General features: G+C 37.8%; 4 protein-coding genes across 8 annotated transcripts; 1 reads left to right on the top strand and 3 right to left on the bottom strand.

Moving 5' to 3' along the window:
- Window positions 1-35,906: 35,906 nt before the first annotated feature.
- On the bottom strand, window positions 35,907-39,417 carry LOC104610479 (putative disease resistance protein RGA4). Its single transcript, XM_019199942.2, has one exon. The coding sequence runs from the start codon at window positions 39,084-39,086 to the stop codon at window positions 35,955-35,957; it is 3,132 nt and encodes a 1,043-aa protein (XP_019055487.1). The 5' UTR covers window positions 39,087-39,417; the 3' UTR covers window positions 35,907-35,954.
- A 20,303-nt stretch (window positions 39,418-59,720) lies between these two features.
- On the top strand, window positions 59,721-84,294 carry LOC104610478 (alpha/beta-Hydrolases superfamily protein). Of its 2 annotated transcripts, XM_010277107.3 has the most exons (12): window positions 59,724-59,963; window positions 62,216-62,300; window positions 69,123-69,174; window positions 69,267-69,287; window positions 69,382-69,435; window positions 70,017-70,067; window positions 71,002-71,064; window positions 82,308-82,373; window positions 82,529-82,567; window positions 83,079-83,201; window positions 83,330-83,422; window positions 83,827-84,294. In XM_010277107.3, the coding sequence occupies exons 1-12, from the start codon at window positions 59,882-59,884 to the stop codon at window positions 84,085-84,087; spliced, it is 990 nt and encodes a 329-aa protein (XP_010275409.1). In that variant the 5' UTR covers window positions 59,724-59,881; the 3' UTR covers window positions 84,088-84,294. The 2 variants fall into 2 exon arrangements, with proteins under 2 accessions (XP_010275410.1, XP_010275409.1); XM_010277108.3 differs by lacking the exon at window positions 83,330-83,422 and having other exon boundaries at window positions 59,721-59,963.
- Window positions 84,295-85,468: 1,174 nt separating this feature from the next.
- Window positions 85,469-105,038, bottom strand: LOC104610477 (lipid droplet phospholipase 1-like). Of its 3 annotated transcripts, XM_088895855.1 has the most exons (11): window positions 103,858-104,687; window positions 103,401-103,468; window positions 92,854-92,924; window positions 92,491-92,724; window positions 90,253-90,416; window positions 90,080-90,135; window positions 89,925-89,977; window positions 89,730-89,841; window positions 88,173-88,270; window positions 85,844-85,961; window positions 85,552-85,747 (listed from the first exon to the last, which is right to left on the bottom strand). In XM_088895855.1, exons 1-10 carry the CDS (start codon window positions 103,998-104,000, stop codon window positions 85,890-85,892), a joined length of 1,071 nt encoding a protein of 356 aa, XP_088751981.1. In that variant the 5' UTR covers window positions 104,001-104,687; the 3' UTR covers window positions 85,552-85,747; window positions 85,844-85,889. The 3 variants fall into 3 exon arrangements, with proteins under 3 accessions (XP_019055493.1, XP_010275408.1, XP_088751981.1); XM_019199948.2 differs by lacking the exon at window positions 103,858-104,687 and adding an exon at window positions 104,970-105,038 and having other exon boundaries at window positions 85,469-85,961; XM_010277106.3 differs by having other exon boundaries at window positions 85,469-85,961.
- Window positions 105,039-106,092: 1,054 nt separating this feature from the next.
- On the bottom strand, window positions 106,093-127,696 carry LOC104610476 (protein ARABIDILLO 1-like). 2 transcript variants are annotated; one of them, XM_010277104.3, is made up of 12 exons: window positions 125,656-127,696; window positions 125,400-125,558; window positions 125,241-125,321; window positions 124,997-125,128; window positions 122,898-123,025; window positions 122,112-122,199; window positions 120,185-120,279; window positions 110,187-110,250; window positions 108,254-108,429; window positions 107,423-107,644; window positions 106,882-106,966; window positions 106,093-106,733 (listed from the first exon to the last, which is right to left on the bottom strand). In XM_010277104.3, exons 1-12 carry the CDS (start codon window positions 127,003-127,005, stop codon window positions 106,557-106,559), a joined length of 2,757 nt encoding a protein of 918 aa, XP_010275406.1. In that variant the 5' UTR covers window positions 127,006-127,696; the 3' UTR covers window positions 106,093-106,556. The 2 variants fall into 2 exon arrangements, 1 of the variants encoding a protein (XP_010275406.1); XR_016080922.1 differs by lacking the exon at window positions 106,093-106,733 and adding an exon at window positions 107,060-107,123 and having other exon boundaries at window positions 106,916-106,966.
- Window positions 127,697-144,179: the final 16,483 nt, after the last annotated feature.

The raw sequence follows: 144,179 nt of genomic DNA, 5'->3' as shown, positions 1-144,179 counted from the left end.
CCTCCAATACATTAGTATTGACATTGGTATTGAATGAAATACCTTGGTTATTTATGGTAATGAACGAAGACAACTAGCATGACTATAAATCTTTTATTTTAAACTTCTTTTCAATCTTTAAAAACTAACTTCAACTAAGCCAATAACTTACTTATATGTCTTGTTAATTAGTATATGTTTTTTTGATCATGTGAGTATGAAATTCTTATCCTCCCATTGCAAGTAGTGCTACTGCAAGCAACCCTAACGGTTACTACAAGCAACCCATTGTAAATAGTATCAACAAACCATTTTCTCTAATTTTAGTTCACTTACCCTGAAAGATTTTAATTTTTAGTTCATTTGGTATATATGTTAATGTTCAACTTATTTTTCATCCCATAGTTTTTATCATAATAATACCCTTTATGTTGTCCTTCCATGCTAATTGAACTGAATTTGTAGAACTAAGTTCTGTAGGCACAAGCAGTGTTTTGAAAAGTATTTGAGGCTTATGTCAAGGTGAATCTCAAGGAAAATGCATTGTGGCAATACCTAATAGTATAAAGAACATTCCTCACAACTTGAGATGCCTTTCAGGTGTTTATACTTTGTATATGCACACCACTACCTATTATGCTTGTACATTTCTAATGTCATTTTAAACCATTATTAAACATTTAAATCTCTTTAATAGTTATTAAACGATTTTCAAGATTGTTACAACTTTCCTTGTAGCTTTTAATATTTATAACTCCTATGATGATATCCTTAAAGGGTGCTGATTTTCATTTGGCGCTAAACATATAATGCATAACAAACAATGTAGCATCTCTAGTAATGAATGAATAGTGTTTGGTGGTGTGACAACCATTCACAATGTTATGGTTTAGTCATTTCTTTTGTGTTTTTAATTTTTTGTATATTATTTTTCCAAGAAGGAGCACAAGTTATGTGCCGCTAATTTTAGGTTGATTAATGTTCATGAAGTTAACTGAACTTGTTTGAAGTTTTCTTATTTAATGTTTTCTCATTAATGTTAATCTTCATGAAGTTTTCTCATTTAATCTTTAATGAAGATTAATACTAAGGAAATTCATTGTTCAGTAATTGTAGATTAGTTCTCATTAAGTAAAATGAAATATAATATTAATGAAAGAAATTATTTATTGTAGAAATGAGTGAACACTCAACTTTCACATTACAATCACCAAGTAATTTGATGTTTGAGACAAAGTTTTGTAATTGTCGAAAAAAGTGTCATTAGGGTTTTTGAGACGGATTCAAACCCACAGAAGCTGTTTTATACATGCTCTCACAAAGTTGTAAGTGACATGATGGTCACTTTCTTCGCAACATGGCCATTGTTCCTAATTGTCTTAAAAAAAGGTATTTCATGCCATTTTGGGAAAACAACCAAATGTCAAGCCTTGTAGTTTTTTTGAATGAGTCGTTTCCATCAATCACTTAGAAGAGGTGAGTTCACATATGTGCAATGATGATGCCCAAGCATGCCGTGTGAGGGAGCTAGAAAAGTTTCTAGGTGAGTTGAATGACTGGGTGAAAACTTTAGAGAGCAAGTCTGATAAGATGTTAATTGGGATCATGCACTTCTTAAAAGTTATTGTTTAGCAAGTCTAACCCAACAATTGCTTCAACATTGTCAACAGGATCACCAGGGTTCCTGGTGACATCACTATCCTCAGCCTCATCCTCAAAACAATCATCAACATCATACTCAGCTATCAATTCTTCTTTCACCTCACATTCCAATTCAAAATCATGATCACTCTATCAAACCCATATTCAAACCAAAAGACAACATCAGCATCAAGATCAACTTCATTCACATTATCAGCTAAACTGGATGGTAATGGTGGTGGAGGTGGTGGTTCAGCACTAGATGAATCAACCCTTGAAAAACATCTATGACATTACTGCTTGTGACAACCCTACATCAACTCTCTTACACCTTGTCACATATATATGAATGTGTCTACAATCCTCATGAACCTTACACATCTTTAATATATCCCCATCACATTTCAACCTTACCAACCCATCATCTATACTTGCATTCGTCCTCCTGTAATATACCTCATCAATCGAATTGTAACCAAGGTTTTTCACCAATAACTGTATTTCAATGAATGATAATATGTCAACATCAACATTATGTTTAATAAAGACATCACAACAAGTGTATATCATTAGTGGTAGGTTCAGAAAGTAACCACCATGGTGTATGTTCATACTGTATATATTACTTGACGTCTGTGCAAAAAACATGTACACAAGCATTAGTGGTAAAATCATAAACAATATAATGTTGATTTACACTCCAAGGAGATAAGAAATAATTTGGCAAATATAAGTAAATTTCTCCATCATTCATCAAACAATTTAAGTTTGGACTTTGTAACACATCAAGGGCTGAAACACATCCCCCCTTCCCCCTCTATGTTTTAGTTCCCCCCTTCTTTAGTTTAGCTCAAGAAGGACTGAAACACATCAAGGGCTGAAACATACAAATTATATATAATTTGTCCAAACTTGTCATAAGAAGCAAAAATCAGTATAATAACCATCACAATTGTAAGAATGAGCCAAAATTCATTATAACTGCGACAAAGATTTAAAATAATTATTAATGATGATAACTTCTCCCCTCAACAAGTCCTCATTTTCTGTTTTTTTTTTTTTTTGCAATTAGTTCTTTTAATTATTTTATGTAATTTACCAAGTTTTTCTAAGGCAAGAGGCCAGCCAATAAGAATAAGTAGGGCTTGGAGTGCTCCATTTTCCCCCACAAAGAACTTCATATGCAGCAACATTTTGAATTTTTTATTCCATAAATTTTGAATATTGACATTTGAACTTCAAAAGTTTTAACTGCTTAGAAAGCATGAACAAAGTTTGTAATGCTCCACTCTTGAATCTGTGGAACTTTGTTATTTAGACATTAAATGCCTTAGTCCTGAAGTTTTTTTGTCATCAACTATTACGAATTTTTACATTCGGTAAGCATTTGCAATAGCATTTAGATTACTGTCTTTGTGTCTGTCAAATACAAAAGAAAATAAATATTGTCATTACGTTTTCACAATGATGCTTTAATTTCAATAAATTCAATCTCAGTTCTGCTGTACAATTTAGCCAATTTGGTAGCTGACATAACTATGTACTTGAGTTGCTAAGGACAGAAGGTTGTCACATTGCTGTTAAATTCATAGTAAGGATTTGGATGGTCACCTAGATGAGATTCGTTAATACAATCTGTAATAGAGGAACACTTGACATTTATTGGGCCAAGATAATTGTATTATTCCCCTTCATGTAACTGAAATAGTTCATAATAGAAGCAATAAAAAGAATGTTTAACAAAGATAACATTAAAATAAACACGTAGGTTCTCCTGGCATTAATGCCTAGATGTTTCATTAGGAATTAACACCTTCATAGTGCTTTTGTTTTAACTACTTAGAAAGCTTGAGTAAAGTTTGTAATGCTCCACTCCTGGCCTCATTTCCCCCCACAAAGAACTTTATTATATACAACAAAGTTTTTAATTTTTTCCATAAATTTTGAATCTTGATGTTTAAATTACTTCTTTGAGAAATTTTAATTGCTAAAAAAGTATGAACAAAGTTTGTAATGCTCCACTCTTACCTCCATTTTCCCCCACTTAAACTTGCAGGGGGTCCACAAGCTATTTTTCTAAACCCCACCAAGAAGATTTTGTGTAGGTCACTACAAGAAAACAAGTATATAGCTACTGTAATCTTGCTACGGACATAAAAATCCGTGGCTAAAACATGATATATAGCTACGGACTTTTGAAGTTTGTGGCTACACTTTATTTCAGTAAGTAATCTTTAGCTATGAGCACTTGATCCGTGGTTACAAACTGTTTGCAGCCACGGATTTTAGTTGTGAGTAACCATTAATCAGCTCATATGCATCGCTAATGATATTGCCAAGGTCAAGTTTTACTTAACCGTAGAATAGCCCCTACGAATTCATATATTTAAAAGTCTTCCTCTTTTTCTCTCTCCTGCTAAACTCTATTTTCAATTCTCGTTTCCTTTTTTATCTCCCACACCAAACCCTCTTCTTCTCCTTTTAGAAGCTCCACTAGCACCATTTATGTCATGCTTCAAGCAATATCTGAAAGCAGATCATCTATATTGTGCTTCAAGCCAACTCTGCATTCAATCGGAGCTTACGTCTCAACTTAAAACCGATTGGTAGCAATCTCAGGTAAGAATCCCTGTCTCTATTTCTTTCTTTCTCTTTCTGAACTACTATAACTTATTTTCTCTCTAGCGTTGTTGGTTAACTCAATGAAGTTCTGAGAACACTTTCCTCCCCTTGTTCTATTGCTCTATGTCGGTCCCTTAGTCTCCTCTTGACCAACATCCATATGCTTCACTACCATTTCCAAGCATAAATACGAACTTATGAAAGCCCTTGATGTCTCTGCTTCCAATGATGTCTTGCAGCTGTTATTGAGAATCTCTCTTTTCTAGCTTTTCAATTTCCACTATAATCTATATTAACCAACCTCTTTTTAGGAAAAAATTAACCTAACTCAATAGATTTTGATGGAGGATGATTTGACCCGACCTATTGAGACGATGACACGTGGATCCGACTCAACACGAGCAATCGCTCAGCACCACAGCCTGATTGCAACTAAGTAATGAAGACCAGCTCGCTACGTCATAGCTCACTGTAGGGGGAAAGCGAGCTCCAGGTCCCCCGAGCTACTGAGAAGGGAATACTCCAAGACTATTTCAGCTCATGAGCTAGGGTAACCAGCTCGCTTCAACACTTAGGTAGAAGAACTGCCCTAAAGACAATCTCGATGAGGGCCACCTCGAAGTATCCCTAGGAGCTCGCTACAAAGTAGCTCGCGGCGAAGATAGCTCGCTATGCGACAGGGTAGCTCGCAACTAGGCAACGCGACGCTCTCAGGAAACTTCTATCTGACAAGGCCGTACCCGTCAGACTGCACCACGTCTCCCGACTGACGGTGCAGTCCCTGCCCATTTGACAGTCTGCACCCACGTCTCTCGATGGATGGTGGCGTGCCTGTCCCTTCGGGACGTGCCAGTCATCCAAGTGGGTAGTACGTTGTAACGATCACCTGCGCAGCCCTGGCAGGTAATGACTGCGATAAGAGCCCAGTGGCAGTTACGCCCAATTTGACAAGAATGCCCCTATAAAAGCCCTTTAATCGAAGGGGAGAGAACACTCTCGGATTTTCATCTGAACTTGAATTATCTTACTTGCTCACGAGCTAGTCTTGAGACATAGTGATCCAGCGCGACCTACACTCTTAGCCTTTTGCACTCTTTTCTTCCTCCCCAACGTTCTAACTTAAGCTCCGGAGTATTACCGCCGGGCAAATCCCCCGGGAATCCTTCACCTTCGTCTTCTCAGGTGCCGTCCGTTGCCAACAAGGAGCCAGTCAACAACTAGCTAGGAGTGCCCGGATCGTGCCACATCATTTGGCGTCGTCTGCGGGAAACGCTTCTAAAAGCCTTCCTCTAAGCTTTTACAGTTTCTTTTTCCAAAAACTCAGCATTCATGGCTTCTTCCAGTAACGCCAGACGTGGTACCAGCCAAAACGCTTATGGGGAGCAGCCCCAGCTTCCTACTGTCTGTATTGGGCAGTTCACCAACCCCTCTCCATGGACGGAGTCCCTAGTTTGAACGTGCCTCTTACGGTGGCACTCGCGGTCGCTCCACTCCCTTCCAGAGTTGAAGCAACCTTTGTTGAACCCTTGGTTGTGCCCCTAATGGCCAACCCAAACCAGTTGGAGGACTTAATGCAATGCATGTGAGCCATGCAGGCTCAAATGCAACAATTTCAACAATTCCAACTCTACCAACAAGTGTTGCACCAGGTTTCCCAATACCAGTACCAACAGCAGTTCCCCTCTTTGCCTCAGGCCCAGCCGTCGCTTCCCCCTCGGCATCCAACCACAAAGCAGACCAAGCCCTCCCGCCGGAGTGAGAGATCTCGCCGAGGAGAGGCCTCCCAGGCCCAGGATCCTGCCAAGAGCCAAGCCTCCTCCCATAGCAAGAAGGAGAGGCCAACTACCCCCACCTCGCAGTTTGAGCTCCCGCTCACGATCCTGCCAAGAAGGAGAGGCCCAGGATCCTGCCAAGAGCCAAGCCTCCTCCCAGGCAACCAAGCCCGTATCGCCCCGACCTTCGCAGTTTGAGCTCCCGCTCACGGAGAATCCGTTCGAGGTCCTGGCCGCAGACTATAGGCAGGGCCCTTTGGTCCAGAGTCGCCACCAGCAGTCTGAGCCCGTCGAGCTCAGCGACACTGAAGCATCAAGCACCAATGCCGAGCCAGCGAAGCAACAATGAAGACGCCGACGAGCTCGCCGAACTGCTACCCAAGTCTCTCCCAAGCTCAAAGGAAAAGAGGAGGTACGCTTAGGTGAAGTGAAAGCTACCCCTCTCCTCTCAGTTTCTTCCCCATTCTCTCTAGAATTCCTTGTTGTCCCCATGCCAAGGGACTTCAAGCTCCCTCCACTGGACAAGTATGACGGATTCTTTGATCCAAATGACCACGTGGACGCCTTCTAGTCCCAGATGCAGCTGGCAAGAGCCAGTGAATCCTGCATGTGCGTGGCCTTTTCCCTCACCTTTAAAGGGGTAGCCCGCACATGGTACCGTAACCTCGTGCCTGGTTCGATAAGAAGTTGGGCGCAGTTCGTGCAAGTTTTCACCTCCCACTTCGTCACCAGCAAAAGGTGCCTGAGAACTCAGGAAAGCCTCTTCGGCATAGTTCAAAAGGAAGGAGAGTCCATTCGGAGTTATATCAAGCGGTTCAACGACGCTTGTTTATAGATACCTGACCGGATCCCGTAGTTCGCCTCACCGCAGCCAAGCGAGGCATCACCCACAGAGTTCAAGTGGCACATAGTTGTTAATCAACCCAAAACCGTGACCGAGTTCCTTAAGTTCGCGGATCGGTTCATAGGAACAGAGGAGGAAATCAACCAAAAGGGCGAGCAGGCCCCAGAAAAAAGAAAGAGGGAGCCAGAGCCCCCGTCTCAAGGCGACAGCAGGAAGAAGAAGGACACAGCTCGGGGGACAAGGCCAGTCCAGCCATTCCGAGCTCTAGCAGTAGAAAGGGACTACACGCTCCTCAACACAAAGCGGGTTAAGATCCTCATGGCGATCAAGGACGCTCCGTACGTGAAGTGGCCACCTCGGCTGAAGGCCGACCCTAACGCCAGGAATAAAAATATGTACTGTAGCTTTCATAAAGATCACGGTCATAGCACCGAAAGTTGTAAAAATCTCCGCGATGAGATAGAAGAACTCATCCATCGCAGATATTTGAGAAAATTTGTACAAAGTAATAATAATAATAAAGCAGGTTGACAAGGGGAGAAGAGTAGAGACGCTCCCGAGTCCAGCATGCAAGCGGAACAGCCGCAAAAGCAGCCCCCTGAAGAGAGACTAGTTCGGAGGACCATCCATGTCATAGTCGGAGGTTCGATTGTGGCAGGCTGCACCTCAACAGCAGCTCACGCATCAGCTCGTGAGGCCGATAGGGAAGAACGGAACCCACCGAAGTGACCAAGGACAGAAGACCCCATCTTCTTCACAGGGGACGACGCGCACGGGGCCCACTAACCCCATGACGACACGCTCGTCATAAAGATGAAGATCAACGACTTCGAAGTTAGGCGCATCCTTGTCAATTCGGGCAGCTCAACAGACATCCTCTTCAAAGCGGCCTTCGACCAACTCCAACTTCAAGAGTGCGACCTAAAGCTCGCGAACACTCCCCTGGTAGTCTTCAGCGAAGAGGGAGTTCAGCCCCTGGGAAGGGTAATAGTACCTGTGGAAGTCGGCACCTGGCCTAGCGTAGTGAGGCTCAACCACGATTTCCTAGTGGTCGCAACCCCCTCCCCATATAATGCCATAGTAGGTCGGCCGATTACCCATGCCTTATGGGCTGTGGTGTCCACCTACTACTTGGCGATGAAGTTCCCCACGGACTTCGGCAACAGGGTAGCGCGAGGTGACCAACTTGAGTTTCGCAAATGCTACGTCGCCGCCCTCAAGGGAAAAACCAAGGGGGCCGATGACCTCGAGTTGGAGCGACCTACGGAGCAAAGCGAGGAGCGAGCTGCGCCCACAGAAGAGACCATCTCCATCCCAGCCTCGGTGGCAGACCCCACCTGAACTCTTTAGATCGGTGCTTCCATTAAGGAGCCTCTGCGATCTAAACTAGTACGCTTTTTACTTGAAATTTTAGATGTTTTTGCATGGTTTACGGCAGAAATGCCCGGCATAGACCCTAGCATCATAACTCATAAACTTAATACTGATCCTGTAGTTAGGCCCGTTAGACAGAAGAAATGCAACCTAGCCCTAGAACGATGGAGGGCAGTTGATGAGGAGGTCGGGAAGCCCCTTGCCGCCGATTTTATCAAGGAAGTCCATTACTCGAGCTGAGTGGCCAACCCCGTTATGGTGAAAAAGGCTAACGGTTAATGGCGCATGTGCGTTGACTAGTGGACGCGACCTTGGGGCATGAGTTGTTGAGCTTTCTAGACGCCTACTCGGGCTACAATCAGATCAGGACGGACCCTGCTGATGAAGAGAAAATTGTGTTCATAACCGAGCTTAGCTTGTACTACTACAAGGTCATGCTCTTTGGGCTAAAAAATGACAGGGCGACCTTTCAAAGACTTGTAAACAAACTGTTTGAACCATTGATTGGCCAAAAAGTTGAATGTTATGTAGACGACATGGTCGTCAAAACTCAGTTCTCACGTGATTAGTACAAGACTTGAATTTAGTTTTTGAAATCCTGCGTAGATTCAATATGAAGCTAAACCCGAATAAGTGTGTCTTTGGTGTCACATCGGGTAAGTTTCTGAGATACATTGTAAACCGGCGTGGCACTGAAGCCAACCCGGACAAAATAAAGGCCATCTTAGATATGAGACCACCCCGAAAATTGAATGAGGTTCAGAGGCTGAATGGCCGAATAGCCGTCCTGAGCCGCTTCATGTCCAAGTCGGCAGATTGCTGCCTACCTTTCTTTAAAGCAATTAAAAGCAAAGGGTTTGAATGGACCCAAGATTGTTAGCTCGTGTTCGACGAGCTCAAAATGTACCTCGTTGGCATACCGGTTTTAACCCGGCATGAAGATGGCGATGTTTTAGAGCTGTACCTCTCAGCATGTGACGAAGTGGTCAGCTCGGTACTAATAAAAGAAGTAGATCGGGTCCAACGACCTATCTACTATGTTAGTAAAGTGTTGTAGGGAGCAGAAACGAGATATCTAGGGATAGAAAAATTGGCGTATGCACTGGTCATTGCAGCCCGAAAACTCCGCCCGTACTTTCAAGCTCATACTGTTATTGTCCTCACAAACAAACCTCTGAAGCAAGTCTTACTCAAGCCTGAGGTCTCTGGTTGACTGACGAAGTGGGTCGTTGACCTCAGCGAGTTCAACCTCCAATATAAGCCGCGAACTGCTATTAAGGCCCAAGCCTTAGCAGATTTCGTTACGGACTGCACTTTCAGCTCCGAAGTCCCCAGGCCGGTTAAGCACGAGGCCCCCCAGCTCGGGCGAGCCCGGAGCTCCAAGGCCGGTTGAGTCCAAGCACCGTGAGGTAGCAGCCAGTGTGGCATCTCTCCTTGTTAGGCCAAGCGCAAACTGGGATGAGGAGCCCTGAATCCTTCACGTAGATGGCTCCTTGAACCAGCAGGGCAGCGGAGCCGGAATAGTTCTGCACAACCTAAGTGGCACGAAACTGGAGTTACCACTACGCTTCGAGTTCGTGACATCCAACAATGAAGCAAAGTATGAAGCATTGATAGCCGAGCTAGCTCTAGCCAAAGAAATGATATCCAAGCACATTATCATCTGTAGCGATTCCCAGCTCGTGGTTAATCAGGTCACAGAAGAATATGAAGCTCGCGAATTGACTATGATTGCCTACTTAGCCAAAGTAAGAGAGGCTCTGCCCAACTTCCAGTCACACTTCATCAGGCAAGTCCTGAGGTTTGAGAACGTTGAGGCCGACTCCCTATCCCGGTTAGCCAACACTAGTGATAACACCATGAGAACCGTGTACCTAGAGAGCCTGCCTCGGCCTAGCATTCTCGGGGGGGTAGAGGAGGTCGCTCCTGTCGTTCAAGCAGAGCCGAGCTAGATTGACCTGCTCGCGAGCTTCCTGCTATATGGGACCCTCCCTGCAGATCGCAATGCTGCCAGAAGGGTAGAGCATCAGGCGGCCAAATACATCATGATAGACGAACGGTTGTACCGAAGATCCTACACACTATCCCCTACTTGCGCTACTTGCGACCCTTCGAAGCCCAACTCGTACTTCGCGACACTCATGAGGGCCTGTGTGGCAGACACTTGGGGGGCAGGGCCCTCGCCCAAAAAGTGCTACAACAGGGATACTACTGCCCAACAATGAAAGCAGACGCTATTGAGCTTGTTAGAAAGTGTAACAAGTGCCAGAAATATGCCAACATCCACCACCAACAGGCCAGAGGAAGTTTCTAGTGGTAGCAATGGATTATTCCACCAAGTGGGTAGAAGCTGAAACTCTTGTAACGATCACAGCCCGAAACGTTCAGAACTTCTTTTGGAAGAACATAGTGTGCCGCTTTGGATTACCTCGGGTATTGATTTTTGATAAGGGTAAGCAGTTCGAGGACATCAAATTCCAGAACTGGTGCCAGGACATGGGGATCCGACAGAACTTCACTTCGGTTGCACACCCTCAAGCAAACGGTCAAGTAGAAGTCATGAACAGAGCTTTACTCCGCGGATTGAAGGCATGGTTAGACCGAGCTAAAGGACTACGGGCGGACGAGCTACCCAGTGTTCTACGGGCTTACCGAACCACAAAGAAGACCGCCATAGGAGAACTCCCTTCAACCTCACCTATGACACTAAGGCAGTCATCCCAGCTGAAATCGAGGTTCCCTCGCTAAGGCTGGAAGCATATGACGACAAGGCAAATGAAGACGAGCTACATACCAACATCGACCTACTCAACGAGGTAAGGGACCTCGCATATATCAGGACCGCAGCTTACCAGCAAAGAGTAGCTCGATACTATAATGCCAGGGTCAAGAAGCGGAACCTCCGCGTCGGCGACCTGGTCATTCGAAAAGTTATGGTACCTGATCCCGGCGTTGGCAATCTCAGACCAAATTGGGAAGGACCCTACAGAGTGAAACGAGTTCTCGGGGAAGGAACATACAAGCTCGAAACCCTTGAAGGGAAAGAAGTACCTCGGGCATGGAATATTGTCAACTTAAGGCAATATTACCTGTAACTATTGAGTAGACCACGAGTCACTCCCAGAGCCTAAGGGCCAAAATTCCGAGCTAACACAACCTCGGTGCAACAAGACCCAGTCGCCTCTACGACATGGGCAAGCTACTGAGTAGACCATGAGTCACTCCCAGAGCCTAAGGGTCAAAATGCCGAGCTAACACGACCTCGGTGCGATAAGACCTAGTCGCTTCCATGACATGGGCAAACTTCAAGGGCAGGCTATAAGTCACCCCCTCAACCTAAGGGCTAAAATACCGAGCTAACTAAGACCTCGACATCAAGAAAGACTAAACCACTTCAGTGGTGAAGGCAAAGTATGAAATATCAGAGGCGTAAGCAGCTCGGGTCTGAATTTTGAAACAAATGCAAAAATCAATCTAAATTTTGAAAAAGAACCTAAAGGAAATGAGACAAAAATCAATCTAAACTTCCGCCCTGATCTGCATTAGTTTTAATAGTTAAAAGTAGACCCTTAAAATAGGGATTTTATTCAAGATTGAACATTAGGGATGCAACTAAGCTACCTAATGGTGGAGTATTTCAGACCTCAGGCAGGATGTATAGTTGACCTTGCACCCAGTCATGATAATATTAGGCTTAGAAATTTGAAAGGTGGAGGAGCCAAACTCCAATCCTCCCCATGCTCACCATCCAGCATATTTCATGCTTAACATAATTTAGTATGATAAGCCAATAAAATTTAACTCAATCAATTTCCAAGATTTGACCTCGAAAAGAATATAAATCCAAACTTCACAACACAAAATGCATGTGACAGCATGTCAAAGATATCTTTCCTATTAAATGTATTTTTAGTTTAGACATGTCAGGATATTTCCTAACTATTTATCTGAATTGTATCAATTGGCACTTAATTTTCTTGGTTCTGATTGGGTGGCCTGAGGCTCAGATCTCTGTTGCTGGACGCTGATGTGATGGATCGAGGTCCTAATATTTTGCCCTACCCTAAATTTGTTTCTCTGTACATTCATACTTTTGTTTCCCAAATTCTACTGCGCAAGTTGTAATTTGTGCCATATGAAACGTAGATTAATGAAATTAATGTGTAAAATCCTCCAATCCATGGTTTTGTTTCTATAAGCTATAATGAAAGAGTCAGTTTCATTTTATGATTTTCTCTTTCAGTCCATGTTCAAACTTTCTAAGTTCAAATATTTGTCAAAACAAAGGAGTGGTACATGGCAATGACCTGTTTTACCTTCCTATTGTTTTTATATTTTTACCAGCCTACTATATCTACCATAGTTTATAATATAAAAAACCGACTTTTTGCTAGTTTCCTAGTTTTATATACCATTCAACATATATGCTAATTGAAAAAATAGCAGTTCTCTTTATTACGAACATTAAATTTCCTCTAAAAATGTGGAAAATCATTACATCTAAAAACTATAAATCTTTTGGAGAAGTACAAATACACCCAATGTAGATTTCTGATTCCCACTGCACAGCTATATATAAACATTCGAAACGTCAAAAAAACACACCCTATGCACCCATACCCGCCTGTGAATTGGCATCAATTCCGAGCTGACACCTACCCCAAATGTATTTTGAACCTACAAATTCTGACACTAGGGTTACTAGTCATTCTCCCTAAATCTTTTACATATATTAATTTCATTATTTTAAAAAAAATATTACTATAATAAGTATTTAATAGAGCAAATTCATACTAATTAGTAGCTAAAGAAGGTTATTAACTTTATATGATAAATATTCAAGATGGAAAGTAAAATAGAAAAAAAACAAGGATGGAGTTTTTGTTTTATTTAATTAGAGAGAGAATAGAAAAAAGAACTTTATTATTCTATTCTTTCTTTTCTTTCTTTCTTTTTCTCTTCTCAAAACCCTTTGATCTTTTAAATTTCAATAGTAAAATACTAAAACAAAGTATAATTGATATATATAGCATGTGATAAAATGTATTAACACATACATTAATAAGATACAACAATATAAATGATATTATAAAAGGCATCCACCTTGTCATTTTTGTCGCCTAGGCAGGTGCTTAGTCACCTAAAAGGGCACTTAGTTGCTAAAAGTCAAAGCGTTTAGGCGGGCGCCCAGCCAAGGGCGCCTAGGCAACACCTTGACAACTATGATATCTACATCTTAGTTTGCCTTGTGCAGTCACCTATGAAGAGACTTTTTTTTTCAAATTAAATATATATATATATATATAAGGTAAATTACAAAGACCCTCCGTACTATGGGGTTTGTGACAAAGACCTCCTATACTATGACCGTGAGACAAAGACCCCTTCTGTTAGCCTTCCGTCCAAAAATATGAGAAGTCCGTCATGGCAATATTTTTTAATCCCCATATTGCCCTTGTAAAAACTATTCAGACAATTTTAACCCTCTTTCCATGTTTTATACGTTTTCTGATGGAAGCCCATCTCATCATATGGGCGACAACTCATGGGAAGAATTCAAGATAAGCCAAAGAACTCAAAGAATCCAAGATAATTCAGGAATTCAAGATACATCAAGAATTCAAGAACCCAAGATTATCAAGACTCTTCCAAGATTAGCAAGATAAGGCAAGACTTTTCCAAGACTCTTCCAAGATTATTAAGAAAGACTCCAAGAAGCATCAAGATTAGCAAGATAATCCAAGATTCATGCATCTAGGGAGATCGGACGGTGGAGATCAGGCAAAGAGGAATTTGATCCTATCTAGATTAGATGTTTTGATCTATCCTAGTTGTTCTTTCCCAGTTCTTTTATAATTTCCAGTTCTTTTACAATTTCAATTTCCAGATGTATTATAAATACTGCTATTTTCCAGTTAATGAACATAATTCATACTTCAGATTTTCAGATTTTCTTGAGTTCTCTTCTTTGACTTTTCGCCACCTTTTCTCTCTCCTAGAGAAATCGGTGTTATTCGCTAGGTGCTAGCGAATGCCCGATGCTTGCATAGCCAGCTCTGGTTTCCATTGCTTCCATGCTACGTCAGGTGGTATCAGAGCAGGGAATTCGCCCAGTCATGTCCAACCTAGACGGTAGCAGTCGCAACCCACTCCATGACGGAGATCAGGGGTTTCCAGCTACTTGGAGAGCAATCGAAGAACATCGTACAGCCACACGTAACATCGAGTAGTAGTTGGCAGAGATGGCTGAACAACTGCGAACCTTGTTACGGGAGGTTGTCCCACGGAACCGGGAAAATCCACAACAGATCGAAGGAAACAACCACGACAGACCATCCGTCGCTACTGCGTCCCAACGTCCAGTTCTTGACGACGACAGTGATGATGATTTTGAATTTGGTGGTGCTCCAGTTCTTCCCGACAACGACAGAAACGGTAGAAATTGGCACAATGAAGGTAATTTCAATCCCCGTAGGAATAATGATGAATTTAAACTCAAGGTAGACATTCCTACTTTTAGTAAAGATCTTGGTATAGAGGGACTTTTAGATTGGTTCACAGAAGTCGATAGGTTCTTTGATTACATGGAGATACCAGAGGAACGAAGGGTAAAACTGGTAGCTTTCCAATTAAAGGGAGGCACATCTGTTTGGTGGGAACGGATGAGAGAGACCCGGATGAGAGAAGGAAGGGGTCTTGTTCGAACCTGAAGGCGCATGAAACAATTAATCAGATGTAGATTTTTACCTCCTGACTATGAACAATATATGTTTGAATCTTATCAGAGGTGTGCGCAGGGTTCTCGTAGTGTTAATGAATATACATCTGAATTTTTGAGATTAGCTGAAAGAAACCAATTATCTGAAAGTGATAACCAGCAGACAACCCGTTATCTAAGCGGTTTGAGACCGTCCATCAAAGACAAAATTGGTGTACAAATGGTTCTTAGTGTGCAGGAAGCAAGGAACCTAGCCTTGAAAGCAGAATTAATGTTCCAGGACATGGCACGCAGTGATAATTATCACCGGTACAGCGGGAGCGACAACAGACCGGCAATTGTCGACAGGAACAAATCAGTCCCGGCAGTACAACCTTCTCACCCGGCAAGTACAAGTAACGCCGATAAGGCTACTACAGGAGGACATACTCAAGGTAATCCTTCCAATCCTCCTAAACCCAGTAATCCTTATGCAAGGCCTGCTCCTATTAAATGTTTTAAATGTAATGAGGTTGGACATAGATCTAGTGACTGTCACAGGAGGAAGGCCGTTAATATGGTAGAAAGGGAGGAGGAAGAAGATATTGAGGAAGAAGTATATTGTGGACCTGATGGGGAGGATGAAGAGGGTCCATATGAACATGAGGAGTATACTTGTGTGGTAAGAAAATTAATGTTGTCCCAGAAAAATAAGGATACTTCTCAAAGGCATAGATTATTTCGTACCAGATGTACTGTCAAGGGAAAGTTATTTGATTTAATTATTGACAATGGTAGTCAGGAAAATATTATTTGCAGGGATGTCATCCAACAATTACAGCTAATTCCTGAAAAACATCCCAACCCATACACAATTGGGTGGATCAAGGAAGGGGGCGGCATACGGGTGGAGGAATACTGCAAGGTACCCTTTTTTATTGGTAAGTACAATGATGAAGTCTATTGTGATATTGTAGACATGGATGCTTGCCATATTTTGTTAGGTAGGCCTTGGCAATTTGATACAGATGCAAGACACATGGGTAGGAAGAATACCTACCAACTTGAAAAGGAGGGTATACGTTACACTTTGTTACCCATGGTTGAAAAGAATGTTCCAAAGGCCCCAAAAACAAATGAGGAAAATTTCCTTACTATTACAAATCATCATGCTGAATTTATAAAAGAATGTAAGGATACCCGCGATGTACATTTGTGGAAGGGAGAAAATATGAATGAAACACTAGAGGAGAATAAAATTCCAGTGGAAGTGCAGGGACTAGTTGATGAGTTCCATGACTTAGTTCCAGATGAGTTACCAAATGAACTCCCATCTATGCGAGATATACAACATCACATTGATTTTGTTCCGGGTGTTAGAATCGTAATTTTGTATGCTGCGACAAGGAGGCTGCCAACGGATTGGGCTAGAATCACAATTCCCCTTGTAAATTCTTCAAAGGATAAGGTTTGTGGTCGATGTGTAGCTATGCCAGAAAACCTTAGTTTAATGCAAGAAATCGTATTGTATGTAAGCTTTTACATTCACAATTCTATTTTTACTGAGGGTAATAAGTCTTCATGGAAGTTAGAAGTTCCTTCATACTTCGATCATCTTCCTACTCTTTTCAAACTGCTGAAAATTAAGCCATATCAGAAGGCAGAATTTACTCCGTAGGATCTTGACAAGCGAAAACATTCCTTAAACCTAGAGGGTGATTCAGATGAAACTGCAACACTTTTGCCTCTTTTGAAACGAAGAAAGGAGGGCCAACATCCTGAGCAAAGTAACGATGAACAAGTTATCTCAAAGTCAGCTCTAAATAAACTTGTTGGTACTGCGGATACATACAATTTGGAGGAAATGGATCCCCCAAACACACTCACGTGTGATCTAAGGCCATATCAGAAACAAGCCCTTTATTGGATGACAGAATCGGGGAAGGGAATTGATGTTGAGCAAGCGGCCAAAACACTTCATCCATGTTGGTCAGCCTACCGTATATGTGATAAGAGAGCATCTACAATCTATGTTAACGATTTCTTAGGGGAAGCTACTACACAATTTCCCAGTGCTTTAATACTTGCTGACCTTCATCGCTACCTACCAGAGACGACCCTCACATATCCTAGCCACGACTCGGGGTCGAGTCTTTTCCAAGTGGGGGAGAATGATGGAGGCCCATCTCATCATATGGGCGACAACTCATGGGAAGAATTCAAGATAAGCCAAAGAACTCAAAGAATCCAAGATAATTCAGGAATTCAAGATACATCAAGAATTCAAGAACCCAAGATTATCAAGACTCTTCCAAGATTAGCAAGATAAGGCAAGACTCTTCCAAGATTAGCAAGATAAGGCAAGACTCTTCCACGACTCTTCCAAGATTATCAAGAAAGACTCCAAGAAGCATCAAGATTAGCAAGATAATCCAAGATTCATGCATCTAGGGAGATCAGGCAAAGAGGAATTCGATCCTATCTAGATTAGATGTTTTGATCTATCCTAGTTGTTCTTTCCTAGTTCTTTTATAATTTCTAGTTCTTTTACAATTTCAATTTCCAGATGTATTATAAATACTGCTATTTTCCAGTTAATGAACACAATTCATACTTCAGATTTTCATATTTTCTTGAGTTTTCGCCACCTTTTCTCTCTCCTAGAGAAATCGGTGTTATTCGCTAGGTGCTAGCGAACGCCCGGTGCTTGCATAACCAGCTCCGGTTTCCATTGCTTCCACGCTGCGTCATTTTCTCACCTTATTTCTCCCTTACTATCAATTTCTTTCTTGCAATCAAGGGATTTCTCCTTTGTGACCAAACTCCGAGTTATAGTAGCAAGGGACATCTCCCTCACGAGTTTTAGCCGCATGGGATTTCTCCCTTACGAGTTTCAGTCGCAAGGGCGAAATACCTTGGTTATTTATGATGTCCTACTTCGATGAGTGATCACTGTTAGTATCAGTTTTCACTTCTATAGTTCTATTAGGGTTGGAGTGACCTCCAATACATTAGTACTGACATTGGTATTGAATGAAATACCTTGGTTATTTATGGTAATGAACGAAGACAATTAGCATGACTACAAATCTTTTGTTTTAAACTTCTTTTCAATCTTTAAAAACTTAATTTCAACTAAGCCAATAACTTACATATAAGTCTTGTTTTCTGAAATTCTTATCCTCCCATTGCAAGTAGTGCTACTAAAAGAAACCCTTTTTTTATTGGAAATGGTTACTGCAAGCAACCCATTGTAAACAATACCAACAAACCATTTTCTCTAATTTTAGTTCAATTACCCTGAAAGATTTTTTTTAGTTCATTTGATATATATATATATATATATATAGCATGGAAGGACAACAAAAAGGGTATATATATGTTAATGTTCAACTTATTTTTCACCTCATAGTTTATCCTAATAATACCCTTTTTGTTGTCCTTCCATGCTAACTAAACTGAACTTGTAGAAATAAATTCTACAGTCACATGCAGTGTTTTAAAAAGTATTTGAGGCTTATGTCAAGGTGAATCCTCAAGGAAAATGCATTGTGGCAATACCTAATAGTATAAAGAACATTCCTCACAACTTGAGATGCCTTTCATGTGTTTATACTTTGTATATGTACACCACTACCTATTATGCTTGTACATTTCTATTGTCATTTTAAACCATTATTAAACATTTAAGTCTCTTTAATAGTTATTAAATGATTTGCAAGATTGTTACAACTTTCCTTATAGCTTGTAATATTCATAACTCCAATGACGATATCCTTAGAGGGTGCTGATTTTCATTTGGCTAAACATATAATGCAGAACAAACAATGTAGCATCTCTAGTAATGAATGAATAGTGTTTGGTGGTGCGGCAACCATTTACAGTGTTATGGTTTGGTCATTTTTTTGTGTTTTCAATTTTTTTGTATATTATTCTTCCTAGAAGGAGTACAAGTTATGTACAACTAATTTTAGGCTGATTAATGTTCATGAAGTCAACTGAACTTGTTTGAAGTTTTTTCATTAATGTTAATCTTCATGAAGTTTTCTCATTTAATGTTTAATGAAGATCAATACTAAGGAAGTTCATTGTTCAGCAATTGTAGATTAATTCTTATTAAGTAAAATGAAGTATAATGTTAATGAAAGAAATTATTTATTGTAGAAATGAGTGAACACTCAACTTTCACTTTGAAATCACCAAGTAATTTGATGTTTGAGACAAAATTTTGTGATTGTCGAAAAAAGTGTGTCATTAGGGTTTCTAAGACGGATTCAAACCCATAAAATCTATTTCATACATCCTCTCACAAAGTTGCAAGTGATATGATAAAGTCAATTTCTTTGCAACATGGCCATTGTTCCTAGTTGTCTTAAAAAGAAGGTATTTCATGCCATTTAGGGAAAACAACCAAATCCCAAGCCTTGCGGTTTTTTCTAATGGGTCATTCCCATCAACCACTCAGAAGAGGTGACTTCGCATATGTGCAATGATGATGTCCAAGCATGCTGTCCAAGCATGCCGTGTTAGAGAGCAAGTCTGATCAGATGTTAATTGGGATCATGCACCTCTTGAGTTATTGTTTAGCAAGTCTAACCCAACAACTGCTTCAACATTGTCAACAAGATCACCAGGGTTCCTGGTGATATCACCATCCTCAGCCTCATCCTCAAAACAATCATTAGCATCATACTCAACTACCAAATCTTCTTCCGCTTCACATTCCAATTCAAAATCAGGATCACCCTCTCTATCAGACTCATATTCAACCCTAAAGACAACATCAGTATCAAGATCAACTTCATTCACATTATCAACTAAACTGGATGGTGGTGGTGGTGGCTCAGCACTAGGTGAACCAACCCTTGAAAGACATATCTGTAGCATTACTGCCTATGACAACCCTACATTAGCTCTCTTACACCTTGTCACATATATATGAATGTGTCTACAATCCTCATGGACCCTACACATCTCTAGTATATTCCCATCACATTTTAGCCTTACCAACCCATTATCTATATCTGCATTCGTCCTCCTGTAATATATCTCACCAATTGAATGTAACCAAGGTCTTTTACCAATAACTGTATCTCAATGAATGATAACAGGTTAACATCAACATTATGTTTAAAAAAGTTATCGCAAGTGTATATCATTGGTGGTAGGTTCAAAAAGTAACCACCATGGTGTATGTTCATACTGTATATATTACTTGACATTTGTGCAAAAAATATATTACTCAACAAATTAGCAAAATAATCCAAGATGAAAAATGGGGTGTAGACCCTTCCCCTAGATTCTTGTTCTAAAAGAGAACGTAAAAGGGACAAAACATCCCTTCTTTTTCTTATTTGAAAAAGGGATAGAACATCTAGCTCTCATGCTGACACGGATGAGGAGACAATGATGGTAATAAAGTGGATATTTGAAGACCTTTAATAGACCATTGACTCCCAAGTTTCAACAACAAAGACCTATTAAATACCCAAAGGTAACAATAAATGAGTGGTATACCCAAAAGTAACCATTAAAAAATGGTGAACCTAAACATTATTTTGTTGGGATCAAACATAGTAATACAAGGTCAAACACATAACAGTTCATTATTATACTCACATAAAAGAATGTTAATGGCAACCAAATATAGACACATTAATTGTTAAAACACATTAAACACATTAAATCAAAGACAATAAACAACTGTTACAAAGGGACCTAAACATAAACCTCAAGAAGAGTACTCCAACATGAAACACCCACTTCAGACAAAATTGAAGAGTCCAAGCAAATAATAGGCACAAACAACTATAGCAGAGGAAAATCGAAGAATCCTATGTTCAGTTCAAAATGAAACCCTATATTACAAAACAATATTTTGATCTTTTGTTTTGTACTATTATGCAATAGGTTACCCTCACTTGACTAGAGATGGTGAAAAACAAAAAGATTTTCCCCCTGCGATGGCGAAAATAGATCTTCTTCTCTGGCAATGACGAAAAAATATCTTCTTCTTCGACGTCGCCGGCAAGATCTTCTTCTCTAGCGATGATGACACTCTTTTTCTTCTACGTTCAGTGTGGTATTGGTGTGCTCTCCGAGGAGAACAAAAACAGATGATCTGGGATGGATTACACGAGGGTTTTCAACTAGGTTTTAGGTAGTGTTTAGATCAAATATGAAATGTATTCGAAAATAGTGAATAATGGGTGAGTGTCTATTTTCGTCATTTTGAAAACATTATCTTGACTTGTGGAGGGTATTTTCATCAAATGACACCTTCTGTTAGCCAAGTTAACGGGGAAGAGGGTCTTTGTCGCATAGCAAAGTACATGGGGGGGGGGGGGGGGGTCTTTGTCACAGACCCCATAGTACAGGGCTTATATTGCAATAAACTTATATATCAAATAACTATTGTCTAATTCTTTTGTCTTTTTTTGAAATATTAATTATCACTACATTCCTTTGCTAATTAAATTCTTAACCTCAAATTTCAAAACAAAATCATGTTAAATAAATATCATTGTTTGATGATACCTATTTTGCTCCCAAATTTTCTATTTTATTATTGGATATAATAAAAAGCCAGACCACTAGCACATCTTTTCTCATATACTTTCTTGTGTCCCTCCCCAAACTAAACATGGATATACCAACCTTATGCAAAAACTCAAAGTATCATGTCATGGTTTTTCTTATTAGTTTCAAATTCAATATAATATCCTATGGTTATGTATAATATAACTTTGAATTTGGTTCATTTATTTATCTAAAAATCTGATTTGATCAAAACATCAATAAATTATATAAAATAACAACAAATTTATAGAATTAAATATAGAACAACAATATATGCCATAAATGTGAAAAATAAGTTCATCTCATCATTGGATCCTAGCACAATCAACAAGAACCAATTTAACTCAATTATGAAGATACCAAACCTGACTTAGAAAAATTCACTAAGCACAATGATCTTTGTTATTTAGATAGAAAAGGAATTTCTGTGTTGTAGGGATTCTTATAAAATGTGGATGATCCTTCTTCAATAGGTATTTTTATGGACAAGTCCTTATTTAAACCATTAGTTTCCACTTACCAAGTTTATTTTAAATTCATATATTCGGTGATGAATCAAGATTCACTTCACATTGAATTACTAGTTAAAACAAATATAATGTTGCGGACCTGTGGTTCACTAGATTCACCTTAGTTGGTCAATTGTTTGCGATGAACCGAATTAATCTGCAGTTCGTAATTAGGTTTGGAGAATCAAATCATAATGATATAGATTTCTAACAAATTTTGTTGTACAATAGCCAATAGGTTACTGAAATAATACTGAAACAGAAATTCCATAATTTCTTTCGTAAACTAGTAATAACGCATGACAACACACATTGCTAGCTTGGGAGTTTTAATTAATGACTATGAATTGACTTTTGAATTGTTATGGTTTCTTTTGATTCCCATAGTAGTGTACAGGGAACTGTTATTTTCTTGTTGCGTTGACAACATCAATATAATTGAATTCTGCCCTCTATACAATATAATTGAATTCTACCACATCATTTCCATCTTATTTTAATCAGAAAGAACAAATCACATCCACACAACAAATTTAGCCTGAGGAATGCATTGTTAATGCTTATCAAAAATAGAAAGAAACATCCAATGACTCTTAGACATTCTTTGTTGAAATGCATCCTTCAATTCCAATCACCATATCAATCTACTCACTTTTCATTCCCATCATCAAGGCATAAAAATAAGAGAAATAGAATTAAGTAATAAGCATGGTGCTTATGCAATTTGCTTTTGCTTTTGCTTTGGAGACATACAAAAAGCAAAAGAAAGTTGTAAAAAGATTTAGCTAATTTAAAATTTTGAAGCAAAACAAAAGATGAGGAAGATGTCGACAAAGGTTTTAAATTTCTGGAGTTGGGCTGATATCATGCACTTGTTTCATATAATAATAAAAATGCATATGATGTCAAAAGCAAAAAGCAAAGAAAAGAAAACAATATACAATGATGCACAAACCTCACAGTATTGCCATCCCAAACTTCATCCGTCCAAAAACAATATAAGACTTTTGGGATGTATGCAATCTTTGACTTATCATTTCCTTTATATGTCAAGAATCTTTTCAAGAATTTGAGAGGCATATCATAAAAATAAAGTTGTTTGAGGTTGGTAAGATACTTGATGTTAATGGTGACTTCTCTAACTCTCCACAACAAAAATTTTTAGGCATTGGATATGCAACATTGCTCCACCATTCTTGCCCATATCGACCCTTCCAATTTGTCAAGTGCTAAAAACTCAAGACTTTGAAACAATAGGGTCATCTCTCAATTATTGGGGCCAAAGAAAGGGAGCTTGTCATAATAAAAATGGGGGCAACTCCATATGCGTTTAGAAAGAATCATGCACCCCCTCCAAAAATGCAAGAATGGGGTAATGGAGCAAGAAAAGACCATCTGACGTGGCATGAATTACTTTAGTATATATATAAATATAAAGATTAGAAGATGACATAGTCATTGACACTAAAGGACCACCTTGGATAGCTCAGTTACATAGGTATGTTTGAGCTTGACAACAAGTCAAGCTTCATAAAAAAATAAAAAATTTTACACGTAAAAGATTTTACATATAAAAGTTTTATATTTAATTATACATATAAAATCATTTATTATTGTACATGTACAAATTAAAATTAAAAATATTATATATAATATAAGCTTGATTAAGCTTGCAATCTTCATCGGCCTAGCTTCATTGAACTCAAGCTTGACTTGAAGTTTAGTTTAAATTGAGCTGAATTATGTTTTTCACAAATTGAGCTTGAATAGCTTTTGAAAAGCATTGTTCATTTCAATCCCTAATTGTAACTCAACAAAAGTATTTTTTTCAAGCTCTTTAGTTCTTCACATGTTCTAATTCTAAACTCAGACTACGATGTGCCATTTGCAGCTCCTCTCTCTCTCTCTTTCTCTCTTTGTTTTTGACAACATGTCACCTATGGATACAATTGTGAATGACAACACTTTACATCTTTCCAAGATGTTTCATGAAGTCAAATTCTAAATGTGAAGAACATCTATTATCACCATTATGTTGAAATGTTTTTCTTATAGACAAGAGCCTAAGACCTCTTTGACGTGCAGAGGATTAAGTTCATGGATATGACCATAAGATTGTATGCACAAAGAGACTACCCATAGAAAACCATAACACGACTATCCAAGTTGTTATTGTTAGGCAAAACACATTTTAGATCCTCCATGCATGTGTGGTCTAAATATCATCAAAACAATAAAATACCTTTTTTGCACCAACAATTCTTTGAGCTTAGTCTTGAGATCAGTACTATCTTTCATGGTTTTGACATTTTGATGAATCAGTTGCATCTGACTTGTGGAGTAGCTTTATCATATCTTTGAGGAGATCTTCAAGTTTGTATGATTGCAAGACATTAATCTAAATTCTGTATTTGAAGCACCCTTTCATCCTTTCATCATCTTAGGCTTCTTTGCGAGGGTGGTATTACCTAAATCACCCATGCCGATTGCAAAAACTAGTCAAACTTTAGATTCTTCCTCCAATAACTATTCGATTATTTTTTTTTCTAGATTTATTGTTGCCAAGAACATTAGCCTCTTTGAGGAGAAGATCATCCCCACGAGGATCATGTCATGCGTTATTTGTAATGCGTAGGGAACTCTACCCAAATTGATCTTGGGTATGTTATAATACATTTAGCTACATTCCCAAATCTTATGGAACCTTTTTTTTCTAATTTTTGGATGCCAATTTAATGGCACACTCTCAAGTTCTTCAGTGACCAGTTTTGCATAAAAGACCACATAATCCATGCCTATGGTGTTGTCATATATGGGAATGAAGAACTCATTGATAATACCTTCCCTATCATAATCCACGTCTCTCATTTGATTCACCAAGACTTTTAACCTCATCATTTCTCTCATCCATTTCATTTGCAACTTTTAAGAAGACCTTCAACGCCATTCTGGGCCGACTGTTCTTACTAAGCAATAATGTTGACTTATTACTTGTCGATGAAGTTTTCGATAAGTTATGGAGTAGGAATGGTATGAGGCAATCAGCTCGAGTCTCGTAAGTGTTACGTGGCTGCATTGAAGGGCAAAGGAAAGCAAGCCATCAACATCGACCTGGAGCCGCCACCAAAGAACGGTGACGAGAGATCGTCCAATGGAAGACATTGTCCTAGTGCCAGTCTCAGATGCCGACCCCGGGAAGACAGTGTAGATTGGAGCTCACCTCGTGGAACCATTGCGCTCTGACTTAGTGAGTTTTTTAATTAAAAGTATAGATGATTTTGCTTGGATGGCAACAGAAATGCTCGGCATAGACCCCTCTTTCATAACTCATAAGGTAAATGTTGACCATTTAGTCAAACCAGTCTGATAGAGGAAAATGAACCTCACCCAAGAGCGGGGAAGGATAGTAGATGAGAAGGTCGGGAAGCTCCTCATAGCAGACTTCGTTAGAGAGGTCCAATACCAGAACTGGATTGCCAACCCATTGCTCATGAAGAAAGCCAATGGCAAGTGGCACATGTGCGTCAACTACACCGACCTCAACAGAGCCTGCCCAAAGGACAATTTTCCACTCCCTAGAATTGACCGCCTGGTAGACGTGACATCGGGATTCGAGCTATTGATTTTCATGGATGCATACTCCAACTATAACCAAATCCAGATGGACCCGACCAATGAAGAAAAAACTGCTTTTGTAATCGAGATGGGCTTGTATTGCTATAAAGTTATGCCCTTTGGTTTAAAAAAACGCTTGAGCGACCTACTAGTGCCTTATAAATAAAGTTTTTTAGATTTAATTGGAAATAAAATTAAAGCTTATGTTGATGATATGGTAATAAAAACTCAGTTTTCAAGTTCATTGAATTTCAACCTTAATTATGGTTTTGACATTTTAAGAAAATATAACAAGAAACTCAACCTAAACAAGTGTGTCTTCAGAGTCACATCGAGCAAGATCCTTGGGTACATAGTAAACCAACGTGGCATTGAAACCAACCTAAACAAAATCTAGGCTGTCCTAGATATGCGACCTCCTAGAACAATAAAAGAGGTATAAAGGCTAATAGGTCAGATAGCCTCCCTGAACCGGTTTATGTCTAAATCAGTTAGGGGGTGCCTTCCATTTTTCAAGGCCATAAAAAAGAACCAAGACTTCGAGTAGACTGAAGAGTACTAGCTCGCATTTGTTGAGCTCAAGATATACCCTGGTTAGCCACCCTTGTTAACTAGGCCAAAACCCAGGGACGAGCTCAAACTTTACCTCTCTGAGAGGTAGACAGGGTGCAGTGACCTGTCTACTACGTAAATAAAGTCTTGTATGCTGCAGAGACCAGGTATCCAAACATCGAGAAGCTAGCCTTTTCGTTGATGCTAGCAGCCCATAAGTTGTGTCCTTACTTTCAGGCCCACACCGTCATAGTCTTAAATAATCAACCCCATAGGAAAGTGAGTACGATATTTGGTTCGAGCCGCACCCAGCGATCGAGGCGTAGGTCCTGGCTGACTTCGTCGTCAAATGTACATTCAGCACGCTGACCCCTAAAACTACCGAGCTCGTGACCACCTTGGAGGCATCAACCAAGGTGGCACCCATCCCAACTTGGGATGAAGAGCCCAAATCCTCCTGGATTCAACCTAAGTTACTAATTTTAGACAATAGGAAGTAGTTTGAAGACATTAAGTTCCAAAATTGGTGTATCGAGATGGGAATCCAATAGAACTTCACCTCAGTGGCCCATCCCCAAGTGAACAATCAGGCCAAACTGACAAATAGGGTGATACTCCGGAGACTCAAAGATCGACTCTCCTGAGCTAAGGGTTTGTGGGTGGATGAGTTGCCTAGTGTCCTATGGGCCTATCGAACCACTATCAGGACGGCGACCGAGGAGACTCCTTTCAACTTAACATATAGGATGGATGCTATCATTCCAACTGAGATTGAGGTGCCGACCTTGCGGTCTAAGAAATGCGATGAGGAGGCTAACGAAGACGAGCTGCGGACTAACCTTGACCAGGTAGAAGAAGTCCGTGACTTGGTCTATATTCGAACTGCAACATACCAGCAACAAGTAGCTCGGTATTATAATGCTTGAGTTAAGTGTGAAAATGAGACCACCTGCCTTAGAAACCTAGTCTAGCCAATCTACGCTATGAGCACTTTGGCTAATTTGTACATAAGGGAAAGCCAAACCGCTCTTAGCTTTAAGGCCCCCTACGCCAACCTCGAGACACATTGGCAGCTCGACAACTCGGCATCATTTTGACTTAGCCGAAATTATGAGTCTAGTCACTTTGGCACCTTGGCAACTTGCTTTCTTCACCACCTCAGCAACACCGGATGTTGTTTCGACACTTGGCCTATTTTCTAGTAATTGAAAACACAAGGCAAGAAGGAGCGGCACAGTATATGCAAAAAGTCAATTCCATTACAAGTTAAGAGTACATCTCAAAAAAATTTAGAAAGCTGATCTCAGAGGCTAGGCATATAGTATATATACATCAGGGGTCCAAGAAAAGAGGCAAAGAAGTTAGACATTCTAGGGCTCGTCCGCCCCCACATCTTCTACACCGGCATCAGCTCCACCGTCCGTACCGTCTCCAACCACATCAACATTGTCCTCCTCCTCCTCAAAGTCAAACTCTTGATTGACCCAACTCATCATCACGTTGGTGCATGCCGAGGAGTTTAACTTATTGAGGTCAAACTTTGGGCACACCGAGGTTACCATCATCTGACACAACTTAAATCCTTGACGAAAGGTGTCGGATCCGAACTCCTTCCTCTCCTTCAAGAAGTTAGGCAAAATATTGAACTCTTCAACTGCACGAACCCCGATAGCGTGGATGTCATTGAAAAACTTGGACTATTGCTCAGTGAGCTCGGCCTCCACCTGTAACTATTGGTTCTTGTGCCCGAGATCCTCGGTTAGCTTCTCGACCTCCCTTGCTAGGTATGCCTTATGGCCCTACTCCACCACAAGCTCATCCTTCAAGTCGTCGATGAAACAGACAGCCCGCTCAATTCAGGACCTATACTCCGCCACTTCCTCCTCGACAGCCTAGGCCCTAGCCAAACTACCCTTAGCCTACCCTAGCAAAGAGTGCACCAAAGTGTTCACCTACAAAAGAGATAAAGAGAAATGAGTCTAGAATGAAGGTCAAAATGAATACAATGGGAAGGTCGGGAACATACCACCATGAGGCAATGCATAAACTTTCCCCTAGGTTCACCGGGACGTGACTCATGAAGCCTCGTGACCTCTTCAGAAAAGACACCTCCTTGCTCCTCACTAGGGCGGTCCGAAAGTCCATGATGATGCACCTCTCCTCTGGATTGGTTTCGGTGTTCAAGCCTTCGGATGCCCCATCCTCAGGTGGTAGAAGGGGGTTCCTATGATAGACAGGCAACCTCGGGCTCTAGCGAGGTCCTTTCTAGTTGGTCTCCCTCGATTAGGTCAATAATTAGTACAGTCTCAACAATTCGCATGGTGGTCTTTGGAGTAGCGTCCTGAGGTGCCTCTTGGTGAGACACCTTCCTCTTCTTCCTCTTCTTCCTCTTCATGTCTTGAAATAACCTGGAAGTTGCATGCCCGACATGTCTCCTGTGCAAGAAATTCAAGGGCGAGCTGAACTCTAAAAAGAAAAGAAAGTAAAGAAAAAGAAAATGCCTAAGCCTGAGGTGGCGACCAACCAAAAGATCTTATCCCGGCCTGGATTAGCTTCTCCTCTTCGCTAAGTACTCACTCAGCATGGATTTCCGATCCATTAGGACCTGCACTCTTTCCTGTAGTTTCTCACTCAGAGTTTCCTCCTCGGAGTCCCTCACTCTCTCTCTCCAGGTCATCTGGAACGGCCATCCACCACTTAGGTCAAGGAAGAAATACTTCATCTTCTAGGTCGGTACCTTGGGTGGAAAGTCGTTCAGCAGCTTACAAGTTACACCCAAGTTGGTAGGACAGATAATAGCTATACATCCCGAGGGTGTTGGAAGGGTTCTTCTTTGTATGGCACAAGCAGTGAAGGTCTTAACATCCAGGGGAAGCTAACGTAGTGACAGAACGTGATGTTGTCGACCAGAGTCCTAATGGAGTTGGGATGAAACTAATCTAAACTAATGTTGTAATAGTTCAGCACCTTAGTGATCAACAGATGAAGGGGGAACCAAATTCCTGCTTTCAGGGTCTCCTCAAAGATAGCATCATGTCATCTCTATGCTTCCACGGGTACCCCTCAAGAGGAAGAGAGTATCCGAACTCATTCAGAATCCTATACTGAGCTGTGAGCTTGTAGACGTTATTGAAGGGATGGGAGATCCATCATATGGATGGCCGAACCCTACAGGAAGGTTGGGCGAAATTTCAAAAGTTTCCTTACTCCCATTCGGGAATCGTATTCCCAATTTAGAAAACTGCATTTTCAAGGTTTGTACTTGTAACCAAACCGGATCAAATCTGAAGCCAAGATTAGGGAGGGATATATTTGATACGGAATCCACGCAAAAAGCTCTTCCCTCCACTGAAGATGACACAGCTTAGGATGAGGTAGGATCAGCAAGTAGTTCTTCACCAAGAACCTTTGATTCTTCAGCAAGAATCGAATGGGGTAGTGAGCACAACTTCATAATTGTTTCTTCTAGCGAAAAACAATATCAAGATCAAATCTTGATCAGTTCCAAGAATTGGAGATCGAACAGGGTAGGGTGGCAAGAGCAGGGAGAAAAAGAACTGAAGGCAAAAATAGTCAAACTGAGTTGTCTTCTATGTTGTGTGTCTTTTTCAGGTCCGCCCTGCTCTCTATTTATAGCCTTAAAGAGACAACCTCCTAATCTGATTAGGAGTCTCTAGATCCAAATCTTTATTTGGATCTGGACTCTTTAAATGATAAGGATAATCCCTTATCTTATCTACAGATTAAGATAAGCCATTCCTAATCAAATTAGGAGGTCCCTGATCCAAATCTTTATTCGGATCTGGACTCTTCAAGTTGATAAGAGTTATCCTCTTATCCTTATCTATTGATCCAAACCCAGATTTTCCCCTTTTTAATTAATCCAATTAACCTAGTTCGAAATGGGCTTTAGGCCCATTAAGCTTTCAGGCTTACTTCCTTTTAATGTTGGCTAGCTTGGCTCTCTTTGTATGGCGTGGGACGCTATCATTGATCTACACATCATCCATGTGGGTTCAGCCTAGCCTCTGTTACAAGGCCTGGCTGAATTCACTGCTGAATACGGGGGTCTAGCCATCTTATGAAGGCCCAAGGATTGTGGGCAGATGTAAGATTAGCCCATCAGGTATAACCCTAAATGGTCTTACACTTAACCTCTCAGCCCTTAATGATCAAACACTACCCGACAAGAGAGGAGCTCTCCCTCGGATGCAAGGTACAGTGCTACACTCTCTACTCAAATGGATCCGGGAATTAAAACCTTTTGCAAACAATTTGAAACCATAATATATATAAGTATATCTCTATATAAATATATTTTGCAAAACCAAATTTCAAACACATTTGAAATCCACTGCCGGCAGTTTAGGTTTCCATCAGAGAGAGTGCATTTCCCCGATCATTCATTTTGTCCGACAAAGGGGTTGATCCTGCCACTATGATCACCCACTCAGGTGAATTCTCGGACTGTCCCAACATACCCAGGTTTTGACCCTCTCTAAGGATATCACTGATTGACACATCAAAGATAGCTAAATCTGACACCTAGTGCAATATCATAATCGAGTCTAGGGGTCAGGTGTAACATTCCAGTTTTGCCCATCTGTCTCCAAGGTCCAGGGAAATACTAGAATTTGGTCTGGTTTAGGTTTTCAAGAAAACCTGCATGTACCTCAGGTCTCAACCTGGAAGCTGAGACAAGCCACCCCAACCAACTTGGCGGTACATCAATGTCAACCTTGGTAGGATAAATCTCCCCAAATCTATCCAACGGCTGTGAAGGTTCTAAACTAACACGAGTCTCATATGTGTCTACTTTAAGGGTATTACATAGAAACACACCACAATAACATGAATCAAATATGTACTTTATTCATTTACAATAAATGTCATAATGTACATCATGCTGATTGGAGCTAAGGGCATGCATTATCTAATAGTTATGAGCAGAGAACTCGGAGGGACAAAACTAGTCCGATGCTTTAACCCTACATGAAGATGAGGTCCTCTTATGAGAACCACGCTAGTCTTGAGCCAAGGTCCCTTCCTTCGCCTAGCAGGACAGACCCCTCTCTTCCCCGGACTCACTACTAGACAATGTGAATGAAATGGAGCTAAGGAAAATGACTCACCTAAGATGAACAAACCGAACTCGTCGACAACATCGATCACAACAATAATGTCAAGCTCCGCGATCTAACTAAGAACTCCAAAGAGGGCCCCTGAGGGTTCTATTTATAGACGGATGATCGAACTATGGATGGTTGAGATCGGTTGGATCCAATGGTTCACAAGGGCGTGTTATTCATATTCCGAGATGAAATTAGTTCAATGCATTTTTTACGTCTGCGTGACCTAATAGTTGGATGGCGTTCGCACGTAACCGATACACTACCTTGCGCCTAGGCTGGACCGACTAAACTAACTCGATCCAGAACCACTGATCGGACCATAAACGAGGATGGAGAATGGACTAAATCACCTCAAGTTATAACTACTCCCTCGCCAAACTAACCACCCCAGACTTGGGAGTGGGGGGCAATTGATGAGGGGTAATTTGGTCCTCTTATGACATCATGACATGTGGCATCGCAGAATAGCTGGGTGACACCTCGGCACCACATAAATAGACCACTTCGGACACTTCACAACTGCATCAGTGACCTCGATACCTCCCCAGTAGATCGAACTACGAACAACTAGGCGAGACCTATGGTCAGTGTAAGTGTCGACCTACTTCGACTGAACTACCCTGGCCCTGGCACGATATCACACATCAGGTCAGCATGAGAGGCGACCCGCTTCTGCCGACTTGACTTGAGTTCAGCTAGCAACCTGCTAGGTGACCTCCTTAAGCAGGTTATCGTCTTCGACTTCCCCGAGATCACGTCACCACATCAGAAGAACCGGTTACCACCCCGCCTATTTCGGGCACAACTGGATAAGCACTACCCTCTTACGCACATTCCACCTCCAAGAATGAAACCACCTCCAAACTAGACGGGTTGGAAATCCCAGACGTGTTTCGTAAGGCTCACGGCAACCTGCCTATATAAGGGCCTCACCTCCAACCTTAGAAGGTACGCGCGATTTAGCTTCCAAGCACTCTAGCTCTCTTGCATTCTTGCAATCACATCTCCAGTTTGCTAACTTAAGCATCGGAATGCCCACCCCAAGTAAAGCAACCCAGACACTCTGGTCTCTCTCTCTCTTGCAGCTCGACCAAGTGACCTACTCAATCCGACATCTGAATTGCCTGCCAACAGGGAGCATCAGATCACACATCATTAGGCTCCTATTACGGAAGGTAAAGATGAAGGGGGCATAGGCTTTAGAGACATCCTGCATTCAAATATTGCACATATTGTGAAGTTCATTTGGAGATTCTTATCTTCACCAAACATCTTTGGGCCTTAGTCCTCAAGTCTAAATATATGAGACATGACTCTTCGTTTTGGAAGTTAAAAAAGAGAAGTGGGTGCTTAGCAATTTGGTGTCGGGAGCATGTCAAGTTCACCTGTTTCTATGGAGATCCATCAACAATAGCCCCGTGAAACTGTATTGGCAAAAAGGATCAGCAATATCGACCATTCTTGTAGCATTTGCTCTAATCATGAAGAGACCATTGGACATGAGCAATTTCAACGTGAAGCTCCAAGACGGGTCTAACTGGGTTCACCATTGGGTCTTCACACAGATTTTCACCAAGGTTGGAAGGTTACGGGATGGATTTCTCAATGGAATGAAATTGACAACCCACAGGATTCTGGATAATTATCAACTCTTGCCCAATGTGCTATTGTAATGTGGCATATCTGGAAAGCTAGATGCAATCTAGCCTCACTAACACTGTGTATGCAATTACTTTAATGGTCACTCAAAAAACAATGAACTTAGAACAGAGTCCCGCTGCACTTCTCTCGTGCACTTCCATTCTATCACCGTAGTCTCCTTATATCCGTCGGTCATTCAAAAGTATAAATTAAATTTGAATTCGTTTAAAATATCGAATATTCGAATTTATTTGAATTCGGCTATTTTAGAAATATTGAAAATTATAAATCAAAAAATCATTACACAAGAAAAAAACCCTAACTTAGAAACAAACTCAAAAGACCAAGAATAAGAATAAAAGAAAAACAAAAAAAAAAACCTGAAAATTCTAAAAAAAATAACAGAGAAAGCAGGAGATGAAGAGCTTGGATGGCTACAGCAGGTAGAAGCTAAGACTCGAATGGTAGAAGTTGGAATGCCACAAAACCTGGTGCTATCTCCTTTTTTTCCTCTCCATGCTACTTCTGATTGCAAATTAAAAAGCAGCGAAAAAGGAGGAAGATAAAATGAGGAAGGGAGAGGGAAATGAAGCGGAGGTGAAGAGAGGAAACAGCTAAGAGTTGATCATTTGGCCACATCTGGTCTTGTTTGCCAGCCCCAACGGGCCACACCTGAGACTTCTCAAACAATCCATGGTGTTAATGGTCTTCTCACTTTGCTCTATTGATCTTAAGGGGTTGCAGGTAAGAGATGGGGAGAAGAAACTGTCTCTTCAAACTATCAAAGTGAAGTGGGGAAAGGGAGGGGTTAATGGGTGATTGTCTCGTTCAAGAAGAATAATATAACAATCATTGAACTATTGTATCATTAATGTGTTTTGTCCTTTTTTTTCTAAAAATGACCCTTGTATCTTTTAGTCTCGATAACACTTAATACTTTTTGTGAACGGGGAACCGTTCTAAGCACCATTTTCTGGTTTGGCGGTTCAACCATCTGAGTCAAACGGTTTAATCCGTAACATTATAAATAAATTAAAAAACAAAAAATATTTATATAATAAAAATATCATAAAAAATTAAATAAAATACAAAAATACAGAAAAAAAGAACAACATATGAAAAAATAAAAATATCTAAATATAAAAATAATAAAATAATAAAATACAAAAATACAGAAAATTTCCAAAAAAAATATACAAAAAAATAAAAAAATACAGAAAATTACAAAGTATTAGATAAAATTTACCAGCTGAACATACCTTCCACCAAGCATCCAAGGCTTTTTTTATTTCATTAAAAATATTAAAAAGGTACAAAGCCCTGTACAAGGATAACCAAATCTGAACCTATAGGTCCTATACTCATTCTAAGATATAACTTTTTGTAGTTTTACAAAAGGAAATTTTCAATCAAAAAAGTATGAGCTGCTTCTTTTTTCACTTTTTGTTTAGTACAATGAAGAGAAGAGGTAAAACCAAATGAGAAACAAAACGCTTAAACAAGTTAATGGTTCAGAACTGAACAGTGGTAACCAGCTCACTTTTTGTTTAGTACAATGAAGCGAAGAGGTAAAACCAAATGAGAAACAAAACGTTTAAACAAGTTAATGGTTCAGAACTGAACAGTGGTAACCAGCTCACTTAGTTACCTGAAAAATCACAGTGTTCACCGCAGCTGCAGTGAAGAATTGAAGATAGTCGCCGGAGGTTGGAGTCCACAATGTTCGCCGGTAGCCGCTGCGAAGATAATCGCCGGAGCCATTCCTTTCAAGATGCAGTTGAAAAAGAGTGAAAGCTTTTGGTTTCACAGTGTTCGACGGCAGCCACAGTGAAGCCTCTACAACTTTGGTCATCGGCGGGTGTTTGCTCGGATTCTAGGAAGGGTGGTGTCGGTGTATCGGTGCCTGAAGGCTTTTGGTTTTGGGTTTGGCAAAACAAAACCTTAAGAGGCTAACTGGATAAGACCTTCGAAGGTTAGATGTTAGGATAGATTTGGCATTTTATTTTTGTTTTATTTTTATTTAAAAAAAACAGAATTTATAAAATACTGAACCGCTAACCGTTGGCTGGGTCAAATAGGTCAACGGTTTCACCGGCCTGGTCGACGGTTTTTTGACTTTGTCAATGTTTTTCTACTAAATGACGGTTCAAAGAAAACCCGAAACCATTCGAGCGACCGGTTTTTAATCCAAACGGTCCGACCATCCGGGTCAACGATGGTTCGAAAACGTTGGTTAAGAGTATTAAGAGTACAAAACACGTAATCCAATATTACAGATATTTATTGAATCGAATAAGTCTATATTCAAATTCAATTCAATAAATTAATTGATATTGAAACTTAATTTGAATTCGACCATTAAATTAATCGAATTATCCGAATTCGATTCATTTATATCGGATATTGAAATTGAAATAGGATACTTGGATACCGTTTACACCCCAACTTATATGTAAATGTACGATCTCATAATGCAATTTGGACCGGGTTAGTCCGAACCCAAAAAATCAAATTGGGGGTCAGGGACTTAGGGTTGGTGCGAGAATTATGAACCTAATTTGACATTGGTTGGGTTAGTATAAATTCTTCAAAATCGGGATCATAAAAAATTGAAATAAATATAGCCCCCCCTCCCTTTCTAACAAGTACTACCCTACTGTTTCGTCTTTTCATTTGATTACACATTCAACCTTTAGTCCAGGTAAGATGTCACTTGGATGTTAATGGTATGTGCCAGCTTCATCACCATATGCTACCCTACTCTGTTGCAGGGTAGGTTTGCCGGTTCTCTTGTTTAGGAATTTTTAGCTCTGAACCGTCTTAATACATAAAAGCAGTGCTCCACTGTAAAACAAAGAGAAATAGCAGAGAGATTAAGATTTAAGAGAGTGAAAATATAATTGATGTGGTTATGTGTATGAGAGAGAGAGAGAGACGCCACATATCATCTGATCTGGTATGATCTTCATATACATAGAATAAAAATACATTCATCAATCAGTTGAGATGTAAAATCTTTGGGATGTGAGCTACCTTTTCCCACTCCTCACCTGTATCCTTGGAACATCTTTCTGTTAAGACAGGACATTTTTCAAGCCACATCCTTTGTAGATTGGTGAGACGTCGCATCCCTTCCGGTAGATACATTAGATTATTGCAACAGTAAACCCTTAAGCTTTGAAGTGAAGCAAGATTCCCTACCCACTCTGGCAAGGCAACAAAGCTACAGTTGCAAATTCTGAACTCTTGCAATCTGATGAGCTGTTGAAGTTCCTGAGGAAGAGACCTGAGGTTAGCCCAACCCAAAATCTCTAATCTCTGAAGGGACATGAGCTGTTGAACAATCACCCCAAACTCTGTTGGAAATGATTCTGGCTCATCAGAAAATTCACCAACTCTTAACTCCTCTAAGGCAGGAAAAGAGTCTAAGTGCATAGCTGCTGACTTTAGCATCAAACTTGTGGTTCCTTTAAGGTGTAGTTTCTTAAGAGAAGGAAACCGACTTGGCATAGTTCTCAACTTAATGCAGCCTTCAACTGCCAATTCTTCAAGGCATGGGAAAGAAGTGAAGACCGCCATTTCAGACCATTCTACTAAATTCTCCATCCAAGATAAGCAAAGCTTCTTCAATGAAGGGAATGCCATTCCACTGCCATTGCCATAGAAATCATTACCAATATACTTCACAGTCTCCATATTAACCAAGCTAAGTATCTTAAGAGAAGGAAACTGCCCAAGGGTTGGGACATTTTCACATTTATTGCAACTCCACAAGGTAATCTCCACCAAATTTTTGAGAAGCAAGCCACTCATCATCCATCTTGGGAACTCCAAACCATTAAAAGAGTAAATCTCTAAGCATTTCAAATTTGGGTGAGGTTCCAACCCTTCCAAGACATCGCCATGATCGCTGTAATTTATTGGATCAGACCCCCACCACAATTTTAGTGTGTGAAGATTTGGCTTTCCCTTCAAATTTGCTATCTTGGCATCTTCTCCATTTCTGACATTCTCCAAACCAGAAATACTTAATTCACCTCTAAGGGGTAGGTTTTGCAACTCTCCAATACCCCGTCCACTATCCTTACCCACAATATATTGAGACAGTGTTTGAAGGCAACTCAATCTCCCTATCCCAATGGGCATCTCCATGGAGACACTAGCCCATCTTGTAAGTACAAGAAAAGAGGCTGTAATTACAAGATGTCTCAAGTTTATCAACTTTCTTGTTTCTTTGGGAAGCTTTGTAGACATTTCAACTTTCAGTGTCTGCAAATTGTGGAGGCCAGTCATGGATTCGGGCAATGCTTCAATGTTATTCCTGGAGACATCTAGGTACCTTAAGTGTTTCATTTTGCTGATTGAAGATGGCAACTCATCAATCCCTGTTTCACTTAAATCAAGCACACGCAGATACTTAAACTTTAAGAGCATACTGTTAAAGACTTTGGTGGAAAGTAGAGTTCCTTGTGAAATAAGAGTTCTCAATCTCTTTGCCTTTAACAAAGTTCTCAGAACTGTTGTTGTATGATCGCCGGAAACCAATGACAAATGACGAATGCTGGAGATGTCTTCAACCCTTCCAAGCTCCATAACTGAGCATGCAAACCCCGAAACAAATCGTGCAAGGTCATGCACAAGATCATGCATCCTGCATGTTTTTATATCTTCAAATCTATTCTTTTCTTCATCTTGAAAGAAGGAGTTTGAGAACAAATGCTTAAAGTATTCATTAGCGATATCTTCCATTTGCTTCTTTCCTTTGGATGGTTGAAGGAATCCTTCAGCTATCCACATTTGTACTAACATCTCTTTCTCGAATTTCCAATCTTTGGGAAATATCGAACAATACGCAAAACATTGCTTCAAATGTGATGGCAAATGATCATAACTCAACTTTAATGCAGGTAAAATCCCACTTTGGTGTTCAGGTAGGTCCCAAATTTCATTGTTTTGAATGGACACCCACTCATCTTCATCCTTCATAGATTGCATCAAGCCTCCCATTGATTTCACTGCTAGTGGAACACCCTTACACTTCTTCACAATCTCTCTTCCTATGGAAACCAAAGTGGGAGTCTCCACTGCTCCTGCATTCCCAAATGCCCTTTGCTTGAATATGAACCAACAGTCTTCATCTGATAACCCTACCAGATTATGCACACAGAGAGCACCCATGATTGATGCAACATTGTTGTTGCGTGTAGTCACAAGGACTTTGCTACCTCTACCAGCAGTGCTTCTTAAAGACATCTTCAAATGCTCCCATTTTTCACCATCTTCATTCCAAACGTCATCCAGTACCAGTAGAAATCTCTTGCCTCTGAGTTTGTCCTGGAGTTCTCTTTCAATGGTGTCCAGGTTCAATATGTCACACCTAGCTCCTGTGGCTGATTCTATGATTTCTCTGTGTAGTCTTTTCACATTGAAATCATCAGAAACACAGACCCACATTTTTAAATCAAAATTAATCATCACCAGATCATCATTGTAGACTAATTTAGCAAGTGTGGTCTTCCCTAGCCCTGCCATTCCAACTATAGAAATGACTGAAACAATCTCTTGATTGTTTAAGCTAATTAACAAATCGACTATCTTTGATTTATCATCATCCCTTCCAACAATTGTTGTTGAGTCATAGATGATCGAAGAGGTCTCTCGGCCCTCTCTGTAATCAGGAGCTGTAACCATGGCTCCAGCAATAAATTGGAATCTTTCCTTGTCCCTAGAAATTTCGTCTAATGTCTGGTTTATCTTTCGAATTCTATAAGCCATCTTGAGACGAAATGCAAATGGGTTTGAGACAGAAAGAAATTCGCATACCTTGTTCATCGCAATGTTTCTGGTTTCCATTTCGCGTTTGAGAGATTCGTATGCAAGCTCATCTAACATGTCGTCGGTGTCATAAGCCACATCCTTGAGCTTTATCAACCAAAGCCTCACGGCTTCTTCCTCTACTAGACGCCTATCAGCATCTCGTAGCACAGTTTGAATCATGGTGAAGGTGCGCTCCAGCCTTTTAAGCTCCCTCTTGAAGCCTCTAAAAGCAAGACCCAAATCCTGAGCAGCAATGGAAACCACTTTTTTCAAGATTTCCTCTGCCAGAAAACTGACAATAGCTTCAGCCATTTTGTTGTTCAATTACAACTGTTCTGGACTCACGATGGAGTAACAAACAAGGCCTTTCTGGGATTGTACAATGAGCAGGTGACAGCAACCTGCAGCTGATGGAGAGAATATGAAATTAACAAGGAAAGAAGAAAGGAGACCAAAATATTGCTTAATGTGAAGCAATGAGTTTTCTACTTCCCAGCAGAATATGTTCTTCAACCAAGCATGTCTTGCAGGCAAAGCAAAGCTTACCAGTTGCACCTTTTGCTTTGCCGCCTCCATTTACTTGGTTTCCTTATTGCAGTTTGGAATCAATAAAGGGTTTGTGTGGCTTTCTTTTGGTTTCTTATGAAATTATATGGCATACTCTCTGTCTTCTTTATGTATAATGTTATTATTTTCATAGCTTGATCTTGAATTGGAAATTGGTTTGATGTTGGTAAAACCCGCAAAATAGAAATAAAGGAATCAATCAAATGGTAAAACTTGCACTTGCTGTTTGGTTTGATGTTAGTAAAACCCACAAAATAGAAATAAAGGAATCAATCAAATGGTAAAACTGCACTTGGTGTTTGTTTCTGATGAAGGAAGATTTGGCCCAACCTCGCAAATCATGCCACGTGGCAAAAAAGTAAATAGCTCGGCACTTAAAACAGCGTATCGAGGGTACAAACGCCAAAGGGAAGAGACCAGCGGTCCGAACTCCCTAGAGAGTGCCCGAACTCCCTACTTAATGGTCGAACTCCCTACAAGGAGCCTGAACTCCCTGCAAGGTGCCCGAACTCCCTACGAGGAACCCGAACTCTCCCTTTGGCCCCGAGTCGCACAAAGCAGAGACCCGAACAGGCCCGTCCTATGACAGTTCGGGGCCCCCCTTATCCGAACTCAAGACTTCGCCTCACGCACCGCTCCAGGCACTTCGCTTCCGGAGTATTAAACTGGACGAACCGCGTCATACCTGACACCGAAGGAGCCCGTATCCAGGGGCGGCGCACCTGACTGACTTGGGATCTGACGCTTGACGGCTGCATTTCAAATGGCCACCTACCACCGTCACCTGTCACCGCTACCTCCAGTTACAGAGACGGCTCCAACAAAAGGAGTAGTGACGGTTCTGCCCCAGCAGAGGATATGACGCCCGAACTGGAAGAAGCACGGAAATACTCATTCCCGACCTGACAGGAGTCTAGGAGTGAGTGCGTGAGGTGGTTATAAAAGGCTCTCCACCCCCAAAGAGGAGGTATGCAAACTTTGCGCTATCTGGTTTTACCTTGCCTTTGAAGGATTCTAACTTAAGCTTCGGAGCCTTTACACCGGGTTCCCCCCGGAGCTTCCTCATCTTCTCCGTTTCAGGTTCTCTGCTACTCAGTTCAGAGGCAAGGTCGTTGACAGCTAAGACCGACCGGATTGCGCTTCATCAGTTTCCGTATCTGAAAAATGCATATAATTAAATTCCATAAATATATTAATAACATTACGTTTAATTTTTAATGTATCAATCAAGAATCCTAGAACCTATTATATATATTTTTTACAAATTAATACAAGCATAAATCTATTATTATGTTATTTTCTACTAAATTTCAAGGCACGGAGCATATACAACTATTATATGTGAATTATTATATCGATTATTTTCTATTTTTGTATTTTTAATTTTTAATATTAACTAAAAAGTCCACTAAAAATTAATTCTCAAATGTTTAGTTAACAATATTTTTATTTTTGTAAACAATAAACAAGTTATTATAAAATGTAATTAAAATATCAATTAAAAATTTATAAAAATATATCAATTATATTAAAATTTCTAAGATACACATCATATGCAAATTCATAATTTTTAACTACTAAAATAAGTATTCCATTATTAATATTTTTATTTCCATAAATTTTATGAGATAAAAAATCATTTTCTGATATAAATATAGATTAATGGATTTGACAAATTCAATTTGTATTATATTCTTGAGTATTTTGTAAATAATGTTTTTATTTTTATAAATAATATAAATGATTTTATTTAATTCAAATTAAAATATTAATTAACAATTTATAAAATTTTAAGATACATATCATGTTCAAATTTATAAATATTAAGTACTAAAATAATTATTCTATTACTAGTATCCTTATTTGTATAAATTTCTTGAGATTAAAAACCATTTTTTGATATAAATGTGGATTTAAGAAATTATTTATTCTATTAGTTTACAAAATATTAGTTTTGAATATTACTTTTTATTTAGTTTGAATTATTGAATACAAATGTATGTTATTTGTTTGCATTACATGTGTATGTTAGGCTTTAGCGCTAGGTGATTTGGGTTCGAATTGCTCTAGTTGCAATTTTTACATGTAAACACGCAAGTAGAAACACGTCAACTCATATCGATACGCACGATTCAAAGGATACGTCTTTAATCATAGCATATCCCGTATCCCCCCTGGCCAATACGAATATGATATCGACAAGTCCGACAAAGGCGCTCCACATGTACAGAGAACCTCATCTTGGAAAAGAGGGATTGAAGATGAGAGACAAGGGCTTGGTTCTCTTCAACATCCCTTGTAGCCACATCTTAGAAACAAACTGTAGGTTGATCGCCAGTGCAGCGAGAAAAGTGTTAGACGTCCCAAGTCCTATAACCCTAGGGAAACCCTCTCGAGGAAGGATGATTCGTATGCGGGTAGAGGTTGACCTACGGAAACCCCTCTTCAAAGGCTTCTTCCTCAAGCACTTAGGAAGTCCAAGATGGATTTGCTTTGCGTACAAAGGTCTCACCCGTCTTTGCTCCTACTGTGGCCTGGTTGGGCATCAATGGAAGAAATGTAGGCAAATCCCACAAGGTATCACCCACGAAGAGATTTTCTCTGAATTGGAGAACCGTTCGATAGAAGCTCCAAGAGATTGGTTAAAGGCAAAATTTAAACCAGAGAAACCACTCAAAATTCCAACTTACCAAGCTACAACGGCCGCATGTAGACAGGCACAAATAGTTCGACGAGATGCTAGTTCAGATGAGGATTCAGAAGACAGACTCCTAGAAAAAAAGGCCAAGGCTACTAGAGGCACCGGAAAACCAAAGGAACTGGCAAGGAAGTATGGCATCCCATAAGTATGAGACCAAGCCAGTCGAAGGAGGTGAAATGTCAAAGAGGAAGCGTGCTGAGTTGACTCAGTCCCTGACTCGGGTGAAGAAGATGAAAGAAAGCCAAGTCTCGAAATTCATACCCAGCATGGCGGTGATTACAGGCCAAGTCTAGGGTATTGAATCCAATTTGAATTCCAAAGTAATCATTAATCCCCAAAATAATAAAAATAGAGGAGGAAGACCCCCGCGTTATAAAGTCACAATGATGAATTCTACCCCAACTTTTGTTAATCATGATCCAAGCAACATTGGGAGGAATGAAGAACAACCGATGACATGTGGGGCCTACATCCGAAGCTGGATAGCTACCCTCAAGAAAGAGAACTCGGTCCTTACGACCTCGGCCCGACCATAGAAACCCCAAACTGAGCAAAGCCCATCACAACTTGAACCTCTCCACATGCTGGATGATGCCACGTGGATCAAGCACTAGGACCCTGCCTCAAGCAAGCCACTCCCATTACCTCTATACTGGTCAAGGTACTCGACACCTTCTATGCAATAATTCTATCCATTTTACTTACACTGAAATCTTACTATTATATCTTGTTTTACTATTTGGATTTGCACCTTCTACTAATAAACAATAAGATGAGAATCTTGGCCTGGAACATTAGGGGGGGAAAGGAAGAGAAACCCACCGGACTCTAAGGAACTGGATTTCAGTTTGGAGTTCGGACATTATCTTCCTATTTGAAACCAAAATGAATGATCAAGAATCTGAAACCCTCTACAGAAAACTACACTACTACAACTTTTGTAACATTGGAGCAAGGGGACTCGGTGGTGGACTTCTTTCTGGTTGGAAAGACAATATTGCCATCAAAATAATCGACTCCACCCAAAGACATATAGAGGTAAAAGTTGAATCAAACCCCCAAAACCGCAGCTGGTCCATCCTACTGAACACACCATGGATAGCAATTAGAGACTTTAATGATATAACCTGCACCTCGGATTATGAGGGAACAAGCAGCAGAGTTCACACTTCACAACCCTTACAAAACTTCATAGAGCACTTCAGCCTCCTAGATCTAGGGTGTTCTGGCCCTTATTTCACATGGACGAACAAACAATCAGGGAGGAGGAAAGTCCGTGAAAGGCTTGACAGATCCTATGCAAGTCCACAGTGGGTGGACTGGTTTTAAAATGCCAAACTCTATGCCCTACCTGCAATAAATTCAGATCACAACCCCCTTATACTCACCACATCCCCCTGCCATGGGGGGAAGAAACCCTTTCACTTCCTTCCAATGTGGGCAGAACATGAGGGATGTAGCCGAATCATTCAAGAGCAGTGGAGGAAGGAAACCAGAGGATCAAGAGCATACATAATAGCAACCAAGTTAAAAGGAATTAAGGCTTTGGAACAAAATGACCTTTGGGGAAACCACCGCCACCCTAAAAAAGACAAAAGTTGAGCTTCTGGAGGAAAGGAAACACTCAGGCAGCAAGTTCAAAGAACTAGAGGACCAATACAACAACTGGTTGAAGTATGAAGAGAAACTCCGGACACTAAAGTCAAGGGAACTATGGCTGCTAGAGAGAGATAAAAACACTGAATTCTTCCATCAAAGAACAAATTACAGGCACAAGTGGAATGGATTAGAATGGATTAGAAATAAACAAGGGAAATGGGTCTCAGATCCCAATCAGATTGTAGAAGCTCTCAAGCATCAAATCCTGAAGATCAGTGGAGATGATGAAGATTTCAACTGAGATTGGCTTGAAGAGCTTCCCCCAAACCAAATCCCTGAGGATGGAAAGGCTTCTCTCATCACCACACCAACCCCAGAAGAAATCAAAACAGCCCTATTTCAAATGAACCCACACAAAGCCCCAGGCTCAGATGGTTTCACTGCCTACTTCTTCCAACAATACTATAGCAGTGTAGGGAATGACATCACTGCCATGGTTCAAATTTTCTTTCATAGAAGAAAACTCCTAAAACAAATCAATCACACCTCCTTGCTTTTATCCCCAAAAGAACTGACCCAGAAACAGCAAAGCACTATAGACCCATAAGTCTTTGTACTACAATGTACAAAATCATTGCAAAAGTAATGGCAAACAAGCTCAAACCAACCAATTCTAAATGACTTAATTAACCATAACCAAGCAACGTTTTTCAAGGGTCGAAGTATAACAAACAACATCATCTTAGCCAAGGAGGACATACACAAACTGAAAACCCAAAAAGGTAAGAAGAAATGGGTAGTGCTCAAAATTGACATGGCCAAAGCCTTTGATAGAATGGGCTAGCATTTCCTGATCCAAGTAATGAGGAAAATGGGATTCCTAGAAGAGTGGTGTGAAATGACATGGCAATGCTTATCCTCAACCTCCTATTCCATCAAACTCAATGACAACACCCATGAACACTTTACAACAAAAAGGGGTCTCCAGCAAGGAGACCCACTCTCACCTTATTTGTTCATTTTAGAAATCCAGGTTCTATCAGCCTTACTTCGTAAAGGTGAACAAAATGGAAGCATCAAAGGAATTAAATTGCAAAGACTCTGTTCCAATCCCCTATCTTCTATTTGCTGATGACTGCATTATCCTTAGTAGAGCTACTCCGGAAGCTCTACTAAACATAAAGACCACTCTCCTCACATTTGAAAAGCTATCAGGTCAGGACTTCAACAAGGGCAAATCTAGAATCCTATTCAGCAAAAACACCCACAGAGTACATCAAAAGCTCCTTAGCCGACTCATAGGCATGAAACCAATGTCCATCCACTCACGGTACCTAGGAGCCAAGCTATCAGATGGCAGGAACAAATAGCAGCAAGTGATGAAGTAATAGACAAGGTAAGCAAAAAGCTAGACATGTGGCAAGCCAAGCTCCTTTCTTAGGCAGGACGGTTGACCCTTCTCAAAGTAGTCTCTCAAAGTATAATCATGTACACCATGCTACACACTCTCCTACCCTCAACAGTCTGCAAAAAGTTGGACCGAATGCAAAGAAATTTCTGGTGGCATGGCAATTCAAGGAAGAAAGGAGGTCACAACTTAAAATGGAGCCAAATCTGTAAGCCCAAAAAGGAGGGAGGACTCGGCCTAAAACTCATGGAACCCTTCAACAAAGCTCTACTCTCCAAACAAATTTGGAAGCTAATAAATTTAGAGGACTCTCTTTGGGCCAGCAAACTCAAACAAAGATACTGGAAAGGAACCAGTCTGCTCAGTAACAAAGCCAGGTCAACTGACTCATGGTGGTGGAAATGCTCGCTCAAAGTATTAAAAGATCTTAAGGCACATGCATGCTGGAAAATTGGAAATGGCAGCACTGTTGATGCCTTAAGGGACCCCTAGGTCCCTAGAATCCCAGGCAACATCCCAAGGCCGAGGGTAGACTCTCCTCAAACGAGCCTGAAAGTCAAAGACCTATTACAGGAAAACTCAGCATGGGACATTAACAAACTACAAGAATAGTTTGACCCAGAGACAATTGAAGCTATCCAAAGAATTCACATCAATGGCTCGATATCTAAGGATCATATTCTCTGGATGCCATCCTATAATGGAACTTTTATCGTCAAATCGGCCTACTCGGTCCTCCTACAAAACAACAGAAGGGAAGAAGCAAAGGAAATCAAATGGTCAAAAGTCTAGGACAACAAAGCCCCACATAGATGCCAACTATTCATCTGGAAATTTCTCCATGAAGTTGTAAAATGAAAAACCAAGACTCATGGAGCTCTCAAAAGTAATAACACAAACTACACCTTCTATGGTGATGAACCAAAGACACAGAACCATCTTTTCCTCCAATGCCCATTTGCGTGGGATGTCTGGTTGCAAGCCCAAGTGGGCTAAAACCCCGAAGCTTTCTTGAAATCAAATTCAAGAGACATCCTGACATGGTGGTCATCCTACAACAAAGAAACCATCAGGAAAGCGGACTGCAAACACTATCTGGCACACCTCATTTCTATCATCTGATCCATTTGGGATACTAGAAATGCTGCAATCTTCACAAACGACAAACCGGTCCCATTGACTGTTCTCAAAAGAGCCAACCAATACTACAAGTTGCAATGCGCCGATCCATTAGAGCAACAAACTCTAGGCCAGGAGCTGAACTTAATTAATCTATTTGATGTGAATGAAGATTTTATATTGGTTGATGGATCTTGGGATCCGAACACTATGGATGCCTCCACAGTACTTTATTTCATTTCTCATACTCTAAATCACTCTTTTGCAGAAGCACAACCATGCCTGGCCGCTTCTCCAATTGTAACGGAAATGTGGGCAATTGCAAGAGGACTAAGATATCTATGATAACTCTGTATTTTGATGCCTTAAGGGCATTGTTTCAGAGGTATTTTAGACCTTATACTAACTAATTTGTACCATTTTTTTAGTTAAATTGAATATTGTGACCTTTGAGGGTTCTTGTGCAAATTCTGGGTAAAACTGGAAAAATTATAGAGTTTTCTAAAGATTTTGGGAAGCTAGTGAGAAATCCAACTAAGAGAGTGGGTGTTTCTATGAAAAACTGAGCACAGGAGGGCACTTCCTATCTGCTAAACCCAAAAAGGCACCCCTCCTACTGTATTAGCATACTCCCCTCTCCTTAGCAAACCCAGATAGGCGCCTTTCCTGTGAAATAACTCTCTCTTTGAAGTCCTAGGCACCTCCCCCTCATCTCTTTATCTCCTAGCCACCCCCAACTCTGCAAATCCCCACCTTTCACTGCAACCACTCTCTAATCTCAACCATCCAAGCCTTAGCAACCCCTCATACCCTAAGATCCTTCCCTAGATAGCAACCTAGCCTTACACCTCACTCCTTAAACCTCAACCAATCACCTTAGGGCACCACATCACACCAACCAATCACATTTCTCCAGTTCTAGGCGCCCAAATCTACTCCCTCCATTCTAGGCACCCAAATCTCAGCCCTACATAATATCGGGCACCCTCTCCTTCTCTTCTCAGCCTTAGGATCACCTTAGAACAATCCTAACCCTCCATACTCAACCCTAGGGCACCCATATTTCTGCAAAAACCCAGCTGCCGCCCCTCTCTTTTTCTCTAATCCCAAACCTATCCTTCCTTCTCTATAAAAATGACCCAAGGGGTCCTAAGAAGGGGTTGGATTCTACCCCCAAGTAAGACGGAAAGCTATTCTTCAGAAGTTCAAGGGTAGAGGAAGAGGAGAACGCCTAGGGAAGAGGAGGGGTTCCTTCTTGCAGTTCGCGTAGCCACTACTGCCACCTCTGAATCCAGATCCCAACCAGTTTCCCATAGTTTTAGATTTACTTTTTACGCGTGTTTTTATTTTCTGTTCTTTAATTTCCAGTTTTTATTTTATTTCTGCAATTTGTTTTTATCAAATTTAATTTTTGTCTTCCTTTCTACAGATCTGAAATTCAGCCAGGTAAGACAGAAGGCCCAACTCTAGGAGCTCGAGGGTCAAAGGATAGATCCAGAGACTTCTACCTTTGACCGAGTTGCAGATTTTTTATTTAGTTTTTTTTTATTTCTGTTATTTATTTATTTTTCTGTAATTTTTACTTTCAGCATTGTTAGAATTTTGTGTTTCTGCAATCTCAAATCTTGTTATTTTGTCTGGATTGAAGTACGTAACAATATTTTCCCTTGCTTCCCTATGGATACGACCCCTTTCTCACCACTAACTGTGTTTTGTAGTTATTTTGAGAATCAAAAAATTTACAAATATTGAAACTGGTGTTCCAAAGTGGTTAACAACACGCTTCCAGACACACCAAGTTTTTGGCACCGTTGTCGGGGAAGCAACGAAGAAAATTTTTTATTTGTTTTGTTCGGATCTGTTTCATTATTTTTTTTCATTTGATTACTTGATATGTAATCTCATTTTAATTCTTATTTCTCTTTGATTTTGCAGGATGTAATAGCAAAAGGTGGGGTACCGAAGCGTTGCCAGACTGTTGAAGAAAAGAGAAGAGAAGAAAAATTGGGATAGTGATTCAGGTGTAGTCGTCCTAATTTCATCCTATTTTTTTGTTTTTATTTTCAAAATCCTTTTGGTAAAGTAGTACTTTCGAATTCTTAGTTAATTATTTTTATTTCTTGATAGATCCGATTTTTTTTGGGATTATTTTTTGTTTTGTTCTTAGAACTATATTGTTTTACTATTTATTTATGGGTTCGAATTGGGTTTTTCATTTTTTGTTTCTAGAATCAATCACTCCTGTAACTTTTCATTTCTTTGATCTTTTCTTTTAGTACTAGGTGTGTTATTTCCTTAGTTGTCGTTTTCTTTTTTTTTGTTTTTATCGATTTTTGTGCTCTTTTAAGTTTTGAATTAGTAGGTGTGAGTTATTTTTTTTCTTAGATCTAGTTTTTATCTTTGTTTTAATTTCTTAAGCAAACTAGATTTCTGTTTAGGATTGTTAGGTTCTATTTTTTCTTTATTTTCATATTAGAAACTCATTTCATTTCTTGGATTCTTATTGTTGCCTACTCTTATTTTTTTATTTTTTGTTTAATCTTTAGAGTAGCGAACTCCCTTCTTAATCTTCATTTTCGTAGTATTAATTTTTTGCAAAATTAGTTCTTTTATTTTTTTATTTTTTTTTGTGATTAATTGTTGTTGTAATTAATTGCTCCATTTGCTGAATTAGTTTGTTTTACTATTTTATGTTAAATTGTTGAATTGTATATTAGAGATAACTGTTCATGCATTGTAATTAGTTGCATTTATTTTGTTTATTGTGTTTTTTCCGTTAATCCATTTAAGGGCAATCCAATTTAAATAAGATAAGGTGGGGATTTCATCACCCTTCCTTGGACCAAAATCCACCACCCTTTCATGTGTGGTTCACCCTAAACCTTAATTTAAAATTTGGATAACAAAATCCTTTAGGGGGCCCCACATATTTGGTTCAAAAGTGTGCTGAATTTTAGAGAAGCTTGTGATTACTTTCGATAACTGGCGGTTGGTGTCAAAGGAAAGAGGTTAATCGACTAAGCCTAAGTGGGCTTTGTGGTTACTTAATTAGGTCCTTGCGAGAGCAAGGGGAGCCTCCCATATCCCCACCTCTTACCTGGATAACCAAAGGAAGGGGCGTAATTCCAAGTGAACCTGAGAGAATTCACATTGGTTGAACCACTAGTTTAGGAAACCTTAGTTCAGCCCATAGGTCGTGTGTTTGAATTGCTTGCATTTGAAAAAAAAAGGTTAAAACAAAATAAAATAAATGAATTCAATGGCCAGAGTTTAGGGAATGAGAAACTACTTTCAACCTAAGCCACAAATAGATTGGAACCATGTGTCTCAACAACTGGATAAGATTAATGGGATGACCCAAGGACTTGACCAAGCCCTTGCATTTCGTCAACAATTTATCCCATTCCTAACCTTGTCATCCTGCCCAACATGTTCCATCTATGCAAGCCCAGCCCATCATGTTAGTCAATGCCCTGCGGTGGGCCCATGTCAACCAATCATTCCAGAGCAAGTACATGTAGTTAACAGATTTTTCCAACTCAATGCTAACCCATCCTTTAGTCCATATAACCCTGGGTGGAAAAACCAGTCCATTTTTGCTTATTGGGCCTAAGCCCAAGAAACCACACTGATAGATGAGCACTCTCATTGGCTAGAAGCCCAGGTTCACTATGAGTATATTGACTACCCGGGGACTCAACCGGCTCAGCCATGTCAAACCTCCCCTTAGTCTTATCAAACTGATTCACTTGATGATATGTTTCTACAACTCCAACAACTGATCTTATCTCAGCAATAGTCAATCCTAAGATTATAGAGCCAAGTAATTCAGCTCATGGAAGTTAACCTGTAGTGGGAGAATGATTCAATGCTTAGTCAACCGATTGTTGACCCCAGAATCGAATCCCTAGGTCTTCCCCAATACCAAGATCTTACAACCTCTAATGTCCCATACTTAGAAAATGCCGAAGAAATCTCAACTCTTCAAAGGGAAGGAAAGTTTGAAGACCTGTGTGAGTCCCGGAGTCCTTCTGCATACCCAGAACATAATAGGTTGTTGTATGATAGATATAAAGAGAAACCCCAAAGAAAACAATCTAGTCACAGTAGATGACCCAACGGAAGAAGCTAATGCCTTAATAAAGTCTCCTCACCCATTTCAATCTTGGCCTATTGTTGAACCTCTACCAGAACTAAAGAGTGAACCACCTATGCCTTCTCTTGAATCTCCCCCGCAACTGGAACTAAAGCCCTTACTGGACTCCCTTAAGTATGTGATTTTAGGACCCGACCAAACACTTCCGATGATCATAACCGCGGACTTAACCCCTAGACAAGAAGAGAAACTGATTGAGGTATTAAAGGAGTATAGGTGTGTCATTGGTTGGTCAGTAGCTGATCTGAAGGCGATAATTTCGTCCATTTGTATGTACCATATTTACACAGATGAGGGTGTCAAACCAAGTAGGGAGATGCACAGAAGGTTGAACCCAAATATGAGAGAGGTGGTCAAGCAAGAAGTAATTAAGTGGTTAGATGTGGGTATTATCTACCCGATTTCAGATAGCAGTTGAGTAAGTCTTACGCAAGTGGTGCCTAAGAAAGTTGGACTCATCATGGTCACTAATGATCAAAGTGAAGAATCCCTACCCGACTTACCACGAGATGGTGAGTGTGCACCGACTTCAGGAAATTCAACGCAGTCACAAAAAAAGGCCACTTCCCTTTGCCCTTCATTGACCAAATTCTAGAAAACTTGCTGGGCAAAAATATTTCTACTTCTTATATGGGTATTCTGGGTATAATCAAGTAGCCATTTACCCCAAAGAACAAGAGAAAACTACTTTTACCTACCCTTATGGAACATTCGCCTTCCGATGAATGTCGTTTGGATTATGTGATGCATCAGCAACCTTTCAGAGGTGTATGATGGCAATTTTTCGGAAATGGTGGGTGATTTCTTGGAAATATTTATGGATGATTTCTCTGTCTTTGGGGATTCCTTCGAAACATGTCTCGAACACTTACAAAAATTTCTTTAACGATGTATCGAGACAAACTTGGTCCTTAGTTAGGAAAAGAGCCATTTATGGTCAAAGAAGGCATTGTTTTAGGTCACATAGTTTCCGAACAGGGTATTGAGGTGGATAAAGCAAAAATTGACCTAATCTCTAAAGTTCTGCCCCCCACTTCTGTCAAGCAAAACTATTATTTTCTTGGATATGTCGGCTTCTACCGATGATTTATTAAGGACTTCTCCCAAATCTCTAGGCCATTGTGCAACCTTCTAGCAAAAGATGTCCCATTTAGTTTTGATGAAGCATGTCTTAAGGCTTTCGAGTACTTGAAAGAGGCACTGACCAAGACTCCAATTATGCAACCTCCCAACTAGTCTTTGCCCTTTGAAATCATATGTGATGCCTCCGACTATGCCATCGGAGCTGTTTTGGGACAAAGGGTGAATAAACATCCTGTGGTAATCTATTATGCAAGCCGTACCCTCTTGGAAGCCCAATTGAATTATACCACCACAGAGAAAGAACTGTGAATTGTTGTATTTGCTCTAGAAAAATTCTGCCCTTACCTATTAGGCACTAAGGTTGTTGTATACTCAAATCACTCGGCCCTAAGACATTTGATGTCAAAGAAAGAGGTCAAACCTAAGCTCATCAGATGGATCCTTCTATTGCAAGAATTTGACCTTGAAATTCAACACAAAAAGTGGTCTGAAAATGTGGTAGCTGACCATCTGTCCCCAATTCAAATTGAAAAAAGCGAACCCGTCCATGACTATTCCTTCCCAGATGAGCACTTCTTAGTTGTCTCTCATAATGCTCCCCCGTGGTATGCTCATATTGTCAATTACTTAGCAGTAGGTAAAATTCCTGAGGGGTGGTCTAAGAATGAGAAAGACAAATTCTTTTCTCAACTCAAATACTACTTCTAAGAAGATCCCGAGCTATTTCATATCTGTTTGGATCAAGTAATCCAGCATTGTGTCCTCGAGTCTGAACACCAAAGCATCCTTAATTTTTGTCACACTCTTGTTTGTGGGGGGCACTTTTTGGGGAAGAAAACGGCGGCCAAAGTATTGCAAAGTGGCTTTTATTAGCCAAGTTTATTTAAGGATGCCCATTCTGTTAGTAAAAATTTTCTAAGATGCCAAGCTATCGAGAATATGTCCCGTAGAGACATGATGCCACTTAATCCCATTCTAACTGTAAAATCTTCGATGTTTGGTGTATTGATTTCATGGGACTGTTTTCGCCATCATCCGGTCACGAATACATCCTGATGGCTGTTGATTATGTGCCGAAATGGATTGAGGCGGTAGCAACCCAGACCAATGACCACAAAGTTGTAATTAAATTTGTTCAAAATAACATTTTCTCTAGGTTTGGGTGTCTGCAGGCAATCATCAATGATGGAGATCGCACTTTACTAATGCGCAATTCCGTGCTTTGCTCCACAAATACGAAATCACCCATAAGATAGCAACCCCCTACAATCCCCAAGCAAATGGTCAAGTGGAAGTGTTCAATAGGGAAATTAAAAGTATTATGCAAAATTCCATTAGGCCCGACCGAAAAGATTGGTCTGACAAACTGGACGACACATTTTGGGCTTATCGGACTGCCTACAAAACTCCTATTGAAACGTCTCCTTATAGGTTGATTTTTGGTAAAGTGTGCCACCTTCCTGATGAATTAGAACAATAGGCTTATTGGGCAATCAAGTTCAATCTAGATTTAGGTCAATCTGGATCCCACCAAGCCCTGTAATTAAGTGAACTAGAGGAATTGCGCAATGAGGCCTACGAAAGCTCGCGCATTTATAAAGCCAAAACAAAAGCCTTCCATGATAAAAACATTTCAATAAAAACTTTTGAACCAAATCAAAAGGCCTGGCTTTTTTCTAGGTTGTGTTTGTTCCCTAGTAAATTAAGGTCTAGGTGGGACGGGCCGTTTATTGTGGAAAAAGTATTTCTGTATGGTGCAACTAAAATTGTTGATACAAAGAATGGAAGCACATTCAAAGTCAATGGTCAAAGACTTAAACCATATGTGGAAGGAGTCTCTAAGAGCGGAAAGATTGGAAACATAGGCTTAAGTGATCCAAAGAGAAAGGCGTCTGGCTGAAGACATTAAACTTAGCACTGGTTGGGAGGCAACCCAACATAGTTTTCAATTATTTTTTTTAGGATTAGAGCTTTTGTTTCTTTTATTGATTCAAGACCAGTTGACAAACCTTGAACCCCTTGGGAAAACCCTCTTGATCATTCCCTTTGCCCCAAGTCCCTTTGCAACATTATAGTCATGCCATTAGGGACAATGGCACTTAAGTTGGGGGTGAGGAAAGAGATAGAAAAATTGAAAAAAATAATAATAATAAGAGCTAAGCCTTTAGAAATGCAGAACTAAAAATTTTACTAAGAATTTTTTAAGTTTTTCCATTAAAAGAGATTCCCAAATAGAAAAAGTTGAGGAAACTAATAGAAGAATATTGAATTTTGTAGAAATTGGTAGCAAGTGATAGGAGTCAAAATTGGTCTTATTTGAATATTGTCAAAACCGTTTAGAAATTGGAAAATATTCCCAAGTTTGCCCCAGGCAAGATAAGACGAGAAAGATTGAGAAATTAGACAAAAATTCTTCAAGTCATTAGAGACAATGGACTATCCTGAACAGTGTTTCCAAAAAAAATAAAAATAAATAAATAAATAAAAAGTCAATGGACACCCTGCACTTAGTAACCGGGTCTCTTCACCTAAGTCAAGTGTCAAGATTCGTGTCAAACGGAAAAGCGAATGCCAAAAACAATCACCTAACACTTAGTAACCGGGTCTCTTTACCTAAGGCAAGTGTCAAGATTCGCATCAAACGGTGGAAGGTAGCAATAAAAATAAGTGTGCGTCTCAAAGTTCAATTGTAGAAATCCATTTCCAAAAATGGTAAGAAGAATACCTGTCCGATTTTGAAATCAATATCAAATTTTCTTGACAAACTGCAAATGGAAGAGTATACAAGATTTTTAAGTTAAGTTTCTAAAATATTCAGAGCAAGACAGTTTTACCCCTTAAGCCCAATACACAAAGTTTGAGAATTCTGGAATCAGTATACTTGTCAAGGATGATCTTGTTATGGGAATGACTTCTTTTTATACTCATTAGGATTTTAAGGCTGCATTGCTAAGGGACTAGCAATGATCAAGTTGGGGGATGTGATAACTCTGTATTTTAATGCCTTAAGGGCATCATCTCAAGGGTATTTTAGACCTTAGACTAGTTAATATGTAGCATTTTTTTTATTAAATTCAATATTGTGACCTATGAGGGTCCCTATGCAAATTTTGGGTAAAAAACTAGGAAAATTATAGAGTTTTCTACAGATTTTGGGAAGCTAGTGAGAATTCCAACTAAGAGAGTGGGTGTTTATGTGAAAAACTAAGCACAAGAGGGCACCTCCTATCTGCTAAACCCAAAAATGCACCCCTCCTACTGTATTAGCATACTCCCCTCTCCTTAGCAAACCCAGACAGGTGCCTTTCCTGTGAAATAACTCTCTCTTTGAAGCCCTAGGCACCTCCCACTCATCTCTTTATCTCCTAGCCACCCCCAGCTCTGCAAATCCACAACTTTCACTGCAACCACTCTCTAATCTCAACCATCCAAGCCTTAGCAACCCCTCATACCCTTAGATCTCTCCCTAGACAGCAACCTAGCCTTACACCTCACTCCTTAAACCTCAACCAATCACCTTAGGGCGCCACATCACACCAACCAATCACATTTCCCCAGTTCTAGGCGCCCAAATCTACTCCCTCCATTCTAGGCACCCAAATCTCAGCCCTACATAATATCGAGCGCCCTCTCCTCCTCTTCTCAGCCTTAGGACTACCTTAGAACAATCCTAACCCTCCATTCTCAACCCTCTTTGTCTCTAGGTAAGACGAAAGGTTGTTCTTGAGAAATTCAAGGATAGAGGAAGAGGAGAATGCCCAGTCAAGAGGAGGGGTTCCTGCTTGCAGTTCGCCTAGCCACTACTGCCACCTCTGGATCCGGATCCCAACCAGTTTCCCATAGTTTTAGATTTACTTTTTACGCCTGTTTTTATTTTTTGCTCTTTAATTTTTATTTTTTATTTTATTTCTGAAATTTATTTTTATCAAATTTAATTTTTGTATTCCTTTCTACAGATCTGAACTTCGGCCAGGTAAGACAAAAGGCCCAGCTTGAGGAGTTTGAGGGTCAAATGATAGATCCTAGACTGCTACCTCTAACCGAGTTGTAGATTTTTTATTTAGTTTTTTTTTTTTATTTCTGTTATATATTTATTTTTCTGCAATTTTTACTTTCGGCATTGTTAGAATTTTATTTTAATGGATTCCAGCTCAGTTAATTAAATTTTGTGTTTCTATAATCTCAATTCTTGTTATTTTGTCTGGATTGAAGTACGTAACAATTTTTCCCTCGCTTCCCTATGGATACGACCCCTTTCTCACCACTAACTGTGTTTTATAGTTATTTTGAGAATCGAAAAATTTATAAATATTGAAACTAGTATTTCGAATTGGTTAACGACACGCTTCCGGACACACCAATCTACTACAGCAGAACTTTACCACAACAACTCTTCTCTCTGATGCTAAAGCTAGTCTTAAATCTCTAAAAGGAATCAGAGCAAACATTAATGGGAATGTCTAGGCCCTCCAAGAACACATCAAACATTTGCTTTCTTTTTTCGTTAATATTAAACTGATTTTTGTTAATAGACCTACGGTTATGGAAGCTCATCATATAGCTAGAATTGCTAGAACCCGCATAACTTATGTATGTGCTCACTATCCCCTTCAATCTTACAACAATCTTTTTGCTAGGTGTAAAATGGGGATAGTAATGTATCCAGTGTTTTTGTCAATTCCTTTTAATAGATTTTCATTTACCAAAAAAAAAAAAAGAAAAAGCGATTGATCGAATTGATCAATTTTGATTTTCAACTAACCTAAAAAACCAGTGGTTAACCAAACCAACCATATATATTTATTATAAAAATAAAAACTAAAAAAACTAAAGAAATAAACCAATCAACTAATTAACGGATGGTACCTATTCAATTTTGATTCAAAGAATTGAAAAGGCCAAAAGAGTTTGGTTTTAAAAAAAAAAATGACGTTCGGTTAACCGAACCGTGAGCACCCCTACAATAAACCATCAAATTAAGAAGTCAGATTCTACCCACATGCAAAAGAACACTCTGTCGTTCTGTCAAGTTATAGGACTTAGGAGTATAGTATATATGGGTCGGGTTTCCATATATGGATCATCCAACCCATTTAACTTGATGGCTATTGGTTTGATCAAACCGATCTAGATAGCGTCTGCCTGCGTGAGATCAGTTCGGTTTTAATTTTTAAACCATTAATAATTATGTTATTTAACAGAGAACTAGTATGGTCTGGTATTCTTTATTATGGACCGATTCTCTAAATTTTAAACATTTAGTAATAGTAACAAATAATTTATTATTTTTGTTAGTTAACAGTAATTTAAGTAATCATTGTTAATACAAATTACAAAATTATTTTATTTACTATTTTTTATTTTTAATAGTAATTTAAGTAATTATTCTGTTAAATAATTAAAAAAATCTATTTGTTTTTCTAATTTATTTATTTATTTATTTATTTTATTAATGGAAACAAAGAAGAATTTGTAATTAACAAAATTAAGTTAAAAAAAAGTAATTACTATTAACATAATTTGTAATTATTTGCCATTTTTAATTAACAAAACTTATAACCAATATTATTTATAATAAACAAAATCTATAATTATTTTTATTAATCATTACTCATATTTACAACTAACAAATTTAAGTACATTAAATAATTATGGTCATTTCAAAATTTTAAGTAATTAATTAAAAATTGGTTGTAACATAAAATATTAATAGAAATTAATAAAACATATATTATTTTAATTTAATCGATCGACAATTAATTTTCTGTTAACAAGAAAGTAATTTTTCTATTCTTATTATAGGTTTAATTAATTTATAATTTTCTCCATTATTTCTCTTGTCCCTGGGATGAATGATATCTAAGTCAAACATGTGGCCCATCTACATTCAAACACTTGTCATTCCAAAGATTTAAACAAAATGGACACGTGTCAAATTCTGGTTAGTGGTAGTTCAAGAACAGAGCCCACTAGACATGTGTCAAATTCTGATTAGTGGTAGTTCAAGAAAAGAGCCCACTAACATGCAGAGTGGAGCCCACCACCATGCAAAGTTGTGAGAAGTGGGAAGTTCCCACTTTCAATCATTTCCTAAAAAAAAGGAAACTGTGCTATTAATTACTGTTAACTACTAAACTAATTAATTAATTCTAGCTATTGATTACTAATAATAATTACTGTTAACTACTTCTGATTAATTAATTACAGCTATTAATTACTAATAATAATTATTGTTAATTACTATTAACTACTTTTAATTAATTAATTCCAGCTATTAATTACTAATATTAATTACTATTATTATTATTATAAGTAATATAATTAATACTATTATTATTCTACAATACATATTTCATTTAGTGAAAGTTAAATTATAAGCTTTCAATTATTCATTATTATTAAACTAAAAGAATTATAAAAGCATTACTATTTCAGGAATTAACTAAAAATCGTAATTATAACAAATTAACTATTTCATAATAAAAATAAAAATAATAATAACAATAAATAATAATAATAATCTAATATTACTTATTTCAAAATCAATACACACATAATAAGAATATAATGATAGTAAATAATAGTAATAATAATATACTTTTTATTATTATTGATTTCATAATTATTAATATATTACTAATCTATATTATTAAATAAAGACATGGAATAAAAAAAATATATTCAAATTACCACTAAATGAATGAACTAAAAATTTATGAGTATTCTAATTGACTTGAATTTGACACATCAACATGCCCAAAATTATAATTTCAAGCTACATTTCCTATTTCTATCTCCCAATTCCCATAATTCAAACATACCATTAGGTTATGTACAGGTTTCCCTACCTTTTTCCTAAAGATAAATTCTAGCGAGTCTACGTGCATTGTGGGGAGGTTAGACTTAAAATCCATAACCATGATTGACCAAAAGAAGTGTTGCCACCTAACTTGGAGGTGACTTCCATACTCAGGATGGTCCCATTATTCTCATTTCTTTCATGTTTCTTCTGTTGGATGGGCTTTGAGTCTTGATTATATTATTAGTTGAAGCCATACATGATGATAATTTAATTATAGTCATATATTTTTCATCTCTTACTTCAGAGGATGGATGCATCTGCAAATGTTGTTTGGTATGGATTGTTTTTCTTAGCAGCTCTTTGAATGATTTTCTTCCTTCTTTGACTCTTTGAATGGATATCATTTAAATGTTTTTTATCCATTCATATTAAGCAATGTTGGTGATATTATTGTACACATCCATCTAATTTTACTGTTTTATAAATAGATTAATGATTTCAAAGTTATTGATACTTTTATGGGGGTGGATTGTTCAACAGGACATTGATTTTTTATTGTTAAATAGTATGGGGTCATTGTCTATATAAAACATGGTAAGTCTCTTAAATCAAATAAAGAGCCTACCCTAAATGTCTATTATAAATAATTAAAAACTCAAATAATTCAAATTAAATCAAATAATTACTTGCTGAAAATTACTGGGTTAAGTAAATAATAATAATTGAAATAATTAATAATAATAACAATCATCAAGTACTTAATTAAGTAAATAATAAAAAATGAAATAACAATCATCAGTTATCATTAATGTTTATTCAAAGCATGCCCCATAATAATTACCAAATACATTAATTAAACCTTAAATAAGAATCAATATTTATTAACAATCATTAAAATTGTTAAGCCAAATCATTAATGTTTATTCTTAAATGCAAAATATGAATTAACAAATCTATTATATAATAATTATACTTGGTTGGAAAAAAATTATTTTAAGTAAATATTTAAATAATTACAAATTTAATTATTATTATTACTATATAACAAAAATTTTAAATTAAATACTAAAATAAATTAATAAGAATGGTTAAATTAAAGTAATAAACAGTTCTAGTTGAATTTAATGAACCTATAACTTTACGGGTTTGACATATAAGGGTTAATTTATATGAACCCGTAGACTGAATGAATGTCTTAAAAAATGGCAGTTTATAAATAATAATAAAAAATGGTAATAAAAAACATTAATGTTTATTTTCGTACATCGCACGGGACCCACTGGTTATTGGTTAAGAATATGACAAAAGCCACGTCACAAGTCAACGCTGAAGTTACGAATATTCCTTGGAGTTTGGATTATGGCAGAGGCTAATTTCGTAATATTAAGATGGTTCAAGGGTTATTATTGGCCAGGATTGGATTAGAAAAGGCGGGTACCGACCAACCGTAAGTCCGTATCCAACAGTCAACCGCGTTTCCTAATTCTAATTGGTTGCGTCAAATTGATTAGAATCACTCGTGCCCACCCACGCTACACTGTGACTGTCTGTGTCCGTTTCTTCTGGTGGAATTTTCGAACAACACCCTAGAGATTCCTTGGAAGCTACCCTATACTTTGATGCCTTCCAAATAGTGAATCCCACGAACTAAACCCTAACTCCTTCAACGTCGATGGCAAGGCTGCAACTACAGATCATCGTCGCCTTCCTCCTCATCCCGATTTCATATTCTTTACCCTTCATTGTATTACACGGTGAGAATATTCGCTCTTTCTCCTAAAGCCTAATTTCTTGCTCTGTCGACGTTTGAGTATGAATTTTGAACTTTCTAGTTTGACAGATGAAATCTTATTCTTAAGCATATATACTTGTCGATACTGGCCGGGTCTTGGGAATTGTGGATTTACATACTCTGAACAGTTCAGTTGTTGGTTGGGTAATGGTCTATTATCCGTCTGGTACAGGTTTTAAACTCGATAGAATAAAAAAAAATAGAAAATGCGTTGGAAATTGCAGGAACTGAATCTCTACGGGTGTGTGTATATATAGATCAATCTGTTTCTACAACTTAATAGTGGTATAAGTTCCAAATTAAAGAGGCCTAGAAGGTTATGCTACTATCATGTGTCAGTCGTATCATGGGGTGAGGGATGTTGCTCTGCACTAAAAGAATGCTATTCCCCATGCACCACATGCCTTCCATCTGCAATTTTACGGTGATGACCAAGGAAATAGGTAGCCTAGCTATATGGGAATTTGGGTGAGACTTGGCAATGAAGGCTTCATTATACTTGAAATACTGTTGACAGATAATTACTATCCATCAATTTGACGACTGTTAAAATATAGCATTCAAATATGGCAGTAATATAAGGTAAGCCCCTTACTGCCTAGTTAGTTCATGTTTAACAGTAAGATTGGTCAGCCCTTAGTCCATGCCATCTGTATTTATCTGCACTGATGGTGCTTGAACTGACTAAGCATGTGCAAGAAAGCATTCCTCTGTGTAGGCCTTTTCTTAACATATTGTATTGATTGATGAATCTGAACTTGCATTAATAAAAATCAGAACTAGTAAGAGATGCTCTAGTATCAAGAGGTTCTGAGATAAGCAAGACTAAGACAGAATATATAAAATGCAAATTTAACAATAGGAGGAGTTGATATCATTGAAGTATTAGATACCAAAACATACCTTAAAGTGACTACTTCAGTTGACTTGGTTAGATAATCCATTGTTAGGAAGAGATTAAAGACGATGTCACTAATAGAATTAGAGCAGGGTGGATGAAATGGAGACTAGAGAGGTGCATCGAATACCAATCAAGTTAAAAGGAAATTTGTACGATAAAGTACAATGGTGGATGGTCAAGAAGCAATATGTCTGAAAATTAGGTAGGAAGGATGCACATATTGAGATGAAAAATGTGGCAAAACTAGAAAGGGTAGATTTAGAAATGAGTGTACTAATGAGAAAGTAGACTAAGCTGGTTTAGGCATGTAAATAGAATACCACCTATTGCACTTCTAAGAAGTAAATATCTAATACAAATTGAAGAGTCTAGAAGAGTTAGAGGCAGACCAAAAAGGACATTGATTGAGGTAGTAAGAAATGATTCTAGAGCCCATAGTTTAGCAATCATATGGCCTTTGATAGAGTGGAATAGCAAGATAAGATTCATTGGCCAACCCTACATAGTTGGGGTAAATCTTTGTTGAGTTAAGTTGAATCCATTTCAGTTATGTGTAGCAAGGATATCTTTTATATAGTAGCTTTAATGAAAAATATATTGAAAAAGAAAAGGCACAGAGAACATGGAGAGTTTGTTTCCAGTTTAGAATATGAAAATAGGAGGGAGCAGAAAATATAAAGGTTTAACATTTAAAACAAGAAACAGGGAGAAATAAAGAATGAGAGAAAAAGAATTTTACTTGAACCTTATCTACTAAAAGAAGTTGGCAATAAGAACACAACACTATGATGCATACTTTATAAAAAGAGTAACAAAGATATCGGTTGTCATTTTGATTTGTATGCTTGTCTAAAATTCATCATTGAACTTGTATAGTTGTATTAACTCTATATTATTAAGAGTGTTACTATTCAATAGATCTCCTTCATGTTCATATTTATAGAACTGGTTCAATAGGTTTCATGAGGAAAAAAGTTTGTAGTTCTGAAAAAGATTTACGGAGCCATCTCCTTCTATCATCTCTTGATGTATTACCATTGGTTTGCTCACCTGTCAGCTCTTTTTCTTGACTATCTTATGTACTATCTATCTAACTTCCTGCATTTTGACAACCTTGCAGATAATGTTTATATAAATGATAACTTATCAAAAAAAATGTGTATATAAATGATAGTTTCATGTAACCAATCAGAGAAAAAAACGATAGTTTCATGTAGAACCTTCATTGATATCATACTGCAAACATAAATGACAATTTCATGCAAAATCTCTTGTAACATCATTCTTCTATTCAAATGTGCATTTAATGGCAGGCATTGGAGATAAATGCTCTAATCGAGGAATCTCAGAGTTCACCGAGATTCTGAGTAACTGGTCCGGTTCTAAAGGATATTGCATGTATGAATTTATAGTTTTTATGTTTTATTTTGTCTAAGATGGCTTTTTACTTTGTCCTGTTTATAAGAATGGTTTCTTGCTAATAATTTCTGAATGTATTTCTGATCTAAACATCTTTAAGTAAACTTCATTTCTGTTGGTACTCTACCCAAAAAAGATTTTCCATTGGTTCTTGTAGCTGTGCTTCTATTGCTTTCTGTATTATGTTTCTCATGTGAAGACTTTCAGATACTCAAACCAAGTAAGCATTACTAAAAATGTGGATCATTGAAGTAATATGTTAGATTTTCTATCATTTTCTTGTAGGTCCAAACAGTTTATAGCTGATTCACGGTGTTAAGCTTATGGTTATAACTTATGGTATATGGTGAAAATCCTAAATACAAAAAAAGGGTTTTGTTTCTCTGATTGAATGTTGGCTATCAAGAAAAAGAGAAAAAAATAGAGCATCACAAATAGGGCATTTAATTGTAATGACCTGAACACATCAGCAAGGAGTTTAGGATAATCAATTTAGCTGGTACTGTTGTAGCCAGTTTTAAGCTGAAACTGATGCATGCTAGTCAATTGAGCATAATAGTGACACAACTGTGTTCACAAAGATTGATGCCTGTGATCACAACTGATATTCTTAGAAAAATAAAAGTTAAGGGCCTTAATAGAGCAAGTAGAGCTCATTATGTATGTCTGGGATTTGGAGGCCCTAGAAGATTCAATTGATCCATTGTAAGAATTTTATCAAGAAAGATGAGCCACATTAAATCCTTTATCTTGGGAGCTGTCTGCAAGAAATAGGATTACAAAATCAAAGATTTACCATATACAATTTACAGTCCTGCCAACCTGAGTGTAAATCCAATGAATCCTTCAGAAAAGGATGCATAGCTTCCCAAAAGTTACTTCAATTATTGTACTGAAACCTGATTTTGGAACCATCTTTGGTTTTGAATTCTGTAGGAGGAACATGCCTGTGGTACACTTCATAATCCATTTCAAGAAATTAACACTATTAAGTGAAACTAAGCAGGTGGACTAACTAAAAGGAGCTTTTCCATATTTAGCCACCACCACCCTTTTCCATAACATTGCATATCCTCTATAGTGAATTCCTAACTGTTAAGCCATTTGTAAATTGATGTTTATTCACGAATCCTATCTTTCTAGACCAAGCTACCAAATACTTTAGGACATACCCATTCTGTTAGACAAGAGAAGACTTCTTTACCTCCCTTTTACCAATCTACGAGAGATCCTTCTTCTCAAGCCTCTCAACCAGGGCACCTTGGGGGGGGGGATAAAAGTCTTTGTTTCTTATTAATTTAATCTGACCAATAAAGGATAAGAAACACCTCTTTCAGCCAGCTAATTTTCTGTCCATTTTTTCAGCCACCTGGTCTTAACCTTGCTCAAGAACTGTGATAGACTCTAAGTAACGAAGCTTCTTCGAGGGAGCTCCTTCCTCCAGAAACAGAGTTACGAGAGAGAGAGAGGGAGGAAGAGAGAGAGAGAAAGAGAGAAGACGAAGAAGAAGAGAGAAACTAAGTTGGTTATGCTTTTTCTCCTCATTCAGTTCTACCCGTAGGCCTTATATAGGATTTCCTCCTAATCAGCTCATCATGACCACGCGCTTATGCATGTGGGTGGTTAAGACGTGGCCTGTGGCTGTAAACAAATCGCAGGGGAGGCTTGCAATGCTTTGCATGTGCCACTCCTGCTGCTGCATGGGCCTGGGCCTGGTGACCCGATGGTGGATTACCTACCTGGGTTCTATCATCTCCCCCACCCTTAAGAATGACCTTGGCCTCAAGGTCAAGATGGGGAAACTGCTCTTGCAACTTATTGAAGTCTTCCCAAGTGGCATCTTCTGTGGGCAGGTTTGTCCATTGAACAAGGGCTTGCTTCACCACTTTGCGACCAATCTTTATCCAGCGGATATCTGAGATGACATTGGGCTCAACAATCAGCTGCCCTTCACTAGTAAACTCAGGTAATAGTGGCTTCACCAAGGCTGCATCTGTTTGACATGGCTTGAGGAGCGAGACATGAAATACTAGGTGGAGCCGGGCAGTACTCGGCAACTCTAATTTGTAAGCCACTGCTCCCACTCTCCCTGAGATGCGGAAAGGACCAAAGAAATGAGGTGAGAACTTCTGCCATGCTCGTTTTGCCAGAGATGAATGCCTGTAAGCTTGTAGTTTCCCCCACCTGGTACTCCACATCACGATGTTTCTTTTCATACTACATCTTCATGTAATTCTGGGCTTTGAGTAAGTGGTTCTTGAGTGATTGAAGTGCTTCATCCCTGGCTTCGAGTTGTTGTTCAACCTCTGCAACTGATGATGTGCCCTTCTCATAGGGTAACACGGAGGGTGGGTCCCTTCCATACAAGATCTTGAATGCGGTGGTCCTAGTAGAAACATGTTAAGTGGTATTATACCAGAATTCAGCCCACGGAAGCCATTTTAGCCACTGGGTAGGCTTTTCTCCCGCGAAACACCTGAGGTAGGTCTCTAGACAAAGGTTAACCACTTCCGATTGCCTGTCAGTCTGGGGTGGTAGCTGGTGGAATGGTAAGTGTGAGCACCCTGTGCCCGAAAGTATTCTTCCCAGAATCGACTCACAAAGGTTAGGTCCCGATCTGTGATGATAGTTGTTGGAGTACCATGGAGCTTAGCCACTTCTCGAATGTAGACCTGATCTACTTGAGATGCCGTGTAGGGGTGGGAAAGCACAGAAAAGTGCGCATACTTGCTCAATCTATCCACAACAACCAGTATAACAGATTTCCCTCCAGACTTAGGCAACCCTGTAATAAAATCCATAGTTACCTCATCCCACACCTGATTTGGAATGGGTAAGGGCTGTAGCAACCCAGCTGGGGTTTGGGCCTGGTATTTCTGGGTCTGGCATACAAAGCAACTCGCAACAAAATCCTGCACCGCCTTCTTCATTCCCCGCCAATAGAAGTGTGTTGCAATGTGATTATAAGTTCTGATCATCCCAGAATTACCTCCCTCTACTGTCTCATGGAACAACTTCAAGAGATTTGTGTGAAAAGCCGATTTGGGTGCTATCACTAGTCGCCCTTTGTAGAACAAGTCTAAACCCACTAGGGAGTACCCTGCCACTCTGCTTGCCCCTGATCCCAACTGTTCCCGAATCAGTTTTAATTCATCATCTTGTTGAGCTTCTTCCTTGATGCGATCAAGCAAGGAGTGGAGAGGTCTGTAAACTGTCAAAGAGTTCATTTCTTCTCTTCTGGATAGAGCATCAGCAGTTGTATTGGATGGGCCAAGTTTGTATTCAATGGTAAAATCAAAGCCCATTAACTTGCTGGCCCACTTCTGTTGTTCAAGATTAAGAATCCTTTGTTCCATCAAATGTTTGAGACTCCTCTGATCAGTCCTGATTGTGAATTTTCACCCCAACAAATAAGCTCTCCATTTGTGCACCGAGAACACCAAGGCTATCAACTCTTTGTCATAAGTAGACTTTAATTGGGCCTGGGCTGATAGGAACTTACTGAAATAAGCAATAGGGTGTCCCTCTTGCATCAGGACTGCACCAATTCCTCTACCCGACGCATCACACTCCACCATAAAGGGCTTGGAAAAGTCAGGTAAGGCCAGGGTAGGTGGTGTCGTCACCGCCTTCTTGAGGGATTCAAATTCCACCTCCACTTGTTCTGACCAAGTAAAGGCGTCCTTCTTCAACAGAGCTGTAAGAGGGGTGGCTAGGGAGGCATAACCTTTTATGAACCTTCTGTAGTAACCGGTGAGACCCAGAAAACCCCGCAAACTCTTGATGGTCTTGGGTCGAGCCCACTGAGTCATTGCCACAATTTTCTTAGGTCAGTCATTACAGTCCCACGGGAAATTAAGTGCCCCAAATACTGAATCTGTGTTTGGCCGAAAGTGCACTTAGAAGGCTTGGTGAATAATTGATGTCGCCGGAGAATCCCAAGGGTTGACTCCAAATGTTCTAAATGAGAAGCCCAATCACTACTATAGACCAAGATATCATCAAAGAACACCAAGATAAAGTGCCTGGGGTAGGGCCAGAAGATATCATTCATGAGGCTCTGGAAAGTGGAGAGCGCATTATTCAATCCAAAAGGCATGACCAGAAATTCATAGTGGCCTTCATGGGTCCTGAAGGCCGTTTTGTGGATGTCTTCTGGATGGACCCGGATCTGATGGTAGCCAGATCATAAATCCAGTTTAGAAAAATAAACAACATGCTTCAACTCATCAAATAGCTCATCTATTAACGGAATTGGAAATCTGTCCTTCACAGTGATGCTATTGAGGGCCCGATAATCAACATAGAAACGCCACGTTCCATCCTTCTTCTTGACGAAGACTGGAGAAGAATAGGGACTGTGGCTCGGTTGTATCAGTTGCTTGGACAACATTCTGCGACTATTTTGTCAATTTCAGCCTGCTGAACATGTGGGTATCTGTAAGGCCTGACATTGGTGGGTTGGGCCCCCGGCTGAATAGGAATGTGGTGATCCTGAGTACATACTGGTGGTAGGCCATTTGGTTCTCCAAAGACATCTTGATATGCTGCTAAGAGTTGTTGTAAAATGGGGTCTTCTGTCACCTTGTGGGTTCTGTTGTCACAATAAACATTGGGCCCTACACCCAATGAACCCAGATAGACCAAGGTCGTTACATTGGAGTGAAGGCTATAATTGACAACATGCCGGGCCGAACTGGCTGCTGGTTCGGTTGGTCCAATCCCCTTTAAATGACATGGCTTCTCATTCATCCAGAAATCCATAGTCAGGAGGGTCCAATCACATACTGTTGGCCCGAAGAGTTTTAAGCCATTGGATCCCCAAGACTAAGTTAGCCCCACTAAAATCCAAGGGATACAGGTCCACGCTGAACACATGGCCCTGAATTCTAAGGCCCACGGCCTTGCACAGCCCATCACAAAGTATCTACTATCCATTAGCTGCCTTAATAGCAAAGGGAGTAACCGCCTGCACCTCTAGGCCCATTTGTCAAGCTAGGTCCAAAGTGATAAAGTTAAGGGAACTCCCACTATCAATTAAGATGCACACTTTTCTACCCTTAAGAACACCATGCACTCTCATAGTCTCAGTGGAGTGGAGCCTAATTAGGGTGTGGAGTGAGATCTCTGGGTTTTCTTCGACGGAATGTTCCGCCTTATCAGGGACCATGGGTACGGTATCCACATCTTCATTCTCATCCAGGTTGTCAATAATTTGGAGAAGGAACATCTGTTGGGCCTTGCACTTATGTCCCAGAGAAAATTTCTCCTCACAGTTATAGCACAAGCCTTTTTCCCGACGAGCCTGCATCTCGGCCCCCAGGTGAGTTTTCTCACAATGGGGGCCGGCGGGGAGTGTGATTGAGCCGGGGTTAGCTCGGTTTTGGATGTCAAGGGTTTGGGAGCGACCTGAGAATTCCCGTCCATGGGTTCCTTCGAGCTCAGGCCAATTTGTCTTCATGCAGATGGGCTAGGCTCACCGCAGCCAGCACAATAGAGGGTTGCAGGGCTTTCACTTCTAGTCTAATGTCTTCCCTTAAGCCACCAATAAAGCAGCCAGTGAGAGCATGTTCCGGCCATCCATGCACTCTCGTGGCTAGCCGATCAAATTCAACCTGATATTCTCGAATGGAGCCAGTTTGTTTTACTCTAGATAAAGCTTCATCAAAATTTTCGAAGCTGGAAGGACCAAACCGTATTTGCAAGGCCTCCACGAAGTCTAACCAAGACAACTGTGGATGTGAACGGCGGTACCATTGGTACCAGAGACTAGCCTCTCCATCAAGATGGATGGAGGCAATCTGCACTCTCTGACCGGCCAGAATTTCATGAAAATCAAAATACCGTTCTGCACAATAGATCCAAGGAGAAGGATCGTCACCTGAATACGTGGGAAATACCAGTTTGGGACTGCAGAGGTTGAAGGTGTCGCTCGGTTGAAGAGCACTGCTGCTCGATCCCTCCTGGTCTGCCTCCTTGCTGGGCCAGGATAACATTCGCTCGAGCTGAGATACCACCACAGAGTGGGCGTCCTTCATACTTCTCAGTTCACCCTCCATCCGGTCAATTCTGTCTTCTTGTGACTGGTTGCGAGTTGTGGGCATGGCGGATCAGGGGCTTTTAACACTCCAAAGAGAAGTAAAATAAAAGCAAGGGACACCTCTTAGCAGACCAAAATACCAGCACAAAATGGCTATTTCTTCATCATAGTTATTCTTTTGGAGATTTTCAGAGAACCAGAGAATGACTAAGATACTAGACTCAAAAAGTAGAGAGATAAACATTAATTTATCATCTGCATATTGAATATGGGAAATGAGAGGAGCATGATTAATATGCCATAGATCAAATTTCCATAAATATATCATCTAGGTGCAGAGAAAATAAATAGGGCCAATCCATCATATAATGAACATAGAGAAAGTGACGATCAATAAGCTGTTATAGACCTGAATTATGTGACTGTATGTTCAATTTCCAGCTGCTGTGTGATCATAGCAGTATCGGAGGCTCCCAGAAACTTCGCATCTGAATCAGAGGCAAGGAGGAATCCATGCCTTCTCTGGAAACCCATCATCATTATAGGACTGATAAAAATAAAGGGGAGAATTTACTAAGTCAATTCTTTTTTTATTGTGGAAATCCAATTTGGTTGTTGATATTCTGAAACGAAAGAATGGGGAATCCTGCTTCCTGATTTGTTTCTCTTCTTTGCCCATGTCTTTGTGTGGGAAATTTTTTTAAAATAATTTAATTTGTGTATGCAAAAATAGTAGTCTGACTTTTCTTTCCTCTCTGTAGAGAAATTGGAGATGGAGCATGGGATTCCTGGGTTATGCCCCTTCAGGAACAGGTTAGACATGCATGCTTAAAACAAGATTCCCAGCTTATCATATGTGCTCCTTAACATTTGTTTGTAATTTAAAACTTTTTACTTGTTTGCAGACAGGGATCGTCTGTGATAAGGTCATACTGCCATTTGGGTAATGTGTTCAGTTTTCTGGTTCTAGAATTTGAGGCTTAACGTGTTTTGTTAACAAGTTCACTAATTGATTGACAGGTGAAGAAAATGAAAGAACTAAGTGGGGGCTACAACATAGTTGGACTTTCCCAGGTGCTACAGAATTTTTCTATTTTAGACTTAATGTTATAATGTTATAATTTTTTTTTACCGAGAAAAAAAGGATGTTATAATTTTCTTTTAACTTTTAGAATGTTTCATATGTCATTGTGAATCAGAGATCCAATGCCCTTTGGTGTAGTTTCTCCTTTTACTTTCCATGTTTGAGCCACTTTTTAGCTTCAATATATCATTTCATTATATCCATATATCATACACTATGAAAGGAAATGAACTCATTATTTGAAAGAAGATTGGTAACTTAGCTCGACCTGAGAGTGACTATAAAATGCAATTTTCATACTGAACATTTCAGTGGTTCTGCATCCTCATAACTTCAGTTACATGCAAGTATGATGATGGATTTTCAAACAATTATATCCAATCTTGTTTTACAATACATCTTGGGTTCAATCTCATGGAGGATGGCATTGGTTGTAATTTCAGTTTTTCCATTTTTTTTTCTGTCCAGTTTGTTTTTACCTGCCTAGCTTCAGACTTGCTTTCTAGTTCAAATATTAAGGCATATCAAAGATACCATTGCTAACATTCTAAACATTTGTTCATTTCCCCAGGGTAACATGATAGCTCGAGGGGTTATTGAGTTTTGTGATGGAGGACCTCCTGTAAGCATTTTTCTAATTTGTACTTACCTGTTCATTATGCAATTATTCAAAAATTTTCTGGGCCATTCTTCCTGTTTGTATCTTGAAATTGGCTTTTTTTTTGCATAAACAATTGACTGAAGAAAAGGCCATCTTGATGGAATCTTTCCAATCTGCACCAATGTGGATGGATTAGTGGCACATAAGATTAAAGTTCATCTTAGTATATTTGAAAAGGATTAAACATGAAATAATGGACTACCAAAATCTATAAAAATGTATAAGACCATCATGGTTATCTTCATTGGAATTTTGTATACCCAACTTTTTGGTCAAATCTATAAAATAGATAATTTTCTTTTCTTCTTTCTTTTCTGAGGATATGGCTCAACAAAATATTCAGCAATGAGAATTTTTTGTCTAATAGAGGTAAAATATCAGTTTATTAATTTGAATATTTATCCTCTGATTAAAAAAACCATTTTATTTCAACACATTGAAACATAGAATGTTTATGTGTTAAAATAGGACAATTTTCTATCTTAGGTGTTGTAGGTATGCCAGTCTTATAGGTGCAACTAATCCTTGATCTGGTTGACCCGGGCACCTGTGAAACAGTGATCATGAATATTTTCAATTCTGATCTCTTTAATGAAAGAACTAAGAAAGTTTCCAATCACTAACCAGGTCACTGCCAGTAAGTATCAGTCAGACAATATTAGCAAAATTGGTGTTTTCAGAAGACATTGCTTGAAATTGAATTTCCAATACACTACTGCTTTAGTCCTTGCTTACATATAACTGTTGCATTCTTTTCCGTGTGTTAGTTCTGTTATTACTAATCTTCTGTTAATTTTTTCTCATTTTTATTCCATCTTGAAAAGGAACATAATGGTTTTATTTTATCCAGAAAAGGAATATAATGAGAATTTTCTGCTTCCTATCTTTGGAACAGGTTAAAAATTTTGTCTCACTGGGAGGTCCTCATGCTGGCACTGCTTCTGTTCCACTTTGTGGTGTAAGTTCTTCTACAGGGTTTTAATTGTTTTCATCATTTATCCAATGCGCTTTAATAACTTATTTAGGCTGCAGAAAATTGGACTAACTGTAGAAGAAGAATCTAAGGTTTTAATTTAATCTGTATTTTATTATGGCATTGGATAGAGAAATAATGAAATTGACAACCTACAAAGTAATAATTATGTCTTACTCAAAATATAGGGGGGTCTCCAAAGAGTTAAAAAGTCTGTTACTAAACAGGATAACATTTAACTGTCTCATGACTGGGCCGCATTTTTTACTTCATATTGTTTGTAATTTGTATGCTTTTAGATTCAAAGGAGGAAGAAGCTAGCTCACCTACTAAAATAGTCTATAATAGGCAGCTTCCTTTTTGAATAATAATGCTACTACCATTCCAGCAATATCCACCCTGATCTATTAGAATATGAAAATGATTCTAATACATCCAAGTTCATAAGTTGAGTCCGAAAGAGGATTTGAAGTTCTTGAATAGTGTAAAATAAGAGTAAACAGAGGAAGAAGAAGAATTTGTTTTATTATTCATCAATCTCGTATGTATATATACAAGTTACAAATTCTATGTTAGGAAAGAATATATTAGGAAATAAGACTAATCAAATTCCTACAAATCAGTCCTACAATCAAGGTAAATCATATCTCCCTAGTATTTACTTCCTATTTTAGTTATACAGTCTGTAACATCATATCTCCCTAGTATTTACTTCCTATTTTAATTATACAGTCTGTAACATCTTCCTATTTTAATTATACAGTCTGTAACACTCCCCCTCAAGCTGGAGCATAGATATTAATCATGCCCAGCTTGTTACAAAGATAATCAACCCTAACCCCATTAAGAGCCTTCGTGAAGATATCTCCCAGTTCTCTTGTTTTCACATAACCTGTGGAAATCAAACATTGCTAAATCTTTTCACGAAAGAAATGGCAATCAATCTCGATATGCTTAGTTCGTTCATGAAAAACAGGATTAGATGCAATGTGAAGAGCAGCTTGGTTATCACACCACAACTTGGCTGGTACAAGACCTACTTCAGTCAGAAGCTGATATATCCACATTATTTCACACAAACTTGGCCATAGCTCTATATTCCGATTCTACACTTGAACGTGAGACAACATTCTGCTTCTTGCTTTTCCATGAAACTAGATTCCCTCCAACTAATACACAATAGCCTGAAGTAGACCTTCGATCTTCCTTGGATCCTGCCCAGTCAGCATCTGAAAAACATTCAATTCTAGTATGACCATGATTGCCATACAAAATTCCTCGCCTAGGTGCTCCTTTTAAGTAGCACAAAATTTGTTCTACAGATGTCCAGTGATTAACTGTTGGAGAGGACATGTACTGACTCACCACACTAATTGAATACGCAATATCTGGACGAGTTACAGTAAGATAATTCAACTTTCCAACCAATCTTCTATATCTCTCAGGATCTTCAAATAATTCACCATCTTTTGTGAACTACAAGTTAGGAACCATTGGAGTGCTACATGGTTTAGCTCCCAACTTTCCCGTCTCAGACAACAAGTCAAGTACATATTTCCTTGAGATAAGAATATTCCCTTCTTGCTTCTTGTTACCTCAACACCCAAGAAGTATTTCAACATTCCCAAATCTTTGGTATGAAACTGAGTGTGGAGAAAGGATTTAAGGGATGAAATTCCTGTAGTATCACTCCCTGTAATGACAATATCATCCACATACACAACTAACAAAATGATGCCGGCAGGAGAGTGCTTGAAGAAAACAGAATGATCAGACTTACTTTTCTTCATACCAAAATTCTCGACTACCTGACTAAACTTTCCAAACCAGGCACGAGGACTCTGCTTCAACCCGTACAGAGACTTATGAAGATAGCAAACTTTCCCATACTCCCCTTGAGCAACAAAGCCAGGCGGTTGCTCCATATAAACTTCTTCTTGAAGATCCCCATGAAGAAAAGCATTCTTGATGTCTAACTGATGAAGGGGCCAATTATAAGTAGCTGCCATAGAAATAAACAACATGACAAAAGTAAGTTTAGCAACAGGAGAAAATGTATCAGAATAATCCACTCCATAAGTCTGAGCATATCCTTTAGCAACAAGACGGGCTTTCAATCGGGCAATGGACCCATTAGGATTGACTTTAATTGTAAACACCCATTTACACCCAATAGCCTTCTTATTTGCAGGTAAATTTACCAAGGTCCAAGTACCATTGTCCTCTAAAGCATTCATCTCCTCAATCATAGCATTATGCCATCCAGGGTGAGAAAGGGCTTCTTTAACAGTCTTAGGAACAGAGATAGAATCAAGAGATGCAATAAAAGAACAAGAAGAGGACAACAAATGATTATAAGACACAAATGAAGATACTGGATAAGTACACTTACGCTTACCTTTACGAAGAGCAATAGGAAGATCATCATTAGAGACTGGTTCTGATGACGAAGGAACAGGATCAGTTGAGACTGGATCTGCCGACGAAGGAGCTGGTGCAAGACATGGATCCGGAGGGGTTGGTCGCCGAGAATAAACCTGTACTGTAGGTGGCTTAGGCCTGGCAAGAGCAGATTCAATAGGATGTGAACCAGATGATGTGACAGTATAGATTAACAAATCATCATCCTCCTCCTGACTTGAATGAGGAGTAGATGGAAAGAAAGGTGTATCTTCTAGGAAATTAACATCACCTGACACAAGATATCTGTGAAGAGTAGGACAATAACATCTATACCCTTTTTGAACACGAGAATACCCAAGAAAAACACACTTCAAAGATTTTGGATCTAGTTTGGTAACCTGAGGACGAACATCCCGAACAAAGCATGTACACCCAAATACCCTAGGCTCAATAGGAAACAGTGTTTTATTTGGAAACAGAACATGATAAGGAGTCTTACCCTGAAGAACAGATGAAGACATACGGTTAATCAAAAAACATGCTATGGAAACTGCATCAGCCCAAAAAGGTTTAGGAACCTTCATTTGAAATAACAAAGCTCTTGCAGTTTCAAGAAGGTGTCTATTTTTCCGTTCAGCAACCCCATTTTGAGATGGTGTATCTACACAAGAAGTTTGGTGAAGAATGTCATGCTGAAGCATGTAAGTTTGAAAGGATTCTGACAAGTACTCATTAGCATTATCACTTCTCAATATTTGTACAGAAACATTAAATTGAGTTTTAACTTCAGCACATAAAGCAGAAAAATGAGAAAACACCTCAGAACGATTTTTCATTAAATATAACCATGTCATACGAGAGTAATCATCAACAAAAATAACAAAATACTTAAACCCAGTTTTGGACTCAACTGGACACGAACCCCAAACATCTGAATGGACTAATTCAAAAGGAGCACTAGCTCGTTTATTGACTCTAGGACTCGAACTAAGACGACGGTGTTTAGCAAACTGATAAGACTCACAATTTAATGACGACAAATTCTGAAATTGAGGACAAATTTGCTTTAACACATGGAGAGAGGGGTGGCCAAACCGACAATGTGCTTCAAAAGGGGTTACAACTCCAGAACAGGCTATGGATTTTGGAACTTGTGTATCAAGGATGTAGAGACCTTCAGACTCATGTCCCTTACCAATAATCTTCTTCGTCGTAAGATCCTGAAACAAACAATAATCAGGAAAAAATGAGACACAACAATTAAGGGTACGAGTGAGTTTGCTAACAGAAATTAAATTAAATGATAACTGAGGTAAACTAAGAACATATGACAAAGGAAGTGATGGTGTTGGACTAATTGTGTCAGACCCAATAACACAAGATGTTGACCCATCTGCTAAAGTAACAGGAGAGGTAGATTTATGTGACTGAAAGGTAGAAAACAGACTTGAATTACCTGTCATATGATCTGTAGCTCCAGAATCAATGACCCATTTTGAAGAGGAGGAAACAAGACATGTATTGGGTTTACCTGACTCGACGATGGCAGTAACAGGAGTAGATTGGGGTTTCAATGATTCTTGGTACTGAGCAAATTTGGTGTATTCATCTGCAGATATCATAACAGACTTCTTAGAAGTATCCGTGGTGGATGCAATATGGGCTGACTGAGTTTTCTTATTCTACAACTTCCTGCAATCCCGCTTCATATGTCCTGGCTTATGACAGTAATGACACACTATCTCTCCTAACTCCTGTCCACGAGTATTAGTATTCCTGTCATAGTTACTTGACCTACCACTACCACTCCTGTATTGTTGTCTCCCTGATTCAGATGTATTATTGTGGCTGACAAGGGCACTACTAGGCTGAACAGGTGGAGAACATTCTGTACGAAGGACCCTACTGAAAGCATCTTGTAGAGAAGAGATCTCTGAACTGGAAAGAATCTGAGATTTAGCAGTCTCAAATTTAGAAGGTAGGCCAGCTAAAAAACTCATAACAGCCATCTTTTCTCGCTGAGCTTGTTGAACAGTCACATCAGTACTAAACGGAAGCAACATATTAAGTTCTTCATATGTTTTCTTGAAATCCATGAAATAGCTTGTGAGAGATCTATCGCCTTTGTCCGCCCTGTAAAAAGCTTTGCACACATCATAAATGCGGGAAATATTCCCCTTTCCGGAGTATAAGAACTCTAGATAGTTCATTAATTCCTTAACAAATCCACAGTGAGTGACTAAACCAACCACCTCACTTTCAATGGAGTTGCGTATCTGCAAGAACAAACGGGCATCCTCCCTCAACCAAGACTTTTTCAAGTCATCATTAGGAGGGTCATCAGTCAAATGGTTATCCATAGCAATACTCAGCAAATATAGTTGAACAGTTTTACTCCAATCCAGATAATTAGAGCCATTAAGCTTATGCGCAGTTATTTTTGACATCACTGGAATAACATCCGACATAACTACTGATTTCTTGTCTGCCATAATCTCAAAATTCAAATAAACAGAATATTTTGAACACCGAAAATCAACAGAGCACACCTGTTGAAAACACCGGAATGGATATGCACGTAACAAAGCACAAATATGTGCTATACAGGACGAGGCGAGCCAAAAGACGACCGAAAAAAATTTTCCGGCGACAGATGCGCCTTCACATGCCGGCGCGTGTGACTGTGGCAGAATCTTCAGGCGGTGCATGAGACACACGCACAGGGCTGCTGACTGCCGGACTTTGCAGAGACTAGATGCTCTGACTGCTCCAAGGAGGTGACCCGAAACACCCAAAAATTTTCCTCTACCTACTGTTTACTTAAAAAAAAAAAAAAAAAAAAAAAGCAAAAACAAAAGGGCTGGCAGAGACTAGATGCTCTGATACCATGTAAAATAAGAGTAAACAGAGGAAGAAGAAGAATTTGTTTTATTATTCATCAATCTCGTATGTATATATACAAGTTACAAATTCTATGTTAGGAAAGAATATATTAGGAAAGAAGACTAATCAAATTCCTACAAATCAGTCCTACAATCAAGGTAAATCATATCTCCCTAGTATTTACTTCCTATTTTAGTTATACAGTCTGTAACATCATATCTCCCTAGTATTTACTTCCTATTTTAATTATGCAGTCAGTAACATCTTCCTATTTTAATTATACAGTCTGTAACAAATAGGAAGGGGTTGCACTCCAAAATTATAATAATGGCCTTGCTTTGGAAAGAGATGATGTTATCCAATGGGAGTTTTGTAGCGCCAGATGTTTTGGGACCCTCTAATATCTCCAGCAAGCAATGACATGGTGAAAAGGAAATATGAGTATGTATATACCTCAGCTGAAATGAAACAAGCATCCAGACAAGTGAGAGGCTGCTGAAGATGGAGGACTTTGTGGATCTGGCAAGATGGAGGAGGGCGCTGAAGATCAAGGCTAAAGATCTTCTCTTTGAGAAAATGAGAATCAGAGGAAGGCCAAGCTTGAAGATTAGAGAGAAGAAGATGGCCATGGTGCTGCTGATAGGTAAAGAGAGTATTGAATGGTTTGAAAACTTTGTGACAGGAGCTTTATCCTGCCAGATTCAGTCTGCTGGGATTTGAAGGTGGAAGAAGATAGGAGGTATGTAGCAGATTGCAATAGAAATGTAAAAGGATAGTTCATGGCTCTTTATGAGTTCTTTGGCAATGGAAGAAAAGAAGGAAGAAAGGGTTGTGGTTGGAAAGGAGTATCAGCACTCCTGTTGGACTGGGTAAAGAGATCAAACACAGAACAGGTAGATGCTGCCAAAAAAGATAGAAGTAGTCAACCAGAACAGTGATAGCAGTAAAGAGGAACCCTGTCAGGAGTTTGTAGTAGTGGCAAAAAACAAACATAAAGTTTATACTTATGAAAATTATGGATAATTATTAAGGAAATGTGGCTATGGAGCCTAGGGAACTGCCCTAGGATATATGTTTTTTACTTAAAAAAAAAATCCATCGCCTAGGTGACTAGGCGACAAGGAAACAAGGCGCCCCCCTGTTGCCTAGCCTCGCCTTGGCGCCTTGAAAACAGTAATCGATCAAGACTACAGTCAGTCTTGAATTCCAACAGATTTCGGATTGAGAAAAGTAGAAGGAAGAGGGAGAAGAAAGGAGAAGAAGCAGAAGTACACAAGGGTTTTGAAAAGAGGGACAGATCGAATGAATCTGCCGCCGCCACTCTCTTAATATTTATAGGTTATGTTCACTAAATGTAGGAAAGGACAGAATTGCCCTTAATGCTTACATCGCAAATAAAACAAATAATAGATTGAAATAACAAGTTGGCAAGATAACTACCAACTAACATTGACATAACTAACAAAGGTTACACATGCTGCAATACGAACACAGTGGGGACCACAGCCGTGGGGCCCACATCAGTGTTCTCCACACTCCCCCTCAAGTTGGGAATAGATATTTGTCATTCCCAACTTGAATAGGTCTGCCTCTAACTTCTTCCTTGGAACAGCCTTGGTGAGAAGATCTACGAGCTGCATGTTGGAGGTGATATACGGGAGACACACTTCCTATGATGAGACCCTTTCTCTGACAAAATGTCGATCAACTTCGATATGCTTAGTTCTGTCATGCTGCACCGGATTGTGAGCTATATTAATAGCCGTCTGATTATCACAATACAGCATCAAGGGCTTCTCATAATCAATGCCCAACTCTTCAAGTAGTGATTTCGGCCACTCCGTTAGCCATTGACCTATATTCAGCTTCGGCACTAGAGCGGGAAACAACACTTTGTTTCTTACTCCTCCAAGAGACAAGGTTACCTCCTACAAGGGCACAATATCCAGAGGTAAACCTCCTGTCATCAGCACTCCCAGCCCAATCAGCATCTATATAGACCTCCACCTTCATGTGATTATTGTTCTTGAACAGTATACCTCTACCTGGGCATCTCTTCAAGTATGCTAATATTCTCTCTGCTGCAAGAAGATGAGTGGTTCTAGGAGAATGCATGTACTGGCTGACAACACTGACTGCATAACTGATAGCTGGCCGTGTGAGGCAGAGATATAGGAGCTTTCCCAACCAACCGTTGGAACATAACTTTGTCTTCAAGAGGCTCCCCACCCTCTGCACTGATCTTGTGATTCTGTTCAATGGGTGTATCGGCAGGCTTGACACCTAACTTTCTAATTTCCGCCAACAGATCTAGAACATATTTCCTCTGAGAGATAAAGATCCCCTGTTTAGATCTAGCAACCTCAATACCCAAAAAATATCGCAGTGCACCAAGATCTTTCACTTCAAACTCTTGATGAAGGAGCTGTTTGAGGGACTCAATCTCACTACTATTATTCCCTGTCACTACAATATCATCCACATATACAGCAAGCAAGGTCAAAGAAGAGTCCACTCTTTTAATGAACAGTGTATGATCTGACTGGGCCTATACATAACCGAATTTTCCAATGGCTAGTCTGAATCTATCAAACCAAGCTCTAGGGGACTGCTTTAATCCATACAATGCCTTATTCAGTCGGCAAACCTTCTTACCTGTCTCTGTATCATAGAATCCAGGGGGCAACTGCATGTAGACCTCTTCCTGTAAGTCTCCATTCAGAAAAGCATTTTTAACGTCCATCTGGAACAAGGGCCAAGAGTAACTTGCTGCAAGGGCTAATAGAACTCGAATAGTGGTCATCTTGGCTACTGGGGCAAAAGTCTCCAAGTAGTCTATACCATAAGTCTGAGTGAACCCTTTTGCAACCAACTGGGCTTTGTACCTTTCAATAGAGCCATCAACATTATGTTTCACAGTAAATACCCATCTACATCCAACTGGTTTCTTTCCTTTGGGTAGGTCAACTAGCTCCCAAGTATTATTTTTCAAAAGGGCATCAATTTCAACTTTCATTGCATCTTTCCACTATGGAACTGATAAGGCTTCTGCACTATTCTGGGGATAGGAATATCAACAATGGAAGTGAGAAAGGACCTATAAGAGGGAGACAGGCGATCATAGGATAGAAACTGGGAAATACAGTGAGTCGTGGATGTGGTGCAACGCTGTTTCCCTTTATGGACCGCAATAGGTAGGTCAAGGTCATCAGAAGAAGGGGAGGTAACAACAGTGGAAGGCATCTCAGTGGGCCTTGGGACTGTAGTACCTAGATCTGGATCTACAGAAGGAACTGGGGCTGGCCTGGACTGCTGATGACCGGGATCAACCTACCTGCATCGCCTGTGATAGACTTTCAACTCGTGATCCCTCTGACAACCCTCACCATTACAGCCCTCATCACTCAATGGAATGGGTAAAGGAACAACCTCAAATGAGTTAACCCCACTCTCACTGCGCTCCCCCTGAGGAAAAAGACCCAAATTCTCACTACTCTCTCCCTGAGGAGAAACCCTAGGATAATAGGGTGCCTCCTCAAAGAAAGTGACATCCATTGAGACAAATCTCCTCCCTGAAACAGGATCATAGCAGCAATAGCCCTTTTGAGTTTGTGCATAACCGAGAAGCGAGGATTGGGGTTCAGAGGCTTCTAGCTCTGATTCAAATTCAAAGGATTTGAGGAGCTTGGGTAGCTTCGATTTGTGGGAAGTTGAAGACCTGCAGCAAGCAGAGAGTTTCAATACAGAGCTCTTGTTCCCTGGTGTGGATGAGGATCAGGCTGAGGTGCACTCGACCACAGCTCTAAGTACTGGCTCGGATGTTAACAGAATTCCAGCAGTAGAGAAAGTTAATCTTATGATCCCGAAGGAGATTAGTACGATCTCAGACTCTTGACAGGTGCAAGACACTGGTAGAATGGAACAAGTTCCTCTCTTGAAGCCCTAGCAAAGTTGTTTCAGTTAAGGATGTGCAAGGACTGGCTGCTCCAGGTAGCATATTAGATTCCCTTGAATCTGTCATTTCTCCTTTGAACTCAGGGGGGAGGGGAGAATGAAGCACCTTGTGAACCTGTTCAATTTAACCCCTTGATCCAGACCTTTAATCTGCTCCATATTTGGGGTGGGGACCATCAAGAAGGTGAAAAAAAACAAAGAAAGATATTAAGAGAAGTAAAGAGGATCATAGTCAAACCTCTAGAGATGCTAAGTAATTGGTAATCTTGCCTTGTAATGTTTAGGGAAAGTGTAGAGGTCATTCGTTGAAGGATGGTAGTAGGTGTTAGGTGTTGATGGTTGTCAGTGGTTAAGTGGGTAATTTATTGTTTGATCTGGAGGGTGCCTCAGGTTTGTTGTGGTTTTAGCTTTCAGTGTTTTTCTTTGTTGTGACTTTTTGAAATTAAGGGTCATTAGCTCTAGAGAAGGGAGGTTATATTGGGGTTTTCTTTTTTCTCTTTTGTTTGGGTAATATCTTATCACCTTTCTTCTAATCTTCTTTTATCTCAATACATTTTCTGTTTTATTTACTACCAAAAAAATCTAATACATCAACCAACCAATTTATTACATAATCAAAACTAGGATCTAACATACATCAAAAAGAATTTTGAGCTGGCTCAAAGTGGTCATTATCTCTATTGCTGGGTAGTAGTATTACTGCTCCACTGATCTGCAATACCATTGCCAACCATCATGTTATAATACCATCTCATGTACCCCACATGGTGCTGGTAGTTTTTACTAGAGAATATGTCAATTCTAGTAATATTTCATGTTGGTACCCATGAAAATGGAAATATGTTGTGCAAATATTAGGAAACATGTCAACATTTTCAACCATGTTGCCATGTACTAGACACAAATGAGGATTTTTCAAACAATAGGATTTAGTTTTGATACTTCTAGCTCTATTAATATCAGAAAGTGGTTAGTATTATAAGGTAGCTTCTGTTCTGATTAATAATACTCTCTTTCCATATCCATAATACCTATTCCAGAAATATCTACCCTTGTCAAATATTCACAGGCCTCCCAACCCTTCCCAAATACTATGGAGTTGGAAATTATGATTCTGTGGATGGCGAATTGTAGACTTTAAAGTGCCAAATTGTAATCTTAAAACAGAATATTCATACAAACTTTCATGGATGTGAGATCTGAATTTTCAACCTTATGTCCAAGGAAAAATTTGATTTAGGTTATGTCATCACTTCAGAGAGTGCCTCTGATGTACTCTTGTTATGAGTGGGTGGAATTTGAGGGGAATCTTAGGTGGGGATTGGATGGATGAGGGATGGTGGTGGCGTCCATGGCCTTCAAGGAGGTTAGATACTTGGTTGCCAAAGTGAACTCCTTGGAGATCAGCTAATTCACTTGGAATATATATATATATATATATTAGTTTCATAAGACCTTCTTCTATTACTATCATATCCTTTTTGACACTTCCCATTTAATAAATTCTTATCATTGCCAATCATGGACAAAAAGGAAATCCTAATCATAGTATCTGTCTATCCATCAGAAAAACACAGTACCTTTCTAGTTTTTTTCTTGACAGCTTAACCACTCCCTGAATTACAGAGGAATCAGTTAGTTTCATTTCTCTGGGTTGGTTTCAGTTTCGGGTATTCTTAGGTGTGTCATACTGTGTTTCACCTGTATACCATGCTATTTTACAAACCATATTTACAGTCTACCAAGACGTACTTTGAACACTCTCTGTGGGTTTCCATCAGGTCATGTATTGTTATATAATTTCCAGTATCTTTCTAAAAGAATTTCAATGATAGAAATATGTACTTCGTAATTTATGGCCTTCACAAACTAAATCAACTTTTCAATACAGAAATGAAAAAAGGAAAGATATGTTTTTATTTACAACATCATTTGATCTAGCCTCCAATTCTGGCTAAGGTTGTTAAAGGAACTCCTTACTTTTGCAGTCTAGTTTCATATGCATTCTTGTGGACAGCCTAATCAAGTCAGAGATTTACTCCGACTATGTCCAGGTTTACATCTCTGTAACCTTGCTACGAATATAGACTACTGTTATTTTTAAGTTATTTCCTTCTTACACTGCTGTCATTTAAATTACTAATTTTTTTTATCTATTATAAAGCTTAAAACTGATCGCCATCGTAACTTTAATTTGATGGATTTACAGGCTCACTTGGCTCCCAGTGGTTACCTTAAAATTCCAACAGTGAGTAAAACACCCTAGTAAAGTAATAGATGTTTCGTCATGCTGATCTGCCATATATCAATTTATTTTGGCATGTTGAAGATAAGATTTGCTGGAAAGTTTATGATTATAAATAACTCATCAAAAAAAAAAAGTTTATGATTATAAATTAAGAGGATTAGATGTTAGATTCTTCCTCATTTTTTATAGGTGTACCTATTTGTTAGCATAGTTAATTAGGACCGTAATATCCATAGTTTTTCATACATAATGTATTTATGTATGGCACTTCATGTTTATCACATAAATATAATGTTTGCAAAATGTCCGATTTCATATGGTCTCATACTTGTTACAAGTTGCAACATCAAGATAAAGTTTCCACCTCCATGATAACATGAATAAAGTTTTACTGCTGTATCAGAATCTCACACTGTTAGAACCTAATTATGTCCTTAAAGTAACGTCTTATCAAATACAATAATAATATTCTTGTAAGATCTAAGGGTGATAATAATTACTTATTTTATAGGATATTCCCGCCTATTTGGAAGGATGTAAGTTCCTTCCCAAGCTTAACAATGAACTCCCTAATGAGAGGAATTCCACTTACAAGGAGCGGTTCAGCAGCTTAGAGAATTTGATACTTATTATGGTGAGTTCAAAGCTATATGCTGGTTATACACTCTGTGTGCCCACTTGGAATGACAAATTTGATACTTATTATTACTCAAATATTTTCAACTTTCCATCTTTTTTCTTTTCTGTATATTTTATTGTCAGTTTGAGCATGACACAGTTTTGATACCTCGTGAGACCTCCTGGTTTGGGTACTATCCAGATGGAGCATTTAGTCCAATTTTGCCTCCACAACAGGTAAACTATCCATCCTTGATCTAAACTTCCAACTGGAAGGTATCTTAGATTGACAACTCACATTACCAGTCACAGCTTCTACTGACTAGCACCAAATGCCTGGTACATAAAATGCAATTCAAACACCTCTGAAATGCCCTAATATTGCATTAATGACATGCTATCTTATGAATGATATGTTGCCAACTTTCCAGTGTTGCTAAATTAGAAGCCACGCAACACCAGATTATCCCATGCTTAATTGCTTTTTTTTTTTCCTTTCATTTTTTGTTTCAATAGAATTATGTCACACCATATGTCGTGTGTAGAAAACATTTAGTCATCCTAAGCTTTATTATTTTTTTACTATTCACTTATCATTTCTACTGCATTATGTAATTTTACACCATATTTTGATTGTGTAGACGAAACTTTATACTGAAGACTGGATTGGCTTGAAAACCTTAGATGATGCTGGAAGAGTCAAATATATTAGCGTGCCAGGAAATCATCTAGCAATATCCAAGGCTGGTATGAAAAAGTATATCGTGCCATACTTGGAAAATCAAACATCAACAAATATAGGAATCAGGGGATCGTCATCTTTTAGAAGGCCTTCATCCATCTGGAGTTGCATCAAAGAATTAGTTGGACCCATTCAAAACAGGCCATTGCTGCAGACCTAATCCGGTTGCAATGTTGGACCGTATATTACCTCTGAATTTTAGAGAGAGAGAGAGAGAGCGTGTGTATGGAATTTATGGGTCTCAGTGCATGTGCAGTGATGTTAACTTAGTCCTTGTTTACTCTTTCAAATTCGTCAAACAATGTGCATTGGCATCAATTGGAGCACGTTCAACGCTATTGATAATGATTATTTAGCATCTGTATCATGCTACCTTCTCCACACCTCCCCCCCAAAAAAAAGTAATACAAGAGCTTTAGCTGATGTTTGAATTGAACAAGGATGGATTAATTTATCATTGAGAAATGCATTGTAAAAGCAAGCCAAACACGTGATCAATAGATCAATCAGTTGAACAACACATGTCTGAACGAGTCGACCTTTTTACAAGCTGTTCAAGCTCGGCTCGGTTTCAACCGAGTTCGAGTCCAATTCACTGGCTCGATTATTAAACGAGCCGAGCTCAAGTCTATTAGAGCTCAGCTCGCGAGTCAGCTCGAATATATATATATATAATAAAAATATTATAATGCTTAATTTTTTAAATATCAAATAAAAATATTTTTATATATAATTTTTTATTTTTATAAAATATTTTTTCTCAAAATCAAGCTCGAGCTTATGAATTTTTTACTCGAGCTCAAGGTTCTGGTTCGAACCGAGCTTGAGCTCGAGCTTGAGCCTTGTAGAACAGTCTCGAGCCGAGCTCGAGCTTAGTACTATTTGGCTCGGCTCAGCTCGAATCCACCCCTTACCTTTCTTCTCTTTCTGTTAATCTGTTCTTTGGGCGTATTTACTGTGTAACAAATCTTGTCAAGTAAATGCATTTTTGACATCAAACGGCATAGAAAATCTGTTATTAGTATTTGAAGCTTGGTAGCTCAGAAATAAATGATTTAAATTTTTTGAACCATGATGCACCATTCTACTCATAAGGCTCAATTGTGAAGGAATACAAATACATATATGTACAGTGCAAATACATATAAAATAATATAAAATATAAGATTTTGTGATCTACAAATTTGCATTTGTACTCCTTCCAAACTGAGCCTAATTTCATGAGGAAGTGAAGACACATTCCAAGTAAATGAATAGCGGATATATTTATGACACGATAAAATCGAAATCGATCTAAGAATTGAATGAGCTAGAAAACCAATATAAATTTTGAAATGCCTCCTAAGTTTAATCCATTAATATGTTTGGTTTGAAATGCCTCCCAGGTTTAACCCATTAATATGTTGGGTTTGAAGGAAAATGTAGGGAAAGGAAGGGAAAGGCAGGGAAACCTTTACAAACCTTGGATTGGTTTCCCTGTTATAAAACAAGGTTGGGAATCCCTGTTATTAGTACTAGAAAATCATTTTTGACATCAAACATGTCCATGGTTGAAAATCTGTTAAACTTCCACTCTCTAAAATAGCGTAAGTTATAAAACAAGAAAGCAAGTGTAATTCTTACATTTTCTCAAAAGAAGTGTAGTTCTTAGTTATTAATAAATATAGTCTGTTCATATACATTTGCTACATAACGAATCAGCAAAAACTTTCTTCATCCATTTTCTCTCCTCTTGTTTGGAATAGCCGGCGATCATTGCAACCAAGATGATCTTCAGTCTGGGGCAAATGACCTACTGATGCAGCTGAACAATCTCCAAACTGGGACATTGGAGCCAAGAGTGATCGTAGTTTACATAGTACATCCAACCATGGACATGTTTAACTCTCATCTTCAGATTTTTTTTTGGCAATTACCTTTCATCTTCAGACTACGGAAGTTCGCTGACAGTTGTTGGACTTCTTAAGTTAGAAAATGATCGATCATGTGCTGGATGACATCTACACCCTCTGAATGAATGAAGTGATCTTTGACCTGCAAAACATCCGATAGTTCCTTTAAACAAGATCGAGGGAAATGTTTAACCCAAAAGCTTGTTGTGGGTTGCATTTTTTAACACGACAGGAAATGGTTGGGAGGTCAACTGTTACGGGGCGCACTAAGATTTGATTTAGTAAACTGAATTGTGGACCCCCCCCCCCCCCAAAGTTTTCCTACCATGCTGTTGTATGTTGTCCACTATCTTGACACTGTAGTAGGGGCACTCTTTTCAGATTACCACTAAAGACATTTTAACGGTAGCCATCTTACCGACAAAAAAAGGCCCAAAATTGAGCTGCTGTATCCCTGCATAAAATCCCTAAAACATTGGGAGAATGACCAATTAGCCCAGGGTCAGAATTTATAGGCTCAAAGTACTGTCGGGGTAGGTGCCAGTTCAAGGGGGGGGGGGGTTACTAATAGACTAGGAAGGGGGCTGCAAAAAAGATTTCTGAGGGGAATTGCAGTCCAAAAATCCCTAAAATATTGGGAGAATGACTGATTAGCCCAGGGTCAGAATTCGTAGGCTCAAAGTACTGTCGGGGTAGGTGCCAGTTCAGAATTGATGCCAATTCACGGGCAGGCGTTGGTGCATAGAGTGTGGTTTGTGGTCCTTTTGAATGTTTATAGCTCTGCAGCATAAATCAGAAATCTGCATTGGGCAAATCCATACTTCTCCGTAAAATATTTGAACCACCATCATTGCAAAAAATTGACAAGACATTTAAGTGTACTTCTTTGAGCATCTTAAGTCAATGAATATATATAGATAAAAATATTTGGACAAGACACTACACACACACTTAAGATGCATTGCAGGCCAGGCTGGGCCTGAACACAACCTAGGCCCAAGCCTAGAATTTCCGGTCCGGGATGAAAATGGTCACCCCTACTGACAGTTTATCAGTTAAAACCATCGTGGTTTAAATCTCAGGTTCACAGCATGGAGAATAGCCTCACATATCCAGATCATGGTTTTAAAAGGCTGCCGAGGTGAGGCCAAAGGCCTATGCCTTGAGGTGAGGCAGACCAAAAAGGCCTGACCTCGATAACCTTTTCCTCCATAGACAAGGCTTAGGCCTTGAGTTGGTAGAGGCGTAAGCCTTTCGGCCTTTAGCCTCATCATCCTCAAGGCCTACACCCCAAGTATTAACTCTGTCAATGCTGAATAATCATATTTTACAGGGGTAAAATTGGATTAAAGGAAAATAAACAAACCCCAAAAGCTTATGACATGTTTTTCTATGTTTTCGAAGTAGAGCAGAAACTAGAGAGTCAGAGACGAGAGAAGAAAATGAATAGCTCAATAGACTAAGAGATGAACCAGTTACCAGTGTTAAGGGTAAGAGGAGGGTGAGAGACTGTTGTTTTACAGTACTAGTGCACCAAAAACGAAGAAGGTGGCAAAGATCATTAGGGTCAGACTAAGACAAACTAGTAGGCCCCTCCTTTTCCTGTTCTTTTCTGGTTTTTTTTTTTTTCTTCTTTTTCAATGATCTCTGTTCGGTGGTTTCTATTCTTCATGATTATGAGATTGTCGATGGGAACAAAATCCATGGAACTTCAAAATGTTCTGATGTCGTATTTCTGTTAATACATGTATCTCAATCATGAAACTTTCATCTAAGATGGCCCACTGCCTTCCAATGGCTTAAATTTCTTCACTGCTACTACATGGCTTGTAGGTAGCTCTATTGTGTAAACTCTTCCATGACTTCCAGCCCCAAATATGCAATATTTAATTTGGAATAAAAATTATGTCACTTCAATAATGTCTTCATATGCAATCTTACTGTGTTCATTCCAAAAGCTGAAAACATCTGTAGGAATCAAATCCATATTTAATATATCAAATAAGCCGCATAATATTATATAAAATCTTAATTTTGTGTTTTCTCATGTCCTTGTTTTTTTTTTATGAATGCCTCGTGTCCTTAATATTTATAGCTATATCCATAAAATTTTACTTTTTTTTGTGCGAGGCTTAAGCCTCACCCCTATCCCAACCAACTGCCTCGCCTCCGCCTTTGGCCTTTTAAGACCTTGATCCAGATTAACCAAACCAATACCATGTTCTAATTTCTGATTGTTGTTTATATATTGCTATATGATTTCAGACTACTTTATCTGCCTGCCTAAATGACAGTGCAGTAATTGTGTGTGTGTGTGTGTGTGTGTGTGTGTGTGAGAGAGAGAGAGAGAGACCTGAATCACACTATGTGCAGAAAACCTCTGTCTGCTGCTGTGAAAGCTAACGTCTACCTTTTCCCATGACACACAAGAGAGACCCGTCACCAGCTCCTCTGCATGGTATAATCAAATCTTAGAAGCAACTTCTTCAATATTTCTGATTTTAGATAAAACAGTTTGTCATAACCAATATAAAAATAAATAAAAACAAAACAGTTTATCATAAAAGAGACAGCAACAGAACCTATGCAAAAAAAATACAAGTTATGCCAGCTATTTAATTTTTACAATCATCTACATGGACATAGTACAACAGCTGAATATATGAAAATTTCAGGGGCAAAAAAACTGACTTAATAATCAATAAAGGAATTTAAGCGCTTCAAAGCATTAAAAGAATAGAACATGGATTAAGTCTTTTACCCAAACGAGGTAGGCAATTTGTTGTGGGACTTGTCAGTTACAAAACGCTATTATTAAAATGAAATACAAGTACCACTCCCAGATTTAACATATGTTTAGTGTATCTCCTGCTTGTGCAACACAACCTCAACAATAAGCAGGTCAACTGAAAGAGAGAATCAAGTAATACATAGTAGGATTTTGTTGCTTCATTTGTTCTATTACATATATACCCATAAACATTTCTTTAGAAAACAAACAATGTAGTGCTTCCAATTTCAACAAATCTAATACTCATGGCATACACAAGTAGTGCCATAATATGTAACATGAAGAATGAATAAGATTGGGCCAAGGGAAGGTACTAGTTTTTGGTTTTGGTTTTGCTCCAGTTACTTTATTGACTCATTAACTGTAGATACTTGAAACTAAAACAGGATATGAACTTCCAGTATGATTTAGATTGTTCACTCATCGGTATTGCCAGGAAAACATCATATACAATAATGACACCATAGAATCTTAGTAGCTTTGTGTTCTCCTTTTACTTTTAAAGGGCTAGTCTGGAACAATGTACACCAATTATTAATTCACACCATATCACATGTAAAGCTGTCACTATTGAGATAATCAAGCTTGGAATCTGCTTTGGCAGACATAAATTAATGGGAAAAATAAAACCATTCAACGGCGGATAAAGAATTCAGAAGAGGAGCGCTAGTAAACAACAAGTTTATTCAACTCTTCAAAACTTCACCTGTAGACATGGTGTGGCCCATGAAAAGAAACACAAAATTGGACTTGGATATAAACTCATGGGTTCCACCTTGTCTGTATTCAGTAGGGTGAAGGAATTCAAGAGTAGCATAAACTCGTTTTCATGAGTCCCATAATTAAAACCATGTTGACCTTTCTAAAGTTTTTCAACAAAATAAATCATCAAATATGCCAGCACATAAAGCAAGGAATGAAACAAATGCAAAAATCAATCTAAATTTTGAAAAAGAACCTAAAGGAAATGAGACAATGGTAAGTAATAACAAACAGAAACATGTGCATTCATAGTGGGAAAAAATAAAACTAGATATAGTTAATATTCAAACAGAAACAAAAATTTGACAAGACTGCAGATATCTGAAGCTGGTTTCACCAACCACTAAAGGTACTAACCTTCTAGAATATCAGAACCTTCCTCCATCAAAATGGACCCCTTACTAACATTTGCCTTGGTGTACTCTTCATACACAATATGTGGATATTTCTCACTTAGAGAATCCTCCCACTAGTAACCAAGAAGTAACACGGTTATCACATTGCAATTTAGCTTAAATAAATGGATGCACTACTGAAAGCTGAAAACATTACCTTTGGCAGTTCACTATTACGTCTAATTGATGATGTTCTCCAGCCAACAATATCTTAATAGCATATAGTTATGGAAATAAAAATGGCAATTGAAGCAGAATTCTTATCAACAAAAAAGTTAACCAAGAACTATTTTGATGGATAAAAGAGGATACGATCATAGCCAACATTTGAATATGCCACACGCCGTTTGAATACACGAAGAGCAGACCTACATTAGCGAGAATTACCACCATAGTTATGTATGCAACTATATTGGAGAAAGAGATGCCTAAATTTTTTACAATCCACTGAAGCAATTTACAGAAGGTAAAGAAGTTAAAAATACATGAAATAAAGGTCACCATAATCCTCAACCATGCATCGTAGTAATGGAGGTTTCCCATCCTCAGAATCAGTAAGAAAAAGATGTACACCCGTTCTCCTAAATATCCAATGAATAACACGACTTGCAGCCCTTTCAAAGGCGGTTACCCCAAAAAGAAATGGAACCTAAAAATAGAAAAGAAATCACCAAATCTTATTAAAAATCAGGTAACTCCATCCAATTGTTAATAATCAATAAAGGTGTAAACAGAATCCCAAAATCCAAACAGTCAAAGTCTTCAAAACATTTTATAAAATAAAGCTCAGAAATTTCTGATTCATTGTACATAGTACAATCCAGATTTCCCACAGATCATGTCAATTAAAGATATCTATAGCAAAACAAAAAATGGAGAAATACTAATACAAGTTTCATGGCTTCCGCCCCGATCTGAATTAGTTTTAATAGAAACAGTCCTTAAAAGCAGACCCTTAAAATAGGGATTTTATTCAAGATTGAACATTAGGGGTGCAACTAAGCTACTAATTGGATCTACATGAAATCATGGCTGAGGTTTTCTGATCCACTAAACAGGACCTCTGTAATATGCACTGAACAGAGCAGACCTATGGTGGACCAGATACCCACACTTAACTCGTATACTCAGAGTAGTTCAGACCTCAGGCAGGATGTATAGTTGACCTTGCACCCAATCATGACAATATTAGGCTTACAAATTTGAAAGGTGGAAACAAACTCCAATCCACCTCACGCTCACCATCCAGCATATTTCATGCTTAACATAATTTAGTATGATAAGCCAATAAATTTAACTCAATCAATTTCCAAGATTTGACCTCAAAAAGAATATAAATCCAAACTTCTAAATATTAGTACTTGAGCAGAAATTGTCCACCAACACAAAATGCATGTGACAGCATGTCAAAGATATATTTCCTATTAAATGTATTTTTAGTTTAGACACGTCAGGATATTTCCTAAAAAATAAATCGTTTTATCATAATGATTCCCTTGATAAAATACTAGAGAGTGACCCCTGTACTAAGTACAGGGCCAGTATTCTGATTTTTTTTATTTATATATTCTAATGATTTTGTTTAACACCCATTTTTTATGTTGTAAATTTAGCTTACTATTTTATTTGATTTTTTATGTATAGATATGTTTTTAATTTAAGAGATTGAGTCAAGTTTTATTTCTAAATAATAACCCACTGTATGGATGCTACATCATTTGAAATGAGTTTCATTTTTTTTTTCTTTTTTAATGGAGATAACTACCACTAACTGTTTTGAGAGTGGAGGTAACTACCATTTGAAAGGGTAGACATGTCTGAGGAAGGAAGCTTCTGCTTGAGAGTAGAAATAACCACTTTTGAGATGCTCTTTCTTGAGAAAATAAGATGCCACTTTTCTGAGGGAGAAGCTCTCTAGTCTGAGGGCTTTGTTTTAAAATATATAGATTTTGTTAACAATGGCATGTAAAGAGATATTTCATGCATATCCCTTCAAAAAATACTTTGGAGAAGCAAGACCAAGGTGTGTATATCAAATCCAAAATTTATGTTCTCCCAAATGGAGAAATAAGGGGGTTCTTCAAGAATCAAGTTGACAAGTTGGTGAGGAGGGTATTAGACTCCCACTTCTTGGATTTCTGTTCTCAAGGAGTCTAAGGAGATCCACTACACTGATGTCTTGTCATCTCATAGTATAATGGTCTGAACTACATAATTTCTTATGCTATGTTGTCTTTCGTGGAGAAGAATCATTTTATATCAGTTTATAAGATATACATTGGTGGGATTTGCCCATTTTAGTAAATACAAACATACATATATACATACATATATATGTGTGTGTGTGTGTGTATATATATATATGTATGTATGTATGTATGTTTGTACGTATGTGTGTATTTCATGCAAAACAACAAGTTTTCTATTAAACAGAAAAGAGAAAAAGAAATTTATTAGTACTTTCAATGTATAAAAAAAAATAATGTAGATAATTTTTTATTGAGATTCTAAGCATCTCCATAAGATTCATTTGGGAAGTAAGAAAAGGCCTTTGTCTTATCTTGCTTGTGCTGCTTCAAATTTCTCAACTGAGCCAGCCTTAAATGTCAGCAACCGTTCAAGCTTACTTCATGAAAGTTTCATTTACAATAGTATTTCCAAATTAGAGAAAGCGCCAACATAATTGAAACTCTTGAACATGGATGCAAGGCAACAATAAATACCTGCTTGTTACCCCTTGAACCAAGATGAGGTGTAGCAACAGTAATAAAATTCATTGCCTCCAGACCACATATTGTGCCCCTTGGGTCTTCATCACATGTACGATCCAATGCAATTTCACTTTTAGAAGGTCTAAATAGTCTCCCAACAGCATATCTTGCTACCAGTCCTCCCATGGAATGTGCAACAAAAGAAATCTTCCTTACACTTGGCTTTCGTTCAATTACTTCTAAGACCTGATTTTAAAGGTGGTGTCATAGACCAATATAATAGCAGCATCATTGTGCATGTTGTTTTGATAATATTAATGAATAAAGGAAGTGAAACTGGCAATAAGTATAAATGTATAACATAATCTAACAAACCTCCACAGCTAATCTCTCACCCATGACATCTATGCCATCTAATGTCAGTGTAGACACATTGCTTTCACTACCTGCAACATGTGTCAACCAGCCAAAAGTGAGATGAAGCAAATGGTTGTCAAACAAAGAAGACTGAGACTGCACATGAAACCATCCCCTATAAGAAAATGTAGACTTTGGGACATCAACATTTTCAAATGCAAGGCAAAAAATAACATAGCACGATATTGATGACACATTAACAGATGGCACATTAAGAAACACAATATTGATGCCTATGCTGCACACAAAATAGTACATAGGTACAAATATTGAAATGCAACACAAGAACCACTTGTCAGATTGAGAAAACTCGGAAATAACAATCATAGATTTGGCAACATGAATTAGATAATATGAATTACTACATCTTTAATAAAAAAGAATATACTTAATTCTTTTTAGATAAACCTTATTTTATCACAAAGAAAAGAAGAAAAATACACGCCACAATAAAAAACACCAAAACCAAACTAGAAAAAGTACACAAAGCCATCTAACAAAAAATTCTTTCCTCCCCACAACTACACAACTCATTACAATATTGACGACGACATCACTACTGTGAACTCATTATGAACAATTAGGGCTCTTCACGGGTCGGGTTGGATCGGTTTACTGGGGTTTTCCCAACCGACCCAACCTGGTCGGGTTACCTGAGGTGGAAACCGAAACCGACCCACTGATAGGCAAAACCGACCTGGTCGGTTTGAGTCGGGTTGGGTCGGTTTGGGTCGGTTTCGGTTTTGCTCCTGTACAAAAAGGACAGAGAAGCCTAGAAGGAAATTTATTGAGTTGAGAGTCATACTCAAATTGTATTATTTAGAGAATAGAGATTGTGCTTGAGTTGAGGACTTGAGGGGCTAATGGGGGCGGACCAAGTTAGAAATAGAAGAGAAGACAAAAGTTAATAAAATAGAAAGTCAAACTGTTTTATAGAAAGAAGGCTGAAATATTTATATTTCAAGAAACTTTCTAATAGGAACTAGAAGACTAGTTAAGTAGGAACTAGAACTAGAAGACTAATTGGTTCGGTTCGGTTCGGGTCAGTTTCGGTTTTCACACAAGAAAACCGAAACCAACCCGATACATCGGTTTACGAATTTTCCCAACCCGAAACCGACCGGTGCTGATGAAAACCCAGCCGACTCGGGTTGGGTCGGTCCGGGTTGGTCGGTTTGGTCGGGTTGGACCTTCTTATGAACAGCCCTATGAACAATTAAGGGATCAATAAATAAGGTAAAGAAAATGTCAATTTTTTATGATTCTTCAAGTGGTAACAAAGTCATCCAGGTAGGGAAAACTATAAACCATCAACCAATTAGACTACAATTTGCCTTGTTACCAAATCATTAGCTTTGGTTTTGAGTTGAGCACAATATTTTAAAAAATTGTAATCATATTGTAAATCGTAGAGAAAGTTGAATTGAATTGAATTGTAAATCACATCATAAATCATAAGATTATTTCTATTTTCTACAAACTTGTCAAAAAATAAATAGACATATTAAAAACCTATATATATATAGGAAAGTGACTTCACTCTATATCTACCATATATGTAGTATGTACAAAAACTAGAATTTACCACTTATGCAATAGAAACCTAAGATGATATAATCAAGTTTTATTTGAAAATAAACTCAATTTCTAGTCTTAAATATCATAAATAAATCATTTTCTAGTAAGGGCTTTAAAAAAAGTCTCCCTTGGCAAAACTAAATATAAATAAAAAAATCACAAAGTAGATAACTAATTCTTAATTGAATTTATTTGAATAGTAAAAATAGTATAAATCATAAGTTTAATGAATCAAATCTACTATTCAAACAAGAATCATAAGATTTTTGCAAAAAAAAAAAAAAACGGTTTCAAACATAAGATTTGAATCAAACCTTTTGGATTCATGATTCAAATCGTGAATTGCATCGTTAATCATAAGATTTTGACAACATTGGTTGAGCGCAATGTCTTTAAACTAGACCTGACCAGATGATTGTTTATTTCTAGTTTGATGGTTTGGTTGGGGTAAAGCGGTTATCAAACTAGGAAATGCACGGTATTTGGTTCAACCTTGGTCCAATTTTAAAAAGCACCCATCCATTGTCTATGATAGACAAGTCAAATTCACCCATTCACCATTTATGGGTGATGACCATTCATCCATACTACTTTAGAATTGGTCAAGTGTGTATGTTATGCTAGAAGGCTAATTCATGATATAATCTATGGTACTTGGAGGGAAAGGAATAATAGCACATTTGAGAACTCTTGACAGTAAATCTGATTGAAGGTTATAGCAAAAGAGAAGAGAAGAGAAGAGGAGAGGAGAAGAGAAGGAAGAAAGAAGAAGTGTTGAGGCAATGGAACAGTGCTGGTGGCGCCAACTTCATTATAATATATAGGGCGAAAATAATAAAAAGGGAATGACCCTTGTGCCCCTACTAAGTGAAGGTACAATAATAGAGTAAAATACAAAGGCTTTAATCAGCCAAACAGACCCTAGCAAACATAAAATCAATTATTTCAACACTCCCCCTCAAGTTGGAGAATAGATGTCAATGATGCCCAACTTGTCACACAAATCATTATGCCGCACATGATGAAGACCTTTGGTGAAGATGTCTGCAAGTTGTTCTTCTGGGCTGACATATGGGGTGCACACTTCTCCACTTACAAGTTTCTCTCTAATAAAATGCTTGTCCACTTCAATGTGTTTCGTCCTATCATGGACGACTGGATTAGTTGCAATGTTGATAGCAGCCTTATTGTCGCAATAGAGTGACATAGGGTTGCTAACTGTAAAACCCAGTTCTCCTAACAGATTTCTTATCCACATGATTTCAGCAACTCCATGAGACATAACTTTGTATTCTGCTTCAGCACTAGACCTGGCCACCACACTTTGCTTCTTACTTCTCCATGTGACTAGGTTTCCCTTTACAAAGGCACAATATCCACCGGTAGACTTTCGGTCATCAATTTCCACTGCCCAATCAGCATCAGTATATACCTCCACCTTTAAATGTCCATGTTTCTAGAACAACAAACCAGCTCCAGGAAATTTCTTGAGGTATCTGAGGATCCTCTCTGCAGCTTCAAGGTGAGTTGTCCTAAGATTGTGCATGAACTGACTAAGGACACCCACTGCATAAGCAATATCAGGCCTGGTCATAGACAAATACAAGAGTCTCTCTACAAGTCTCTGAAACTTCTTCACATCTTTCAAGAACTCTCCCTGACTGTCTCCCAGATGATAGTTAGGTTCAATTAGTGAGTCAATTGGTCTCACCCCCAGTTTGCTCGTATCTTCTAGTAGATCTAGTACATATTTCCATTGGGAAATAAAGATGCCCTTGTGAGAGTGGGCAACTTCAATTCCAAGGAAATAACGCAAGGGGCCTAGATCTTTCACTTCAAATTGAGTGGCTAAGAACTTTTTTGGTCTTTGTATTTCAGCCTCCCAATCTTTTGTGATCACTATGTCATCCACATACACAATTAGAGCTGCAATTTTCCCTTCACCTTTCTTCACAAATAGTGTGTGATCTGACTAACATTGTTTGAACCCCATCTGTTGAACTGCTAAGTGGAACTTACTAAACTAAGCCCAAGGAGATTGTTTCAGCCCATATAAAGATTTTTTTAACTTGCACACTTTCTGTTCACTGATTTTAACACAAAAACCTGGAGGTTGGGTCATGTACACTTCCTCTTCTAAGTCACCATTCAAGAAAGCATTTTTTATTTCCAATTGGTGAAGTTCCCAGTCAAGATTTGCCACCAATGAAAGGAGAATTTTGATAGAGGTCATCTTGGCTACCGAGGCAAAAGTCTCTACATAGTCCACTCCATATACTTGTGTAAAACCTTTTGCCACCAGTCTGGCCTTGTACCTTTCAACAGTTCCATCAGCCTTGTGTTTCACTATGAACACCCACTTGCACCCCACTGGTTCCTTCCCTTCAGGAAGATCCACTAACTCCCAAGTGTCATTTTTGTGTAATGCATCAACATCTTCCTTCATTGCATCTGTCCATTCAGGTTTGGATAAAGCTTCTACCACATTCTTAGGAATGGGGATACTGTCAACAGAGGAGAGGAATGCACGATATAAAGATGAAATATGATCATAGGACACAAAGTGAGAGATAAGGTGGTTAGTGGTACAAGATCTAACACCCTTTCTCTTAGCAATAGGAACATCAAGATCTTTTTTTCTTTTTGATAAATGAGAGTAGTTTTATTAATTCAAAAAATAGTAGTACATTCAGCCTAGGAAGAGGCACGAGGTGTTACCTCCCCCTAGGACTGAGTCATAAACACTAAACAAACACAAGCCTGAAACATAGTTACAAAGTGGCCCAAAACAGATCTCCCCTTGACACCCCTTGCTTAGCCAAAGAATCAGCCATTGCATTTGCTGATCTGCTGACCCACCGAAACATGACTGACATATTCCTTGTTAGCCATTTAACTTTCTTTAACAGATCCTTATAGCCCCAACAAGCTGTCTCTGGACTTGTCAACCAGCCCACTACTACCTTGGAATCCCCTTCTACTATCAAATTATTCACTCCAAGTTGACTGGCCATCTGTATACCTTGTACCGTTGCTAGTATCTCTGCCCTTACAAAATCACCAACACCCACTAGTCCTAAAAATAAAGACAACATGTTGCTATCTTTGTCTCTCAGAATCCCCCGTATTCCAGATGGCCCTGGGTTACCTTGGCAACTACCATCAAAGTTCAGTTTTACCACTCCATCCGGTGGGGATTCCCATTCAGCTTGTGATTTGTTCTTTGTGGAGACTGTAGAAGCCACTGCTGCCCAGTTTCTCCTTAAATCGTCAAAGGAGTAATCTGCCAACAAATGTGAAGATTTTAGCCACGAGACTGTCCTTGTCATTATGCATTCCTTAATTTCAACAAGACTTCTTTCCTTTTCTTGAAATATTCTAGCATTTATCTCCTCCCATAAAGTCCACAAGGTAGCGGCTCTGATACATTTCCACATTAGCTTCCCTCTTTTTGTCCATCTTCCAAAGGTAGCCGGAATGAACAACAGCTTTACTTCGGAGGGCAAGTTCCACCTGCACCCAAATAGTGCAACAACCCAGTTCCAAATATTGGCAGCAAAAGAGCACGATATCAGTAAATGGTTACAGTCCTCACCTTTCACTTAATACAAGAAGCACCAATTTAGGGACAAACACAAGTAAGGTTTCTTCTTTTGCAAGTTTTCCACCATATTGATCTTATCCAAGTAGGAACATCAAGATCATTAATGACAGAGGAATCAACATTGAGAGGAGCAGGCATATCAATATAAGCAAGTGTACCCGGTTGATGGGAAGGATCAACCTCCGATGAAGCCGATGATGTTGGTTGCATAGTGTCAGGTTCCACGGCTCTACTCTGTTGGCTTTTGTGGCGGCGAAGAAAGACACGAAATGGAGGAGAGTCAGGTAGAGGAGGTAGTTGAGTCTGAGCCTGTTTCTCCTCAACCCTACTCTCCCCTTGAGGAGAAACCGAGAAGAAATGTTGATTCTCAAAAAATGACACATCTATTGAGACATAGTACTTACGAGAGATGGGATCATAGCAACGGTACCCCTTTTGAGATAGAAAGTAACCAAGGAAGACACAAGGAATAGCACGAGAATCAAGTTTACCCCGAATAGGTGACAAGTTATGAACAAAGCAACGACACCCAAAAACACGCATTGGAATGGGGAACAACAGAGTTGTATGAAACAAAAGCTGATGTGGGGCTTTATACTCTAGTAACCGAGAGGGCAGTTGATGATGTACCTAGCACACAAAACAACATCCATCCAAAAGCGTTTCAGAACATTCATATGGATTAACAAGCCACGAGCTACATCAAGAAGATGACAGTTTTTTCTTTTAGCAACACCGTTTTGTTGAGGTGTCCTAGCACAAGAGCTTCGTTGAAGTGATCCACTCAAAGCAAAGAATTCCGTGAGATCACTATGGAAGTATTCTTTTGCATTGTCCAACTGGAAAATATGGATTTCAGTTTGGAACTGAGTGAACACCATGCGTTGAAAGTCTTTCACAATTTTAGGCACTTCCTCTCTAGACCACATAAGGTAAACCCAGGTGTATCTAGAGTAATCATCGATCAAGGTAATGAAGTACTTATATCCAGCCTCAGTAGGTAGAGTAACAGGGCCCCAAACATTAGAATAAACAATATGAAACGGAAATTCAGATCTTTCATTTCTCAAAGGAAAAGTGCTTGTACAATGTTTACTCAATTGACATGTCTAGCACTGCAACTGACTCACTAACAAAGACTCAAACAACTTTCGAGACAAAACTTTTAACGACTCAACAGAAAGATGACCAAGACGACTATGCCATAAATAGGCTTGACTCTCATTGAACGAACTCAAGGACTCTGTAGCCACAATACCAGCTTTATTCTCCAACACATAGAGGCCATCCACCATGCTTCCTCTACCAATCGTCTTCCCCGAGGCCAAATCCTAAAACACACATGAAGACGGATAAAAAGTAACTGAACAGTTCAAGGAGTCGGTAATACTACTAATGGAAAGCGGATTTATAGGTAATTTAGGAACAAGTAGTACGTTAGAAAGGGTAAGGCCGAGTGGGAGAAATATGGTTCCTTGGTCGGCTATGGTAACCATCAGCTAGTTTCACCTTATCTCTCCCAGAGAGAAGTTGTATGCCTGAAATAAATTTGACTTACCGGACATGTGGTTTGAGACTCCGGAGTCAATTACCCAAGGGGAATCAGAGGTATGAGATGACATATGGAAGGCAGTGGCAGTGTTACCTGAAGTAGATGCAAAAGAGGTAGGAGTAGGACCAATATCCATCTAGCGAAGAGTCCTACCATATAACTCCAAATGGTCACGGAAGGAGTTGATGATCTCTTCCTTAGGATCAGAACTGTGATGTCTTTCCTGAGTTACCATGGGACCAGTCTCTTGAGATGCCATATTAGCTGAGTTATACCTTTTCTGAGTTTGCTAACTTGGTTTCTTACCCTGATCAGTTGTTGACTTCTTACCCAAATCTTGTGCCCATTTAGGTTTTCCATGGAGATCTCAGCAGGTATCTCTGGTGCGTCTTGCCTTCTGGCAATGAGTGCACCAAAGCTTACTCTTATCATATATTCTCTTCTGAGAGTCACCTTTCTTAGAACCACCTCCGACATTAGTATTTGAACTTCCCCGAACAGCTAGAGCAACTGGCTCCCCCTCTGTAGAATTCATCACATTTCTTCTACTTTCTTCTGAATGAACCAAGGCATAAACCTCCTAAACTGATGGCAAGTCTTTACTTCCCAAGATCTGCACCCTGATGGACTCATATGAAGGATTCAGCCCCAAGAGGAAGGCAAATACCCGTTGCTAAGATACAAGTGATTTGTATGCCTTTGCATCCTCATCACACTTCCAGTTAACATTCCGATAGTGATCAAGTTCTTTCCATATCGATGTCAGATCTGAATAGTACACTGAGAGACTCCTTTCCCCCTGCTTGCAAGTGGACGATTCCACTTGCAGTTGGTATATCTTGGCATAGTGTCTCCGCTCTGAATAAGAAGACTTTGCTTGTTCCCATATTTCACAAGCAGTTTCAGCCCACATAAAAGTTTTTCTCACCTGTGGCAGCATGGAAACCAAGAGCCAAGACATCACCATACTATTTTCTTGGTTCCATCTATCATATTCAGCACTTCCGCTCTTCGGTTCCTTCACTTTCCCATTGATGTATCATATTTTTCCCCTAGCAATGATGTAGAGTTTTATTCCCCTAGACCATTCAAAGTAATTCAAACCATCAAAGGGAATAACAACCATGGGGAAACTCATATCCATTCCCCCACTTACCCCATTTTGATTTCCAGAAATCCCTGAAGTAGTAAAATTCTCAAAAGACATGGTCAATACAGATTTTTTTATCAAAAAACTTCAACTTAGGATCCCTCCTTATATCAGAACAAAAATCTCCACACACAAGTGATTAGTCCACCCACACTGTAGTTTTTGGACTTAATCTGAGCACAAGACCAGCACCAATTTCCAGAAAAAACAAGATGACAGATCTGATTTTCAGACCTATAGGGAGTAGCAGTCCCAGCCTACTAGTTTTCTCAACAGGCCTACAAGCAATAATCACACGGGGGAAATCCTTGCACACAAGGCATCAAGCCAACAAGTAGAGAAAACAGGTCATATGTGACCTACAACAACCTTTCACAGGTATAGGATCACACGATCCAAAACAAACAAAGGAAAAACCTCACAAGGGTGTGCCGACATTCAGTGGTTCAGGTCCATTCGTTTTCCTCTTGGTACACGACCAAGGGAAGAGAAGAAAAGAAAAAAAAATGGGGCAGTACCAATTGTTGGTCTGATTCGATCAACCCAGATGTACTCCTCTGTTCCGCCCAAATTCAGTAGCTTAGAGAAGACACTTGATCGCCCAGATTCAATGGCCACGCTCTGATACCATCTTGACAATAAATCAGATTGAAGGTTACAGCAAAAGAGAAGAGAAGAGAAGAGAAGAGAAGAGAAGAGGAGAAGAGAAGAAGAAAGAAGTGTCGAGGCAATGGAACAGTGCTGGCGGCACCAGCTTCATTATAATATATAGGGCGAAAAAAATAAGAAAGGAAATGACCCTTGTGCCCCTACTAAGTGATGGTACAATAATAAATTAAAATAAAAAGGCTTTAATCAGCCAAACAAACCCTAACACACATAAAATCAATTATTTCAACAAGAACAAAAAAAAGCAAAAAAAAGAAAGAAAAAAAAAAAAAAAACTTTGTTGGAGATCTGTGGTGTTTTTTTGGTGGGGGTGTTGTTACTTCTCTTTCTTCTAAGCTCATAGATGAAAGCCTCCAACAACATCAAAGGCATCTCCTTCAAGGACCTTCACCAGTGTACTAGACTAGTGATACAAACTCTAGAACGGAAGAGTTGTTACTCCTCTAATAGGGGCACCCATTGATAAGCATTCATAAACAATGTTTTAAAACGCAGAGGCCTGAGACCTAGTTCAAAACATAAGAGGTGTAAGTCTTCCAAACACAAGAAGACGAAAGCCTCCTTAAGAGGAGGGGGATGAGGAGGGAGGAGGGAGGAGGAAAAGAGGAAGGAGGATCTCATTTTTCTTTATTTTTAATAAAAATCTTTTATATTAAGAAGAACGAAGATGCATAACACTAGCTAAAAGGTGGGGTCTTGTTGAAGCGGAGGCGAGCAAGCCAAAGCAGAGCAAGACTCCCCTAGCACAAAGAAACCAAATTGGGCTGCAATAGATAGAGCACTCTACCCACTTTCTTTCCCCTTCTCTTTCCTTTCTCTTTTTTTCTTTTCTTTTTTTTTGATAATTCTCTTTTTTTCTTTTCTTTCTTTCTTTCCCTTCCCTTTCTTTTCCTTTCCTTTCCTTTCTTTTCTTTTTTCTCTCTTTTTCTTTTCTTTTTTTTGTCTTTTTGTATAAGGTGTGCATGAGGCGTATGCCTCTAGCATGCCTAAAAAAAAAGGCATATGAAGCATACGCCTCAGAGGTATCAACACCTCTAGCATACACCTCAGGGCATTTTGGGGGTTCCACGCTTTCCCACACCTTTTAAAACACAATCTGTAACTTAACCCCTTGGAAATAAAGGAGACTCTACCAAATAAATTAGATGGAGAAAAGAGTGATAAGCTTCTATGTTCAAATCAAGTGGATCCCAAGACAGATGAATTCAATTGCATATTGTTTAGCTAGTCCAAAGTAAGAAGGCATCTTTGTATGCAAAAGCTGAATACCTAATTAGTGTCAATTTCAATAAAGACCTAACACTGAGAGTAATGTTTACAAGCCTCTCAAGAATCCACCATAAAAATGATGACTGCTTTGCAGCTTCCCATGTTAATTAGTGATGAGTAGCATGGATTTTAGGATAGACATTTCAATAGAGATGGAGTTTCCAGATGAAAAAGGGCTTTAATTGAAGTTATCAATATTCTTAGAAAAAAGGGAAAAGCCCCTGCCAAGGTCATTTCCATAGAAAATTCAATTCCATCAAAAAGAGAAATGCCTCTTTTTCTTTTTTCTTGTTTTTTTTTTTTTGAGATAAGGTATAACTTGATAAGCCTTTTTAGTTAACCTCCAAGAAGATAAATCATTCCCGTAAGCACTTAGGAAACCCTCTTCCCTTTCATAGATTCATAATTGTTGTTTATTGCTGAATTTCCTTTGAGTGTAATTCTGTAAATCAGAATAACATGATGAAGCTACATACAAATAGAAACAGGGCTTCCAAGTGATTTTTGTTATAAGTAATAAAGAGACCCAGTCTCTCTGCTCATCTTCAGGAACCTAAAATATTAATTGGTGGGGGTGGGGGCTTTTCAAAATAAGGCAAAACCTGCAATATTGTTTAATGGAGCTCGAAGAAATGTGGTCAGTGCCAAAAATATAGAACTTGCGGAAGAAAAAAAAAACTTACAATGAACAATCACTTTGTCAGGGAGCATTTTAACAAACTGCTCAGCTGCAAATTTCCAGTCGGTGGAACTGCACGGAGAAAGCAAAATATCCCAAAAGTAAACAATTAATCGAAGTACAACAACGTGTAGAACAGAATAAAATAAAATAATTAAGAAGCTATTGTGAAGACAGGGATGTGAAGTCAAAATAAGACCGGTAGATTTAAATCTGTATATAGGCATAACCTTAAGAATCAAAAGAACCGAAAAATTCACGTAAAGATAAAAAATATACACCGTCTTTTTGAATTCAAAACAAACCAAAATCTAACCCTCCATCAAAACCGCTTCCGGTATCCCAATTGCACTCCCAAACAAACAGAAATAGTAGAAATCTCATCCAACTATCAGAAAAATTATGACAACAAAAAAAGTATAAATAAATAAACAATTGGGATAAAAAAAAAAGGAGCCGACCTTCCTAGAATCCCATTGACCATGATAACAAGATGATCAGCCGTAGAAGCAGAACCATTACAACTCCAAACATCTCGACCCCCATTAATCGATTCCGAACAAACACCATTCTCTTCCGGATCAAAATCCACACTCTTCCCCATTTCTGGTTCGAAGGATCAAAAAACAACGACGAAGAACGAAGAAAATTACAGGAAGAAAGGGTATCTAAATTCTAAACAAAACAGGGATCGTTCATTCTGTGGTTGCAAGAAAAAAAAAAGACTCACAGTCAAAAGAAACAGAGAAAAAAAAAAGTTGAAGAAGAAGAAAGAAGAAAGCAAGGAGAAGGGCGTAAGTGGTAAGAGATGTAAGAAGTAAATAAGATGGAAAAAAGAATAGAAAGCAGCAACGGGGGAAAGGGGAAAGGGGAAACGAAGGAAAGACGTAACGAAGGGTGAACGAAAACGAAATGCAAAACGTAGACGCGTCGCTGAAGATGTCCATCAAACACGTTCAACAAGGTCATGATCGTCTATATAACTAATTAATTATTATTATTTTGTAACAATCAAGCGGGACCCACTTGCATTCTATAATATAACACAACACACTGATCATCATGTTTTTTTTTTTATTTTGATCAAAACGAAAAGTGCTACACATAAAAAAGTATGATCATAAATCATAAAAAAATATAATATATAAGATATAAGATATTTATTTTTTTGGGTAAATCGACACGTAGGTGTAGGTGTAGGTGAACAGTTGGACGAGATTTTGGTGTTATGAGTTGTGTTGTGCCTACTGAACCGAACATAGCAGCAGGCGTCGAAGAGGGTAATATGTTTATCAGACAAACTGAAATCAAATACCAATATATAATCCGACGCACCCACCCACCATCCTCTGAAACATCATCAGACCGATCAGACCACGTGAGCTGAGGTAGTGGTACCACTTGATTACTTAGGAGGTTAAGCAAAAGTTCATCATTTCCGTTCGCCGTACAATAAATGAGAAGTCGTGATGGATAATGATTATGAATATCAATCAAATGAGAGAATACGCAAACGCAACGCAAGGCATTGGAATAATGGTTATGGAACTTTTGATGATTTACGGTTACCTACCTCTACCCATTCAGCGGTTCAGCCATTCAGGCTGGGAGTGGGGACTGTGGTGGAGTTTGGCCATGGCCTGCGCTGAATGTCAGAACTCCGTCCCCCCCCCCCCCCCCTTCGATGAGATCGACGCCTTGTTTTTTTGGTGTCTTTTTCTCTTGATCCTCCTCCCTTTCTATTTTATTCTTTCTTTTTGTCTTTTTTTTTTTTTTTTTCTCTCTCTCTCCGTGTCAGTCAGTGTTTTTTTGGCTATTTCCCTGCATGTATACCCATACCCTGTTCACATCAGTGGAACTTGCCATTGAAAATATTACAAGGAGGTCAAGATATGCCAACAGCTAGCTTCAAGGCCGCCTTTTTCTTCTTTTCGGTCTTCCTGTTGAGCAAAGGCCAAACACCATAAGAAATAAGAGTATAGTTTTTCACCAACCAAAAACATAAAAATAATATATATCTAATCTAATCGAATTAAAACTGAGGTTAACAAAAATCAGTCAGTGCTTGACCCATGGGCCTAATGCTATTTTGGTCTCCAAACTTTAAAATGCAATAATTCAATACTCGAACTTTTAAAATGTGTCAATTCAGTACCTACCGCCATCTATTAAGTGGCATTTGAAAAAGGCATAAATGTCCTTTAAATGTCATTTAATTTTCTTTATCAACCATACAAATGTTGACAAAAAATAAACAGTCTCAAACCCTTGCCTCCTCCTGGATATTCCAGTGACCCCAACTTTCTTAAATAGAAGAAGCAAAGATTTATGACTATTCATTTTTTGTCAATGTTTTTAATAGTTGATAAAGAAAATTAGATAACATTCAAGGGGTATTTGTGTCTTTTTCAAATGCCACTGAACGGCTGGTCAATAACAATAACAGGTACTGGATTGACACATTTTGAAAATTCAGGTACTGACTGAATTGTTGCATACTAATCGGAAATTTTACATTTTTTTTTTTGTGGAAATAGCTGAGGCATCTGGATGACTGGATTTGAGACACAAGTTTCTATCACATTTATGATGGGTATGATGGAACCGTTCTAATTTGGCCAGGCCACCTATCATTCCTCTGTTTACGAAACAAAAAAGAAATAAATAAATAAACCAATCTTGACTGATAATGGTAATTTTTCTACCAACATCTCAAGTCTCAAATAGCTTTCTATCTTATAATTATGTTAGACCACATTGTCACAATGAATACAGAAATGCAAAAAAAAAGTAACGCCACCCGGTACTTGGGTACATGCAAAGAAAAAGAAAGTAAATCACATCCACACCAAACCAAACCACCAAAAATAGCTCAGAATTTAAAAAGAAAAAAAAAGAAAAAGAAAGAAAAGACCTAACCACCACCCTTCTTTACCGTTTCTAAAGAGACATGTTCCATTGAGCACAAACTGTTGTCCAGAGAGAAATCCAACTGAGATGACACCATGCTTCAGTTCTTGACTGTTTTAGTTTTACATGGGGCAGAACATATTCTGCAGCACTAAGGTCACCAAGAGCAGAAGGCTACGACAATACACGATCGAGCTTGACCTACATCGATGAGTGAGGTTGAAAATTTTTCCATCTACCCAGTCAATCTTTAAATGGAAGCCTCCACATGGTGGTGCTCAAGATTTCGAAGTACAATTCTCGCAAAGATTTTGGCTTCAATGGGGGCTGTGGCTGCTGCAGCAGCAGCACGTAGTACCCGCGCTGCACCTGCCTTCTGCAAGAGGCTTGCATGGTGCATTGCATGCCTGCCGCCTGGAATGGTAAACTGCAATAAAAGGGAAAATCCATTAAAGCCAACGAGTTTATCATCTCTTCAGAATCGTAGAATATCCACTCCAACAAGTACCGGTACATATAACTGAGAGAAAATTAAATATAAAGCAAGGTCACTGGATGGCAAATTCTCTGTTTACCTGGAGAAGAGCAAAAGATGCACATGCCTTAAGGATAGAAGAAGGATTACGAAGCATGGCAACAAAACGTCCAATCTCAGCTCCACTGAGGGGAAAAAGGTTAATTAAATTAAACTAAAGAAAATGGCATTGACAGAATAAAATGGTTAGTATATTACAAGTGGATGTTAAAATTGACCTTCGATTCTTCTTTTCTTTTCCTAGTTAAAGAAGAAGCATTCATCAACAAAGGATATATTTACCTTCGCATATGGTTACGAAAGCACATGCATACACAAAACAACAAGTAGATTAACATATTAATCAGCTAATTAACTTTAACAAGGACTAGACAACTTTTGCAGAAAAAAAAAACAATTGTAGAACAAATGGGAATAGCATGTGACAATTTAACCAGGTAAAACAGTTTAAATTGGTTGCCTTTCCAGACAAAATGTAACCACACCCCAGTTACCACCATACACACATAAACACAAGAACACAAATGCAGACAAATGAATTGAAAACATTTATAAGAAAGCATAAAACAAAAATAAAAAACCTGCATCTCAGATGTCCTGCTTCTTGTATACGTGCTGCTTCAGCAACTTGGGCCAAGGATGCAGGGGCAGATGAAGCAGCCGCAGCATAAAAGGTTTGTTGATCAGAAAATGTACGCACAAAAGTTTCAATATTCTTCAATGCCATCCTTCTAGCACCATCTAAGCTTATACTCTTCGAACTACCTTCAGACGATGACCCAATCAAGGCAACTTCATCCATTCTGTACAAAAGATCCACACAATCCAGACTATATTGAGGCCATTACACCAACATGAAACAAATAGTCTTATTCAGCAACATTTACCGATGCAAATTTGGAATACCTAATGGAAGGTATATGCATACTTTTCAAGGCACCAAGGCGAGTAGCCATATCTCCTTAATAATTATTCATAATTTTCATAGTAGTAGTAGACAAAATTTGTTGATTAGACAATTTTAAGTTCTTCCTTATTGGTTCAGGTTTTAATGTCTTTGAGGGTTCAATACAGCATTTAGCAATGTTTGTATTGATTAAATCCTAACAAATAAGAAAATAATAAAAAGAAATTAGTATATAAACACACAAGATGAATATTTTAGTTTAATAGTGCCTATTTTATAATTATTATGTCAAAAAATAAAGAATAAAAAAGTATTTTACAATACATAGTACAAAACTGCTTGGCAGTTAGGCAAGGCGAACCTCAAAGGGCGCCTTGTCACCTAGGCGTCGCCTTGACAACTATGGGTATATGATGGGTCCTGACATACACTCTACCACATGTCAAAGTCTGATACTTACGAAACAATCTTCTTGCATGATTGATGACCAAAGATGATCATTTACCTTCCATCAAACATGTAAGCCAATGCAAGTGCCGCCATGAATCGTGCCATTTTTGAAACTGATGATGAACAAAGATTAACAAGGGCTGGAACTCCCCCTTCCTCAACTATACGTAGAGCATTTCCCGGATTGAAAGCAAGATTCCATAATGCCCCTGCTGCAGTCTCATGGACATCCTGCAAAAGAAAAAACACCAAAAATTTAAAGGTCCATAATATTAAGTCTTCTCACTTCCAGCAGGCAGTGTGTTACCAGTCGCAATTGAAGAGATGTGGTTTGGGCTACAAACCAGCCATTTAACACCCATCTGCATGGAGCACCTAAATGGGGGTGACCCATCCACTGAACCTACCCAACCCACACCCACCCAGCATAAGTGAAAGAGGACAGAGGTCGTCTGATGGTGTACGGTGTTACCCACCACCCATTATAAATTCTTAAATTCTTATACAAACCACTAAGTTAATGAGGAGGATGCATGGATCAAGTCAGGAATTGTCACCCTTATTAAAATCAAAAAAAGGGATAATGAATCACTGAGAAAAAAAAAAGAAAAAGAAAAAAAAATCCAAGACCATATTAACTACAAACTTCTCAGGAACTCAAAAAATCACTGCTCTTATTACAAAAGGAATAAAACAGACCCATGCATCATTTTCTAAACAATAAAACTGCTGTTTGGAGAAGCTTTATACCAAACACTTTTCCAAGGGAAACTACTTTTCCCCCATCTCCACCAAACTACTACAGAAAGACTTAACTGAAAACCTGCCATCCTTACACCATCTCCATTCTCTTTTGTCAACTTTCCCTTATCTGTTTGAGATAAAACTGTAGAGCTTTTGTAGCAGATCAGTCGGTTGCTCCACCTCCCAGTTGTTTAAGTTCCTCCTGAAAGAAGGAGACCACACTGCTATACCATTTTAAAAAGTCGCCCAAGCTTCCTTGTTGACAGCTAAATCAAATAAAACAGGGTAAACCGCTTTCAACCTATTTTCATCAAACCAGAGGTCATCCAAAAACCTTACCCTCATACCATCCCCAATTTTATATCTATTCATTTCAAAAATATATATATATATATATGATTTGGCACTTTGGATACCTTTCCACGGGGCACAACCGTAAGTAGGATTAACGTCACCTGGATCCCAGCTATGAATATAAAGAAGAGCGACCATTAGTGATTGGGAACCTTAAACCTGATGCTAAATTACCTAAGGATAAGGAATACCCACTAATACCATGTTTAACCATGGTTCCGATGAGGGGAATCAAGTTTGACTGTGGTTTCACTAGAGGGATTTTGACTCCAATGAAATCTTGTATCTGTAAGAGCAAATATTGGTAACCAACAATAACACCCAAGAATCTAATAATCATGTCAACAGTAATACCTCTGATTATCTCCGAGGTTAAACCCAATGCATGACTAAGTCACTTGGGAGGTGACTTTCCTTAATTATATGCAGAAGATTGTTGCATATAAATCATGTGGATGTGTTTTATACGTCAGCTAAAAATTATAGCCAACATATGAATAGCATATGGCCTTAAGTTTTAAAAGAAAACACTAATTTTGAATCCTTGACCTCTAAGTACTCCCCAAGCATTCTTATTATGTAAAATAAGTAGGAAAAAAACGTTTTTTTTCTTAAAAAGAATGGATTATGTTTGCATATCAATGAGTAGAAACAGGGAATTGGAGTCGTAAGTCACTTTCCAGAACATGTGCATTATTTCAGGAAAAGCACTTTCCATGCATTTTGTTATGTAAAATAAGGAGGGACTAGAGAATGCCTTTCTATGAAAAGAATGCATGTTTTCTGGATGAATGACTCAAATTTTTTGCAAATATATACTCTAAAAACAAAGGAAGACAAAAAACAAAAATATATAAAAACACTTCTGAACATAGAGGTGCAATACTTACTTCAGCTTCTGAGCGTGCCAGCGCTATTAGAGGTGCAACCCCACCTTCTCGTCCAATGGCAATGCTGTTTAAGAAGAAAATTGAGAACAATATTAGGAACGTCACAAATTAACTCTTCCTAACAAATTTAACAGCACATTTAATAGGTAAAGATATCATAACATGAAACTATGGCCGGCTATGCTAATAATATAATAGAAAATGATGAGAAAGTTGTTGGAGCCGGTGCTTTAAAAGCACAAGGCACAAGAAAAATGCAAGGGCTTTTAAGTACTCAAGGCACAAGGAATAAACCCTTCTTAAGAAAGGTGCAAATTTTTGAAAAAAAAAATCCATAAAATAAAAACAAAATTAAAAAGTGATACATAAAAAAAAATATAAACTTGAACATTAAAATAGTTAAATGTTTTGAAATTCCCATTGGCTAAAATTAAAATACATAAACATAACATACTCAAAGTGACCATAGAAGTTAAAGCAGGCATATGTAGCCAAGTGCTTATAGTGCTTCGAGAATTTGATAATCAAACATGTCAAACTTCCAATCTATTTATTTGTCTTCTAGTTGCATTACTTCAAGTAGCCAGTGTGATATTTTTTATTTCAAAAAAAAAAGTAGCTAGTGTGTATTAAACATCTTGCATAGTTGCATTCCTAATCCTATGAGATCACCCAAATGTTTTAAAAGCGCAAAGTGCAAAAAAAGCGCAAGGTGCAAAACTACAAAAAAAAAAGTTAGAAAATTCAAAAGAAATGCCAAAATTTAAAAAAAAATCAAAAAATATTAAGCATAATGTTAATAAAAAAATATAAACTTAAATTTTAAAATAAATGTTTTAAAAAAAACTATTATCTAAAATTAAAATACATAAACATAACACGTAAAGCATATTCAAATGAAAATTTAAAAATAAAAGCAAACATATAAAGCATTTTCAAGCATGTAAAACCCACAATCTCTTTTTTCCCTTAATTGCATTGCTTCAAGTAGCTAATGTGATGTAAAACATATTGCATTCTTGATTCTATGAGCCGCTTTTGTACCACACTCCTCAAGTCAAGCCTGAACAAGTCTATGTTAGGGTTTGAAATTCTTATTTCTCACATAAAAAATAATGATTTTATAACTTCCATTGCCTTTAAGAAGATATTTCATTCATTCAAAAAGGCAATGAAAGTTATAAAATCATTATTGTTTATGTGAGAAATAAGAATTTCAAACCCTAACATAGACTTGTTCAGGCTTGCCTCGAGGGGCGTGGTCGAGGGTCTGAGGACTCCTAGCCGTTAGACTCAAAAAAAGCAAAAAACACAAATTTTAAAAAGGAGCATGCCCAGGGTGCGCCTTTTGAAAGGGATGTGCCTAGGACCTGGGCGAGGCGCATACCAAATTGCGCCTTTGAGGTGCGCCGAGGCGCACCTTTTAAATCACTGAGATCAACCCTACAAAGGCCCTTAAAGCAAACCCAATGTTTTAAAAGTCGTGCCTTAGGTGTGCCTAGGCGTAGAGGTGAGGCGCATTTCAGGTCCTAGGCGAGCGCCTCAGGCTAGGCGCCAGGCGGCCTAGGCAAGCACCTTATGCATGTATTCAAATTTTTTTGTTTAATTCTCTATGGTTTAGTTTATAGATAGTTATTATCATGTATAAAAGTTATTTTTATTCTATTCTTTTAAACTTGTTGCATACCATATAGTAAAATAATAAAAAAAATAATGGGAAATGAATCAAAACTTCCCAAAAAAGCAAAAGAAGTCTGATCATCGAACTCTAATCCAAGGCTCCATGCACAAACCTTCTTGATCATCCAGGCCCAGAATCCAGATTCAATCCATTTTTCAATCTACCAGTGGCACATTCAATCAAAAATCGGTAACTTCTTCTTCTTTCTTTCTTTCTCCGCCCCTTCTTTTTTTCTTTCTTTCTTTCTTTCTTTCTTTCTTTCTTCACTGTTTTTGCACCGAAAACAAGGGCTCCGCCCCTTCTTCTTCTTCTTCCTCTTTCTTTCTTCCTTTCTATTTTTTTTTCTTTTTCACTGTTTTGCACTAAAAACAGGGGTTCCGGCCCTTCTTCTTCCTCTTTCGTTCTTTCTATTTTTTCTTCACTGTTTTGCACTGAAAACAGCGTCTCTGCCCCTTCTTTCTACTCTTTCTTTCTTTCTTTTTTTTATTCTTCACTATTTTGCACCGAAAACAGGGGCTCTTCCCCTTCTTCCTCCTCTTTATTTCTTACTTTCTATTTTTTTTCTTCACAGTTTTGCACCAGAAATAGGGGCTCTGCCCCTTCTTCTTCTTCCACTTTCTTTCTTACTTTTTTTTCATTCTTCACTGTTTTGCACCAAAAACAGGGGCTCCGCCCACCCCTTCTTCTTCCTCTTTCTTTCTTCCTTTATATTTTTTTTATTCACTGTTTTGCACTGAACAGGGGCTCCGCTCCTTCTTCCTCTTTCTGTTTTTTTTTATAGATTCTTCTTCCTCTTTCTTTCTTCCTTTCTATTTTTTTCTTTTTCACTGTTTTGCACTGAAAACAGGGGCTCCGCCCCTTCTTTCTTTCTTTCTTTCTTTCTTTCTTTCTTTCTTTCTTTCTATTTTTTCTTCACTGTTTTTCGCTAAAAACAGGGGCCTTGCCCCTTCTTCTTCCACTGAAAACAGGGGCTCCACCCCTTTATTTTTTTATTCTTCCACAGTTCCATTGGTTTGCTATTTGCACTGAAAACAGGGCCTCCATGGCTCCAGCCCTTTTCTTCTTCTTCCCCCTTATTTTCTTTATTTCTTTCTTAGTGTTCTTTTTTCTTTCCACTGTATTCTTCATCAGTTTTACACCGAAAACAGTGGTTCAAGTTCCATTTATTTTTCTTTCTTTCTTCCAATGATTTTATCATTTTACACATTATTTTTTTCTTTTTGCTACTAATTTTATTCTTTTTTTTCTCTAATTTTTATACTAAAACAATGATTCTGTATTAGACTCATAATAGGTTTTACTGTGGTGTGATCTTGAAGTATCGGGGATTCACATCACATTCGGTTCAGGTAAATACACTAATATTCTATAGGTCTTCTGTATCTGTGTTTAGTTATTTTTTTATATTGTCAATATAATTATACTCATAACTTAATAGTTATGTTAATTTAAATTTTTTTCATGGATTTATTGATTTAAGGTTAAGGTGCTTCACTGCTTCCGTCAATATTTAATAAGAAAATGGCTGATATGGGTGCTAGTCAAGAAGAAAGCCAAGGAACTCAAGGAAATAGAAGGGATCCAACTTGGAAATATTGTCACTTGCAAGATTCCAAGAACACCAATGCAGTGACATGTAATTTCTGTGGAAAAGTTGCTAATGGAGGAATTTATAGAGACAAGAAACACATTGTTGGTGGTAGGAGGAACACAAAAGCTTATACTAAATGTCCTAAAAGTGTTAGGGAAGAGATCTTGGCTTATATGAACAAAAAAAAAAAAACCTATGAAAGAAGAGAGTGGTCGCATTGTAGATTTTGATGACTTTGAGAACATGATCGAAGACGAAGATGTTTTGGGAGATGAAGTTCACATACTTGGAGTTAATGGCCAAGGGAAATCTGGTGTGAAGCATAGTGGTAGTGTAAGTGCATCTTCAAATACTAGGTCTTCAGGGTCGGGGTTTAAGGAATCATGTTCTAAACCCAGTATGCCACCACCCATAAAACGACAAAGGGGCCCCATGGATAGATTTATTTCTACACCTAACCTAGAACAAGTTGTGGAAATGAGAAGGGAGCAGAAAAATTTGATGCAAACAACCATTAGCGATGCATAAACAAAGAGGCAAGAGAACAACTTTATATACACATTGCTATATGGTTCTATCAAGTGGGTATTCCTTTAAAAAGTTTTGAAGCAATGGCAGAGGCAATTAGACAATATGGGTCGGGATACAAAGTCCCAAGTTATTATGAGATGTGAATTCCTCTTTTGAAAAAAGAAGTGGAACACACAAAGACATTACTGCAACACCACAAGGAGGCGTGGGAAAAATGGGACTGTTCTTTAATGTCTAATGGGTGGACAGACAGAAAAGATAGGACCCTCAAAACTTTTTGGTCCATCATCGTGGTGGGACCATGTTTATTGAAAGTATTGATGCTTGCTTCAAATGAGGTGAAAACAGCTGAAAGGTTGTTTTTATTACTTGACAAGATGGTGGAGAAAATAGGGGCAAAGAATGTTCTTCAAGTGATCACAGACAATGCTTCAAACTATGTTTTAGCTAGTAAATTTTTTTACTTTTTATAATTGCTTTATTGTTATTTGATAGTTATTTTTTGTAGTCTTTAACTTTTCAATTTAAACATGTTTGACTATTTTATTATGCTATTTGCTTTTTAGGGAAATTTTTTTACGGCAAAACATCCTCATCTAACTTGTACCCCATGTGCTGCCCACTGTTTGGATTTGATTTGGAAGATATTGGAATGTTGTCAGTTGTAAGGAAAACAATTGAAAGGGCTATTGCACTAACAGGATATATTTATAATCATCTGGGCTTGTTAAATTTAATGAGGAAGTACACAAACCAGAGAGAATTACTCTGGCCAGCAAAGACCCACTTTGCCACTTCCTTTCTCACTCTACAAAGCATTTATAAATAGAACTTGAGAGATCTTTTTAATTCAAAGGATTAGAATGAAAGTAAGTGGGTAAAAGAAATAAAGGGGAAAAGGGTAGGGGAGACAATGACGATGCCCACTTTTTGGAACAACATCATCTTCACACCTAAAGTGTGTAGTCCACTTGTGCGGGTCTTGAGATTGGTAGACCATGGGAACAAGCCTTCAATAGGTTACATTTATGAAGCCATGGATAGGGCAAAGGAAGCCATTGCAAGTGCATTTAGTGGAAATGAGGAAAAATATAAACACATTTTTAAAATCATTGATAAGAGGTGGGAGTGTCAACTCCACCAACCATTGCACGCAGCAGGCTTATATTTAAATCCAGAGTTTTACTATGACGATGATGAAAGGATTGATTCAGATGAAGAAATCATCACTGGGCTTTATAAAGTAATTGAATTGTTTGAGAAGGACAAAAACAAGATCAACGCAATCACTGATGAGATAAGCAAATATAAAAATGCAGAGGGTGTTTTTGGTCTTGATATGGCTATTTGGCAAAGAAAGGTAAAAGCACCGGGTAAGTAACATTGACTTAATAGTTTGTTTATTTAATTATTTAGCATTTTTTATTTATTTAATAAAATTTTAATTAATATTTTGTTATTATTTAATTTTTTACAGCTGATTGGTGGGTTTCATATGGTGTTTCAGTTCCAAATTTACAAAAGATTGCAATTAAAGTTCTTAGTTTGACATGCAGTGCATCTAGATGTGAAAGAAATTGGAGCGTATTTGAGCATGTAATTAAAACTATACTTAAGATTTTAACATTATATTTTTTATATTTTATAATCCATTACATGTTGATACGTTTAGTTTTAAACTTTAATTTTATTAATCAATCTTATGTTTTATGAATTCATGCAAATCCACACCAAAAAAAAAGGAATCGATTGGATCAAAAGCGCTTGAATGACTTAGTATTCATTAAGTTTAACCAATTGCTTAAAGAAAACTTTGATTCACGTAGTGTCACTGACCCTATATCTTTGAAAGATATAGATGAAAGTAACGAATGGTTATTAGAGGAGATGGCACATGAAGATGGTGGAGCTGAAAGCGATTTGGTATTCGACGATGATTCTTTAACATGGGGAGATATGGCTCTTGCTTCGGGAGTCAAACAGCCAATAAGGAGCACAAAAAATAGAGGTTCAAGTGTAGCTTCAACTTCTCATGCAAGAGCAGCAACATCAGCCAATGCAAGTGTCTAGAGGGGGTTAAAGTTCTCAACTTCATTTAGAAGATGAAGAGATTGAGGAAGAAGAATTGGAAGAGGCCTTGGGAGACTATAATATTGATGATGAGGAGGATGATGAAGTTGAACTTCCAAATGAAGAAGATGAGGAAGAAGATTATGGAAATGAAGAATGAATGGGTGACACATTTATTTCAGCCAGCTTTGTTTAAAAGGCTTGAAGAATGAAGATCTACTCACTGTAGTCCACATAATCAATTTGCTGCCCACACCCTTACTATCAAATGTTTCTCCTTATGAAATGTTATTTCATCAACCACCTTCTTATGACCATTTGAAGGCATTCGGTTGCCTATGCCATGTTCAAGTCATTCCCCGACCCTTGGACAAATTTGCTGCCCGGGCTGAACCTTGTATATTTGTGGGCTACCCACATGGCAAAAAAGGCTATCGGGTTTACAGCCTCGAAACACAACGCATCTTCACAAGCCGAGATGTTGTATTCTATGAAGATCGGTTTCCTTTTCATGATGGCCCATCACCTGTAACTAAATCATCAACAGTGGTTCCACTTCCTCCACATCCCTCTGATGACTGTGATTACCCACATACATCTGCCCCGTCTAATGAACACACACACACACACCATTGCTACTCAGCCCACCACCATTGATGTGACCCAACCCATTACTTCAGCCCCCTCTTCAGTTCCACCCATCACTCATTCTCAACGACCCCATCGCCAAGCCCCCATCCCTGCTCACCTCAATGACTACATTTACCAACTACCCTCCTCACTCTCACAATCCAACCATGCTGCCTTAGAAGTTGAACCCAAAACACAAGCTGCCCGAGATTCCCGCTGGCGACAAGCTATGGCAGATGAAATTTCTGCTCTTGAAAGAAATAATACTTGGACAGTTGTACCCCTACCCCTGGCAAACATCCCATTGGCTCCAAGTGGGTCTACAAAATTAAATACAAAGCAAATGGCTCCATTAAGTGCTTCAAGGCACGACTTGTTGCAGAGGGCAATACACAAATTGAAGGTCTTGACTACCATGACACCTTTACTCCAGTTGCCAAATTAGCTATTGTTCATTGTCTCCTTGTTGTAGCCATCATCAAAGGTTGGGACCTTCACCAATTAGATGTCAATAATGCCTTCCTACATGGAGACCTCCATGAAGAGGTCTACATGACAATTCCACAGTGTTTTGAGACTCCAGAGCCAAAATATGTTTGCAAACTTCAAAAATCTTTATATAGTCTCAAGCAAGCTTCCCGCATGTGGTTTGCAAAATTCACTCACGCCCTTGCATCCTTGGGGTTCCAGCAATCTTCCAATGATTATTCTCTCTTTACTGCCTGCTCCAACTCCTCATTTGTGGTTGTACTTGTGTATGTGGATAAGCCTTCCTACATGGAGACCTCCATGAAGAGGTCTACATGACAATTCCACAGTGTTTTGAGACTCCAGAGCCAAAATATGTTTGCAAACTTCAAAAATCTTTATATGGTCTCAAGCAAGCTTCCCGCATGTGATTTGCAAAATTCACTCACACCCTTACATCCTTGGGGTTCCAGCAATCTTCCAATGATTATTCTCTCTTTACTGCCTGCTCCAACTCCTCATTTGTGATTGTACTTGTGTATGTGGATGATGTCATCATCACTGGTGATGACCAGGCTCGGATCACATCTCTCAAGAAGCACATTGATGAACAATTTGGCATCAAGGATCTCAGGTTGTTACGGTTCTTCTTAGGCCTTGAAGTAACCCACTCTACATCTGGCATTTTCTTCAGTCAGCACAAATATGCTCTAGACATTGTGCATGACACAGGGCTTCAAGATTGCAAACCATGTTTAACTCCAATGGAGCAACAAAATCACTTTGTTGATGATTCCAGCCCCCCATGCTCTGATCCGGCACAATTTCGCCGTCTTGTAGGTCGCCTTGTATACCTCACAGCAACTCACCCGGATCTTTGTTTTGCTATTAATTACCTAAGCCAGTTCATGCATGATCCTCGCCAAGAACACTTTAATGCTGCTCTCCAAGTGGTCCGTTACATCAAAGGCACCATCTCTACTGGCATCTTCTTCTCTGCCACGAGCACCATTCAGTTGCATGGCTTCTGTGACTCAGACTAGGCCAGTTGCCCTCTTACCCGTCGTTCTACCACGGGATACCTCACCCTGCTTGGAGACTCACCTCTTTCATGGAAAACTAAGAAGCAACACACGGTTTCCCGCTCCTCAACAGAAGCCGGATACAGGGCCATGGCTGCTGCCTCCTCTGAACTAGTCTGGCTACAGAGAATACTTGCTGAGCTCACTATCATACTCACCGAGCCTCCAACCCTCCATTGTGATAGTAAAGCAACTCTCCACATTGCAGCAAACCCAATCTTCCATAAACGTACAAAACACATAGAAATTGATTGTCACTTTGCTCGTGATCTAATCCAACGTGGAGACCTACTCACTGCTCACGTGTCAAGCATTTCTCAATCGGCCAATCTATTCACCAAGGCCATCTCCACCGATCGCTTCCACACTCATTTATCCAAGTTGGGCATCAAAGATGCTCCACCTTAAAGGGGGGGGGTGTTGGGATAACGATGTTAGTTATGACAATTGGGATAACAACATTAGTTATGACAGTTGTCCCACTTGCCACATGTAGCACTCTATTATAACAGTTGTAACTCATGTATAAATACCTCATATCTTGTTAAATCAATTTAATCAAGATTTTCCTTCCTCCACGTCGCTTGTCAAAATCTGATGAGTATGAAGATGATATGGAATTTCCAAATGAAGAAGAGGGAAACAATGAGGAAGAATGAATGCTGGAATCTTGAGGAAAAAAGAATCAAGAATGGATGAATGGAGTCAATGGACATATGAGAATATATGATTTTGAGATTTTGTATAGGCAATAAACTTGCTTTTTGTATAGGTTATGCAATGCTGGAATGATGATTGATGAAAGAACCTTTTTTTATATTAGAAAATTGATATTGCATATTTAAATACTTAATATATAGCTTGTTTTTTGAAATATACGTTGCGATGATTAATTTTTATATTGATTTTGTTACGTGTGAGTGTAACGGTGTGAGCCATGGAGAGGATACTGATACCAAGAGGTAAGTGTCTTTTAAGTGTTAACTTCATTAATGCTGATTATCTAATGTTTGTATAGGACCATAGGTTGTGCTCATATTGTCATATACTCATATTCTTTAATTCTTTTAAGTGTTAACTTCATTATTGCTGATTTCTTAATTCTGTACTTAACTACTTATTGCATATTTTCCCGATTAACCAATTGAATCATTGATGATTTCATATTCTTTAATTCTTTTTTATTTAATGCTGATTGCATTTGCATATTCTATAATTCTTTTATATTTAATCATGCTGATTTATTAATTTTTATATTGAACCATTGCTGATTTCATACTTTATCAGTTTATGAGTTTATCTCTAATTTTTATTTCTGTAGATTCAAGATTGATCATTGATGATTGCATATTTGCATATTTTCCTGATTCATTAACTTCAGATTTCTGATAAGCTGATTACATTACCTCTAAATGAGTAATGTCTAAAAATCTAAGTATCGAATTCTAACCAATTGAGCTAATAATTAAGTAATTAACTTTTTTTATATTTTCCTGATTTCTTAGAATTTCTACATTTTTTCTATTTTTTTCTATTTTTTTAGTTTTTTTAGTTTTTTTTTATTTTGTGCGCCTTTCTTAAAATGGCACGCGCGGCGAGGCCTCGCCTTGCGCCTTGCGCCTTGCGCCTCAGGCGCATTTGGAACCTGTCGCTTTTTGTGCGCCTTTCGCTTTTAAAACACTGAGGGTTCCCAATGGATCTTGCTAGTGCATGAATGAAGTGAGAATGAGAAAGAGCTTCAAACAACATGGTGAGAGATGAGCTGTGAGAATTGTTAATCATGCATGTTCAGTATAACACTAAAAAGAGACCTGCAATGAGAAAAATAGTGCACACCTCAATCAACAGCATACCACTGTGGTATACAGGAAAAATTAGTTCTCTGATTACAAATGTGTAAGAAAGATGCATAACCCAATGACTAATTACAATTTTTTGGCCTTACCTATTAGCTTCAGATACTGACAATCCCCACAAAGCACCAGCAGCCCTTTCTTGTAGACCTTGGGAAGCATTTGAGCAAGTTTGTGCAAGAGAAACCTAAACAAAATTGAGAATCAATCTTCAATTGTACATATAGGAAAGTTATTCATAGACTATGTTCTACAACAACCATTTCTGAAAAAGAAAATAAAAAAAAAAAAGCCATTGCATTTCTTTTTTGCACAAAATGGCCACCTTCAGACTTGAATCCGTATTTTCATCCTTGCCAGCCTGAGATTTTACCATCACACCAAGTAATGGCTCCTTCCCATATAAGCTAAATAGGAAAACCAATTTTGCACCTAATATGTATGACGAACAGCTCAGCTTCCTTTTGGCTGTCACCAGAAATTCAAGGGTATAACAGCATATCAATAGGTGGGAGCAGGCATTGAAATTGTACCTTCATGTGAAAAATAGAAACCTCTACCACTTCTTGGTCTTCTTTCCTACAAATTCATCTAAGTGCAACTTTTGCTATGCTAGATTCTCAGGGCATCTCAAGCCTATGAGGATTGGCAACATTTGCACAAATATTAAAACATCTTTCTGTGCCTGATAATAAGCTATGGTGGTTTGAATAGAGACAGTTTTCTTTTTCCTCCTTAAAGGTCTAAAGATCTCAAAGTCCATTGTCCTTTCAAATCATTGTTAAAGGAGACTCAAGCAACACATAATATTTGATAGTTAAAAAGAGATAAATATCAAACTGTTATGGACAATTTGGGAAGAAAGGAATGCCAGGATCTTCCAGGAAAAGGGGAGGAGCAGTCAGGCCTTGAAGGACTGCATTATGGATAAGGCAATATATTGGTTAAAGACTCTGGACTTGTTTGATCATTTCTCCTTTACTGACTGTTGGGAGGGATTGGTTATCAGTAGGAAGCTGCTCCTCCTCCAAGGTAAAGGTAATGATAAGCTGGGTCCCCCCTCCTCACGGTTCTTTGAAGCTGAATTTTGATGGGAGTAGCCAGGGCAACCCGGGTCCCTCTGGGTTGGGAGGTGTACTGAGGAATGAGGCTGGAGAGGCTGTCTTACTATACTCTGGCCCTTCAGGTGTTGGGAACTCTATTCGGGCAGAGTTGTTAGTTGCAATACAAGGAATAGTTCTTGCAAAACAAACGGATGTGGAGCAGCTTCTAGTTGAAGGGGACTCTAAGACAGTGGTGAACTGGTTAAATAATCCGGGGGATGTCACGTGGGACTACAAGAATGAGATAAAGAAATTCAAATGGCTGACAAGAAATATGTCTGTAACAGTACAGTGGGTTGGGAGATCAGCTAATGAATTTGCTGATGTCTTGGCAAAACAAGGGACAAACAGGGAAACATTGTTCTGGGTGCAACTGTAATTTGTGTTTTTTAACAGTCATGCACTTTTTGATGTAGTTTTTGTGTTTTCTGTATGGAGAGGCAGCACCTCGCACCTCTCTAAGGGGATTCTCATGTAACCATTCTTTGAATTAATGGAATATGATTCTTTACTTATCAAAAAAAAAGAGATAAATATCAAGAAAGACTCCTGTTGTGTTCATAGAATCCATGCCATCTTGCTCACTTAGGTCCATCAGTTGGCTAATGAATTGACATATAGATTCTATAGTTAAAAGTTGTGCTGTTAGAAGATTATGCATCTGCAGATATGTTATTGATGCAATTTTATCTTCAGAGGCATTTCAGATGGCTTCAGTCAAGTATGTCCATAAGAAATGGAATGCAAACTTCTGAAGGCAGAACAATGTAACCAAGGCTAATATAGCAAGATATCTACTTAATTTTCCTTTTCTGGATGATGAGACATCGAATATGCATATGAAAGAATGTATAATAAACAATTTTTTTAGTACAATGGATAGTCTGGCTCAGATAACAAGGATATAGATATCTACCAAAGCCTCAACACCACCAGCTGCAGCAATTGCTTCTCGGTTTCTGTCATCAAATGATAAATTCCACAAAGCACCAGCAGCCTCTTGCCTGTTTCATGTGTAAATACAACAGTGTGTAATAAGAAAACATTGACAAAGGAAGGCAATATTTGGTCCAGGAAGACCAAGTAAAAAACTAAAAATACATATAGTTTAGAGTAAACAACTGAAATTCCATAATGTAACAGTGTTATAAACAGGTAGGCCAGATTTCAAAAGACAGATTGAAAAATTTATACCAAGCTTGTACATTATATGTTTCCACATTTCAATTAAGATAGTGAGATAAATAATTGTGTAAAAAGATTCATCAAAAAAAAATAATTGTGTAAAAAGTGTTCAGAAACCCAAAACATGTAAGATGCAGATCATCATTTATTAAAAACCCATAACCAAAAGTATTAGCAAATGCATTAAAATAACTACCTAAGAATGCAAATCAGTGAAGGATGCATGGGAGTGAAGCAGTATTTCTTGGACACACGGGAATGAGAACAAAATTGCAGAAAATATTTGTGTAGCCATTACCAATTATGTTAGACTAATATCTTATGATGGCACAAAGAGCAATATGATTCAGTGTTAGTTAAACAAAGCATATTGGCGTTTGTCAATTGTCATCGCAGCACCAGCACTGGAAGGAGTTACATATCATGATACATTTCTAGCAACGAAATGCTTTTAATCTTGTTAGTGATCAAAAATAATTCCAGAAACAAAACTAACTATGAAATGTAATTAAATTACCTGACACCTTCGTGGTGAGAGCATGTAAGCTGCACCAGTGCTTCAAGTGCACCTGCTTCTTGTCCAACTGCAGCATTATTACTGTTGCTATCTCCATGTGCAGCCAAATTAGCTAATGCACGAGCAGCCTACACATTGATGAGTAACAGATCATTAATTCTCAAATAGGAATAAATTATGCCATTAGCATATGATATTATGGCCCCTGTTCTTGAACTCCTGATTTTTATATTGACTAAATAAGAATGGAATATAAGGAGAAATTTCCCAAAAAAAAACATGAAAAAAGAAATTGACTTATTTTCAAGGCCAATGAACTGTTGCAAATGAGATTTATATGTGCTCGTTCAAAATATAATCTTTGTATATTTGCACTTGATATTAATGAAGAGACTTGGAAAAGAAAAGGGGATCAAAATAAGCATATAAACCTAATTAAGGATACGTATGATTGATGGTGCAACAACCAATGTGGGAGGGACATCAGATTTAACAGTTACGATGAGCCTTCACCAAGGATCAACAACTTGCCCTTCTTTATTTGCATTGATCATGGATGAATTGACTAAACACATTCAGGAGGATGTCCCATGATACATGTTGTTTGCTGATGACATCGTTTTAATTGATGAATCTACGGAGGATTAAATGCAAAATTAAGTTTATGGAAAATGTCTTAGAAACAAGAGGTTTTAAAGTAAGTGGGACAAAATATATGGCACGTGAATTTAATAATAATGGGAGTGCAACTCTGGGTACACTTAGGATTAGGGACCAAAAGCTAACTCAATGTGACCCATTTTTGGTACCTTGGTTCAATAATTCATAACAAGGGTGGGATGGGTAAAATGGAAGGATGCATCTGGAGTTTTATGTGATAGGCAAACATCTATTGGATTAAAAGGAAAATTCTATAAAATAGTTGTAAGGCCAGCTATGAGGCATGGAGCAAAGTGTTGGGTAGTCAAGAAACAACATGTCCAGAAAATGAATGTGGTAGAAATGCATATGCTGAGATGGATGAGTGGAAAAACTAGAAAGGATAGGATTGGCTGACTTGGATAACTTGATTAGAGGATGGAGGGTAGGGAGGAATTATGTAGTAGTAAGCCATTTGCAATTTGTAGATGACAATCTTATTTTGTGAAGGAGCCAATCTGAATAATCTAAGGAATTTTTTAGGATGTCTCTAATCTGAGGATGAACATAGGGGAAAGTTGTGTATCAAGGATCAACAAGGGCACACACTAAGGCTTTGTTTGTTTTGCCTAATATGATTAAATTGAGTTATGATACTCCGATACCTGCATGTGCCTAGTATACCAATGTCAAGCACAATATTTGTAGGAAACGACATTGAACACTACATGGACACTTCTGGGTGGTTCCACTTTTCCACAGAAAGTTGATTGGGCTAGTAAAGTGGATTACTTGGAACAAGTTTGGCCACCAATAGGCCAACATTTGTATGTATATTGCCTCCCCAATTAGTGCTAGATGTCCAACCATATAAAGTGGATCACTTGGAACAAGTTTGGACACCAATGAACCAACAACTGTGAGTAGATTGCTAGAGATTAAAGGGAGCAAGATGGCTTCCAGTAGAGGAAATCAATTGACAGGCTTTTTTTTATCAGTATCGATTGGCAACCCTTGTTTATAGGTTATCAATTAAAAGGAGCAATATGTGCAGTTGTGCACATGAAGCATTTGTTTTTTTCTTTGATAAGTATGAAATAATTTTTTAGAAATAAACATAACAAGAAATGCATGGAGATCTTGAGATTTAAGATTAAAGTTTGCAACTTTATTCTTTTTTTCAACCAATATGACCAAAATCAAGCATAAGAAGAAATTACCAGGACATCAGGAACTTGAGCAGACAAACTTATTGCTTCTAAAGTACTTGGATTCATCATCATAATGCAAGTGGCTAGAATCAGTATAAGGACAATATCCTAAACCCTAGGCCAGTGAAATCAATAACTACTAAAGTAGAACCAAATAAAAGCAATTGAGAATTAGAATCAGTTCATATGCATATACAACAAATATAAAAAGTGACTACTTCTCAAACAGTAGGAACAGATCAGTTCTACCTGCTCTTGCACTCCCTCAAACTTGCATGATCGAGCAAGCATCACCAAGGCATGAACACCACCTGCCAGTGCAACTTCCATGCTACATTTGTCATCAGCTGCTAAATTTGCTAAGGCACCAGCAGCACGCTCCTGGCATCGGGCAAACAAGCATGAATTCAACTTACATCCATAACAATGCAGCACCCATCTCTTTATAAAACAAAGTTTTTCAAAATGTGGCAATCATATGCAAGAAACATACAAGAACTCCATCCCCACCAGAGGGCCATTTAAAAATGAGATCCACTAAAGCTTTTACACCTCCTGCTTCAGCGATGGCACCCTGAAAAAAGGAAAATCAATATGAATAGAAACTTCAGGACAGGAGGATAACTGCATAATAAGTTGCATAACAGACAACCTTGTGCTCTTCTCCCACAGATAGATTCCAAAGTCCACCAGCTGCCTCTTCAGCAACTAATCTATTCATAGATCTTGCCAGATCAGCAAGTATATTGATTCCTCCTTCTTCTGCTACAGTTTTTGCTACTTTTGCATTCACAGACAAGTTTGCTATAGCCTGTACCTCTCAAAAGTTCAGAACAGTTAAAACAATTTATCAATGATTACATACAGGAAATTGATCTCAAAAATGGTCAAGATTAATAGAATCTTGCCTTTGCTGCTTCAGACTGAAGACCTTCCCGACAAGATCTTGCAAGATCTAAAAGCAAATGTATTCCACCATCTCGCATGACTGCTTCAGCTCTTCCACAATCAACAGTAGCATTCTCATCATCAATCACCACAAAAGTAGCAAGTCCAGTAGCAGCTCTTTCTTGAACATCCTCTTGCGAACTCTGGATTAAACTGAGCAAAAGTGCAGCCCCTTGTCTGAGCCAAAAACTATCCAAGAGCTGTGGATTGACCTCCGCAATACGTAGAAGTGCATGCGATAGAATCCATTCAAGCCAAGTCATAATCTCATTCAAGCTTTTATCCCCATTCTTTGAAATCCTCCAATCCGAAAATACAGTCCTCTCTTTGTTTGTAATGTCGCCAAATAATGAAGCCACTCCTTTGAAAATGTCATTGAAAAGGGCAAGTAACAACTTACCTTTATGGTTATATGCTGTATAGGTACCATCTTCAATAAGAGGACAGTTCAGAGCGCACATGACCTTCAAGCTTTGTGATGATGACAACAATCTTGAAACAGCACTTGCACTAATATCGGTTCTTGAAACATCTAAACCAGTCAAGCTTGGCAGTTTATTCCAAATTTGTGATGCTGAACTCCATTCCATATTTCTTATCCCCGCAACAGAAAGGAAACGAAGAGACACTACATTCCCCAATGCTGCCTCGTCAAAATTTGTACAGTCCATGAAACCAATCTCTGACAATTGGCCACAATGCCTTGCCAATGCATTAATGGCATCTGCATCAATATCCCGAATTCCCGAAAGCCGCAGCCTCTTCAACAAAGGACAACAGAGAGCAACTGCTTTGATAGCATCACTACTGATCCTCTCACAAGCATCTGGACCAAGCTGGAGGCTCTCAAGTGCCTCGTGTCTTGCTGCCATCACTGAGAGAGTTGCATCAGTAATCTCACGGCAGAAATCACCACTAATTTCCCGCAGACCCTTTGCCTGGAGATTCATTATTGCATTGGCAGACTCAGCCCCCCGGAACCGGAGTTTCTGAAGCTTAGCACAGCGAGAAGCAAGGGAAGCCGCAGTGGCAGCATCACACTTATGAGCACGAAGATCCAATGAATTCCATAAACAAGGAGAGGAGCCCAAAGCCCTCCACGTTCGACAGGTTGAAGACAAACTTGCGCGGTCTCGATAATTCAGACAAGAAAACAACTGAACTACGGTATCATCAGGCAAGCTAGTCCAATCGACCTCCACCTTCTCTAATAAGCTGGAAGGCCCATCGAAATTTTCGGAATAACTCTGCAAAATTGTCTTCTCTTTGTCCTTTGATTGTGCCCCCTTCCTCCTCACTCTCCGACTCATCTCTCAATCAAACGAACTATGAATTCACACAGCCTACCAGAACAATTTGACCTAAAATAAAAAACACTAAAAGGAAAATCCTAGCACCTACAAAACCCTAATCCTCGAGCAAGAAATTGAATTGCAAAGACGAACAAATTTACAAGTTGTATAGATAGACCCACACACCGTAGAATACACGAGTGAGAGCAAATTCAGAATCCAGAAAATCTTCGCTCTTAATTTCTAATATCCTTTTGTGGAAGAAAAATAAATGGCGGATAGCAGCAGCAGCAGCAACCTCTCCGGTTCCTTAAGTCCCATCGATGCCTGCTTAAAACCCTAACCTTTCGAGCTAAAACAATAAGCAATTTCCGCCATTCTGGAGGAGGCAAGATGTCGTAACGCGGGGTTTTATGGGGTTGAGAGGAAAGAGGGAGAGGGGAGATGAAGCTGAGAAAGGATTGGAGAGAATTGAAGCCCGAGTGGTAACGAGAGAGACGAAAGCCAAACCCTCAAAGCAATTATCTGCCCCTCTCCCCCTTTCTTGTAATGCTCCAAACAGGAACAGGAGTGGTAGCGACACAGACAGGCATGGAGTTACGCCATGAGGTGTGAGAGGCTGGGGAGCCGGCGGTTGCAATTGGGATTCTTGTTCCCAATTTCGTGCGTGTAGATGGATTGTGATTATAAAATCGTGGACGCCTCTCCTGTTGTTACCAGCTAATTTTGGGTTTTTAATCTTTATCTTTCAAAACAAAACTAATTTTACTTCTAAAGCAAATACAAATAGTTATCTAACCCAGAGTGGCAAAAGATATTATGTGAAGTGGAGTAAAATCTCAAATGCATGCCTTGCATATCCCCATCTGTGGGTGATCATTGATATTTGATAGAACGAGGATTTTTATTCCTACAATCCATGTTATGGTTGGGGGGTTAAAAAAAACCTTTGAGTACTTGGCAAACTGCAGCCCTATTATTATTCACGATTTTCCAAAGCATCTTATTAATTATTTACTAAAACATAAAGCTGAGAAACTTTGCTATGGTGATAATAGAGCCACCCTTCCCATTTAGGATAATCTGGTCTCTTAGGCCTATAATTCTGGACATCAAAACTGGCAACTGTTTCCTCTATGCACTTATTCATGTTATCCATTTTTTGTGCCTCAATAGAAACTACACCACTTGAGTTGACTCCATCTTGTAAAGAAATTACATAGCTGGAGCAATTTTGGTTGCTAAATCTACCACTATAGACCATAAAAATGCTTGATCTAATATATCAAGAGCTTGTTCCACCTCTGCACTTATAAAACCCTTCTTTTTCTTGTTGACATGGCATTTTACTGGAATCAAATTTGTTGGAGAAAAATCATTGCCTCTACTATTATCCACTACTCGTTTGTCTTGTTTAAAGAAAAAATGGCATTTACCCAATTCAGACCTTTTGCAAACATTTAGTTGTTATAATTTTGAAGATTGGAAGGATGTACTGAGGCCACTATCTATCATATACATCTAACTTCCATCCAACACAAACAAACATCAACAGGTGATCCCAAGATAATATGCTCTTTGTTTTCACTTCAGTGGTAAGCACAACTCACAAGTCAGTGTCCTATAGTAGCCTACCATTGGATATAATATTTACAAATTTGGACCAGAATTTTGTAACATGCTAATAATGTTTCGAAGTGTCCTTGGTTGCATTATTTCATTAATGATGAATTGATAACCTTAAAACGATGTTCTTATTGGCATTCTGTTCGTTTAGGCTCTGTTTGTTTGTAGTATAAATCTGAATCAAATATTTTTTTTTGTTATGGACTAATGTCAATGGAAAGCTATAATTATGTTGAAAAATCATCAAAGTTTACTTCAAGGAATAAAAGAAAAAAAATTCCATTGTTTGGAAAATTTTTTATTTGGTTTATGATGAAAATGGGATTGAAAGAGTAAAATAAACAATTGTGATAAAACATATATTGTAGATGTGAGTGTCGACACATCAAATATGCTGCATCATATAGGAATTTGTGGAGATGGTGATGAATATTCTAAAAGTCGAATTAATAAATGTGATAAAGATGCATATAGAGAAAATATGACAATGACTATAATTAGACATGAATATACATTTTCATTTGCAGAGCATAAAGGTATTAGGCGTATATATTATGGTTTGAATCCGAAAGTGAAACAAATTTCACGTAACACTACAAAAGTTGATGTGTTAAAAATATACAATAAGGAGAAGAGAAAATTGTGGGATTTATTACAATAATTTCCTGGTAAAATCTATCTTACATTACATATGTGGACTTCAATTACCATGGAATCATATATGTGCATCACTGTTTATTTTGTTGATAGTGAGTGGAGGTTACAGAAAAGGATTCTATGTTTTTCTCATGTACCACCCCCTCACACTAGTTTTGCAATTTTGGAGAAGGTGTTAAGTGTATTAAATGAATGGAAAATTGAAAATAACTTATTTTCAATTAGTTTAAACAATGTATCAACCAATGATACATTTGTTAATTTGTATAGAATGTGTCTTAATTTGAAAAATGCACTTCTATGTTTTCCATGTGCGTTATTGTGCACATATTTTGAATATAATAGTGCAAGAAGGCTTGAAAGAAATAAATGATGTGGTGCATAAAATTTAAAGAAATCGTAAAGCTTGTTAAATGTTATAAGGCACAAAAATTTAGATTAGTTGAATGTGCCAATCAATTAATGATTGAGAGTAAAAAAAACTAATTTAAGATGGTTCTACAAGGTAAAACTCCACATATTTGATGCTTAAAAGGGCTATGTTTTATCGAAAAGTTTTTTCTCATTTGAAATCATAAGATATCAATTATGTTAATGCTTCAACTAAAAAAGAATGAGTGAAGGATGAAAAAATCATTAAATTTTTGAAAGTTTTCTATAACATGACAAACATTTTCTTAAGAACCCAATATCCAACTTCAAATTTATATTTTCAAAGGGTTTGGAAAGTTGAATTGTGTTTAAGGGAAGCATTGAAAGATATGGATGAATTTTTGAATGAAATGGCAAGTCTATGTTAAGTAAATTTGACAAATATTGGAAAGAATAAGGCATTATTTTGGTAACTATTCTGGTTCTAAATCTTTGCTTCAAATTGAAATTTGTGGAGTTTGTATATAAGAATACATATAATGTGGAAGACGTAACAAATCACACTATTCTTGTTGAAGAAATATTGAAGAACTTATTTGTTGAATACATGAAGATTAGTAGTGTCGTGCCTAATGTGAAATCAATTATTGAAACCAAGGCCACTAATGATACGATGCTTGATGAGGAATTTAATCCAATGGAGGTAATTATAATTTGAAATGTTTAATTTTAAGAAAATAGAAATATAAAGTTATTTAGTTAATGTCTTATTGTAGGAATTTGATACTTTTCAAAGTCAAGTCTATGCTATTAATGAAAAAAAAAATCTTAATTAGACTTGTAATTAGAGGAAATAAGCATTGACCGAAAAAAGCCATATTGATATCTTAGGATTTTGGAAATTGAATGAGTCTCGCTTTCTTGAGTTATTGAGGATGGCTCGCGATGTTATTATAATTTCAGTCTCTTTAGTTACTTATGAAGTTGCATTTAGTGATGAAGGTAGAATTTTAGAGCAATATCGTAGTTTCCTTCTTTTAGAAAATGTTGAAGCTCTAGTTTGTACAAAAGATTGGTTGTTTGGTTTGGAAGGTAAATTTTTTCCCTTTTTGTAGATATTTGTTTATGTGGATAATTTAAGTTTTTTATAATAAAACCTTATTAGTTTAAAAGAAGTTCTGTTTAATTTATTCTTTTGTTTGTTTTTTATATAGATAAATTAGATGATGAAATTGATGATACTTGTTTAGAGGTGGATTCATGGAATTAGTTTTGGGATTTTGTTTCAGTGTCTCCTAATTGAGCAACTCTTAAATATGAAAAATGTAGCAATTAAACCTAAAATTCTCATAATTTGGATTTGATTTTTTATTTAGTTGAATCATAATAGTGCATTATGCTATTGCGGTATTGCAAAATATTTGGTTTCAGATATTTGCTTGTTGGTTTACCTAATGTAGTTTTTTTTTGTTTAGAAGTTAGCTCACAAGTCAGTGTTATTGCTTGTTAATTAGACAGTGGTCATTTATCATTGATCTTCTTCATCATTGGTCTCTAGTCTCCCTGGTTTGTTTGGATTTTTTTGGTTCCTTATTGTTAGGATTTAGAAAATGGTTCTGAAGTTGATGTTTTAATTTGAGATATATGGCATCATAGCACATTCAACTTTTTAAGCATGTTATTGCAAGTTTTTTGTTGCATTGCAAGAGATGGGGGATAATATCCTTGACCATAACCTACTTCTGGCAACTTTACCCTCTATGGATTCTAGCCCAACTGTATGAGGCTGTTTCTAGGAAGAGGTACAACAGAAGTATCTATGTGATAGGCTTATGCAATAGTTTACACATAAAAAAATATTTTATACATGCAATGGATGAGACCTAACAATCAATTAATTTTGTTAATTGTATTTTCTAGGCTTATGGATTACTAATTAGATGATTGTAAGCATTTGATATAATGCTCACTTAAATGATGAAAGAAAAATATGTGCATGCTTGTTTAGATTAAAAGACATGGTAAAAAGAATTATGAGGACTCAACTGAAACCATTGAATCAAGCCGCATTTTCACTACAGCATTAAAATCCATTAAAAGCTTATTTATTTTTGGAGATTTTTTTCTTGGTTCTATGGGTAAGTGGGACATTATCCTTTGAAAGGATAAATGTGCAGAAGTTTGTGATGAAAAAATGTAGATACATTGACTATTTATCACATATCTTACTTGTTTGACATTAGGGTTAAAGTGCAGGGGTGTCAATTGTCAGGCAGTGTCAAATAAAACTGTATAGGATTGAAATGCAATATGCTATGTTCAATATTCTACATTCTTCCAGAGTAGCAATACAAAAATTTTCTATATTGTAGAATGACTTAAAAATTATAAATGATTGACTATTATTTCATGTAGTTAATTAATTTTCTATATTACATTAAAAGCATTTTGAGCGGCCTTGGTAGAAATAGCTGCGTTGCTCTATTCCAACCCAGGTGGTCAGGGTTTAGATTTTGAAAACAACCTCTCTATGTATCTATAGCGTAAGGTTGCAAACATGAGTCTCTCCCCAGACCCTGCATTGGCAAGTTCTTGGTTGCCCTTTTTTAAGATGGAATGTATTTTAGCCCAAAGAGTTGGCTTAAATTAAGAAATTAAGATATAAATTTTAATGGTTTGCTATTGGAACCTATAATGGCTAATAAGCTATTGTCCTTCCTTTTATTATATATAGAAATCAAGTTTTAGTAGTTTTAATGAAAAATGTTTATAAATACAAGTAGTGCTAAACACCCCTCATATATGACAAGACGATATGACAATAAAGACTTTTGCAAGCAATATATGAGAAATAGTGCATGATCAGTTTAATTATAGTATGGTATCCATGAAAAGGAGTTTTGAGTATACATGATTTTTTTTTTGTCTAGAGTGTGAATATGCAAAAGGTGGAGATGCATAATAATAATACCACCACCACCATCAGGTGAACAAATATGAGACAACTTAAAGTAATTGCCATAATCTCTATAATCTTCACTCCCATACATTACATCATCAAAGGAGAGTGATCGTGAAACCCATAAAGTGAATTTTTTTTTTTCTAATTTCAAAATCTAAAAAAAGTGACAGTGGAATCCATATTTGAAATCAAAACCATTGATAAAAAAGTTTTTGCTTATTTTGAATAATTCCAATCTCAAGAATCACTGAAATTGTAACTGTTCATATTGGAAAATACTTATTATAAAGTTTGGTAGAATTTCTCTTCCTCTTACATATGATGAATTTTACACTTTTACCATAAATAATGGTGAGAACAACCTTTTATTTTTGGTAATTCATTATTACAAGGCTTTTTATACTCATGTTATAATAGGTGTCACTCTAATTCATTATTACAAGGTTGAAGTGTCTTACTTGTTTGACATTAGCTATTTTATCTTTTTATGGAATTTCACTCTATGGATATCCTTTTTCACTAATCACTCTATAAGCTTTGAAGAATGGAAGTTGGGTTCTATTGGATGAACTTAATCTTGCTCTACAATCTATTAGAAAGATGTTTGGAGGTTGAAATAATAGGAAGTATATGCTATGTCAAACTTGTGAATTCTAGATCTTTTGTTTCTAGTTATTTTTTCTTTTACCTACTTATCAAAAGCATTTCTTCTTCTTCTATTTTCTTTTACCTATCCAAAGAATTCTATTTCCATTTTCATCTCTCAAGCAATTTCTATGGCTTTTGTAGGTTTTATTTATCATGTCTATCATCATAGAATTATCACAAGTCTTTGAGTTGGTTGTATAAATAGTGCCTTGCCTTTGCATTCTATATCAATTGCTTAATTTGTAAGAATAGAGACCCATTCTTTGTGGTTTCTTCATGTTTAATTTTAAAGGTTAATTGGGTTGTCTCAATTAATATGATAGTTACAACTTTCTTAATAGTCTTAAGTTGATTAACTTAGTAGAGTTTGATATAGCCTTAAATTTGTCTCCATGATGGGTTAGAAACTTTCCATAGTTTAGATATTGAGTTCTGGTTCCCATCCTTGTCAATCAAACAAATATATAAATAATCCATTAGTACTTGTTGAGAAAGGAGAGAAGATCAAGACAATTGCTTTTCAGAAAACGAAGGGGTTGAATCTTCATACAATGAACTCATGGCAAAAGGTAGGTTGCTTTTCTTAACCAATATACATATTTGTACCACTTCCTATGAAAAGAAAAAAAGTCAATATACATATTTGTGTCATGGAGCTAATAACAACACTTTTGGGTCGTGAGAAATTTTAATAACTGATAATAGTTGGTATTAGAGCTAACCCACAGTTACCAAAGTTAATCAATTTAGTTTAAATTCTTTGATGCTCTCTATGTTTTGATTCAGAATCAATTTTGTTTGTTGGATTGTAAATTCTTTAGAAAAAAAGTATGTATTGTTTACGGTTCTTTTGGACCTATGAGATCATGTGATGATGTGACTATGAGATCAGACAAGGTAGCAACTCAGCAAGAGCATTACCTATTTTGTACCTCTTTTATTTGAAGTTTCTAATTGTGCATTTTAGTTTGAATCCATGTATGACTAATAGTGATGATTCATTTTCATTTGGGTTTAAATGCTATTCTAGACCATCATGCTGAGGTTTTTATTCTAGAGCTTAGACGTTATAAAAGAGCAGTTGGGAGGTTGAAAGGGATGATAGGATGAAAAAAGAGTTTACATACTAGTCATGGTCATAAGAAGAAACAAGAGTTTACAACCCAGTTCTCTTTTAGCCAATAAATCATGTCAAGGAAATCCGTTATGTCAGAGGGAGAAATCAAAGTTAGCTTTGGCTATCAATGCAATCGAAAAGAAAATAAACCTTTTGAAGTTTACACTGGATATAAAATCCCATTTGAATCCAAATTCCGAAGGGCAATTCAAGAGTACATAGGGCAATTCAGGAATACACCCTATAACTGTTGTAATTTTCACAGTAATATTGTTTTTTCACATGTATAGAAAGGACAAAATGAAAGTTGCAATTTATGTTTTTTCAATTTTTATTAATTTTATGATTTTTTTTGTTTTGTTTAATTTCTATATTATTTCCTGCAATTTCTATTATTTTTGTGTAGTTTCATTATTTTATCTAAATGGGTTGGGTCAAGGTGGGTTTAGGTTGAACCCAACCCATTTAATTCCATCTAATTGGGTCATTAATGGGTTGGCGGGTTAGATGGGTTGGGTTGAAACTCAACCCAAACCCAACCCAACCCAACCCGCCTAATTGCCACCTCTACATTCAAGACATGTTTGTATACACAGTTGATACAAAGTTTGTATAAATTTTTTGGATACAAAACGTTGCACTCATATTTGATTACTGTGGACAAAGTCAATTCTAATATTTTAAATCCATGCTAGTACTCATTATAACCAAAACCCATTAGGTGTAATACAAATCCATTAGCTAGGGGGATTTTTTTAATGGTACATATTTGTTATTGCATTGGAAACAAAAACACATTCTAGTTAACATTTTGTGTTCAAGTATGGTCCTCATCATGCCTAAAGACTCAATACCTAAGCCTATTTTGACATGAAATTGTTTATCTTTTATACATGCACTAGTGTAAAAATATGTGTTACATACATGTTTATAAATTAATCATATATGATAATATGAATGAAAAGCGATATTTGGATTTAGCTTTTATGGCCTACAATTAAATCAAGGCAATTACAAGATGTAGTTTTTTTTTTTATTCATAGAGAGAGAGAGAAGGCTTTATATAGTATAGATGCATGTGTTATTTTAAAGATTTACTAGTGTGGACCCGTGCAATGCACGAAAAAATCCATTAATTCAGTATTTTATTTGTATTTAAAAATATTCAATAATTCAGTAACATATCAGGAATTATTCATTAATTATACAAACATTTTTCAAAATACAGTAATTTTCTGAAATTACACTAAATTATACTAAATTTTTTCAAAATTCCAATAACCAATTTATTTTAATATTTCAATAACAAAACAAATATTAATATAAAACAATTGAAAATATTAATCACTAAAATATTAAAATAATTGAATAATATTAAAATATTATTCAAACATCAATAAATTACTTATTGAAAATGTTTGTAATTTTCATAAATATCAATAATCAGCAATTTATTAGTATGTATTCATTAATTATACAAAAAATATTTAAAATTTAGTAATTTTCCAAAGTTAAACTAATTTATACTAAATTTTTGAAACTTCAAATAATCAATTTGTTCTAATATTTTCAGTAATATTAAAAATATTAATATAAAACAATTAAAAATATTAATTACTGAAAGTTATAATTACTACATTACTAAAAATATTAAAAAAACTAAAACTTAAAAATATTAAAATACAACAACAACAACAACAACAACAACAATAATAATAATAATAATAATAATAATAGTAATAATAGTAATAATAATAATAATTATAATAATAATTACTAAAATCATTAAATCAAATAAGTAAAAAATATAAAAAATAAATAAATTTGTTATAATTATTTTGTTAGTGAAAATTAATTATATCAAATAACTAAAAAAATATTTGATATTCAATAATTATTTGAAATTGTAATAAATCATTTTTGGATAGTGTTTATGATTTCCATAATTTACAATTAGTCAATAATTATAAATGATTGTTAATGATTAATTTATATAAAAATGAATGAAACCAATGTGTTAAGTAATTTACTAGTAACTTAAATATCATTAATTATCTTTAGAAATTAATAGTAGTGATTGGTTATTAACAGCTTGAATTGATAAGTAATGAATATTTATTAATTAATATAATTATTATAATTTATTAATGTGGTTGGTTTGGACTCATTTTAAATATCATTAATTATTGTGAGAAATTAATAGTAACAATTGGTTATTAATAGTTATTAGTTAAAAGACAAAACCGGACTGGTTATTAATAGTTATGTTGGTTTGGACCAGTTCAAAAGGATGAAACTAGACCATTTTGTTATTAAAATGCTTTAGTTATATGGTTTATCAAGAATCTGATGCAAAATAATTGTATTCATAACCCGGATGAAGCCAACAGTGTCATTCGACACAGTGGTGAATTTCAAAAACTTGGGGGGTGAGATATTCACCCTTGTTTTGATCCCTTTCTCTCCTAATGGAATTTGACAAAGTCATCGACAATAGTGAACACCGAAAACAGCCCGTAGATATTGGAAATGGTGTGAAATACATACCTATGTTTGAGATTGAAAAAAATGACCAATGATTGAGAGTTTTATCGTTCTTACGCCTCCCTACGAATACCAAGAGTTTGATCACCCAAAAATGGCTGCTGATTAAACTCTTGACGTTCCAACAACTTGCAAATTAGTTTTGTTTTCCCCTCTGAAATAAAAAAGGGAAAAAACGATTACAACACTCTCCCCTTGTTTTGGCATGTTCAAGTACGAGTATGGTTAGAAAAATAGGGAGCACTCACAAAAGTAAACGAATATCAAAGAACTAACAACATACCTTTAAAAAGTTTGCTTGATCCAGTGCTCATGGTGCCATAAGCAAAGCAAAACTACTGCTGGAATAGAATGAACAACAAAAAACAATCACAACAGTCTCACCCCTATTTTGGTGTGGTCAAGTATGAATCTATGGTTAGCAAATTAAAGGATGGAGCATTGATAGAAGGAAAGTGATGTCAAAGAACCGATAATACCTGCTTTATCTAGCTCTCGAACTATTCTAAAAACTTCTACTTGAACGGAAGAAAATAGAGCAAAACCGCTAGAGTGGAATCTATTGCATCGTCTCTATTTATGTGGGATTCTCAAACTTCAAGCTTCTCTGAAAGTGTAGAATAAAGGTCGGCATGAAGGAAATAGTTGTTGGAAAATAATAAAGAAGGCAGAATATAACTTATTGGTAATCGCTTTCCAAACCGATAACTCGTAGGAGTGTAGTGTTGCAGAACTATGAAACCAATAACTTGTAGAGAGAAGGAGGGCTGAGTCGTGCCACATGGTCACTCTCTTTAAAACTGCATTTGCCCCTACGGTGTAGCCAGGTGATTGCAAATTGGTCGTCAAGATAAAATAGCCCATAGGCCACTGGTAGGCAAACGCTCACTTACCATACCTCTGTGAACCACAAAGAGTAATGCTCAAATTGACAGAGAAAACAGAGAAGAGAAGACTCTCGAATCTGTTTTGGTGTATGATTCTAGGTTAACCAACACTCATTTTATAGAGTATTCTCAATCACCTGATTGGACATAAAAGTGTCCTTTCAAATAGATGCCTCTTCAGAACAGTGTATCTATTCGAAGAGACACAAAAATGGAGAAAAACGTCAAAGATCAATCCGATAAAAAACAAAACCAATTTGGTCTAGCGTGCATATACACATACATGTGCCCGCACCCTCGACCCAACCCGTAGGGAGAGCAAAACTATAGATATACTCCACCTCTACTCTTTACCCAAGCAATGTGGGACAAGGAGTCTTCCCATGCATTCAAGAAAGGGAAGAGGAAAAGACAAAACTCAAAAACACAAGGGAATGAGGAGAAATTCTTGAAATTTTGAACCTCCTTCTAACAATCCCCCATAAGATTCAAAATTGCAAGAAGATCGAACAATTTAAGCATCGTGGTGAGAAATGTATTCATGATGATGTGTTCTAGACTTTAATCAACATTTAGGTATGATAGGCTATGTTATAGAGTACGAGTGGAGTCAGACTCCTTCAACCTTTCCTCTTTGTCGTAATAAGCTAACATTCCGACCAACTCAACTCACTAGTTATTTAGTGGTTCTTTTTGTTTTGGAACATTTAGGCCTTGTTCCCCTCTTAGAATCATGAGTGTTTTAGATAGTCAATCCTATGTCTCTCTTAAAAGCAACCACACTTCACACTCACCTAGGTTAATTATTTAGCGTGCACTGCACACAATATTTTAACTAATTAAAAGCCTCATGCTCAACCTCCTCAAATTGCAGTGAGCATTATCTTACCTCGGCATCTGAAATTGGATGCAAAATGGTAGTGCTTTCTTAAGTCATATAGCGATTTGTTTTTGCTCATTCAACCTAATTCCATGGATCTCCTTTCACATAGGTTAGGTGTTCATCACTAATGATTTATGTAACAGGCTTCAACCCCATTCCTACTAATGCCTCATAAACCACCTTAGAAGTCTGTGGTTTGGTTAATAAATCTGTAAGGTTCTTTTCAAACCTTACAATATCCAGAGTGATTGTACCTTTGCTGAGGTATTGTCTTACTAAGTTATGTCTTAAGCGGATATGCCTTCTTTTACCGTTGTAAGTCTGGTTTTGGCTCTAGCTATTGCTACTTGGCCATTGGAATGGAGAGATACAGACATAACTGGTCGTGGCCAAAGTAGTATATCTTCCAATAAGTTCCTTAGCCACTTTGTCTTAAACCCTACCAATTCTAATGCAATGAATTCGACCTCCATTGTTAAGCTTGTATTACATGACTGCTTTATCGATTTCCACGATACTACTCTTCCACCTAAGGTAAACACATATTCACTAGTGGAAGTACTATCTTTTTAATCTGAAATCCAATTCGCATCAGTAAAGCCTTTAAAACAGGAGGAAAACCTGAATAATGTAAACCAAAATTTATAATTCCTTTTAAATATTTTAATAATTTACTAGAGCTTTCCAATGTTCATTTATGAGATTTTGAATATGCTGACTCCCATAGCTATAGCTATGTCTGGTCTTGTGCAGTTCATTAAGTAAAATAGATCCAATTATTTGTATACTTCTTTTGTGAAACAAGTTCTCCTACATGTTTCCTTAAGTGAATACTACAGTCAATAAGTGTTTTAACTAGTTTATAGTCATAGTGTCCAAATTTTCTAAGAATACTATCTACATAGTGTGATTGAGCCTATGGATTTTAATCCCTAAGATTACATCAGCCTTACCCAAGTTCTTGGTATCAAGTTTTGACATTAGAAATTGTTTTGTTTTAGGTTCAGGTATTCCAACATTTGCTAAGCAGCCCCAAACTTTTAGGTAGTTCAAACTCGATTTTCTGTTATACCATAGTTCAAAAGGTATTTGTTATTTCTTGTTGGGTGGTATTCTATTGTATGAGTGACAATCCATTAGGATTGTTTCCCCCCACAAGTTCAGAGGTGCACTTGAACTAATTAGCATAGCATTCATCATTTCTTTTAGTATTTTGTTAAGTATTTTTGCTACTCCATTAGATTCAAGTTGATAAGGGGTTGTAGTTTCATATATGATTCCGCTTTTTTCAAAGAATTTTCTAATGGTTTCTCCATCATACTCAGTCTCTCAATCTATTTTAAGTTTTTTTATTTTCTTTCCTAACTGATTTTCTACTTCAGTCTTGTAGTTTATAAAAACTTAATTTGCCTCATCTTTTGATCTAAGTAAGATTACTTTTGCATATTTGGAAAAGTCATCTATGGAAATTATATAATATCTTTTTCCTTCTATAGATTCATGATATTTAAGGTCTCCTATATCACTATGTATAAGTTGTAATAATTCAGTTTCTCGTTGTACACTTTTATGAGGTTTCTTAATGAATTTTGCTTCTACACATACTTGTCATTTTTCATTTTTAAAATTAATAGGAATGTTCAAAACACCTAATTTGCATAACTGTTTTAAATAAGGAGCACTATAATGTCCTAATCTAGCATGTCAAATATCAAAAGATTTAACAATATAAGCAGAAGAAGAAGCATTATTGTCCATAATAATATCAGAAATGTTCAGTACAAGCAGTCCACCAGCATTGTATCATTTTCCAATAAATACATTATTTTTAGTTAACACAGCATTGTCTGCTTCAAATGTGAGCTTCTATCTTACTTTGTTGAGGAGTGCTCCTGATACCAAGTTTCATTGGATCTCTGGCACATGCAGCACATCATTCAGCATTAAAATTTTTCCTGAAGTCAGTTTCAGGAGCACCATTCCTTTGCTGATGACCTTCGAAGTTTGTGAGTTTTCCATAAAGACTTACACTCCCTCAGACTGAGTTGTGTACTCATAGAAGGAGCTGCGGTCCCAACATATGTGCTTAGTAGCACCAGTGTTCAATACCCACTCATTCAGCTTATCAACTAAGTTCGCCTAAGTTACCACGACTACAAAGACATCCTTAGTCAAATTAACTTTTGATTTCCTAGAGTCTTTCTTCTTTCAGTACCGGCAGTCTTTCTTGTGATGCCTAGGTTTGCCACATACATAACATTTTCATTTCTTTGAATGCTTTTTGAATTTCTAATCATTTTTCACATTGAGATTCTTTTTGAATTTTGTAGTTGTTTCCTCAACCATATTGGTTTTGGAAATCTGATCATCATCTTTCTTTCTATTCTTTTCATCTATTTTAATTCGGACCACAACTTGATCCAAAGTAGTATCCTTCCTCTTATGTTTTGTATTTGTCTTGAAATCATTCCATGTATGTGACAATTTCTTTATTAGAGAACCAACAATGAATTCATCTGTTAGTAGTATGTCTTCCTTTGTTAGTTCCCCCACAAGCACCTGAAACTCATCTATTTGGGTAGACACGTCCATGTATTATTTCACGGTGAAATGCAGGAAATTGGCAATTACAATTTTTTTTTTTTATTTTCAGCATTTTCCAGAGCATACTTTTTGTCCAATGCATTCCAAATGTCATAGGCAAAATTATAGGAAGAGTAGACATTGTATAGTTCATTGGTCAGGAAGTTGAGGATATGGTTGGTCGTAGTCCAGTGTTCTGCAACAACAAAATGGGTTAGTTCCTCCATGTTTAATGGGTTTAGTTTAGTCAAAGCAAAGGCTACCCCTAACTGCTCTAAGGCAAATAAAAGGCGTTGCCTCCAACACTTATAGTTGGTTCCATTGAAGGGTTCAATCTTTGAGAAATCATAAACTGTTGATAGTATCTGGTTCCTCATGGAGTTAGCAGAGATAGGTTCCATAAATGTGGTTTTAAGATTGTTGGAAAATAATAAAGAAGGCAGAATGGAACTTATCGATAATCGCTTTCCAAACAGAGAACTTGCAGGAGTGTAGTGTTGCAGAACTATGAAACTGAGAGCTTGCAGAGAGAAGGAGGGATGAGTCGTGCCACTTGGTCACTCTCTTTAAAACCGCATTCGCCCCCTACAATATAGCCAGGTGTTTGCAAATCGATCACCAAGATAAAACAACCCACATGCCACTAGTAGGCGTACACTTTCTTACCAGACCTCTATGAACCACAAAGAGTAATGCTCAGATTGGCAGAGAAAACAGAGAAAAGAAGACTCTCGAATGTGTTCTGGTGTATGATTCTAGGTCGACCAACACTCCTTTTATAGAGTGTTTTCATTCACCCGATTGGACACAAAAGTGTCCTTTTAGACAGAGGCCTCTTTAGAATAGTGCATCTGCTCTAAGAGACACGAAAAGGAAGAAACACAAAAATGGAGAAGAAAACATTCAAAATTAAATTTTGAAATTTAAAAGTCAAAGATCAATCCGGTAAAAAACAAAACCGATTTGGTGTAGCACGCGCATGTACACATACACATAGACGCTCTCGCGCCTAGCTCCATGCTCCGACTTGGCGCGCACGTGTGAAAAACACCCCCAACCCCCCTCACATGCAGGATATCTATAGTTCTTTTCTCTTATGGTCCCTACCCATAGGAAGAGAAAAACTATAGATATACTCCACCTCTACTCATTTCCCAAGCAATGTGGGACAAAGAGTCTTCCCATGCATTCAAAAAAGGGAAGAAGAAAAGACAAAACTCAAAAACATAAGGGAGGGAGGAGAGATTCTTGAAATTTTGAATCTCCCTCCAACAATAGCTCATTAGGTTGCAGAAAAAACATAACCCAAAAAGAATCCAAGTATAACTCGACCTAGAATTGTGATTCATTCAAAGTCGAGTGGAGAGAGTACGTTAGGCTAGAAAACTCTCCTAAAACATGAGCTACATGCTTACTTAGATGGAATTATGTAGAATTAAAAAAACAAAAAATTGTAAAATTAGCAAAGGGGATTTTGGAAGTTGGTTTTCTTTATGTATATATATATATATATAGTAAAGATATAGAATTCCTAGAGCCCATGTTAGGGCTGCCAATGAATGCAATTGAGATTAAAGGTACAGATTTTCCATTAAATATGAGTATAAATAAGAACTATAAACAAATGGTTGCAAAACTGAATCAGGTGCAAATTTTGTATACCTTGCAAATTTGCATTGCAAATAAATAGAACCTTGAATTTTGTAGCTAGGGCTTGAATAATGTCAAGCATCGTCTATGGCACTATAAATATTATCTATGTAAGGATGCGAGATAATTCAACAGCTGGTTTACAATGGTGCATTTTGATGATTGACCACAAACAAACAATATAGTGCATAAGCTAATTGCATTGTGACATTAGTAACCTACATTTAGAAGAACTATCATTTGACAACTGATGCTTTAATATCTCACAATTAGAAAATAACATTGTTTGAAGGAAAAACATATTATTTAAATAAAAGTGTGCTATCATCTTTAAATCTCATGTCAGACTCAAAGTTCGCCTCAAAATTAGATCTCAACAAGGCCTACAAACACAAAATGAAATCTTCAAAGCACCTACTTAAATTTTTAACAAAACCAAGATAGAATAGCTTTCTACCTTCTGATGGGGATAAAAAGCTCCACAGATGGCATTTATGCATGAAGTTATTAGTAGAAAATAGATTAAGTTGTTGGGGAAAGTTCGGCGTAATAAGTGGGTTGAGGTGGTTGTCCCAAAAGCCCCACCAAGGGACAAATGAGGATTGCAAGTTGGAACTGCCAGGGTTTGGGATCTCCTCAAACAGTTTGTTCAGCGAAAAGGATCCTTAATATAACAATAAGATTAGTATACTCTTCCTTATGGAATCAAAATGTCTCTTAATTGAGTGTAGGAAAAAATTCAAAAGTTTAAAGGAATGGGGGTGTTGGGGTGTTGATGCAGACTAGCTTTATTTTGGGCTCATGAGATAAAACTAAAAGTGCTTTCAGCAAGCAAATGTTTTTATTCACTATTCAATTTTGAATAGCAATAATGCAACATATTGATATTGTTCTTTTTGTTATGGTGAACCAAAAAAGAATGATAGAAAACTTTTTTTTTTGAATTTTGTAAGTCCATTTCCCAATTTTCTAAGGGCCATTGGCTCTACATTAGGGATTTCAATTTTATTCTGAATGCAAATGAGAAAGGGGGGTAGGGTAATTAAGCATTGAGAGATGCAGGGAAACAATCAAGCACTTTTTGATATGGGTCTAGAAGGCATAAAAAAGCTGTGGTCTCAAATACACATGGAACAAGGTATCAGCCATGTGAAGGAAGTCCAAGATAGAGCTTTATGTAACATTGTTTGGTAGAACTTGTTCAAGTAAATGTTGGTTTTTCATATAACTATTGGGGGATCTGATCATGTCCCTGGCCTGTTA

The sequence above is a fragment of the Nelumbo nucifera genome, chromosome 1 (assembly GCF_055504915.1).
Source record: "Nelumbo nucifera cultivar China Antique chromosome 1, China Antique-T2T, whole genome shotgun sequence".
NCBI classification, from domain to species: Eukaryota; Viridiplantae; Streptophyta; class Magnoliopsida; order Proteales; family Nelumbonaceae; genus Nelumbo; species Nelumbo nucifera.
The sequence above is the reverse complement of the archived record's forward strand: the minus strand, read 5'-3'. Positions and strand labels throughout refer to the sequence as shown.

Bases quoted from the DNA above. Each gene is read 5' to 3' on its own strand.
- LOC104610478 (XM_010277107.3), top strand. From the start codon at position 59,882: ATGGCAAGGCTGCAACTACAGATCATCGTCGCCTTCCTCCTCATCCCG. The intron at 71,065-82,307 runs GTAAGTTCTTCT...TTACTTTTGCAG, and splicing joins CTTCTGTTCCACTTTGTGGT to TCTAGTTTCATATGCATTCT. The intron at 83,202-83,329 runs GTGAGTTCAAAG...TTTTATTGTCAG, and splicing joins AGAATTTGATACTTATTATG to TTTGAGCATGACACAGTTTT.
- LOC104610477 (XM_010277106.3), bottom strand. From the start codon at position 104,000: ATGGGGAAGAGTGTGGATTTTGATCCGGAAGAGAATGGTGTTTGTTCG. The intron at 89,842-89,924 runs GTAATGTTTTCA...CTTGGTTACTAG, and splicing joins GTAATAGTGAACTGCCAAAG to TGGGAGGATTCTCTAAGTGA. The intron at 85,962-88,172 runs GTCTCTCTCTCT...GATGTTTTGCAG, and splicing joins CTGCACATAGTGTGATTCAG to GTCAAAGATCACTTCATTCA.
- LOC104610479 (XM_019199942.2), bottom strand. From the start codon at position 39,086: ATGGCTGAAGCTATTGTCAGTTTTCTGGCAGAGGAAATCTTGAAAAAA.
- LOC104610476 (XM_010277104.3), bottom strand. From the start codon at position 127,005: ATGAGTCGGAGAGTGAGGAGGAAGGGGGCACAATCAAAGGACAAAGAG. The intron at 123,026-124,996 runs GTAGAACTGATC...ATCAATGTGTAG, and splicing joins TTGAGGGAGTGCAAGAGCAG to GCTGCTCGTGCATTAGCTAA. The intron at 106,967-107,422 runs GTTTTTTATTTT...TTTTCCCCTCAG, and splicing joins GCAGGACATCTGAGATGCAG to TGGAGCTGAGATTGGACGTT.